The 144,179-nt window shown below is 49.9% G+C and overlaps 1 long non-coding RNA gene across 2 annotated transcripts; it reads left to right on the forward strand.

Annotated features, from left to right (window-relative positions):
* Positions 1-29,047: 29,047 nt before the first annotated feature.
* On the forward strand, positions 29,048-98,588 carry LOC142906134 (uncharacterized). 2 transcript variants are annotated; one of them, XR_012930068.1, is made up of 10 exons: positions 29,048-30,118; positions 30,601-30,687; positions 43,460-46,249; positions 46,732-46,818; positions 59,607-59,865; positions 61,576-62,397; positions 62,880-62,966; positions 75,676-76,743; positions 89,531-92,295; positions 92,778-98,588. It is a non-coding gene; the product is annotated as an uncharacterized LOC142906134 (long non-coding RNA). The 2 variants fall into 2 exon arrangements; XR_012930067.1 differs by lacking the exon at positions 29,048-30,118 and having other exon boundaries at positions 30,231-30,687.
* The last annotated feature ends 45,591 nt before the right edge of the window (positions 98,589-144,179 follow it).

The raw sequence follows: 144,179 nt of genomic DNA on the forward strand, positions 1-144,179 counted from the left end.
GCTCAGGGAATTGTAAGTAACTATTTCCTGTCGCATGTTCTATTGGTCATACCAATTTTGAAGATTATGTTAATACCCTTGATGCGGAAATACTCGCTGAGAAGTGAACGTGGTTAGAAGCAATGACTGAGTTGGGCAATTTCAAGAGCAAATTGGTCATGAAATTGATGACAATAACGGAATTGTCAGTGTTACTGCTGTGTGGGCAATACCTCCATATAACACGGGAGCTGGTCGTGTTTGTTGATGGCCGGAAAGAGGATGCGTCCGGTAGCCAACTCGGCCACTGTACAACCCAGTCCCCACATGTCAACCGGGAAAGATGACATGTGGCCCAGGTACGCCTCTGGGGCAAGGTACGCGTGGGAACAAAAAATCTGTGAACCTAGAATTACCAAAGACAAATATCACAAATATAGCCTTTAACAGCAACACACAGGCACAAAAAAACAAGTATAAAAACATGTAATCACCCATAGATCTAGACACATGCACACACACAGGCGCAGAGATGCAAACACGTGTACACGCACACACACAAAACGTCCCCATATAGCCTTTAACAAATTTCTCTGGAATTTGCTTTTAGCGAGCACCTAATGAAGGCCTGAACAACACACACGAGGATGGGTGGCCAGCACCACGCCCATCCACCTTTGTCTCCTAAAGTGGTGGTGCCTATGCACCGCACATGGTACTCATTAATGGCTGAGTCGACCTAGGGGAGGCCCAGGACTGGTTCAGATATTCACGAACGCGCATTTTACTCCAGTCACCAGGATTGTAGTGCTGTCGACTAACCCCAACACTACGGTTCCTCAATGCATAAACAAAGAAAAGTTCCCCCGTGTAGCCTTAGACATTGTTGGGGCAAGTGCAATTAGTGACCACCTATGAAGTCTGGAACGACACTTGAAGGGGGTGGGTGGTTCTTTCGGTGAAGTCACGTAGAATGAGAATAAAATAATAAATTGATCAAATAAAATAACTCAATAATATTCTCACGAAGTTTCGGCCCTTCACCTGATGAAGGCCGCTTGTGTTGTGGCCGAAACGTTGTGAGAATATTATTGTGTTATTTTATTTGATCAATTTATTATTTTATTCTCATTCTACGTGACTTTACCGAAAGAACCAAAGAATATAAACACTACACTACTGCTCCTCAAACTGCATAAACACACATTCTCACACTCAGCCACACACTCACGACTCACGTTGGCGTCCCACCAAAAAGCTGTTTTCAAAACTCATCATCCGGATGGTCCCTGCACCAGGCTCTTTAATCGACATGTTCCTCTAGACGATGGGCAGCAGAAGATATTCACATTCAGAGGTTATGATAATAATGTCAACTTGTAATACGCCAATGCCACGCAGTATTCACTCTATCTGGAAGAGCGAGAACCACTCTGAGGCAGGAGGAGGGGCCACAGATGATGTTTCATCATCTGTGGCCCCGTGGGGCCCATATACGGCACCAGGCCCCCGCGTATGGGGGGGTGTGGACCCTGGGGTTTCGGGGTCCTTGAACGGTGGGGTTCTCCCTCGCTGGGGTCGCCCTCCATGGTTTCAGTCGCCGGACATCGACTACCATCTCCCGGCCCCTCTCTCCCCCTTGAATCAGTACCGTCCAGGGGGAGATCTGTCGCCCCAATATCCAGGGTCCCCGGGCGCTCCGCTCCTGCCGCTGGTGTGCGGTCTCGCCTTGCGGGTAGGCCCGGACCCTAGCTTCTCGTAGGATCTCCATCAGGTGCTCCATGGGGTGGCTCCCTTCCTCCCGTTGCGGCGGAGGGACACCGAACAGCAGATCTGTAGACAGGCCAGACTCGCGACCAAACATCATTAGGAACAGGGTCTGTCCCGTGGATGTGTGTACCGTGGTGGCATAGGCGAACAGAGCATAGTTGAGGTGTTCGTCCCAGTCATGTTGATTCGCGGCCGCCATGCGTATAAGGTTCCCGGCTAGGGTCTGGTTCATCCTCTCTACCATCCCATTTGCCTGGGGGTGATACGCCGTAGTTTGGTCCTTCTGGATCCCGAACTCCCGGCACAGCGCCTGGAATAGCTCTGCCTCGAACTCACTACCTTGGTCAGTAATGACTCATTCGGGGATCCCGTGCTTAAGTACGTAGTGTTCTACGAACGCTCGGGCCACTACGAGGGCTGTCTTATCGGGGATGGCCACCGCTACGGGATAGCGTGTGAAGTACTCCACCGCTACGAGAATATACCGGTTGCCCCGGTGGGATCGCGGGAATGGTCCCTGCAGGTCGATCCCAACTGGCTGGTTCATCCAGCTGACGCGGAACGGTCTCAGGAGTACCTGACACGCCCTGCACCCAGGCGGCCACGTCTTGAGCCAACTTGGGCCAGAGATACTGGTGACGCAGGGTTTCCCTAGTGCACCGTTCCCCGTCATGGCCCCCGAGCGGGTGGTCGTGTACCAGCCTTAGCAGCTGGGGTCGCACCTGGGTGGGAACGCAGATGCATCCCGGCTGGCCGGCTTCGGTTAGTTCCCATACTACCCCGTTCTGCACACACAACCAGGCATACAAACCACTCCAGGGTCCTGGTAGGGCGTTCTTCTTCCCCCGTAAGGCCGTCTCCACCGCTGCCAGATCTGGATCCCGCAGCTGGGTCCGTCTCAGCTGCTCGTCGTCCAGGCCCGGGAAGGCGCAGCCGACGTCCTCCTGGATCCGATCGGGTGGGGTTTGGCGACCCGTCGGGCCCCGGGGTGTCGGCTCCGTGCCTGTCGAGTGGTCCCCCGGGTCCCTGGTTCCCCCTGCCGGGGTCTCTGTTGCGCATACAGCACTGTCTCTCACCGGGGGGGGGGGGGGGGAGGGGGGGGTTAGTCTCGGTGAGCTCTGGGGGGCCCACCACCTGCCGGCAATGGCCCCCCGTGAAGCACGGGCAGACTTCCTCCACCCTTTTCTCGGCGCACACCGCGGGCCGCCTTGACAAGGCGTTTGCGTGCGTACGCCCAGCTCGGTACTCTATTTGCAGGTTGTACTCCAGCAGCTGCGCCAGCCATCGGGCCATCTGCCTCCACGGTTCCTTGAATGTAAGGTGAAACTGCAGGGCATAATGGTCGGTGCACACCCGACATTTCCTGCCGTACAAATACGGTCGGAACTGTTTACACGCGAAGATCACGGCATACAGTTCTTGACAGGTCACGCAATAATTCAGCTTGGCTCCACTCAGGGTCCGACTGGCGTATGCAATGACCCGCTCCGTCCCACCCTGTACCTGTGACAGCACCGCGCCCAGCCCACTGCTGCAGGCGTCGGTGTCCAAGATAAAATCCGTGGTGAAATCGGGGAAAGCTAGGGTGGGGGTGTGGGTGAGGTGGTCTTTGAGGGTGGTGAAGGCCGTTTGGCAGGCCTCCGTCCATCGATAGGGGTTCTTAGGGGAGGTGAGTTGGGTGAGGGGGGGCGTGCAGTCTCGCTGAATCCCTTTACTAATCGACGATAATAGGTGGCGAGTCCCAAGAATGACCTGATCTCCGTCAGATTCCTGGGCCTTGGCCATTCCACTACGGCGCGCACCTTTTCCAGATCGGTGCACACCCCCGCCTCGCTAACTCGGTGTCCGAGGTACCCTACCTCCCACTGCGCAATGTAACACTTACGCGGCTTGAGCTTGAGATGGGCTGTTAGCAGTCGCTGTTACACCTCTCGCAACCTGGACCAGTGCTCGGACAGAGATCTGCTGAACACTATCACGTCGTCCAGGTAAATCAGGCACTGTTCCCACTGTAAACCCCGCATTACCAACTCCATCAACCGCTGGAACGACGCTGGCGCGTTAGTGAGTCCGATCGGAAGCAGTCGAAACTCGAACAGCCCCATCGGGGTGGTAAATGCGGTTTTCGGCCGATCCTCCTCTGCCATCTCCACCTGCCAGTACCCGGACGCCAGATCGAGGGTGCAAAAATACCGTGCTCCTGCGAGGCTGCCAAAGGTGTCGTCGATGCGCGGTATGGGGAAGGCGTCGCCGAGGGTGACTGCGTTCAACTTTCGTTAATCAACGCAGAACCGGGTCGACCCGTCCTTTTTCGTCACTAGCACCACCGGGGCAGACCACGGGCTCATCGAGGGCTGGATTATGTTATCATCTAGCATATCCGCGACTGCCTCCTTGATCTGGGTCCGTTCAGGCGCGCCCACCCAGTATGCGGGGATTTTGATAGGTCGGGCTGCACCCGTGTCAATTGTGTGCTTAACAAGGTCTGTCCGACCTACATCCGAATCGTGCTCACTGAACACGTCGGCGTACTCCTGCAACAACCCGCGCAGCTGATCGGCCTCCCCCTTGGGTAAGTCCGCCCAAGGCACATGTAACGCGTCATGCAAGGGGATGATCTCGGCTCGGGGAATCGGACCGACCCGCCAGGTCAGAACCTGGTTGTCCTCGGGGCGGCCAGGGTCTTCCGCCCAGAGTGCGAACACCGAGTCGTTAGAGTGGCGCATGTGCAGGGGGTGTATGGTGCCTACTGTGGTGCGCCGTCGTAGCATCGCCGGGGTACTGTGTGGGTTAAACACCCAGCGTGGCTGACCCGACGACTCCGTACCGCTCTGCCTACTCCGGGTGAGGAGTTAGCATTACTTTGCCCGATGGTCGGTTTGTGGGGTCGGTGGAGGGTGTTGCCACTGGCACCAGCATCTCGGCAAATGGCCCGATTGTGACGGCCGACACCAGCATAGCGGCCACGGGTGTGAAGCGAGGGCGATTTGGCTTGGGTCCCAGGAACGGGATCCTCTCCCCACTGCCCTCCATGGTGCATCGCTGGCGGGGCTGCACGTTGAGCCCCAGTTTCTCCAGGAGGTCCGTACCTGTAATACACTCGTGGCACAACACACTCGAGACGTAGAATTCCTGTGTGCACACCTGGTTTCCGAGACGGACCTCGAGGGAGATCCTTCCCAGCAACCCCATCCCGGCTCCGCTCGCTGTGTGCAGCACGCGATCTGGGGCCTGCAGGCGGCTCACGTCAACCCCGTGTACGCTGCAGTGCGCGGCGCTCACGAGTGAGGCTACGGCCCCCGTGTCCAGTAGGATCCGGGTGCGCTGCCCATTCACCTGTCCTTCCACCAACGACGTGGCCCCCGTGATTCCCGCCACCAGCTCCCGCAGCCAGTCGCCCGTGCTCACCATGTCCCTGGGTGTTGTGGTCGGAATCTGCATGGTGTCACTCGCTCACCATTATTATTATTGTCGTTCTGCAAAGGGACCGTGTTGACTGCACCCCTAGGTGGTCCACTCTCTAGGGGGCGTTGGCGTTTAACCGTGGCGCGTTTCTAGCGCGGGCGATCTGAGGACAGTCCCTTACGAGGTGCCCTTGACGGTCGCACAGGTAACATGCTCGGGGAAGGGCGGCGGCCCCGTAGGAGCCTCCCCGCCCGCTCCCTATTTCCCCACCCGTATGCCGCTGCCCAGACTCTGCCTCTAGTCGGGCTACCCTCCCGGCCAGCCCTCCCACCTCGGTCTGAACCGTCTCCACTGTAGTCTGCAGCACAGTCATGTGTGCCCGTCCTTGGGTTACCTTGTTGTCCACTTGGGTTATTCTCTCACCCACTTGGGTTACCTTGTTGTCCACTTGGATTATTCTTTCACCTACTTAGGTTACCTTGTTGAGATGCTTACAGTTCATGTCTGGCTGCCACCACGCCGTGCGAGTTAAGGATCGCTGGATTTTCTCTGCGGCCAGCTCCTCAATCACCTCAGTCGTGTACCCTGGGCGTGCGATCTTTGTTAGCTCGCGCACATCCTCGGCATAATCGCGCAGGTCCTCGCCGGGTTGGCGATGGCGTGCCTCTAAGGCCGCTTTTGCCTCCTCATTGCGCGTACCGAAACGCAGATCAAGTCGGCGAATCAGCTCCTCTAGCTGTGTCTGCGCGCTTGTGGGTAGGGCTTCCAAAAAATCGGCTGCCCGCCCATCCAGATTCATATTAAGTTGACGTAACGCCTGCGCGTCCGTCCACCGAGGATGTTGCGGGCAAACGCTTTCCACGAAGGGGTACCCCGGCCTGTGAATATATGCCTTATTTTCGCGTGGGGTAACGCGGGGGTTAGTACTGCTTCTGACACCAAACTTTGGGGGCAAATGTCCCAAGCCATCACTGAATTGTCGGGGCCGTTGGCTCCCGACTCCCCCGCCACATTGATCCCACTACCCCTCGGCTGCTCTGTGGGGTTTGGGCTAGCGACCTCCACTACCCCGCCCTCCTGTGCTGCTGACCACGTCTGCATGTTTTAACCGATGGGTAGGGCACGTCGCTTTACACTAGCGGTGCGCTGCGAGGCGGTGTACCGCGAGGAGCGCGTTCGCCCGTAAAAACTCACTCCCGCCCGTGAACAGACTTGCGCGGTGCGTGTCTCCCTCCCACCCCCGCTGCACGTGCACCGGTAATAACAAACGCGCCTCTACCCCCTGCCCATCCCAGTACACCAATCGCGCGCGAGGGGGTTGGGGTCGACGGATGGGCGGGCGGGACGTTTGCCGTGCGCGCGCCGCCGATTGAGGAGGGTCGGCTGGCTCTGAGTTAAAGAGCCTGTTCGAACAGTCGCGCGAATACGTGCGCGCTCGGCGCTTTAGCTCGCTGCTTCTCGATTAGCAATCGTGCAGGCACGCGACCACAACACTGTCGCACAGGCACACGAGCGCTAAACACCACCGTAAACAGCCGCATAGGCACGCGCACGCTAAGCGCTCCGCCCCAATGTAAACAACCTGTGGGTGCGCGCGACCACCAAGCACTCTTCACTCTCGTTTCCGCCGCAAACAGCCGCGTGTGCGCACGAGCGCAAAACAGTACTGTACACACTCGTACCGGTATGCGAACACCAAACACTCCGTCTCCCTCCTCGCACTCACAGCGACCACGACACATCTTTATCCTCTATTAGCGGTTTTATTCCTCGCGAGTATCCCGCTAACTACGAGTGTCTGTGCGAGTCAGCAGGCCCTCCTAACCTATAACTCGAGGAGCCCAGATTCAGCTTATTTTGCCTATAGCTCCGCTTTCTACCCTCTATTCAATAGCCCAAACTTACCTCTCCTCTATTTACGATTGCTTCCACTCTGTTGCGCTGAACGCTGTAGAAAGGCGATACTGTAAGTCGTCTCCGGAGAGGGTTGAGTCTAGCTGCGCTTGGCTCGTCGCACGGACGTGTCGAACGGCTGACCCTCCTGCCCCGTGGACCGTGATGATTTTGCAGAAGAAGGCTTTTTTTACTGTCCCCCTCACCTCCTTTTTATCCTACCTGTCACCAAACATATTGCACGGACCCTACACATCATCGCCCGTGCCTTTTCATATTCGAGTCTATTAGCTTACTGATAACAAAAGGCACTCCGATGCTTTCGAAACCTATGCTGCCCGGGCCAATCGGAGGTCACGTTATTTTTATCTCCTTGTCATCGAGTCCCTAATCCCATTCATAATAAAGGCGCATTGTGGTTCTCACACCCCAGGTGGCCCAGTCCATTCAGATGTTGGATATTCTTACCCCTTTATTATCTAGATCCCTGATCCTAACAAAGGCACAAAAGGCATTCAGATGCTTCCGCCCCTCGTCGCCCTTCTCATTCAAAGGCCTGAATGCTCCTATCCTGTTGTCATTTGGATCCGTGAGCTCACCTATAATCAGGGGCATTCAGTTCCTAATTCCATCTATAACAACAGGCATCTCGTGGTTCACACGTCCCGTGCCGCGTGTGTAATTTCGTCCGTGGTGGCTTTACGGCCTCCGCCGCGACTACGTGATTTTAATATCAGGTCACGGCGCTGCGGTTCGTGTCAGCTACGGGGGGAGATTGGCCAAATTTCCGGCCGTAGGACACCATGAAACTTAATCCCATTAGGGACTTCTGGAAAAAAACCTATCGGCCAGGTGATCTCCCCTTCCGGCGTTCGTGCGGGGGGGGGGGGGGGGGGGTGGAGGGGTGGGTGCGGCAAAGTGCGCTACGTCGGCGTTGTCACACCCCAGGGGTGGTGTCGCGGTGGTGGGCACGGTCCCCAACGGAGCTACTCCGCCGTGGTGGCACCACATAATTCCTGCAGTCACGAAAGCTTCGAATCTAATTTCACCCACATCATCACCAACATCATCACCCACATCATAATCTTCATCTACATCATCATCGACATCATCACCAACATCATTATTATCCACATCATAATCATAATCTACATCATCATCGACATCAGTATCATCCACATCATCATGACCACCCACATCATCTTCAGCCACATCAGCATCCTCCACATAACCCTCATCCACATAACCATCATCCACATCACCATGACCAACCACCATCGTCTTCGGCCACATCACGATGTGTTTCTCTATCTTTGTGTCTGTGTTTTTGTATTCCTCGTGACCGTGTCCCTGTCACTGTTTCTGTGTCTCAGTGTTTCTGTGTTTTTGTGTTTACGTATCTCTGTTTTTCTGTATGTCTCTTTGCCACTGTGACTGTGTTTCTGTGTCTCTGTGTGTTTTTGTGTCTTCATGATTCTGTGTCGCTGTGTTTATTTCTGTGTCTGTGTCTCTCTCTTGCACTGAGTGTTCTGCACTCTTTTCACGTCAGGGAAGCCGTCCCCTCCTTATCTAATGACGTCATCAACCAATGAACTGGTCACTTTTTTTGCAATGACCCTTCTCCATGTCATCAATAATAGCGTAGCATGTGAGGCTTTGACTGAATTAAAATATGCAATAGGCACAATAGGCGACGTTTTGGGAAATGGTCTTCCTTTCTTCTTCATACCACATTCACAGAGAAGCCAGGAGAGAGGCAGATTGGATGCTAAGAGTTGCAGGCATGCATTGGTTTACACCATGGGCCTGGGGCCCGATGAGAATCACATTTCACACGAGTTTCAACGTTCAGGTTCTCATCAGCGGCAGAGTCAGGCTCGATTGAGCCTGATGAAGGTGAATCTGCTGCTGATGAGACAATGAAAGTCAAAACCGGTCCAGAGTATTGCTGGAACTGAACAAATGGTTCAAGCAAGCCTGACTCTTGATGAGACACTGAATGTTAAAACCGGTCCAGAGTTTTACTTGTAAGAACAAATGGTTAAAGTGAGCCAGAGAGGCCCTCTGATGCTTTGTCTTCATCGGCCTTGATAGCAAGCCGAGTGTTACAGAGTATCAGAGGAGGTGGGAGTGTGCGTATTTGCTTTTTCGGAGTTGGTGGGATGCTAAGTTTACCAAACTAAAGTGAGCATCCAACGCCCTGCATGAACATAAAGGGCCGGTTGACTCTGCCCACGTATGTATGTTGAACTTCTTTCGCAGTATATGTAGCCAATCTTACTAATCGAAAGTCCACGCGTGTACATTAAAGTCATCACCATCTTAACCACACGTTCAGGGCGGTGCATGAGGTCTCGAGGCTTAATTTTTGCAGTGTGTAGATGATAGAGGTTTTTGGGAGGCACCTGGGGCCCAAAGGTGCGGTAGAGGTAATGGACACTTTGACCAGAGGAAAAAACTGCACCACGTAATGTGTGTAAACACATCATAGCGGTAGTCAAGTCGACAGGCTGAGTTTATTGATTGCAAGGGCCCTTAATCAGACCATGCCGAAAGTGACTCATCGGGGCCACTGTGCATCAGCGTCCACACCGAGTGGAACCGTTCTATGCATGATGAGGCACAAGTCCCACCGTGGGTTTCAAGGGGGAGTCGGTGAAGTCAAGACCCAGACCCCTCCCCGTCCCCTCCCCCGCTCATGTGAACTCCGAGTTGCATGACATACAGACGAGTTTGAGACGATGTTACGAATATTGTATTTTTATTACGTCTTTTAAACCAACAATGGTACTTATATAACTATGAATAAAATTAATCTTAACTGTTAACAGGTGGCCTTGGTACTTGCCCTTTTTGGCTTCATCTGTGATATCACCAGGCCACCTCAGCTCTCAAATGCTGGTTCAGCTATGCCCTTCCATGTCCTGGAAACCGTGGCGAGGTCATCCTCTGAGGACTGCCCGGATGAAAACCAGGATGGCAGGGCCCAGCTTAGGGCTAACTACACTAATGGGCTAGTCCCATGTGTGTGGTGTGTGTAGTGTGTACAGTCAGTTCTGCTATAAAGCATGTTTTCATCACGCAAATATTGTATTAAGGAACACATTCTTTTTATGACGCGGATGAGAATTGGATAAACGCGATTGAGTGAATAGAACTATGCCGTGCGAGTTGGAATAAGCGGTTGTATGGCTGCCTCGGCATAAGATCACGCAAGGCGAATCTAGCTGCTACCCATGCACCTCAGTCATTGTTCAGCCTGCATACGCATCTCGCGTGTCATCGCGGACTGTGTTTTACTCTACAATATTGCTGTATTCGTCTCGCTTTATCATGCAACTTTGTTGATTTTCTATTACAATGGAATATTAATGAATTAACCATGTTTCTTCTAATATTATGTGTTTATCATGTGGTTAGTAACTTTATTTGATAATATACATTTGTTAAACGTTATAAAGTATGTTTTATGGGTGGAAAAGGGGTAACTTTTGATGCTATGGAAACAAATTAAGCCTTTAACATGTTTTTCCTATACTTGCCTAATGACCAAATTATAGTCGACCCTTCTGCACCGCGACTTTCCCCATTGCGGTTTCAATATATTGCAGGGTCGTTATAAGAAATAAAATGGGAATTTTTGGGGAGTTTTTGGGAGTTTTGCGAAAGCCACAGATGACACGCGAAGGTCAGCAGACGACACAAAAAGTTTAGGGACTCATAAATCCATAAAATATATGTACAGTACTGTATAATATTAATCTATTGTATCTTTCAATACCATAAATATACACAATTTATTTTTTAAAGTTACATTTTGTAAAAAGTTAAGTTTGCTAAAAGAACTCAAAAGCCAGCAGACGACACGCAAAGGCTGAACATGTAGAGATAATTTGAAAAGTTTAGTAACTGGAGGTGCTTGCTTCGCTCACCAAAGGGACCAAAACATTTAACTTGGTTTTTCCAGATCGCGGGGCCTGCACCGCTAACCCCCGCGATGTGGAAGGGTCGACTGTACTTGTTTAATTACCAACTTACTTAATGACCGTATTCATGTAACCAATTACCGTCGTTAAGAGGGGTTTCATTCTACATGTGTGGGGGTAAAAAACTCAGGAGATGGGATCTGATATTGATGCTAGCACCGGAAGTTGCTCATGTATTCGCTTAGGCGAGCGTGTGTGTATACGGTGTGTGGAATGTGTACGCGCCCAGGATGAGCATTACGGTCGCATGCGGTGCATTTCTTAAAGCCACGGAAGAATGAGCATACGGCCCTGTATGCTCGAACCAGACGTGACTTCTTCTTCTCTTTCTGCAGGGGTTCACCCCACTGTCTAGTCTCCTCCTTGGCGGATGCCTCTGAGTGGATTGATGTGTCCACAACAGGGACACACTGACTCGGCACTTCCTCATCCCTCGGCACTTCCTCGTCCCTCGGAATTTCCTCATCCCTCGGAATTTCCTCATCCCTCAGCCAGCTGTGCGCCAGTGCCTCTGCTGGTGTCATCCGCAGAGCTGGATCCCATCTGTTGAGACACATAGAAATATATGGCACACGTGGCAAGGGTGATAATGATGTAAGTATTTACGTGCATTTTTTTCTCTTACTGTGTCCATTAACTTACGTGTGTATGTTCAACTTATTTCGCACCGTACATAGCCAACCGTGCCAATTGCAGGTACGGGTGAAGGACAACAAACTACATTCAATCATGAGTTTAAAAAAAGTAGTTTTCAATCTATATTTAAAAGTTAATTGCCCCAGTGGTGTTGTGGTTAATTTGTGGTTCATTTGTGGTAAGCACTTTGTGTGTATTGAGTGTGATGTATTCGTTTAGCAAGTGTAATCCAATGCAGCTCCGTGAACACTGGACGGACATGGTTGGATCTTGCAAATAATCTTGTACATGCTGCAGCTTCCTAATGCTTTTTGCAGACGTCCCGTAGACTAGTGAGTTGCAATAATCTAACCTATACGCCACGATGTTGGCTATGTCATGACTCAATAGTGGCTGATTGTGTCATAGAGCCCTGATTAAAAAAAAATTGCAGGACCTGACTATATGAAAAAGGGAGAAGCATAAATCCTCCACTATTGGTGATGACTGGCAGATGAACCTTCTGTTCTCCCCACTGTGCCACCTTGATGTATTTTTCCCCCTGGTGGTCCGTCATTGTGAACATCGCTCCACCACCCTCAATTGTTGTTGGAGGGTCAATGCTTACAACTGTCCAGTAGCCTCAAGGTACGTGTAGCCTGGCGTTGCCCAGTGGCATCCTTCACCGAGCCCCCTCCACATACATGATATACATATATCGATATATGTTCCTTTTAAGGGCTTTCATGTAAGAGTATGTGAGTCTATTGGTTTCTATAAGTGTATAGACCATGTGAGTGTATGAGTCTGGGTCTTTATATGTGTATGGACACATCAGTGCATGTGAATCTATTTGTCTATGTATTTGTAAATGTATGGCTGATGTAAGTGTATGCAAGTTTGTGGGTCTCTATGTAAGTGTGTGGACATTAAGGGCCTTCATGATGGTGCGCAATCTCAGGTGAAGCTATGTGGCCAGAAGTCAGAGCCATTCCCTGTTTACCTTGGGGTGCGAACGGGATGTCCTCTGCCTCCCACATTATTTAATGTGGCTGATTGATGCCTGGGTGGGGTCGAGTAATGGCTCCCTATTGGTCAACCAAGTTATGTATGCTCGTCTGGTGATTGCTGCTCACTCAGAGGCGAAGTTAGAAGCACAGATGTTGAACCTGGAGTGTACTACTGAGAGGTGTGGTCTTACCATCAGTTGCACCAAAACTAAGCACTTGCCTGGGTATTTTGTATCATCAAACATTCCACACCCTCAGCTCCCTGTTTGTCATGGAACAGTTGTGGAGAGAGTGGAGAGTTTCCCAAACCTGGCCAGTGTGCTTATGACCAGCTCTGGTTCGACAGCAGAGGTTTCACTCTGAATCAGCAGTATTTCGGCGTTTATTTATCGGCTGAGCAATGCTGTTTGGAAGCTACCTAGTTTGTCGCTCCATACGAAGCTTCAGATCTTCTCGGGCACAGTCATGCCCTCTCTTCTCGATGCTTGTGAAACGTGGACCCCTCTAAAGGAACATCTGTGCCTGTTAGGGACGTTTAGGCTGGCCTTCCTTCGATCCATCCTAGGTTTAACCAGGCTGGATTGTGTGAGGAACTCACACACTTCGGGGCTAATGGCGGATATTGGTATGGACCATGTGAGTGTATGACAGTATATGGGTCTCTCTTTACGTGTGTAGTGTAATAACGCGGGCTGCTGACGAGGAAGCGGCAGAGGCAGCAGGGGGCAGTACACACGTCAGCAGAGGGAGATCTAAAGGGAAGCCCAGGAATAAATCGATCTGGAAGCCTGAGAACCCGCTAGTAGGTTCGAGAAAGAGGGCAGTGCAAGGGCGGGGCGAGGCCACGCCAGGGGAATAAAAGGGGGCCCGGGACCGGAGCTCGGGGCTGTTGCTGGAAGTGGATCCCTTGGCCGTGTCGCCGTTCGTCACCTTCTTCGGTGCCGTCTCCGACCACCTTAGACGCCGCAAGCTAGACAGCCTGCAGACTGTTCCAGCTAGGTAGTACCTTCAAGAACATGGATGTGTGACTAGTGCTACGCACGCGGGGCACATGTGGTTTCCTGACGTGTGGAATAAGGAAGGTCCCTTAAGAACCCTGTCTCCGACTGAGTCACTACACGTGCATGGACCATGTAAGTATGTGAGTCTGTGGGTCTCTATGTCAGTGCTTTTTTTACATGCAAGACTATGGACAATGGTGTTTAATGGGAGACATGGCTTGGAAGATGAAGAATAATCAGAATAAAGGGTGGAGCTAGTGATCGTTCGCCAGTGATGTTAAACTATTAAACGCTTTTCTTTTTACCAGGTGACTGAATGGGAAAACCTCTCGGTGGTATGGTGGGGGCGGGGGTGTGTTCTTACTCCAGGCAGCGGCTAATGAAGTCGTGGAACTCCGAGTCCTGGCTCCCGAGTGCCAGGTAGAGGGGGTGACTGCCTGGGACCCTGCTTTGTCCGGACATCAAAGACATCCCCGAACCATCTGCAGGAATGATGCAGACCAGGTTAAACATCACAACAAAACCACAGCACCCTGGTACACCCACAGCGCAGAAACAAAATCTTTTAGTGCTCTGACATAGATCAGTGGGAGTGCTTTGACCGCTTGTTGCAGAAGTTCATGGTTCAAATTCTGCAAGCCGCCCTGGTTATTACTTTAGTATTAACCATATGATGCTTTGCGCTGTTTGATTTAAAATGGGACATTACAGACCTTGTGAAGTAATAAAATTACTGTGCTGGCGTTATGCCCGCTACTGTGAAATGACTGCAGTTGGTGTCTGTGAAACACAGCAGGCACCTTCCTTTGTGATAGCTTTGCATTCTAAGAATGATAGCGCAAATACCAAGTGCAATCAATAATTATTAACTATGATAAATCCTAGAGGTAAAGAAAGAAGAGCTATTTTAACTGCGATTTAATCTCTTTCAAACAAAACATTTTTTACCAGGTAAAGCCCACTGAACTATTGCCTCTTCTTCAGAGGCGACCAGGCAAAGGGGAGAGGATATGGTCCCGCAATGTACAGCAGCCAGGGTGGGGATCCACGCGACGACCTTCTACATTGCAGGTGAGGGAGGAAACGTCTCCTTGCATCTGCAGCTTCCCAAAAACGTCCGATCTGATTGCTAAACGTGGTTTTGAGCATTGCCCTTCACATTACAGATGATTCTACTAAAATAATGATTACTAGTCACAACTGGCGTCTCTTTAATCGCTTGCACTTCATGGAACTTTTATTTGCTTGCCTGTGTCAGGTGGTGGAGAGCCTTAATGACACAAATTTGGGCAGATCACCATGAGGCCTAACCCTTCCACAAAAAAGCATTACGAATTATATTGACTGCAAAAACACGTGTGGAAGTAGTTAACTATACAAAGTAATGCACCACTAAACTCTTAACAGACGCAGCTCTGCCTCAAACTTAACGCGCTTCCCCCGCTCGCCCCTTCACTCACCAAAGTACTTGTTTCTCCCAGGCGCGCCATCAATCAAATTCTGAGGAGGCATCCCGAGGGTCTACACACAATTTACAAAGAGACAATGATCACCCATACAGTATTGACACACTTGTGTGGCATGTTTTGTCTGTGAGCACCTACTGATGATGGCACAGCACCCAAGGCCACACCGCAGTAGCTATTTTACAAATCACTCTAGGTATTGATTGAATGCTGAGTCGATATTTGAGAGGCCAAGGACTGGTCCAACATTCAACACCACACGGTCAGGGCGCTAACCACTCAGCTACCACTCCCGATGGTTCTCGCATGCAGGCACACGGCAGTGTTATTGGCATGGCCCAGCAAAACCGCGTACGCAGCACATTGCAGAAGTTCACCGATCAATCCCAGTGACTGCCCTGGTCTTTCCTGCGGTATTAAACCACAAAATACTATGCACCATCTGCCCCATTCACAGTGGAGGTTATGGGTCCCGTGGCTTCATTTGAAATTGCTTATATGGTTGTGACAATTGTCTTCATTACAAGCAGTTGAGATGAAACAACAATAATTGGCGCGATAAATGCTTGTTCATCTGACAATTCAAATTGTTTGCAGGTGGTTTTAGGGTTACATGTGGCCAATCCGTGGCCTCGCGCAATAATCTATCACGAGTCATAACACCAGCTCTAAAAATCTATGCGTTCTGCTCACGGTTACCTTGACGGGTCTACGCCTGAGTAATTGGTTCTGTCACGCGGTTGAATGCAACTCAGTAGCTTGTGTGTGGACAACCCTGCAACCAGTCGCGAGCACTTGTATGCCTCTTTCTCACAGAAGAGACGACTTAAGTGGTCTGCTCAGGGAATTGTAAGTAGCTATTTCCTGTCGCATGTTCTATTGGTCATACCAATTTTGAAGATTATGTTAATACCCTTGATGCGGAAATACTCGCTGAGAAGTGAACGTGGTTAGAAGCAATGACTGAGTTGGGCAATTTCAAGAGCAAATTGGTCATGAAATTGATGACAATAACGGAATTGTCAGTGTTACTGCTGTGTGGGCAATACCTCCATATAACACGGGAGCTGGTCGTGTTTGTTGATGGCCGGAAAGAGGATGCGTCCGGTAGCCAACTCGGCCACTGTACAACCCAGTCCCCACATGTCAACCGGGAAAGATGACATGTGGCCCAGGTACGCCTCTGGGGCAAGGTACGCGTGGGAACAAAAAATCTGTGAACCTGTGAATTACCAAAGACAAATATCACAAATATAGCCTTTAACAGCAACACACAGGCACAAAAAAACAAGTATAAAAACATGTAATCACCCATAGATCTAGACACATGCACACACACAGGCGCAGAGATGCAAACACGTGTACACGCACACACACAAAACGTCCCCATATAGCCTTTAACAAATTTCTCTGGAATTTGCTTTTAGCGAGCACCTAATGAAGGCCTGAACAACACACACGAGGATGGGTGGCCAGCACCACGCCCATCCACCTTTGTCTCCTAAAGTGGTGGTGCCTATGCACCGCACATGGTACTCATTAATGGCTGAGTCGACCTAGGGGAGGCCCAGGACTGGTTCAGATATTCACGAACGCGCATTTTACTCCAGTCACCAGGATTGTAGTGCTGTCGACTAACCCCAACACTACGGTTCCTCAATGCATAAACAAAGAAAAGTTCCCCCGTGTAGCCTTAGACATTGTTGGGGCAAGTGCAATTAGTGACCACCTATGAAGTCTGGAACGACACTTGAAGGGGGTGGGTGGTTCTTTCGGTGAAGTCACGTAGAATGAGAATAAAATAATAAATTGATCAAATAAAATAACTCAATAATATTCTCACGAAGTTTCGGCCCTTCACCTGATGAAGGCCGCTTGTGTTGTGGCCGAAACGTTGTGAGAATATTATTGTGTTATTTTATTTGATCAATTTATTATTTTATTCTCATTCTACGTGACTTTACCGAAAGAACCAAAGAATATAAACACTACACTACTGCTCCTCAAACTGCATAAACACACATTCTCACACTCAGCCACACACTCACGACTCACGTTGGCGTCCCACCAAAAAGCTGTTTTCAAAACTCATCATCCGGATGGTCCCTGCACCAGGCTCTTTAATCGACATGTTCCTCTAGACGATGGGCAGCAGAAGATATTCACATTCAGAGGTTATGATAATAATGTCAACTTGTAATACGCCAATGCCACGCAGTATTCACTCTATCTGGAAGAGCGAGAACCACTCTGAGGCAGGAGGAGGGGCCACAGATGATGTTTCATCATCTGTGGCCCTGTGGGGCCCATATACGGCACCAGGCCCCCGCGTATGGGGGGGTGTGGACCCTGGGGTTTCGGGGTCCTTGAACGGTGGGGTTCTCCCTCGCTGGGGTCGCCCTCCATGGTTTCAGTCGCCGGACATCGACTACCATCTCCCGGCCCCTCTCTCCCCCTTGAATCAGTACCGTCCAGGGGGAGATCTGTCGCCCCAATATCCAGGGTCCCCGGGCGCTCCGCTCCTGCCGCTGGTGTGCGGTCTCGCCTTGCGGGTAGGCCCGGACCCTAGCTTCTCGTAGGATCTCCATCAGGTGCTCCATGGGGTGGCTCCCTTCCTCCCGTTGCGGCGGAGGGACACCGAACAGCAGATCTGTAGACAGGCCAGACTCGCGACCAAACATCATTAGGAACAGGGTCTGTCCCGTGGATGTGTGTACCGTGGTGGCATAGGCGAACAGAGCATAGTTGAGGTGTTCGTCCCAGTCCTGTTGATTCGCGGCCGCCATGCGTATAAGGTTCCCGGCTAGGGTCTGGTTCATCCTCTCTACCATCCCATTTGCCTGGGGGTGATACGCCGTAGTTTGGTCCTTCTGGATCCCGAACTCCCGGCACAGCGCCTGGAATAGCTCTGCCTCGAACTCACTACCTTGGTCAGTAATGACTCATGCGGGGATCCCGTGCTTAAGCACGTAGTGTTCTACGAACGCTCGGGCCACTACGAGGGCTGTCTTATCGGGGATGGCCACCGCTACGGGATAGCGTGTGAAGTACTCCACCGCTACGAGAATATACCGGTTGCCCCGGTGGGATCGCGGGAATGGTCCCTGCAGGTCGATCCCAACTGGCTGGTTCATCCAGCTGACGCGGAACGGTCTCAGGAGTACCTGACACGCCCTGCACCCAGGCGGCCACGTCTTGAGCCAACTTGGGCCAGAGATACTGGTGACGCAGGGTTTCCCTAGTGCACCGTTCCCCGTCATGGCCCCCGAGCGGGTGGTCGTGTACCAGCCTTAGCAGCTGGGGTCGCACCTGGGTGGGAACGCAGATGCATCCCGGCTGGCCGGCTTCGGTTAGTTCCCATACTACCCCGTTCTGCACACACAACCAGGCATACAAACCACTCCAGGGTCCTGGTAGGGCGTTCTTCTTCCCTCGTAAGGCCGTCTCCACCGCTGCCAGATCTGGATCCCGCAGCTGGGTCCGTCTCAGCTGCTCGTCGTCCAGGCCCGGGAAGGCGCAGCCGACGTCCTCCTGGATCCGATCGGGTGGGGTTTGGCGACCCGTCGGGCCCCGGGGTGTCGGCTCCGTGCCTGTCGAGTGGTCCCCCGGGTCCCTGGTTCCCCCTGCCGGGGTCTCTGTTGCGCATACAGCACTGTCTCTCACCGGGGGGGGGGGGGGGAGGGGGGGGGGTTAGTCTCGGTGAGCTCCGGGGGGCCCACCACCTGCCGGCAATGGCCCCCCGTGAAGCACGGGCAGACTTCCTCCACCCTTTTCTCGGCGCACACCGCGGGCCGCCTTGACAAGGCGTTTGCGTGCGTACGCCCAGCTCGGTACTCTATTTGCAGGTTGTACTCCAGCAGCTGCGCCAGCCATCGGGCCATCTGCCTCCACGGTTCCTTGAATGTAAGGTGAAACTGCAGGGCATAATGGTCGGTGCACACCCGACATTTCCTGCCGTACAAATACGGTCGGAACTGTTTACACGCGAAGATCACGGCATACAGTTCTTGACAGGTCACGCAATAATTCAGCTCGGCTCCACTCAGGGTCCGACTGGCGTATGCAATGACCCGCTCCGTCCCACCCTGTACCTGTGACAGCACCGCGCCCAGCCCACTGCTGCAGGCGTCGGTGTCCAAGATAAAATCCGTGGTGAAATCGGGGAAAGCTAGGGTGGGGGTGTGGGTGAGGTGGTCTTTGAGGGTGGTGAAGGCCGTTTGGCAGGCCTTCGTCCATCGATAGGGGTTCTTAGGGGAGGTGAGTTGGGTGAGGGGGCGTGCAGTCTCGCTGAATCCCTTTACTAATCGACGATAATAGGTGGCGAGTCCCAAGAATGACCTGATCTCCGTCAGATTCCTGGGCCTTGGCCATTCCACTACGGCGCGCACCTTTTCCAGATCGGTGCACACCCCCGCCTCGCTAACTCGGTGTCCGAGGTACCCTACCTCCCACTGCGCAATGTAACACTTACGCGGCTTGAGCTTGAGATGGGCTGTTAGCAGTCGCTGTTACACCTCTCGCAACCTGGACCAGTGCTCGGACAGAGATCTGCTGAACACTATCACGTCGTCCAGGTAAATCAGGCACTGTTCCCACTGTAAACCCCGCATTACCAACTCCATCAACCGCTGGAACGACGCTGGCGCGTTAGTGAGTCCGATCGGAAGCAGTCGAAACTCGAACAGCCCCATCGGGGTGGTAAATGCGGTTTTCGGCCGATCCTCCTCTGCCATCTCCACCTGCCAGTACCCGGACGCCAGATCGAGGGTGCAAAAATACCGTGCTCCTGCGAGGCTGCCAAAGGTGTCGTCGATGCGCGGTATGGGGAAGGCGTCGCCGAGGGTGACTGCGTTCAACTTTCGTTAATCAACGCAGAACCGGGTCGACCCGTCCTTTTTCGTCACTAGCACCACCGGGGCAGACCACGGGCTCATCGAGGGCTGGATTATGTTATCATCTAGCATATCCGCGACTGCCTCCTTGATCTGGGTCCGTTCAGGCGCGCCCACCCAGTATGCGGGGATTTTGATAGGTCGGGCTGCACCCGTGTCAATTGTGTGCTTAACAAGGTCTGTCCGACCTACATCCGAATCGTGCTCACTGAACACGTCGGCGTACTCCTGCAACAACCCGCGCAGCTGATCGGCCTCCCCCTTGGGTAAGTCCGCCCAAGGCACATGTAACGCGTCATGCAAGGGGATGATCTCGGCTCGGGGAATCGGACCGACCCGCCAGGTCAGAACCTGGTTGTCCTCGGGGCGGCCAGGGTCTTCCGCCCAGAGTGCGAACACCGAGTCGTTAGAGTGGCGCATGTGCAGGGGGTGTATGGTGCCTACTGTGGTGCGCCGTCGTAGCATCGCCGGGGTACTGTGTGGGTTAAACACCCAGCGTGGCTGACCCGACGACTCCGTACCGCTCTGCCTACTCCGGGTGAGGAGTTAGCATTACTTTGCCCGATGGTCGGTTTGTGGGGTCGGTGGAGGGTGTTGCCACTGGCACCAGCATCTCGGCAAATGGCCCGATTGTGACGGCCGACACCAGCATAGCGGCCACGGGTGTGAAGCGAGGGCGATTTGGCTTGGGTCCCAGGAACGGGATCCTCTCCCCACTGCCCTCCATGGTGCATCGCTGGCGGGGCTGCACGTTGAGCCCCAGTTTCTCCAGGAGGTCCGTACCTGTAATACACTCGTGGCACAACACACTCGAGACGTAGAATTCCTGTGTGCACACCTGGTTTCCGAGACGGACCTCGAGGGAGATCCTTCCCAGCAACCCCCTCCCGGCTCCGCTCGCTGTGTGCAGCACGCGATCTGGGGCCTGCAGGCGGCTCACGTCAACCCCGTGTACGCTGCAGTGCGCGGCGCTCACGAGTGAGGCTACGGCCCCCGTGTCCAGTAGGATCCGGGTGCGCTGCCCATTCACCTGTCCTTCCACCAACGACGTGGCCCCCGTGATTCCCGCCACCAGCTCCCGCAGCCAGTCGCCCGTGCTCACCATGTCCCTGGGTGTTGTGGTCGGAATCTGCATGGTGTCACTCGCTCACCATTATTATTATTGTCGTTCTGCAAAGGGACCGTGTTGACTGCACCCCTAGGTGGTCCACTCTCTAGGGGGCGTTGGCGTTTAACCGTGGCGCGTTTCTAGCGCGGGCGATCTGAGGACAGTCCCTTACGAGGTGCCCTTGACGGTCGCACAGGTAACATGCTCGGGGAAGGGCGGCGGCCCCGTAGGAGCCTCCCCGCCCGCTCCCTATTTCCCCACCCGTATGCCGCTGCCCAGACTCCGCCTCTAGTCGGGCTACCCTCCCGGCCAGCCCTCCCACCTCGGTCTGAACCGTCTCCACTGTAGTCTGCAGCACAGTCATGTGTGCCCGTACTTGGGTTACCTTGTTGTCCACTTGGGTTATTCTCTCACCCACTTGGGTTACCTTGTTGTCCACTTGGATTATTCTTTCACCTACTTAGGTTACCTTGTTGAGATGCTTACAGTTCATGTCTGGCTGCCACCACGCCGTGCGAGTTAAGGATCGCTGGATTTTCTCTGCGGCCAGCTCCTCAATCACCTCAGTCGTGTACCCTGGGCGTGCGATCTTTGTTAGCTCGCGCACATCCTCGGCATAATCGCGCAGGTCCTCGCCGGGTTGGCGATGGCGTGCCTCTAAGGCCGCTTTTGCCTCCTCATTGCGCGTACCGAAACGCAGATCAAGTCGGCGAATCAGCTCCTCTAGCTGTGTCTGCGCGCTTGTGGGTAGGGCTTCCAAAAAATCGGCTGCCCGCCCATCCAGATTCATATTAAGTTGACGTAACGCCTGCGCGTCCGTCCACCGAGGATGTTGCGGGCAAACGCTTTCCACGAAGGGGTACCCCGGCCTGTGAATATATGCCTTATTTTCGCGTGGGGTAACGCGGGGGTTAGTACTGCTTCTGACACCAGACTTTGGGGGCAAATGTCCCAAGCCATCACTGAATTGTCGGGGCCGTTGGCTCCCGACTCCCCCGCCACATTGATCCCACTACCCCTCGGCTGCTCTGTGGGGTTTGGGCTAGCGACCTCCACTACCCCGCCCTCCTGTGCTGCTGACCACGTCTGCATGTTTTAACCGATGGGTAGGGCACGTCGCTTTACACTAGCGGTGCGCTGCGAGGCGGTGTACCGCGAGGAGCGCGTTCGCCCGTAAAAACTCACTCCCGCCCGTGAACAGACTTGCGCGGTGCGTGTCTCCCTCCCACCCCCGCTGCACGTGCACCGGTAATAACAAACGCGCCTCTACCCCCTGCCCATCCCAGTACACCAATCGCGCGCGAGGGGGTTGGGGTCGACGGATGGGCGGGCGGGACGTTTGCCGTGCGCGCGCCGCCGATTGAGGAGGGTCGGCTGGCTCTGAGTTAAAGAGCCTGTTCGAACAGTCGCGCGAATACGTGCGCGCTCGGCGCTTTAGCTCGCTGCTTCTCGATTAGCAATCGTGCAGGCACGCGACCACAACACTGTCGCACAGGCACACGAGCGCTAAACACCACCGTAAACAGCCGCATAGGCACGCGCACGCTAAGCGCTCCGCCCCAATGTAAACAACCTGTGGGTGCGCGCGACCACCAAGCACTCTTCACTCTCGTTTCCGCCGCAAACAGCCGCGTGTGCGCACGAGCGCAAAACAGTACTGTACACACTCGTACCGGTATGCGAACACCAAACACTCCGTCTCCCTCCTCGCACTCACAGCGACCACGACACATCTTTATCCTCTATTAGCGGTTTTATTCCTCGCGAGTATCCCGCTAACTACGAGTGTCTGTGCGAGTCAGCAGGCCCTCCTAACCTATAACTCGAGGAGCCCAGATTCAGCTTATTTTGCCTATAGCTCCGCTTTCTACCCTCTATTCAATAGCCCAAACTTACCTCTCCTCTATTTACGATTGCTTCCACTCTGTTGCGCTGAACGCTGTAGAAAGGCGATACTGTAAGTCGTCTCCGGAGAGGGTTGAGTCTAGCTGCGCTTGGCTCGTCGCACGGACGTGTCGAACGGCTGACCCTCCTGCCCCGTGGACCGTGATGATTTTGCAGAAGAAGGCTTTTTTTACTGTCCCCCTCACCTCCTTTTTATCCTACCTGTCACCAAACATATTGCACGGACCCTACACATCATCGCCCGTGCCTTTTCTTATTCGAGTCTATTAGCTTACTGATAACAAAAGGCACTCCGATGCTTTCGAAACCTATGCTGCCCGGGCCAATCGGAGGTCACGTTATTTTTATCTCCTTGTCATCGAGTCCCTAATCCCATTCATAATAAAGGCGCACTGTGGTTCTCACACCCCAGGTGGCCCAGTCCATTCAGATGTTGGATATTCTTACCCCTTTATTATCTAGATCCCTGATCCTAACAAAGGCATTCCGTCCTGTGACCTTATCTAGCACAAAAGGCATTCAGATGCTTCTGCCCCTCGTCGCCCTTCTCATTCAAAGGCCTGAATGCTCCTATCCTGTTGTCATTTGGATCCGTGAGCTCACCTATAATCAGGGGCATTCAGTTCCTAATTCCATCTATAACAACAGGCATCTCGTGGTTCACACGTCCCGTGCCGCGTGTGTAATTTCGTCCGTGGTGGCTTTACGGCCTCCGCCGCGACTACGTGATTTTAATATCAGGTCACGGCGCTGCGGTTCGTGTCAGCTACGGGGGGAGATCGGCCAAATTTCCGGCCGTACGACACCATGAAACTTAATCCCATTAGGGACTTCTGGAAAAAAACCTATCGGCCAGGTGATCTCCCCTTCCGGCGTTCGTGCGGGGGGGGGGGGGGGGGGGGTGGAGGGGTGGGTGCGGCAAAGTGCGCTACGTCGGCGTTGTCACACCCCAGGGGTGGTGTCGCGGTGGTGGGCACGGTCCCCAACGGAGCTACTCCGCCGTGGTGGCACCACATAATTCCTGCAGTCACGAAAGCTTCGAATCTAATTTCACCCACATCATAACCAACATCATCACCCACATCATAATCTTCATCTACATCATCATCGACATCATCACCAACATCATTATTATCCACATCATAATCTACATCATCATCGACATCAGTATCATCCACATCATCATGACCACCCACATCATCTTCAGCCACATCAGCATCCTCCACATAACCCTCATCCACATAACCATCATCCACATCACCATGACCAACCACCATCGTCTTCGGCCACATCACGATGTGTTTCTCTATCTTTGTGTCTGTGTTTTTGTATTCCTCGTGACCGTGTCCCTGTCACTGTTTCTGTGTCTCAGTGTTTCTGTGTTTTTGTGTTTACGTATCTCTGTTTTTCTGTATGTCTCTTTGCCACTGTGACTGTGTTTCTGTGTCTCTGTGTGTTTTTGTGTCTTCATGATTCTGTGTCGCTGTGTTTATTTCTGTGTCTGTGTCTCTCTCTTGCACTGAGTGTTCTGCACTCTTTTCACGTCAGGGAAGCCGTCCCCTCCTTATCTAATGACGTCATCAACCAATGAACTGGTCACTTTTTTTGCAATGACCCTTCTCCATGTCATCAATAATAGCGTAGCATGTGAGGCTTTGACTGAATTAAAATATGCAATAGGCACAATAGGCGACGTTTTGGGAAATGGTCTTCCTTTCTTCTTCATACCACATTCACAGAGAAGCCAGGAGAGAGGCAGATTGGATGCTAAGAGCTGCAGGCATGCATTGGTTTACACCATGGGCCTGGGGCCCGATGAGAATCACATTTCACACGAGTTTCAACGTTCAGGTTCTCATCAGCGGCAGAGTCAGGCTCGATTGAGCCTGATGAAGGTGAATCTGCTGCTGATGAGACAATGAAAGTCAAAACCGGTCCAGAGTATTGCTGGAACTGAACAAATGGTTCAAGCAAGCCTGACTCTTGATGAGACACTGAATGTTAAAACCGGTCCAGAGTTTTACTTGTAAGAACAAATGGTTAAAGTGAGCCAGAGAGGCCCTCTGATGCTTTGTCTTCATCGGCCTTGATAGCAAGCCGAGTGTTACAGAGTATCAGAGGAGGTGGGAGTGTGCGTATTTGCTTTTTCGGAGTTGGTGGGATGCTAAGTTTACCAAACTAAAGTGAGCATCCAATGCCCTGCATGAACATAAAGGGCCGGTTGACTCTGCCCACGTATGTATGTTGAACTTCTTTCGCAGTATATGTAGCCAACCTTACTAATCGAAAGTCCACGCGTGTACATTAAAGTCATCACCATCTTAACCACACGTTCAGGGCGGTGCATGAGGTCTCGAGGCTTAATTTTTGCAGTGTGTAGATGATAGAGGTTTTTGGGAGGCACCTGGGGCCCAAAGGTGCGGTAGAGGTAATGGACACTTTGACCAGAGGAAAAAACTGCACCACGTAATGTGTGTAAACACATCATAGCGGTAGTCAAGTCGACAGGCTGAGTTTATTGATTGCAAGGGCCCTTAATCAGACCATGCCGAAAGTGACTCATCGGGGCCACTGTGCATCAGCGTCCACACCGAGTGGAACCGTTCTATGCATGATGAGGCACAAGTCCCACCGTGGGTTTCAAGGGGGAGTCGGTGAAGTCAAGACCCAGACCCCTCCCCGTCCCCTCCCCCGCTCATGTGAACTCCGAGTTGCATGACATACAGACGAGTTTGAGACGATGTTACGAATATTGTATTTTTATTACGTCTTTTAAACCAACAATGGTACTTATATAACTATGAATAAAATTAATCTTAACTGTTAACAGGTGGCCTTGGTACTTGCCCTTTTTGGCTTCATCTGTGATATCACCAGGCCACCTCAGCTCTCATGCTGGTTCAGCTATGCCCTTCCATGTCCTGGAAACCGTGGCGAGGTCATCCTCTGAGGACTGCCCGGATGAAAACCAGGATGGCAGGGCCCAGCTTAGGGCTAACTACACTAATGGGCTAGTCCCATGTGTGTGGTGTGTGTAGTGTGTACAGTCAGTTCTGCTATAAAGCATGTTTTCATCACGCAAATATTGTATTAAGGAACACATTCTTTTTATGACGCGGATGAGAATTGGATAAACGCGATTGAGTGAATAGAACTATGCCGTGCGAGTTGGAATAAGCGGTTGTATGGCTGCCTCGGCATAAGATCACGCAAGGCGAATCTAGCTGCTACCCATGCACCTCAGTCATTGTTCAGCCTGCATACGCATCTCGCGTGTCATCGCGGACTGTGTTTTACTCTACAATATTGCTGTATTCGTCTCGCTTTATCATGCAACTTTGTTGATTTTCTATTACAATGGAATATTAATGAATTAACCATGTTTCTTCTAATATTATGTGTTTATCATGTGGTTAGTAACTTTATTTGATAATATACATTTGTTAAACGTTATAAAGTATGTTTTATGGGTGGAAAAGGGGTAACTTTTGATGCTATGGAAACAAATTAAGCCTTTAACATGTTTTTCCTATACTTGCCTAATGACCAAATTATAGTCGACCCTTCTGCACCGCGACTTTCCCCATTGCGGTTTCAATATATTGCAGGGTCGTTATAAGAAATGAAATGGGAATTTTTGGGGAGTTTTTGGGAGTTTTGCGAAAGCCACAGATGACACGCGAAGGTCAGCAGACGACACAAAAAGTTTAGGGACTCATAAATCCATAAAATATATGTACAGTACTGTATAATATTAATCTATTGTATCTTTCAATACCATAAATATACACAATTTATTTTTTAAAGTTACATTTTGTAAAAAGTTAAGTTTGCTAAAAGAACTCAAAAGCCAGCAGACGACACGCAAAGGCTGAACATGTAGAGATAATTTGAAAAGTTTAGTAACTGGAGGTGCTTGCTTCGCTCACCAAAGGGACCAAAACATTTAACTTGGTTTTTCCAGATCGCGGGGCCTGCACCGCTAACCCCCGCGATGTGGAAGGGTCGATTGTACTTGTTTAATTACCAACTTACTTAATGACCGTATTCATGTAACCAATTACCGTCGTTAAGAGGGGTTTCATTTTACATGTGTGGGGGTAAAAAACTCAGGAGATGGGATCTGATATTGATGCTAGCACCGGAAGTTGCTCATGTATTCGCTTAGGCGAGCGTGTGTGTATACGGTGTGTGGAATGTGTACGCGCCCAGGATGAGCATTACGGTCGCATGCGGTGCATTTCTTAAAGCCACGGAAGAATGAGCATACGGCCCTGTATGCTCGAACCAGACGTGACTTCTTCTTCTCTTTCTGCAGGGGTTCACCCCACTGTCTAGTCTCCTCCTTGGCGGATGCCTCTGAGTGGATTGATGTGTCCACAACAGGGACACACTGACTCGGCACTTCCTCATCCCTCGGCACTTCCTCGTCCCTCGGAATTTCCTCATCCCTCGGAATTTCCTCATCCCTCAGCCAGCTGTGCGCCAGTGCCTCTGCTGGTGTCATCCGCAGAGCTGGATCCCATCTGTTGAGACACATAGAAATATATGGCACACGTGGCAAGGGTGATAATGATGTAAGTATTTACGTGCATTTTTTTCTCTTACTGTGTCCATTAACTTACGTGTGTATGTTCAACTTATTTCGCACCATACATAGCCAACCGTGCCAATTGCAGGTACGGGTGAAGGACAACAAACTACATTCAATCATGAGTTTAAAAAAGTAGTTTTCAATCTATATTTAAAAGTTAATTGCCCCAGTGGTGTTGTGGTTAATTTGTGGTTCATTTGTGGTAAGCACTTTGTGTGTATTGAGTGTGATGTATTCGTTTAGCAAGTGTAATCCAATGCAGCTCCGTGAACACTGGACGGACATGGTTGGATCTTGCAAATAATCTTGTACATGCTGCAGCTTCCTAATGCTTTTTGCAGACGTCCCGTAGACTAGTGAGTTGCAATAATCTAACCTATACGCCACGATGTTGGCTATGTCATGACTCAATAGTGGCTGATTGTGTCATAGAGCCCTGATTAAAAAAAAATTGCAGGACCTGACTATATGAAAAAGGGAGAAGCATAAATCCTCCACTATTGGTGATGACTGGCAGATGAACCTTCTGTTCTCCCCACTGTGCCACCTTGATGTATTTTTCCCCCTGGTGGTCCGTCATTGTGAACATCGCTCCACCACCCTCAATTGTTGTTGGAGGGTCAATGCTTACAACTGTCCAGTAGCCTCAAGGTACGTGTAGCCTGGCGTTGCCCAGTGGCATCCTTCACCGAGCCCCCTCCACATACATGATATACATATATCGATATATGTTCCTTTTAAGGGCTTTCATGTAAGAGTATGTGAGTCTATTGGTTTCTATAAGTGTATAGACCATGTGAGTGTATGAGTCTGGGTCTTTATATGTGTATGGACACGTCAGTGCATGTGAGTCTATTTGTCTATGTATTTGTAAATGTATGGCTGATGTAAGTGTATGCAAGTTTGTGGGTCTCTATGTAAGTGTGGTGGGCAATCTCAGGTGAAGCTATGTGGCCAGAAGTCAGAGCCATTCCCTGTTTACCTTGGGGTGCGAACGGGATGTCCTCTGCCTCCCACATTATTTAATGTGGCTGATCGATGCCTGGGTGGGGTCGAGTAATGGCTCCCTATTGGTCAACCAAGTTATGTATGCTCATCTGGTGATTGCTGCTCACTCAGAGGCGAAGTTAGAAGCACAGATGTTGAACCTGGAGTGTACTACTGAGAGGTGTGGTCTTACCATCAGTTGCACCAAAACTAAGCACTTGCCTGGGTATTTTGTATCATCAAACATTCCACACCCTCAGCTCCCTGTTTGTCATGGAACAGTTGTGGAGAGAGTGGAGAGTTTCCCAAACCTGGCCAGTGTGCTTATGACCAGCTCTGGTTCGACAGCAGAGGTTTCACTCTGAATCAGCAGTATTTCGGCGTTTATTTATCGGCTGAGCAATGCTGTTTGGAAGCTACCTAGTTGTCGCTCCATACGAAGCTTCAGATCTTCTCGGGCACAGTCATGCCCTCTCTTCTCGATGCTTGTGAAACGTGGACCCCTCTAAAGGAACATCTGTGCCTGTTAGGGACGTTTAGGCTGGCCTTCCTTCGATCCATCCTAGGTTTAACCAGGCTGGATTGTATGAGGAACTCACACACTTCGGGGCTAATGGCGGATATTGGTATGGACCATGTGAGTGTATGACAGTATATGGGTCTCTCTTTACGTGTGTAGTGTAATAACGCGGGCTGCTGACGAGGAAGCGGCAGAGGCAGCAGGGGGCAGTACACACGTCAGCAGAGGGAGATCTAAAGGGAAGCCCAGGAATAAATCGATCTGGAAGCCTGAGAACCCGCTAGTAGGTTCGAGAAAGAGGGCGGTGCAAGGGCGGGGCGAGGCCACGCCAGGAGAATAAAAGGGGGCCCGGGACCGGAGCTCGGGGCTGTTGCTGGAAGTGGATCCCTTGGCCGTGTCGCCGTTCGTCACCTTCTTCGGTGCCGTCTCCGACCACCTTAGACGCCGCAAGCTAGACAGCCTGCAGACTGTTCCAGCTAGGTAGTACCTTCAAGAACATGGATGTGTGACTAGTGCGTACGCACGCGGGGCACATGTGGTTTCCTGACGTGTGGAATAAGGAAGGTCCCTTAAGAACCCTGTCTCCGACTGAGTCACTACACGTGCATGGACCATGTAAGTATGTGAGTCTGTGGGTCTCTATGTCAGTGCTTTTTTTACATGCAAGACTATGGACAATGATGTTTAATGGGAGACATGGCTTGGAAGATGAAGAATAATCAGAATAAAGGGTGGAGCTAGTGATCGTTCGCCAGTGATGTTAAACTATTAAACGCTTTTCTTTTTACCAGGTGACTGAATGGGAAAACCTCTCGGTGGTATGGTGGGGGCGGGGGTGTGTTCTTACTCCAGGCAGCGGCTAATGAAGTCGTGGAACTCCGAGTCCTGGCTCCCGAGTGCCAGGTAGAGGGGGTGACTGCCTGGGACCCTGCTTTGTCCGGACATCAAAGACATCCCCGAACCATCTGCAGGAATGATGCAGACCAGGTTAAACATCACAACAAACCACAGCACCCTGGTACACCCACAGCGCAGAAACAAAATCTTTTAGTGCTCTGACATAGATCAGTGGGAGTGCTTTGACTGCTTGTTGCAGAAGTTCATGGTTCAAATTCTGCAAGCCGCCCTGGTTATTACTTTAGTATTAACCATATGATGCTTTGCGCTGTTTGATTTAAAATGGGACATTACAGACCTTGTGAAGTAATAAAATTACTGTGCTGGCGTTATGCCCGCTACTGTGAAATGACTGCAGTTGGTGTCTGTGAAACACAGCAGGCACCTTCCTTTGTGATAGCTTTGCATTCTAAGAATGATAGCGCAAATACCAAGTGCAATCAATAATTATTAACTATGATAAATCCTAGAGGTAAAGAAAGAAGAGCTATTTTAACTGTGATTTAATCTCTTTCAAACAAAACATTATTTTTTACCAGGTAAAGCCCACTGAACTATTGCCTCTTCTTCAGAGGCGACCAGGCAAAGGGGAGAGGATATGGTCCCGCAATGTACAGCAGCCAGGGTGGGGATCCACGCGACGACCTTCTACGTTGCAGGTGAGGGAGGAAACGTCTCCTTGCATCTGCAGCTTCCCAAAAACGTCCGATCTGATTGCTAAACGTGGTTTTGAGCATTGCCCTTCACATTACAGATGATTCTACTAAAATAATGATTACTAGTCACAACTGGCGTCTCTTTAATCGCTTGCACTTCATGGAACTTTTATTTGCTTGCCTGTGTCAGGTGGTGGAGAGCCTTAATGACACAAATTTGGGCAGATCACCATGAGGCCTAACCCTTCCCCAAAAAAGCATTACGAATTATATTGACTGCAAAAACACGTGTGGAAGTAGTTAACTATACAAAGTAATGCACCACTAAACTCTTAACAGACGCAGCTCTGCCTCAAACTTAACGCGCTTCCCCCGCTCGCCCCTTCACTCACCAAAGTACTTGTTTCTCCCAGGCGCGCCATCAATCAAATTCTGAGGAGGCATCCCGAGGGTCTACACACAATTTACAAAGAGACAATGATCACCTATACAGTATTGACACACTTGTGTGGCATGTTTTGTCTGTGAGCACCTACTGATGATGGCACAGCACCCAAGGCCACACCGCAGTAGCTATTTTACAAATCACTCTAGGTATTGATTTAATGCTGAGTCGATATTTGAGAGGCCAAGGACTGGTCCAACATTCAACACCACACGGTCAGGGCGCTAACCACTCAGCTACCACTCCCGATGGTTCTCGCATGCAGGCACACGGCAGTGTTATTGGCATGGCCCAGCAAAACCGCATACGCAGCACATTGCAGAAGTTCACCGATCAATCCCAGTGACTGCCCTGGTCTTTCCTGCGGTATTAAACCACAAAATACTATGCACCATCTGCCTCATTCACAGTGGAGGTTATGGGTCCCGTGGCTTCATTTGAAATTGCTTATATGGTTGTGACAATTGTCTTCATTACAAGCAGTTGAGATGAAACAACAATAATTGGCGCGATAAATGCTTGTTCATCTGACAATTCAAATTGTTTGCAGGTGGTTTTAGGGTTACATGTGGCCAATCCGTGGCCTCACGCAATAATCTATCACGAGTCATAACACCAGCTCTAAAAATCTATGCGTTCTGCTCACGGTTACCTTGACGGGTCTACGCCTGAGTAATTGTTTCTGTCACGCGGTTGAATGCAACTCAGTAGCTTGTGTGTGGACAACCCTGCAACCAGTCGCGAGCACTTGTATGCCTCTTTCTCACAGAAGAGACGACTTAAGTGGTCTGCTCAGGGAATTGTAAGTAACTATTTCCTGTCGCATGTTCTATTGCTCATACCAATTTTGAAGATTATGTTAATACCCTTGATGTGGAAATACTCGCTGAGAAGTGAACGTGGTTAGAAGCAATGACTGAGTTGGGCAATTTCAAGAGCAAATTGGTCATGAAATTGATGACAATAACGGAATTGTCAGTGTTACTGCTGTCTGGGCAATACCTCCATATAACACGGGAGCTGGTCGTGTTTGTTGATGGCCGGAAAGAGGATGCGTCCGGTAGCCAACTCGGCCACTGTACAACCCAGTCCCCACATGTCAACCGGGAAAGATGACATGTGGCCCAGGTACGCCTCTGGGGCAAGGTACGCGTGGGAACAAAAAATCTGTGAACCTGTGAATTACAAAAGACAAATATCACAAATATAGCCTTTAACAGCAACACACAGGCACAAAAAAACAAGTATAAAAACACATGTAATCACCCATAGATCTAGACACATGCACACACACAGGCACAGAGATGCAAACACGTGTACACGCACACACACAAAACGTCCCCATATAGCCTTTAACAAATTTCTCTGGAATTTGCTTTTAGCGAGCACCTAATGAAGGCCTGAACAACACACACGAGGATGGGTGGCCAGCACCACGCCCATCCACCTTTGTCTCCTAAAGTGGTGGTGCCTATGCACCGCACATGGTACTCATTAATGGCTGAGTCGACCTAGGGGAGGCCCAGGACTGGTTCAGATATTCACGAACGCGCATTTTACTCCAGTCACCAGGATTGTAGTGCTGTCGACTAACCCCAACACTACGGTTCCTCAATGCATAAACAAAGAAAAGTTCCCCCGTGTAGCCTTAGACATTGTTGGGGCAAGTGCAATTAGTGACCACCTATGAAGTCTGGAACGACACTTGAAGGGGGTGGGTGACCTGCACCGTGCCTGGCCGCCTTTATCTCCTGAGTGGCATTGTTTACACACCACACCAGGTACTCATTTGAGACTGAGTCTACCTAGGGGAGGCCCATGACCAGTTCAGAAAACCGCCACTCGAACCTGGGTCGCCAGTTTCGTAGTGCAGTGTGCTAACCACTACACTACTCGATTTAAAGCTTTCGTGACTGCAAGGATTCATATTCTTTGGTTCTTTCGGTGAAGTCACGTAGAATGAGAATAAAATAATAAATTGATCAAATAAAATAACTCAATAATATTCTTACGAAGTTTCGGCCCTTCACCTGATGAAGGCCGCTTGTGTTGTGGCCGAAACGTTGTGAGAATATTATTGTGTTATTTTATTTGATCAATTTATTATTTTATTCTCATTCTACGTGACTTTACCGAAAGAACCAAAGAATATAAACACTACACTACTGCTCCTCAAACTGCATAAACACACATTCTCACACTCAGCCACACACTCACGACTCACGTTGGCGTCCCACCAAAAAGCTGTTTTCAAAACTCATCATCTGGATGGTCCCTGCACCAGGCTCTTTAATCGACATGTTCCTCTAGACGATGGGCAGCAGAAGATATTCACATTCAGAGGTTATGATAATAATGTCAACTTGTAATACGCCAATGCCACGCAGTATTCACTCTATCTGGAAGAGCGAGAACCACTCTGAGGCAGGAGGAGGGGCCACAGATGATGTTTCATCATCTGTGGCCCCGTGGGGCCCATATACGGCACCAGGCCCCCGCGTATGGGGGGGTGTGGACCCTGGGGTTTCGGGGTCCTTGAACGGTGGGGTTCTCCCTCGCTGAGGTCGCCCTCCATGGTTTCAGTCGCCGGACATTGACTACCATCTCCCGGCCCCTCTCTCCCCCTTGAATCAGTACCGTCCAGGGGGAGATCTGTCGCCCCAATATCCAGGGTCCCCGGGCGCTCCGCTCCTGCCGCTGGTGTGCGGTCTCGCCTTGCGGGTAGGCCCGGACCCTAGCTTCTCGTAGGATCTCCATCAGGTGCTCCATGGGGTGGCTCCCTTCCTCCCGTTGCGGCGGAGGGACACCGAACAGCAGATCTGTAGACAGGCCAGACTCGCGACCAAACATCATTAGGAACAGGGTCTGTCCCGTGGATGTGTGTACCGTGGTGGCATAGGCGAACAGAGCATAGTTGAGGTGTTCATCCCAGTCCTGTTGATTCGCGGCCGCCATGCGTATAAGGTTCCCGGCTAGGGTCTGGTTCATCCTCTCTACCATCCCATTTGCCTGGGGGTGATACGCCGTAGTTTGGTCCTTCTGGATCCCGAACTCCCGGCACAGCGCCTGGAATAGCTCTGCCTCGAACTCACTACCTTGGTCAGTAATGACTCATTCGGGGATCCCGTGCTTAAGTACGTAGTGTTCTACGAACGCTCGGGCCACTACGAGGGCTGTCTTATCGGGGATGGCCACCGCTACGGGATAGCGTGTGAAGTACTCCACCGCTACGAGAATATACCGGTTGCCCCGGTGGGATCGCGGGAATGGTCCCTGCAGGTCGATCCCAACTGGCTGGTTCATCCAGCTGACGCGGAACGGTCTCAGGAGTACCTGACACGCCCTGCACCCAGGCGGCCACGTCTTGAGCCAACTTGGGCCAGAGATACTGGTGACGCAGGGTTTCCCTAGTGCACCGTTCCCCGTCATGGCCCCCGAGCGGGTGGTCGTGTACCAGCCTTAGCAGCTGGGGTCGCACCTGGGTGGGAACGCAGATGCATCCCGGCTGGCCGGCTTCGGTTAGTTCCCATACTACCCCGTTCTGCACACACAACCAGGCATACAAACCACTCCAGGGTCCTGGTAGGGCGTTCTTCTTCCCCTGTAAGGCCGTCTCCACCGCTGCCAGATCTGGATCTCGCAGCTGGGTCCGTCTCAGCTGCTCGTCGTCCAGGCCCGGGAAGGCGCAGCCGACGTCCTCCTGGATCCGATCGGGTGGGGTTTGGCGACCCGTCGGGCCCCGGGGTGTCGGCTCCGTGCCTGTCGAGTGGTCCCCCGGGTCCCTGGTTCCCCCTGCCGGGGTCTCTGTTGCGCATACAGCACTGTCTCTCACCGGGGGGGGGGGGGGGGGGTGGGTTAGTCTCGGTGAGCTCCGGGGGGCCCACCACCTGCCGGCACTGGCCCCCCGTGAAGCACGGGCAGACTTCCTCCACCCTTTTCTCGGCGCACACCGCGGGCCGCTTTGACAAGGCGTCCGCGTTTGCGTGCGTACGCCCAGCTCGGTACTCTATTTGCAGGTTGTACTCCAGCAGCTGCGCCAGCCATCGGGCCATCTGCCTCCACGGTTCCTTGAATGTAAGGAGAAACTGCAGGGCATAATGGTCGGTGCACACCCGACATTTCCTGCCGTACAAATACGGTCGGAACTGTTTACACGCGAAGATCACGGCATACAGTTCTTGACAGGTCACGCAATAATTCAGCTCGGCTCCACTCGGGGTCCGACTGGCGTATGCAATGACCCGCTCCGTCCCACCCTGTACCTGTGACAGCACCGCGCCCAGCCCACTGCTGCAGGCGTCGGTGTCCAAGATAAAATCCGTGGTGAAATCGGGGAAAGCTAGGGTGGGGGTGTGGGTGAGGTGGTCTTTGAGGGTGGTGAAGGCCGTTTGGCAGGCCTCCGTCCATCGATAGGGGTTCTTAGGGGAGGTGAGTTGGGTGAGGGGGCGTGCAGTCTCGCTGAATCCCTTTACTAATCGACGATAATAGGTGGCGAGTCCCAAGAATGACCTGATCTCCGTCAGATTCCTGGGCCTTGGCCATTCCACTACGGCGCGCACCTTTTCCAGATCGGTGCACACCCCCGCCTCGCTAACTCGGTGTCCGAGGTACCCTACCTCCCACTGCGCAATGTAACACTTACGCGGCTTGAGCTTGAGATGGGCTGTTAGCAGTCGCTGTTACACCTCTCGCAACCTGGACCAGTGCTCGGACAGAGATCTGCTGAACACTATCACGTCGTCCAGGTAAATCAGGCACTGTTCCCACTGTAAACCCCGCATTACCAACTCCATCAACCGCTGGAACGACGCGGGCGCGTTAGTGAGTCCGATCGGAAGCAGTCGAAACTCGAACAGCCCCATCGGGGTGGTAAATGCGGTTTTCGGCCGATCCTCCTCTGCCATCTCCACCTGCCAGTACCCGGACGCCAGATCGAGGGTGCAAAAATACCGTGCTCCTGCGAGGCTGTCAAAGGTGTCGTCGATGCGCGGTATGGGGAAAGCGTCGCCGAGGGTGACTGCGTTCAACTTTCGTTAATCAACGCAGAACCGGGTCGACCCGTCCTTTTTCGTCACTAGCACCACCGGGGCAGACCACGGGCTCATCGAGGGCTGGATTATGTTATCATCTAGCATATCCGCGACTGCCTCCTTGATCTGGGTCCGTTCAGGCGCGCCCACCCAGTATGCGGGGATTTTGATAGGTCGGGCTGCACCCGTGTCAATTGTGTGCTTAACAAGGTCTGTCCGACCTACATCCGAATCGTGCTCACTGAACACGTCGGCGTACTCCTGCAACAACCCGCGCAGCTGATCGGCCTCCCCCTTGGGTAAGTCCGCCCAAGGCACATGTAACGCGTCATGCAAGGGGTCTTCCGCCCAGAGTGCGAACACCGAGTCGTTAGAGTGGCGCATGTGCAGGGGGTGTATGGTGCCTACTGTGGTGCGCCGTCGTAGCATCGCCGGGGTACTGTGTGGGTTAAACACCCAGCGTGGCTGACCCGACGACTCCGTACCGCTCTGCCTACTCCGGGTGAGGAGTTAGCATTACTTTGCCTGATGGTCGGTTTGTGGGGCCGGTGGAGGGTGTTGCCACTGGCACCAGCATCTCGGCAAATGGCCCGATTGTGACGGCCGACACCAGCATAGCGGCCACGGGTGTGAAGCGAGGGCGATTTGGCTTGGGTCCCAGGAACGGGATCCTCTCCCCACTGCCCTCCATGGTGGTGCATCGCTGGCGGGGCTGCACGTTGAGCCCCAGTTTCTCCAGGAGGTCCGTACCTGTAATACACTCGTGGCACAACACACTCGAGACGTAGAATTCCTGTGTGCACACCTGGTTTCCGAGACGGACCTCGAGGGAGATCCTTCCCAGCAACCCCATCCCGGCTCCGCTCGCTGTGTGCAGCACGCGATCTGGGGCCTGCAGGCGGCTCACGTCAACCCCGTGCACGCTGCAGTGCGCGGCGCTCACGAGTGAGGCTACGGCCACCGTGTCCAGTAGGATCCGGGTGCGCTGCCCATTCACCTGTCCTTCCACCAACGACGTGGCCCCCGTGATTCCCGCCACCAGCTCCCGCAGCCAGTCGCCCGTGCTCACCATGTCCCTGGGTGTTGTGGTCGGAATCTGCATGGTGTCACTCGCTCACCATTATTATTATTGTCGTTCTGCAAAGGGACCGTGTTGACTGCACCCCTAGGTGGTCCACTCTCTAGGGGGCATTGGCGTTTAACCGTGGCGCGTTTCTAGCGCGGGCGATCTGAGGACAGTCCCTTACGAGGTGCCCTTGACGGTCGCACAGGTAACATGCTCGGGGAAGGGCGGCGGCCCCGTAGGAGCCTCCCCGCCCGCTCCCTATTTCCCCACCCGTATGCCGCTGCCCAGACTCCGCCTCTAGTCGGGCTACCCTCCCGGCCAGCCCTCCCACCTCGGTCTGAACCGTCTCCACTGTAGTCTGCAGCACAGTCATGTGTGCCCGTACTTGGGTTACCTTGTTGTCCACTTGGGTTATTCTCTCACCCACTTGGGTTACCTTGTTGTCCACTTGGATTATTCTTTCACCTACTTAGGTTACCTTGTTGAGATGCTTACAGTTCATGTCTGGCTGCCACCATGCCGTGCGAGTTAAGGATCGCTGGATTTTCTCTGCGGCCAGCTCCTCAATCACCTCAGTCGTGTACCCTGGGCGTGCGATCTTTGTTAGCTCGCGCACATCCTCGGCATAATCGCGCAGGTCCTCGCCAGGTTGGCGATGGCGTGCCTCTAAGGCCGCTTTTGCCTCCTCATTGCGCGTACCGAAACGCAGATCAAGTCGGCGAATCAGCTCCTCTAGCTGTGTCTGCGCGCTTGTGGGTAGGGCTTCCAAAAAATCGGCTGCCCGCCCATCCAGATTCATATTAAGTTGACGTAACGCCTGCGCGTCCGTCCACCGAGGATGTTGCGGGCAAACGCTTTCCACGAAGGGGTACCCCGGCCTGTGAATATATGCCTTATTTTCGTGTGGGGTAACGCGGGGGTTAGTACTGCTTCTGACACCAAACTTTGGGGGCAAATGTCCCAAGCCATCACCGAATTGTCGGGGCCGTTGGCTCCCGACTCCCCCGCCACATTGATCCCACTACCCCTCGGCTGCTCTGTGGGGTTTGGGCTAGCGACCTCCACTACCCCGCCCTCCTGTGCTGCTGACCACGTCTGCATGTTTTAACCGATGGGTAGGGCGCGTCGCTTTACACTAGCGGTGCGCTGCGAGGCGGTGTACCGCGAGGAGCGCGTTCGCCCGTAAAAACTCACTCCCGCCCGTGAACAGACTTGCGCGGTGCGTGTCTCCCTCCCACCCCCGCTGCACGTGCACCGGTAATAACAAACGCGCCTCTACCCCCTGCCCATCCCAGTACACCAATCGCGCGCGAGGGGGTTGGGGTCGACGGATGGGCGGGCGGGACGTTTGCCGTGCGCGCGCCGCCGATTGAGGAGGGTCGGCTGGCTCTGAGTTAAAGAGCCTGTTCGAACAGTCGCGCGAATACGTGCGCGCTCGGCGCTTTAGCTCGCTGCTTCTCGATTAGCAATCGCGCAGGCACGCGACCACAACACCGTCGCACAGGCACACGAGCGCTAAACACCATCGTAAACAGCCGCATAGGCACGCGCACGCTAAGCGCTCCGCCCCAATGTAAACAACCTGTGGGTGCGCGCGACCACCAAGCACTCTTCACTCTCGTTTCCGCCGCAAACAGCCGCGTATGCGCACGAGCGCAAAACAGTACTGTACACACTCGTACCGGTATGCGAACACCAAACACTCCGTCTCCCTCCTCGCACTCACAGCGATCACGACACATCTTTATCCTCTATTAGCGGTTTTATTCCTCGCGAGTATCCCGCTAACTACGAGTGTCTATGCGAGTCAGCAGGCCCTCCTAACCTATAACTCGAGGAGCCCAGATTCAGCTTATTTTGCCTATAGCTCCGCTTTCTACCCTCTATTCAATAGCCCAAACTTACCTCTCCTCTATTTACGATTGCTTCCACTCTGTTGCGCTGAACGCTGTAGAAAGGCGATACTGTAAGTCGTCTCCGGAGAGGGTTGAGTCTAGCTGCGCTTGGCTCGTCGCACGGACGTGTCGAACGGCTGACCCTCCTGCCCCGTGGACCGTGATGATTTTGCAGAAGAAGGCTTTTTTTACTGTCCCCCTCACCTCCTTTTTATCCTACCTGTCACCAAACATATTGCACGGACCCTACACATCATCGCCCGTGCCTTTTCATATTCGAGTCTATTAGCTTACTGATAACAAAAGGCACTCCGATGCTTTCGAAACCTATGCTGCCCGGGCCAATCGGAGGTCACGTTATTTTTATCTCCTTGTCATCGAGTCCCTAATCCCATTCATAATAAAGGCGCACTGTGGTTCTCACACCCCAGGTGGCCCAGTCCATTCAGATGTTGGATATTCTTACCCCTTTATTATCTAGATCCCTGATCCTAACAAAGGCATTCCATCCTGTGACCTTATCTAGCACAAAAGGCATTCAGATGCTTCCGCCCCTCGTCGCCCTTCTCATTCAAAGGCCTGAATGCTCCTATCCTGTTGTCATTTGGATCCGTGAGCTCACTTATAATCAGGGGCATTCAGTTCCTAATTCCATCTATAACAACAGGCATCTCGTGGTTCACACGTCCCGTGCCGCGTGTGTAATTTCGTCCGTGGTGGCTTTACGGCCTCCGCCGCGACTACGTGATTTTAATATCAGGTCACGGCGCTGCGGTTTGTGTCAGCTACGGGGGGAGATCGGCCAAATTTCCGGCCGTAGGAAACCATGAAACTTAATCCCATTAGGGACTTCTGGAAAAAAACCTATCGGCCAGGTGATCTCCCCTTCCGGCGTTCGTGCGGGGGGGTGGGGGAGGGGTGGGTGCAGCAAAGTGCGCTACGTCGGCGTTGTCACACCCCAGGGGTGGTGTCGCGGTGGTGGGCACGGTCCCCAACGGAGCTACTCCGCCGTGGTGGCACCACATAATTCCTGCAGTCACGAAAGCTTCGAATCTAATTTCACCCACATCATCACCAACATCATCATCACCCACATCATAATCTTCATTTACATCATCATCGACATCATCACCAACATCATTATTATCCACATCATAATCATAATCTACATCATCATCGACATCAGTATCATCCACATCATCATGACCACCCACATCATCTTCAGCCACATCAGCATCCTCCACATAACCCTCATCCACATAACCATCATCCACATCACCATGACCAACCACCATCGTCTTCGGCCACATCACGATGTGTTTCTCTATCTTTGTGTCTGTGTTTTTGTATTCCTCGTGACCGTGTCCCTGTCACTGTTTCTGTGTCTCAGTGTTTCTGTGTTTTTGTGTTTACGTATCTCTGTTTTTCTGTATGTCTCTTTGCCACTGTGACTGTGTTTCTGTGTCTCTGTGTGTTTTGTGTCTTCATGATTCTGTGTCGCTGTGTTTATTTCTGTGTCTGTGTCTCTCTCTTGCACTGAGTGTTCTGCACTCTTTTCACGTCAGGGAAGCCATCCCCTCCTTATCTAATGACGTCATCAACCAATGAACTGGTCACTTTTTTTGCAATGACCCTTCTCCATGTCATCAATAATAGCGTAGCATGTGAGGCTTTGACTGAATTAAAATATGCAATAGGCACAATAGGCGACGTTTTGGGAAATGGTCTTCCTTTCTTCTTCATACCACATTCACAGAGAAGCCAGGAGAGAGGCAGATTGGATGCTAAGAGCTGCAGGCATGCATTGGTTTACACCATGGGCCTGGGGCCCGATGAGAATCACATTTCACACGAGTTTCAACGTTCAGGTTCTCATCAGCGGCAGAGTCAGGCTCGATTGAGCCTGATGAAGGTGAATCTGCTGCTGATGAGACAATGAAAGTCAAAACCGGTCCAGAGTATTGCTGGAACTGAACAAATGGTTCAAGCAAGCCTGACTCTTGATGAGACACTGAATGTTAAAACCGGTCCAGAGTTTTACTTGTAAGAACAAATGGTTAAAGTGAGCCAGAGAGGCCCTCTGATGCTTTGTCTTCATCGGCCTTGATAGCAAGCCGAGTGTTACAGAGTATCAGAGGAGGTGGGAGTGTGCGTATTTGCTTTTTCGGAGTTGGTGGGATGCTAAGTTTACCAAACTAAAGTGAGCATCCAACGCCCTGCATGAACATAAAGGTCCGGTTGACTCTGCCCACGTATGTATGTTGAACTTCTTTCGCAGTATACGTAGCCAACCTTACTAATCGAAAGTCCACGCGTGTACATTAAAGTCATCACCATCTTAACCACACGTTCAGGGCGGTGCATGAGGTCTCGAGGCTTAATTTTTGCAGTGTGTAGATGATAGAGGTTTTTGGGAGGCACCTGGGGCCCAAATGTGCGGTAGAGGTAATGGACACTTTGACCAGAGGAAAAAACTGCACCACGTAATGTGTGTAAACACATCATAGCGGTAGTCAAGTCGACAGGCTGAGTTTATTGATTGCAAGGGCCCTTAATCAGACCATGCCGAAAGTGACTCATCGGGGCCACTGTGCATCAGCGTCCACACCGAGTGGAACCGTTCTATGCATGATGAGGCACAAGTCCCACCGTGGGTTTCAAGGGGGAGTCGGTGAAGTCAAGACCCAGACCCCTCCCCGTCCCCTCCCCCGCTCATGTGAACTCCGAGTTGCATGACATACAGACGAGTTTGAGACGATGTTACGAATATTGTATTTTTATTACGTCTTTTAAACCAACAATGGTACTTATATAACTATGAATAAAATTAATCTTAACTGTTAACAGGTGGCCTTGGTACTTGCCCTTTTTGGCTTCATCTGTGATATCACCAGGCCACCTCAGCTCTCAAATGCTGGTTCAACTATGCCCTTCCATGTCCTGGAAACCGTGGCGAGGTCATCCTCTGAGGACTGCCCGGATGAAAACCAGGATGGCAGGGCCCAGCTTAGGGCTAACTACACTAATGGGCTAGTCCCATGTGTGTGGTGTGTGTAGTGTGTACAGTCAGTTCTGCTATAAAGCATGTTTTCATCACGCAAATATTGTATTAAGGAACACATTCTTTTTATGACGCGGATGAGAATTGGATAAACGCGATTGAGTGAATAGAACTATTCCGTGCGAGTTGGAATAAGCGATTGTATGGCTGCCTCGGCATAAGATCACGCAAGGCGAATCTAGCTGCTACCCATGCACCTCAGTCATTGTTCAGCCTGCATACGCATCTCGCATGTCATCGCGGACTGTGTTTTACTCTATACAATATTGCTGTATTCGTCTCGCTTTATCATGCAACTTTGTTGATTTTCTATTACAATGGAATATTAATGAATTAACCATGTTTCTTCTAATATTATGTGTTTATCATGTGGTTAGTAACTTTATTTGATAATATACATTTGTTAAACGTTATAAAGTATGTTTTATGGGTGGGAAAGGGGTAACTTTTGATGCTATGGAAACAAATTAAGCCTTTAACATGTTTTTCCTATACTTGCCTAATGACCAAATTATAGTCGACCCTTCTGCACCGCGACTTTCCCCATTGCGGTTTCAATATATTGCAGGGTCGTTATAAGAAATAAAATGGGAATTTTTGGGGAGTTTTTGGGAGTTTTGCGAAAGCCACAGATGACACGCGAAGGTCAGCAGACGACACAAAAAGTTTAGGGACTCATAAATCCATAAAATATATGTACAGTACTGTATAATATTAATCTATTGTATCTTTCAATACCATAAATATACACAATTTATTTTTTAAAGTTACATTTTGTAAAAAGTTAAGTTTGCTAAAAGAACTCAAAAGCCAGCAGACGACACGCAAAGGCTGAACATGTAGAGATAATTTGAAAAGTTTAGTAACTGGAGGTGCTTGCTTCGCTCACCAAAGGGACCAAAACATTTAACTTGGTTTTTCCAGATCGCGGGGCCTGCACCGCTAACCCCCGCGATGTGGAAGGGTCGACTGTACTTGTTTAATTACCAACTTACTTAATGACCGTATTCATGTAACCAATTACCGTCGTTAAGAGGGGTTTCATTCTACATGTGTGGGGGTAAAAAACTCAGGAGATGGGATCTGATATTGATGCTAGCACCGGAAGTTGCTCATGTATTCGCTTAGGCGAGCGTGTGTGTATACGGTGTGTGGAATGTGTACGCGCCCAGGATGAGCATTACGGTCGCATGCGGTGCATTTCTTAAAGCCACGGAAGAATGAGCATACGGCCCTGTATGCTCGAACCAGACGTGACTTCTTCTTCTCTTTCTGCAGGGGTTCACCCCACTGTCTAGTCTCCTCCTTGGCGGATGCCTCTGAGTGGATTGATGTGTCCACAACAGGGACACACTGACTCGGCACTTCCTCATCCCTCGGCACTTCCTCGTCCCTCGGAATTTCCTCATCCCTCGGAATTTCCTCATCCCTCAGCCAGCTGTGCGCCAGTGCCTCTGCTGGTGTCATCCGCAGAGCTGGATCCCATCTGTTGAGACACATAGAAATATATGGCACACGTGGCAAGGGTGATAATGATGTAAGTATTTACGTGCATTTTTTTCTCTTACTGTGTCCATTAACTTACGTGTGTATGTTCAACTTATTTCGCACCATACATAGCCAACCGTGCCAATTGCAGGTACAGGTGAAGGACAACAAACTACATTCAATCATGAGTTTAAAAAAAGTAGTTTTCAATCTATATTTAAAAGCTAATTGCCCCAGTGGTGTTGTGGTTAATTTGTGGTTCATTTGTGGTAAGCACTTTGTGTGTATTGAGTGTGATGTATTCGTTTAGCAAGTGTAATCCAATGCAGCTCCGTGAACACTGGACGGACATGGTTGGATCTTGCAAATAATCTTGTACATGCTGCAGCTTCCTAATGCTTTTTGCAGACGTCCCGTAGACTAGTGAGTTGCAATAATCTAACCTATACGTCACGATGTTGGCTATGTCATGACTCAATAGTGGCTGATTGTGTCATAGAGCCCTGATTAAAAAAAAATTGCTGGACCTGACTATATAAAAAAGGGAGAAGCATAAATCCTCCACTATTGGTGATGACTGGCAGATGAACCTTCTGTTCTCCCCACTGTGCCACCTTGATGTATTTTTCCCCCTGGTGGTCCGTCATTGTGAACATCGCTCCACCACCCTCAATTGTTGTTGGAGGGTCAATGCTTACAACTGTCCAGTAGCCTCAAGGTACGTGTAGCCTGGCGTTGCCCAGTGGCATCCTTCACCGAGCCCCCTCCACATACATGATATACATATATCGATATATGTTCCTTTTAAGGGCTTTCATGTAAGAGTATGTGAGTCTATTGGTTTCTATAAGTGTATAGACCATGTGAGTGTATGAGTCTGGGTCTTTATATGTGTATGGACACGTCAGTGCATGTGAGTCTATTTGTCTATGTATTTGTAAATGTATGGCTGATGTAAGTGTATGCAAGTTTGTGGGTCTCTATGTAAGTGTGTGGACATTAAGGGCCTTCATGATGGTGGGCAATCTCAGGTGAAGCTATGTGGCCAGAAGTCAGAGCCATTCCCTGTTTACCTTGGGGTGCGAACGGGATGTCCTCTGCCTCCCACATTATTTAATGTGGCTGATCGATGCCTGGGTGGGGTCGAGTAATGGCTCCCTATTGGTCAACCAAGTTATGTATGCTCATCTGGTGATTGCTGCTCACTCAGAGGCGAAGTTAGAAGCACAGATGTTGAACCTGGAGTGTACTACTGAGAGGTGTGGTCTTACCATCAGTTGCACCAAAACTAAGCACTTGCCTGGGTATTTTGTATCATCAAACATTCCACACCCTCAGCTCCCTGTTTGTCATGGAACAGTTGTGGAGAGAGTGGAGAGTTTCCCAAACCTGGCCAGTGTGCTTATGACCAGCTCTGGTTCGACAGCAGAGGTTTCACTCTGAATCAGCAGTATTTCGGCGTTTATTTATCGGCTGAGCAATGCTGTTTGGAAGCTACCTAGTTTGTCGCTCCATACGAAGCTTCAGATCTTCTCGGGCACAGTCATGCCCTCTCTTCTCGATGCTTGTGAAACGTGGACCCCTCTAAAGGAACATCTGTGCCTGTTAGGGACGTTTAGGCTGGCCTTCCTTCGATCCATCCTAGGTTTAACCAGGCTGGATTGTGTGAGGAACTCACACACTTCGGGGCTAATGGCGGATATTGGTATGGACCATGTGAGTGTATGACAGTATATGGGTCTCTCTTTACGTGTGTAGTGTAATAACGCGGGCTGCTGACGAGGAAGCGGCAGAGGCAGCAGGGGGCAGTACACACGTCAGCAGAGGGAGATCTAAAGGGAAGCCCAGGAATAAATCGATCTGGAAGCCTGAGAACCCGCTAGTAGGTTCGAGAAAGAGGGCGGTGCAAAGGCGGGGCGAGGCCACGCCAGGGGAATAAAAGGGGGCCCGGAGCTCGGGGCTGTTGCTGGAAGTGGATCCCTTGGCCGTGTCGCCGTTCGTCACCTTCTTCGGTGCCGTCTCCGACCACCTTAGACGCCGCAAGCTAGACAGCCTGCAGACTGTTCCAGCTAGGTAGTACCTTCAAGAACATGGATGTGTAACTAGTGCGTACGCACGCGGGGCACATGTGGTTTCCTGACGTGTGGAATAAGGAAGGTCCCTTAAGAACCCTGTCTCCGACTGAGTCACTACACGTGCATGGACCATGTTAGTATGTGAGTCTGTGGGTCTCTATGTCAGTGCTTTTTTTACATGCAAGACTATGGACAATGGTGTTTAATGGGAGACATGGCTTGGAAGATGAAGAATAATCAGAATAAAGGGTGGAGCTAGTGATCGTTCGCCAGTGATGTTAAACTATTAAACGCTTTTCTTTTTACCAGGTGACTGAATGGGAAAACCTCTCGGTGGTATGGTGGGGTCGGGGGTGTGTTCTTACTCCAGGCAGCGGCTAATGAAGTCGTGGAACTCCGAGTCCTGGCTCCCGAGTGCCAGGTAGAGGGGGTGACTGCCTGGGACCCTGCTTTGTCCGGACATCAAAGACATCCCCGAACCATCTGCAGGAATGATGCAGACCAGGTTAAACATCACAACAAACCACAGCACCCTGGTACACCCACAGCGCAGAAACAAAATCTTTTAGTGCTCTGACATAGATCAGTGGGAGTGCTTTGACCGCTTGTTGCAGAAGTTCATGGTTCAAATTCTGCAAGCCGCCCTGGTTATTACTTCAGTATTAACCATATGATGCTTTGCGCTGTTTGATTTAAAATGGGACATTACAGACCTTGTGAAGTAATAAAATTACTGTGCTGGCGTTATGCCCGCTACTGTGAAATGACTGCAGTTGGTGTCTGTGAAACACAGCAGGCACCTTCCTTTGTGATAGCTTTGCATTCTAAGAATGATAGCGCAAATACCAAGTGCAATCAATAATTATTAACTATGATAACGCCTAGAGGTAAAGAAAGAAGAGCTATTTTAACTGTGATTTAATCTCTTTCAAACAAAACATTATTTTTTACCAGGTAAAGCCCACTGAACTATTGCCTCTTCTTCAGAGGCGACCAGGCAAAGGGGAGAGGATATGGTCCCGCAATGTACAGCAGCCAGGGTGGGGATCCACGCGACGACCTTCTACGTTGCAGGTGAGGGAGGAAATGTCTCCTTGCATCTGCAGCTTCCCAAAAACGTCCGATCTGATTGCTAAACGTGGTTTTGAGCATTGCCCTTCACATTACAGATGATTCTACTAAAATAATGATTACTAGTCACAACTGGTGTCTCTTTAATCGCTTGCACTTCATGGTACTTTAATTTGCTTGCCTGTGTCAGGTGGTGGAGAGCCTTAATGACACAAATTTGGGCAGATCACCATGAGGCCTAACCCTTCCCCAAAAAAGCATTACGAATTATATTGACTGCAAAAACACGTGTGGAAGTAGTTAACTATACAAAGTAATGCACCACTAAACTCTTAACAGACGCAGCTCTGCCTCAAACTTAACGCGCTTCCCCCGCTCGCCCCTTCACTCACCAAAGTACTTGTTTCTCCCAGGCGCGCCATCAATCAAATTCTGAGGAGGCATCCCGAGGGTCTACACACAATTTACAAAGAGACAATGATCACCCATACAGTATTGACACACTTGTGTTGCATGTTTTGTCTGTGAGCACCTACTGATGATGGCACAGCACCCAAGGCCACACCGCAGTAGCTATTTTACAAATCACTCTAGGTATTGATTGAATGCTGAGTCGATATTTGAGAGGCCAAGGACTGGTCCAACATTCAACACCACACGGTCAGGGCGCTAACCACTCAGCTACCACTCCCGATGGTTCTCGCATGCAGGCACACGGCAGTGTTATTGGCATGGCCCAGCAAAACCGCGTACGCAGCACATTGCAGAAGTTCACCGATCAATCCCAGTGACTGCCCTGGTCTTTCCTGCGGTATTAAACCACAAAATACTATGCACCATCTGCCTCATTCACAGCGGAGGTTATGGGTCCCGTGGCTTCATTTGAAATTGCTTATATGGTTGTGACAATTGTCTTCATTACAAGCAGTTGAGATGAAACAACAATAATTGGCGCGATAAATGCTTGTTCATCTGACAATTCAAATTGTTTGCAGGTGGTTTTAGGGTTACATGTGGCCAATCCGTGGCCTCACGCAATAATCTATCACGAGTCTTAACACCAGCTCTAAAAATCTATGCGTTCTGCTCACGGTTACCTTGACGGGTCTACGCCTGAGTAATTGGTTCTGTCACGCGGTTGAATGCAACTCAGTAGCTTGTGTGTGGACAACCCTGCAACCAGTCGCGAGCACTTGTATGCCTCTTTCTCACAGAAGAGACGACTTAAGTGGTCTGCTCAGGGAATTGTAAGTAACTATTTCCTGTCGCATGTTCTATTGGTCATACCAATTTTGAAGATTATGTTAATACCCTTGATGCGGAAATACTCGCTGAGAAGTGAACGTGGTTAGAAGCAATGACTGAGTTGGGCAATTTCAAGAGCAAATTGGTCATGAAATTGATGACAATAACGGAATTGTCAGTGTTACTGCTGTGTGGGCAATACCTCCATATAACACGGGAGCTGGTCGTGTTTGTTGATGGCCGGAAAGAGGATGCGTCCGGTAACCAACTCGGCCACTGTACAACCCAGTCCCCACATGTCAACCGGGAAAGATGACATGTGGCCCAGGTACGCGTCTGGGGCAAGGTACGCGTGGGAACAAAAAATCTGTGAACCTGTGAATTACAAAAGACAAATATCACAAATATAGTCTTTAACAGCAACACACAGGCACAAAAAAACAAGTATAAAAACACATGTAATCACCCATAGATCTAGACACATGCACACACACAGGCGCAGAGATGCAAACACGTGTACACGCACACACACAAAACGTCCCCATATAGCCTTTAACAAATTTCTCTGGAATTTGCTTTTAGCGAGCACCTAATGAAGGCCTGAACAACACACACGAGGATGGGTGGCCAGCACCACGCCCATCCACCTTTGTCTCCTAAAGTGGTGGTGCCTATGCACCGCACATGGTACTCATTAATGGCTGAGTCGACCTAGGGGAGGCCCAGGACTGGTTCAGATATTCCCGAACGCACATTTTACTCCAGTCACCAGGATTGTAGTGCTGTCGACTAACCCCAACACTACGGTTCCTCAATGCATAAACAAAGAAAAGTTCCCCCGTGTAGCCTTAGACATTGTTGGGGCAAGTGCAATTAGTGACCACCTATGAAGTCTGGAACGACACTTGAAGGGGGTGGGTGACCTGCACCGTGCCTGGCCGCCTTTATCTCCTGAGTGGCATTGTTTACACACCACACCAGGTACTCATTTGAGACTGAGTCTACCTAGGGGAGGCCCATGACCAGTTCAGAAAACCGCCACTCGAACCTGGGTCGCCAGTTTCGTAGTGCAGTGTGCTAACCACTACACTACTCGATTTAAAGCTTTCGTGACTGCAAGGATTCATATTCTTTGGTTCTTTCGGTGAAGTCACGTAGAATGAGAATAAAATAATAAATTGATCAAATAAAATAACTCAATAATATTCTCACGAAGTTTCGGCCCTTCACCTGATGAAGGCCGCTTGTGTTGTGGCCGAAACGTCGTGAGAATATTATTGTGTTATTTTATTTGATCAATTTATTATTTTATTCTCATTCTACGTGACTTTACCGAAAGAACCAAAGAATATAAACACTACACTACTGCTCCTCAAACTGCATAAACACACATTCTCACACTCAGCCACACACTCACGACTCACGTTGGCGTCCCACCAAAAAGCTGTTTTCAAAACTCATCATCCGGATGGTCCCTGCACCAGGCTCTTTAATCGACATGTTCCTCTAGACGATGGGCAGCAGAAGATATTCACTTTCAGAGGTTATGATAATAATGTCAACTTGTAATATGCCAATGCCACGCAGTATTCACTCTATCTGGAAGAGCGAGAACCACTCTGAGGCAGGAGGAGGGGCCACAGATGATGTTTCATCATCTGTGGCCCCGTGGGGCCCATATACGGCACCAGGCCCCCGCGTATGGGGGGGTGTGGACCCTGGGGTTTCGGGGTCCTTGAACGGTGGGGTTCTCCCTCGCTGGGGTCGCCCTCCATGGTTTTAGTCGCCGGACATTGACTACCATCTCCCGGCCCCTCTCTCCCCCTTGAATCAGTACCGTCCAGGGGGAGATCTGTCGCCCCAATATCCAGGGTACCCGGGCGCTCCGCTCCTGCCGCTGGTGTGCGGTCTCGCCTTGCGGGTAGGCCCGGACCCTAGCTTCTCGTAGGATCTCCATCAGGTGCTCCATGGGGTGGCTCCCTTCCTCCCGTTGCGGCGGAGGGACACCGAACAGCAGATCTGTAGACAGGCCAGACTCGCGACCAAACATCATTAGGAACAGGGTCTGTCCCGTGGATGTGTGTACCGTGGTGGCATAGGCGAACAGAGCATAGTTGAGGTGTTCGTCCCAGTCCTGTTGATTCGCGGCCGCCATGCGTATAAGGTTCCCAGCTAGGGTCTGGTTCATCCTCTCTACCATCCCATTTGCCTGGGGGTGATACGCCGTAGTTTGGTCCTTCTGGATCCCGAACTCCCGGCACAGCGCCTGGAATAGCTCTGCCTCGAACTCACTACCTTGGTCAGTAATGACTCATGCGGGGATCCCGTGCTTAAGCACGTAGTGTTCTACGAACGCTCGGGCCACTACGAGGGCTGTCTTATCGGGGATGGCCACCGCTACGGGATAGCGTGTGAAGTACTCCACCGCTACGAGAATATACCGGTTGCCCCGGTGGGATCGCGGGAATGGTCCCTGCAGGTCGATCCCAACTGGCTGGTTCATCCAGCTGACGCGGAACGGTCTCAGGAGTACCTGACACGCCCTGCACCCAGGCGGCCACGTCTTGAGCCAACTTGGGCCAGAGATACTGGTGACGCAGGGTTTCCCTAGTGCACCGTTCCCCGTCATGGCACCCGAGCGGGTGGTCGTGTACCAGCCTTAGCAGCTGGGGTCGCACCTGGGTGGGAACGCAGATGCATCCCGGCTGGCCGGCTTCGGTTAGTTCCCATACTACCCCGTTCTGCACACACAACCAGGCATACAAACCACTCCAGGGTCCTGGTAGGGCGTTCTTCTTCCCCCGTAAGGCCGTCTCCACCGCTGCCAGATCTGGATCCCGCAGCTGGGTCCGTCTCAGCTGCTCGTCGTCCAGGCCCGGGAAGGCGCAGCCGACGTCCTCCTGGATCCGATCGGGTGGGGTTGGGCGACCCGTCGGGCCCCGGGGTGTCGGCTCCGTGCCTGTCGAGTGGTCCCCCGGGTCCCTGGTTCCCCCTGCCGGGGTCTCTGTTGCGCATACAGCACTGTCTCTCACCGGGGGGGGGGGGGGGGTTAGTCTCGGTGAGCTCCGGGGGGCCCACCACCTGCCGGCAATGGCCCCCCGTGAAGCACGGGCAGACTTCCTCCATCCTTTTCTCGGCGCACACCGCGGGCCGCCTTGACAAGGCGTCCGCGTTTGCGTGCGTACGCCCAGCTCGGTACTCTATTTGCAGGTTGTACTCCAGCAGCTGCGCCAGCCATCGGGCCATCTGCCTCCACGGTTCCTTGAATGTAAGGAGAAACTGCAGGGCATAATGGTCGGTGCACACCCGACATTTCCTGCCGTACAAATACGGTCGGAACTGTTTACACGCGAAGATCACGGCATACAGTTCTTGACAGGTCACGCAATAATTCAGCTCGGCTCCACTCGGGGTCCGACTGGCGTATGCAATGACCCGCTCCGTCCCACCCTGTACCTGTGACAGCACCGCGCCCAGCCCACTGCTGCAGGCGTCGGTGTCCAAGATAAAATCCGTGGTGAAATCGGGGAAAGCTAGGGTGGGGGTGTGGGTGAGGTGGTCTTTGAGGGTGGTGAAGGCCGTTTGGCAGGCCTCCGTCCATCGATAGGGGTTCTTAGGGGAGGTGAGTTGGGTGAGGGGCTGTGCAGTCTCGCTGAATCCCTTTACTAATCGACGATAATAGGTGGCGAGTCCCAAGAATGACCTGATCTCCGTCAGATTCCTGGGCCTTGGCCATTCCACTACGGCGCGCACCTTTTCCAGATCGGTGCACACCCCCGCCTCGCTAACTCGGTGTCCGAGGTACCCTACCTCCCGCTGCGCAATGTAACACTTACGCGGCTTGAGCTTGAGATGGGCTGTTAGCAGTCGCTGTTACACCTCTCGCAACCTGGACCAGTGCTCGGACAGAGATCTGCTGAACACTATCACGTCGTCCAGGTAAATCAGGCACTGTTCCCACTGTAAACCCCGCATTACCAACTCCATCAACCGCTGGAACGACGCGGGCGCGTTAGTGAGTCCGATCGGAAGCAGTCGAAACTCGAACAGCCCCATCGGGGTGGTAAATGCGGTTTTCGGCCGATCCTCCTCTGCCATCTCCACCTGCCAGTACCCGGACGCCAGATCGAGGGTGCAAAAATACCGTGCTCCTGCGAGGCTGTCAAAGGTGTCGTCGATGCGCGGTATGGGGAAGGCGTCGCCGAGGGTGACTGCGTTCAACTTTCGTTAATCAACGCAGAACCGGGTCGACCCGTCCTTTTTCGTCACTAGCACCACCGGGGCAGACCACGGGCTCATCGAGGGCTGGATTATGTTATCATCTAGCATATCCGCGACTGCCTCCTTGATCTGGGTCCGTTCAGGCGCGCCCACCCAGTATGCGGGGATTTTGATAGGTCGGGCTGCACCCGTGTCAATTGTGTGCTTAACAAGGTCTGTCCGACCTACATCCGAATCGTGCTCACTGAACACGTCGGCGTACTCCTGCAACAACCCGCGCAGCTGATCGGCCTCCCCCTTGGGTAAGTCCGCCCAAGGCACATGTAACGCGTCATGCAAGGGGATGATCTCGGCTCGGGGAATCGGACCGACCCGCCAGGCCAGAACCTGGTTGTCCTCGGGGCGGCCAGGGTCTTCCGCCCAGAGTGCGAACACCGAGTTGTTAGAGTGGCGCATGTGCAGGGGGTGTATGGTGCCTACTGTGGTGCGCCGTCGTAGCATCGCCGGGGTACTGTGTGGGTTAAACACCCAGCGTGGCTGACCCGACGACTCCGTACCGCTCTGCCAACTCCGGGTGAGGAGTTAGCATTACTTTGCCCGATGGTCGGTTTGTGGGGTCGGTGGAGGGTGTTGCCACTGGCACCAGCATCTCGGCAAATGGCCCGATTGTGACGGCCGACACCAGCATAGCGGCCACGGGTGTGAAGCGAGGGCGATTTGGCTTGGGTCCCAGGAACGGGATCCGCTCCCCACTGCCCTCCATGGTGGTGCATCGCTGGCGGGGCTGCACGTTGAGCCCCAGTTTCTCCAGGAGGTCCGTACCTGTAATACACTCGTGGCACAACACACTCGAGACGTAGAATTCCTGTGTGCACACCTGGTTTCCGAGACGGACCTCGAGGGCGATCCTTCCCAGCAACCCCATCCCGGCTCCGCTCGCTGTGTGCAGCACGCGATCTGGGGCCTGCAGGCGGCTCACGTCAACCCCGTGCACGCTGCAGTGCGCGGCGCTCACGAGTGAGGCTACGGCCCCCGTGTCCAGTAGGATCCGGGTGCGCTGCCCATTCACCTGTCCTTCCACCAACGACGTGGCCCCCGTGATTCCCGCCACCAGCTCCCGCAGCCAGTCGCCCGTGCTCACCATGTCCCTGGGTGTTGTGGTCGGAATCTGCATGGTGTCACTCGCTCACCATTATTATTATTGTCGTTCTGCAAAGGGACCGTGTTGACTGCACCCCTAGGTGGTCCACTCTCTAGGGGGCGTTGGCGTTTAACCGTGGCGCGTTTCTAGCGCGGGCGATCTGAGGACAGTCCCTTACGAGGTGCCCTTGACGGTCGCACAGGTAACATGCTCGGGGAAGGGCGGCGGCCCCGTAGGAGCCTCCCCGCCCGCTCCCTATTTCCCCTCCCGTATGCCGCTGCCCAGACTCCGCCTCTAGTCGGGCTACCCTCCCGGCCAGCCCTCCCACCTCGGTCTGAACCGTCTCCACTGTAGTCTGCAGCACAGTCATGTGTGCCCGTACTTGGGTTACCTTGTTGTCCACTTGGGTTATTCTCTCACCCACTTGGGTTACCTTGTTGTCCACTTGGATTATTCTTTCACCTACTTAGGTTAGCTTGTTGAGATGCTTACAGTTCATGTCTGGCTGCCACCACGCCGTGCGAGTTAAGGATCGCTGGATTTTCTCTGCGGCCAGCTCCTCAATCACCTCAGTCGTGTACCCTGGGCGTGCGATCTTTGTTAGCTCGCGCACATCCTCGGCATAATCGCGCAGGTCCTCGCCGGGTTGGCGATGGCGTGCCTCTAAGGCCGCTTTTGCCTCCTCATTGCGCGTACCGAAACGCAGATCAAGTCGGCGAATCAGCTCCTCTAGCTGTGTCTGCGCGCTTGTGGGTAGGGCTTCCAAAAAATCGGCTGCCCGCCCATCCAGATTCATATTAAGTTGACGTAACGCCTGCGCGTCCGTCCACCGAGGATGTTGCGGGCAAACGCTTTCCACGAAGGGGTACCCCGGCCTGTGAATATATGCCTTATTTTCGCGTGGGGTAACGCTGGGGTTAGTACTGCTTCTGACGCCAAACTTTGGGGGCAAATGTCCCAAGCCATCACCGAATTGTCGGGGCCGTTGGCTCCCGACTCCCCCGCCACATTGATCCCACTACCCCTCGGCTGCTCTGTGGGGTTTGGGCTAGCGACCTCCACTACCCCGCCCTCCTGTGCTGCTGACCACGTCTGCATGTTTTAACCGATGGGTAGGGCGCGTCGCTTTACACTAGCGGTGCGCTGCGAGGCGGTGTACCGCGAGGAGCGCGTTCGCCCGTAAAAACTCACTCCCGCCCGTGAACAGACTTGCGCGGTGCGTGTCTCCCTCCCACCCCCGCTGCACGTGCACCGGTAATAACAAACGCGCCTCTACCCCCTGCCCATCCCAGTACACCAATCGCACGCGAGGGGGTTGGGGTTGACGGATGGGCGGGCGGGACGTTTGCCGTGCGCGCGCCGCCGATTGAGGAGGGTCGGCTGGCTCCGAGTTAAAGAGCCTGTTCGAACAGTCGCGCGAATACGTGCGCGCTCGGCGCTTTAGCTCGCTGCTTCTCGATTAGCAATCGCGCAGGCACACGACCACAACACCGTCGCACAGGCACACGAGCGCTAAACACCACCGTAAACAGCCGCATAGGCACGCGCACGCTAAGCGCTCCGCCCCAATGTAAACAACCTGTGGGTGCGCGCGACCACCAAGCACTCTTCACTCTCCTTTCCGCCGCAAACAGCCGCGTATGCGCACGAGCGCAAAACAGTACTGTACACACTCGTACCGGTATGCGAACACCAAACACTCCGTCTCCCTCCTCGCACTCACAGCGACCACGACACATCTTTATCCTCTATTAGCGGTTTTATTCCTCGCGAGTATCCCGCTAACTACGAGTGTCTGTGCGAGTCAGCAGGCCCTCCTAACCTATAACTCGAGGAGCCCAGATTCAGCTTATCTTGCCTATAGCTCCGCTTTCTACCCTCTATTCAATAGCCCAAACTTACCTCTCCTCTATTTACGATTGCTTCCACTCTGTTGCGCTGAACGCTGTAGAAAGGCGATACTGTAAGTCGTTTCCGGAGAGGGTTGAGTCTAGCTGCGCTTGGCTCGTCGCACGGACGTCTCGAACGGCTGACCCTCCTGCCCCGTGGACCGTGATGATTTTGCAGAAGAAGGCTTTTTTTACTGTCCCCCTCACCTCCTTTTTATCCTACCTGTCACCAAACATATTGCACGGACCCTACACATCATCGCCCGTGCCTTTTCATATTCGAGTCTATTAGCTTACTGATAACAAAAGGCACTCCGATGCTTTCGAAACCTATGCTGCCCGGGCCAATCGGAGGTCACGTTATTTTTATCTCTTTGTCATCGAGTCCCTAATCCCATTCATAATAAAGGCGCACTGTGGTTCTCACACCCCAGGTGGCCCAGTCCATTCAGATGTTGGATATTCTTACCCCTTTATTATCTAGATCCCTGATCCTAACAAAGGCACAAAAGGCATTCAGATGCTTCCGCCCCTCGTCGCCCTTCTCATTCAAAGGCCTGAATGCTCCTATCCTGTTGTCATTTGGATCCGTGAGCTCACCTATAATCAGGGGCATTCAGTTCCTAATTCCATCTATAACAACAGGCATCTCGTGGTTCACACGTCCCGTGCCGCGTGTGTAATTTCGTCCGTGGTGGCTTTACGGCCTCCGCCGCGACTACGTGATTTTAATATCAGGTCACGGCGCTGCGGTTCGTGTCAGCTACGGGGGGAGATCGGCCAAATTTCCGGCCGTAGGAAACCATGAAACTTAATCCCATTAGGGACTTCTGGAAAAAAACCTATCGGCCAGGTGATCTCCCCTTCCGGCGTTCGTGCGGGGGGGGGGGGGGGGTGCGGCAAAGTGCGCTACGTCGGCGTTGTCACACCCCAGGGGTGGTGTCGCGGTGGTGGGCACGGTCCCCAACGGAGCTACTCCGCCGTGGTGGCACCACATAATTCCTGCAGTCACGAAAGCTTCGAATCTAATTTCACCCACATCATCACCCACATCATAATTTTCATCCACATCATCATCGACATCATCACCAACATCATTATTATCCACATCATAATCATAATCTACATCATCATCGACATCAGTATCATCCACATCATCATGACCACCCACATCATCTTCAGCCACATCAGCATCCTCCACATAACCCTCATCCACATAACCATCATCCACATCACCATGACCAACCACCATCGTCTTCGGCCACATCACGATGTGTTTCTCTATCTTTGTGTCTGTGTTTTTGTATTCCTCGTGACCGTGTCCCTGTCACTGTTTCTGTGTCTCAGTGTTTCTGTGTTTTTGTGTTTACGTATCTCTGTTTTTCTGTATGTCTCTTTGCCACTGTGACTGTGTTTCTGTGTCTCTGTGTGTTTTTGTGTCTTCATGATTCTGTGTCGCTGTGTTTATTTCTGTGTCTGTGTCTCTCTCTTGCACTGAGTGTTCTGCACTCTTTTCACGTCAGGGAAGCCGTCCCCTCCTTATCTAATGACGTCATCAACCAATGAACTGGTCACTTTTTTTGCAATGACCCTTCTCCATGTCATCAATAATAGCGTAGCATGTGAGGCTTTGACTGAATTAAAATATGCAATAGGCACAATAGGCGACGTTTTGGGAAATGGTCTTCCTTTCTTCTTCATACCACATTCACAGAGAAGCCAGGAGAGAGGCAGATTGGATGCTAAGAGCTGCAGGCATGCATTGGTTTACACCATGGGCCTGGGGCCCGATGAGAATCACATTTCACACGAGTTTCAACGTTCAGGTTCTCATCAGCGGCAGAGTCAGGCTCGATTGAGCCTGATGAAGGTGAATCTGCTGCTGATGAGACAATGAAAGTCAAAACCGGTCCAGAGTATTGCTGGAACTGAACAAATGGTTCAAGCAAGCCTGACTCTTGATGAGACACTGAATGTTAAAACCGGTCCAGAGTTTTACTTGTAAGAACAAATGGTTAAAGTGAGCCAGAGAGGCCCTCTGATGCTTTGTCTTCATCGGCCTTGATAGCAAGCCGAGTGTTACAGAGTATCAGAGGAGGTGGGAGTGTGCGTATTTGCTTTTTCGGAGTTGGTGGGATGCTAAGTTTACCAAACTAAAGTGAGCATCCAACGCCCTGCATGAACATAAAGGTCCGGTTGACTCTGCCCACGTATGTATGTTGAACTTCTTTCGCAGTATACGTAGCCAACCTTACTAATCGAAAGTCCACGCGTGTACATTAAAGTCATCACCATCTTAACCACACGTTCAGGGCGGTGCATGAGGTCTCGAGGCTTAATTTTTGCAGTGTGTAGATGATAGAGGTTTTTGGGAGGCACCTGGGGCCCAAAGGTGCGGTAGAGGTAATGGACACTTTGACCAGAGGAAAAAACTGCACCACGTAATGTGTGTAAACACATCATAGCGGTAGTCAAGTCGACAGGCTGAGTTTATTGATTGCAAGGGCCCTTAATCAGACCATGCCGAAAGTGACTCATCGGGGCCACTGTGCATCAGCGTCCACACCGAGTGGAACCGTTCTATGCATGATGAGGCACAAGTCCCACCGTGGGTTTCAAGGGGGAGTCGGTGAAGTCAAGACCCAGACCCCTCCCCGTCCCCTCCCCCGCTCATGTGAACTCCGAGTTGCATGACATACAGACGAGTTTGAGACGATGTTACGAATATTGTATTTTTATTACGTCTTTTAAACCAACAATGGTACTTATATAACTATGAATAAAATTAATCTTAACTGTTAACAGGTGGCCTTGGTACTTGCCCTTTTTGGCTTCATCTGTGATATCACCAGGCCACCTCAGCTCTCAAATGCTGGTTCAACTATGCCCTTCCATGTCCTGGAAACCGTGGCGAGGTCATCCTCTGAGGACTGCCCGGATGAAAACCAGGATGGCAGGGCCCAGCTTAGGGCTAACTACACTAATGGGCTAGTCCCATGTGTGTGGTGTGTGTAGTGTGTACAGTCAGTTCTGCTATAAAGCATGTTTTCATCACGCAAATATTGTATTAAGGAACACATTCTTTTTATGACGCGGATGAGAATTGGATAAACGCGATTGAGTGAATAGAACTATTCCGTGCGAGTTGGAATAAGCGGTTGTATGGCTGCCTCGGCATAAGATCACGCAAGGCGAATCTAGCTGCTACCCATGCACCTCAGTCATTGTTCAGCCTGCATACGCATCTCGCATGTCATCGCGGACTGTGTTTTACTCTATACAATATTGCTGTATTCGTCTCGCTTTATCATGCAACTTTGTTGATTTTCTATTACAATGGAATATTAATGAATTAACCATGTTTCTTCTAATATTATGTGTTTATCATGTGGTTAGTAACTTTATTTGATAATATACATTTGTTAAACGTTATAAAGTATGTTTTATGGGTGGGAAAGGGGTAACTTTTGATGCTATGGAAACAAATTAAGCCTTTAACATGTTTTTCCTATACTTGCCTAATGACCAAATTATAGTCGACCCTTCTGCACCGCGACTTTCCCCATTGCGGTTTCAATATATTGCAGGGTCGTTATAAGAAATAAAATGGGAATTTTTGGGGAGTTTTTGGGAGTTTTGCGAAAGCCACAGATGACACGCGAAGGTCAGCAGACGACACAAAAAGTTTAGGGACTCATAAATCCATAAAATATATGTACAGTACTGTATAATATTAATCTATTGTATCTTTCAATACCATAAATATACACAATTTATTTTTTAAAGTTACATTTTGTAAAAAGTTAAGTTTGCTAAAAGAACTCAAGCCAGCAGACGACACGCAAAGGCTGAACATGTAGAGATAATTTGAAAAGTTTAGTAACTGGAGGTGCTTGCTTCGCTCACCAAAGGGACCAAAACATTTAACTTGGTTTTTCCAGATCGCGGGGCCTGCACCGCTAACCCCCGCGATGTGGAAGGGTCGACTGTACTTGTTTAATTACCAACTTACTTAATGACCGTATTCATGTAACCAATTACCGTCGTTAAGAGGGGTTTCATTCTACATGTGTGGGGGTAAAAAACTCAGGAGATGGGATCTGATATTGATGCTAGCACCGGAAGTTGCTCATGTATTCGCTTAGGCGAGCGTGTGTGTATACGGTGTGTGGAATGTGTACGCGCCCAGGATGAGCATTACGGTCGCATGCGGTGCATTTCTTAAAGCCACGGAAGAATGAGCATACGGCCCTGTATGCTCGAACCAGACGTGACTTCTTCTTCTCTTTCTGCAGGGGTTCACCCCACTGTCTAGTCTCCTCCTTGGCGGATGCCTCTGAGTGGATTGATGTGTCCACAACAGGGACACACTGACTCGGCACTTCCTCATCCCTCGGCACTTCCTCGTCCCTCGGAATTTCCTCATCCCTCGGAATTTCCTCATCCCTCAGCCAGCTGTGCGCCAGTGCCTCTGCTAGTGTCATCCGCAGAGCTGGATCCCATCTGTTGAGACACATAGAAATATATGGCACACGTGGCAAGGGTGATAATGATGTAAGTATTTACGTGCATTTTTTTCTCTTACTGTGTCCATTAACTTACGTGTGTATGTTCAACTTATTTCGCACCATACATAGCCAACCGTGCCAATTGCAGGTACGGGTGAAGGACAACAAACTACATTCAATCATGAGTTTAAAAAAAGTAGTTTTCAATCTATATTTAAAAGTTAATTGCCCCAGTGGTGTTGTGGTTAATTTGTGGTTCATTTGTGGTAAGCACTTTGTGTGTATTGAGTGTGATGTATTCGTTTAGCAAGTGTAATCCAATGCAGCTCCGTGAACACTGGACGGACATGGTTGGATCTTGCAAATAATCTTGTACATGCTGCAGCTTCCTAATGCTTTTTGCAGACGTCCCGTAGACTAGTGAGTTGCAATAATCTAACCTATACGCCACGATGTTGGCTATGTCATGACTCAATAGTGGCTGATTGTGTCATAGAGCCCTGATTAAAAAAAAAATTGCAGGACCTGACTATATGAAAAAGGGAGAAGCATAAATCCTCCACTATTGGTGATGACTGGCAGATGAACCTTCTGTTCTCCCCACTGTGCCACCTTGATGTATTTTTCCCCCTGGTGGTCCGTCATTGTGAACATCGCTCCACCACCCTCAATTGTTGTTGGAGGGTCAATGCTTACAACTGTCCAGTAGCCTCAAGGTACGTGTAGCCTGGCGTTGCCCAGTGGCATCCTTCACCGAGCCCCCTCCACATACATGATATACATATATCGATATATGTTCCTTTTAAGGGCTTTCATGTAAGAGTATGTGAGTCTATTGGTTTCTATAAGTGTATAGACCATGTGAGTGTATGAGTCTGGGTCTTTATATGTGTATGGACACGTCAGTGCATGTGAGTCTATTTGTCTATGTATTTGTAAATGTATGGCTGATGTAAGTGTATGCAAGTTTGTGGGTCTCTATGTAAGTGTGTGGACATTAAGGGCCTTCATGATGGTGGGCAATCTCAGGTGAAGCTATGTGGCCAGAAGTCAGAGCCATTCCCTGTTTACCTTGGGGTGCGAACGGGATGTCCTCTGCCTCCCACATTATTTAATGTGGCTGATCGATGCCTGGGTGGGGTCGAGTAATGGCTCCCTATTGGTCAACCAAGTTATGTATGCTCATCTGGTGATTGCTGCTCACTCAGAGGCGAAGTTAGAAGCACAGATGTTGAACCTGGAGTGTACTACTGAGAGGTGTGGTCTTACCATCAGTTGCACCAAAACTAAGCACTTGCCTGGGTATTTTGTATCATCAAACATTCCACACCCTCAGCTCCCTGTTTGTCATGGAACAGTTGTGGAGAGAGTGGAGAGTTTCCCAAACCTGGCCAGTGTGCTTATGACCAGCTCTGGTTCGACAGCAGAGGTTTCACTCTGAATCAGCAGTATTTCGGCGTTTATTTATCGGCTGAGCAATGCTGTTTGGAAGCTACCTAGTTTGTCGCTCCATACGAAGCTTCAGATCTTCTCGGGCACAGTCATGCCCTCTCTTCTCGATGCTTGTGAAACGTGGACCCCTCTAAAGGAACATCTGTGCCTGTTAGGGACGTTTAGGCTGGCCTTCCTTCGATCCATCCTAGGTTTAACCAGGCTGGATTGTGTGAGGAACTCACACACTTCGGGGCTAATGGCAGATATTGGTATGGACCATGTGAGTGTATGACAGTATATGGGTCTCTCTTTACGTGTGTAGTGTAATAACGCGGGCTGCTGACGAGGAAGCGGCAGAGGCAGCAGGGGGCAGTACACACGTCAGCAGAGGGAGATCTAAAGGGAAGCCCAGGAATAAATCGATCTGGAAGCCTGAGAACCCGCTAGTAGGTTCGAGAAAGAGGGCGGTGCAAAGGCGGGGCGAGGCCACGCCAGGGGAATAAAAGGGGGCCCGGAGCTCGGGGCTGTTGCTGGAAGTGGATCCCTTGGCCGTGTCGCCGTTCGTCACCTTCTTCGGTGCCGTCTCCGACCACCTTAGACGCCGCAAGCTAGACAGCCTGCAGACTGTTCCAGCTAGGTAGTACCTTCAAGAACATGGATGTGTGACTAGTGCGTACGCACGCGGGGCACATGTGGTTTCCTGACGTGTGGAATAAGGAAGGTCCCTTAAGAACCCTGTCTCCGACTGAGTCACTACACGTGCATGGACCATGTAAGTATGTGAGTCTGTGGGTCTCTATGTCAGTGCTTTTTTTACATGCAAGACTATGGACAATGGTGTTTAATGGGAGACATGGCTTGGAAGATGAAGAATAATCAGAATAAAGGGTGGAGCTAGTGATCGTTCGCCAGTGATGTTAAACTATTAAACGCTTTTCTTTTTACCAGGTGACTGAATGGGAAAACCTCTCGGTGGTATGGTGGGGTCGGGGATGTGTTCTTACTCCAGGCAGCGGCTAATGAAGTCGTGGAACTCCGAGTCCTGGCTCCCGAGTGCCAGGTAGAGGGGGTGACTGCCTGGGACCCTGCTTTGTCCGGACATCAAAGACATCCCCGAACCATCTGCAGGAATGATGCAGACCAGGTTAAACATCACAACAAACCACAGCACCCTGGTACACCCACAGCGCAGAAACAAAATCTTTTAGTGCTCTGACATAGATCAGTGGGAGTGCTTTGACCGCTTGTTGCAGAAGTTCATGGTTCAAATTCTGCAAGCCGCCCTGGTTATTACTTCAGTATTAACCATATGATGCTTTGCGCTGTTTGATTTAAAATGGGACATTACAGACCTTGTGAAGTAATAAAATTACTGTGCTGGCGTTATGCCCGCTACTGTGAAATGACTGCAGTTGGTGTCTGTGAAACACAGCAGGCACCTTCCTTTGTGATAGCTTTGCATTCTAAGAATGATAGCGCAAATACCAAGTGCAATCAATAATTATTAACTATGATAACGCCTAGAGGTAAAGAAAGAAGAGCTATTTTAACTGTGATTTAATCTCTTTCAAACAAAACATTATTTTTTACCAGGTAAAGCCCACTGAACTATTGCCTCTTCTTCAGAGGCGACCAGGCAAAGGGGAGAGGATATGGTCCCGCAATGTACAGCAGCCAGGGTGGGGATCCACGCGACGACCTTCTACGTTGCAGGTGAGGGAGGAAATGTCTCCTTGCATCTGCAGCTTCCCAAAAACGTCCGATCTGATTGCTAAACGTGGTTTTGAGCATTGCCCTTCACATTACAGATGATTCTACTAAAATAATGATTACTAGTCACAACTGGTGTCTCTTTAATCGCTTGCACTTCATGGTACTTTAATTTGCTTGCCTGTGTCAGGTGGTGGAGAGCCTTAATGACACAAATTTGGGCAGATCACCATGAGGCCTAACCCTTCCCCAAAAAAGCATTACGAATTATATTGACTGCAAAAACACGTGTGGAAGTAGTTAACTATACAAAGTAATGCACCACTAAACTCTTAACAGACGCAGCTCTGCCTCAAACTTAACGCGCTTCCCCCGCTCGCCCCTTCACTCACCAAAGTACTTGTTTCTCCCAGGCGCGCCATCAATCAAATTCTGAGGAGGCATCCCGAGGGTCTACACACAATTTACAAAGAGACAATGATCACCCATACAGTATTGACACACTTGTGTGGCATGTTTTGTCTGTGAGCACCTACTGATGATGGCACAGCACCCAAGGCCACACCGCAGTAGCTATTTTACAAATCACTCTAGGTATTGATTGAATGCTGAGTCGATATTTGAGAGGCCAAGGACTGGTCCAACATTCAACACCACACGGTCAGGGCGCTAACCACTCAGCTACCACTCCCGATGGTTCTCGCATGCAGGCACACGGCAGTGTTATTGGCATGGCCCAGCAAAACCGCGTACGCAGCACATTGCAGAAGTTCACCGATCAATCCCAGTGACTGCCCTGGTCTTTCCTGCGGTATTAAACCACAAAATACTATGCACCATCTGCCTCATTCACAGCGGAGGTTATGGGTCCCGTGGCTTCATTTGAAATTGCTTATATGGTTGTGACAATTGTCTTCATTACAAGCAGTTGAGATGAAACAACAATAATTGGCGCGATAAATGCTTGTTCATCTGACAATTCAAATTGTTTGCAGGTGGTTTTAGGGTTACATGTGGCCAATCCGTGGCCTCACGCAATAATCTATCACGAGTCTTAACACCAGCTCTAAAAATCTATGCGTTCTGCTCACGGTTACCTTGACGGGTCTACGCCTGAGTAATTGGTTCTGTCACGCGGTTGAATGCAACTCAGTAGCTTGTGTGTGGACAACCCTGCAACCAGTCGCGAGCACTTGTATGCCTCTTTCTCACAGAAGAGACGACTTAAGTGGTCTGCTCAGGGAATTGTAAGTAACTATTTCCTGTCGCATGTTCTATTGGTCATACCAATTTTGAAGATTATGTTAATACCCTTGATGCGGAAATACTCGCTGAGAAGTGAACGTGGTTAGAAGCAATGACTGAGTTGGGCAATTTCAAGAGCAAATTGGTCATGAAATTGATGACAATAACGGAATTGTCAGTGTTACTGCTGTGTGGGCAATACCTCCATATAACACGGGAGCTGGTCGTGTTTGTTGATGGCCGGAAAGAGGATGCGTCCGGTAACCAACTCGGCCACTGTACAACCCAGTCCCCACATGTCAACCGGGAAAGATGACATGTGGCCCAGGTACGCGTCTGGGGCAAGGTACGCGTGGGAACAAAAAATCTGTGAACCTGTGAATTACAAAAGACAAATATCACAAATATAGTCTTTAACAGCAACACACAGGCACAAAAAAACAAGTATAAAAACACATGTAATCACCCATAGATCTAGACACATGCACACACACAGGCGCAGAGATGCAAACACGTGTACACGCACACACACAAAACGTCCCCATATAGCCTTTAACAAATTTCTCTGGAATTTGCTTTTAGCGAGCACCTAATGAAGGCCTGAACAACACACACGAGGATGGGTGGCCAGCACCACGCCCATCCACCTTTGTCTCCTAAAGTGGTGGTGCCTATGCACCGCACATGGTACTCATTAATGGCTGAGTCGACCTAGGGGAGGCCCAGGACTGGTTCAGATATTCCCGAACGCACATTTTACTCCAGTCACCAGGATTGTAGTGCTGTCGACTAACCCCAACACTACGGTTCCTCAATGCATAAACAAAGAAAAGTTCCCCCGTGTAGCCTTAGACATTGTTGGGGCAAGTGCAATTAGTGACCACCTATGAAGTCTGGAACGACACTTGAAGGGGGTGGGTGACCTGCACCGTGCCTGGCCGCCTTTATCTCCTGAGTGGCATTGTTTACACACCACACCAGGTACTCATTTGAGACTGAGTCTACCTAGGGGAGGCCCATGACCAGTTCAGAAAACCACCACTCGAACCTGGGTCGCCAGTTTCGTAGTGCAGTGTGCTAACCACTACACTACTCGATTTAAAGCTTTCGTGACTGCAAGGATTCATATTCTTTGGTTCTTTCGGTGAAGTCACGTAGAATGAGAATAAAATAATAAATTGATCAAATAAAATAACTCAATAATATTCTCACGAAGTTTCGGCCCTTCACCTGATGAAGGCCGCTTGTGTTGTGGCCGAAACGTCGTGAGAATATTATTGTGTTATTTTATTTGATCAATTTATTATTTTCTCATTCTACGTGACTTTACCGAAAGAACCAAAGAATATAAACACTACACTACTGCTCCTCAAACTGCATAAACACACATTCTCACACTCAGCCACACACTCACGACTCACGTTGGCGTCCCACCAAAAAGCTGTTTTCAAAACTCATCATCCGGATGGTCCCTGCACCAGGCTCTTTAATCGACATGTTCCTCTAGACGATGGGCAGCAGAAGATATTCACTTTCAGAGGTTATGATAATAATGTCAACTTGTAATACGCCAATGCCACGCAGTATTCACTCTATCTGGAAGAGCGAGAACCACTCTGAGGCAGGAGGAGGGGCCACAGATGATGTTTCATCATCTGTGGCCCCGTGGGGCCCATATACGGCACCAGGCCCCCGCGTATGGGGGGGTGTGGACCCTGGGGTTTCGGGGTCCTTGAACGGTGGGGTTCTCCCTCGCTGGGGTCGCCCTCCATGGTTTTAGTCGCCGGACATTGACTACCATCTCCCGGCCCCTCTCTCCCCCTTGAATCAGTACCGTCCAGGGGGAGATCTGTCGCCCCAATATCCAGGGTACCCGGGCGCTCCGCTCCTGCCGCTGGTGTGCGGTCTCGCCTTGCGGGTAGGCCCGGACCCTAGCTTCTCGTAGGATCTCCATCAGGTGCTCCATGGGGTGGCTCCCTTCCTCCCGTTGCGGCGGAGGGACACCGAACAGCAGATCTGTAGACAGGCCAGACTCGCGACCAAACATCATTAGGAACAGGGTCTGTCCCGTGGATGTGTGTACCGTGGTGGCATAGGCGAACAGAGCATAGTTGAGGTGTTCGTCCCAGTCCTGTTGATTCGCGGCCGCCATGCGTATAAGGTTCCCGGCTAGGGTCTGGTTCATCCTCTCTACCATCCCATTTGCCTGGGGGTGATACGCCGTAGTTTGGTCCTTCTGGATCCCGAACTCCCGGCACAGCGCCTGGAATAGCTCTGCCTCGAACTCACTACCTTGGTCAGTAATGACTCATGCGGGGATCCCGTGCTTAAGCACGTAGTGTTCTACGAACGCTCGGGCCACTACGAGGGCTGTCTTATCGGGGATGGCCACCGCTACGGGATAGCGTGTGAAGTACTCCACCGCTACGAGAATATACCGGTTGCCCCGGTGGGATCGCGGGAATGGTCCCTGCAGGTCGATCCCAACTGGCTGGTTCATCCAGCTGACGCGGAACGGTCTCAGGAGTACCTGACACGCCCTGCACCCAGGCGGCCACGTCTTGAGCCAACTTGGGCCAGAGATACTGGTGACGCAGGGTTTCCCTAGTGCACCGTTCCCCGTCATGGCACCCGAGCGGGTGGTCGTGTACCAGCCTTAGCAGCTGGGGTCGCACCTGGGTGGGAACGCAGATGCATCCCGGCTGGCCGGCTTCGGTTAGTTCCCATACTACCCCGTTCTGCACACACAACCAGGCATACAAACCACTCCAGGGTCCTGGTAGGGCGTTCTTCTTCCCCCGTAAGGCCGTCTCCACCGCTGCCAGATCTGGATCCCGCAGCTGGGTCCGTCTCAGCTGCTCGTCGTCCAGGCCCGGGAAGGCACAGCCGACGTCCTCCTGGATCCGATCGGGTGGGGTTGGGCGACCCGTCGGGCCCCGGGGTGTCGGCTCCGTGCCTGTCGAGTGGTCCCCCGGGTCCCTGGTTCCCCCTGCCGGGGTCTCTGTTGCGCATACAGCACTGTCTCTCACCGGGGGGGGGGGGGGGTTAGTCTCGGTGAGCTCCGGGGGGCCCACCACCTGCCGGCAATGGCCCCCCGTGAAGCACGGGCAGACTTCCTCCATCCTTTTCTCGGCGCACACCGCGGGCCGCCTTGACAAGGCGTCCGCGTTTGCGTGCGTACGCCCAGCTCGGTACTCTATTTGCAGGTTGTACTCCAGCAGCTGCGCCAGCCATCGGGCCATCTGCCTCCACGGTTCCTTGAATGTAAGGAGAAACTGCAGGGCATAATGGTCGGTGCACACCCGACATTTCCTGCCGTACAAATACGGTCGGAACTGTTTACACGCGAAGATCACGGCATACAGTTCTTGACAGGTCACGCAATAATTCAGCTCGGCTCCACTCGGGGTCCGACTGGCGTATGCAATGACCCGCTCCGTCCCACCCTGTACCTGTGACAGCACCGCGCCCAGCCCACTGCTGCAGGCGTCGGTGTCCAAGATAAAATCCGTGGTGAAATCGGGGAAAGCTAGGGTGGGGGTGTGGGTGAGGTGGTCTTTGAGGGTGGTGAAGGCCGTTTGGCAGGCCTCCGTCCATCGATAGGGGTTCTTAGGGGAGGTGAGTTGGGTGAGGGGCTGTGCAGTCTCGCTGAATCCCTTTACTAATCGACGATAATAGGTGGCGAGTCCCAAGAATGACCTGATCTCCGTCAGATTCCTGGGCCTTGGCCATTCCACTACGGCGCGCACCTTTTCCAGATCGGTGCACACCCCCGCCTCGCTAACTCGGTGTCCGAGGTACCCTACCTCCCGCTGCGCAATGTAACACTTACGCGGCTTGAGCTTGAGATGGGCTGTTAGCAGTCGCTGTTACACCTCTCGCAACCTGGACCAGTGCTCGGACAGAGATCTGCTGAACACTATCACGTCGTCCAGGTAAATCAGGCACTGTTCCCACTGTAAACCCCGCATTACCAACTCCATCAACCGCTGGAACGACGCGGGCGCGTTAGTGAGTCCGATCGGAAGCAGTCGAAACTCGAACAGCCCCATCGGGGTGGTAAATGCGGTTTTCGGCCGATCCTCCTCTGCCATCTCCACCTGCCAGTACCCGGACGCCAGATCGAGGGTGCAAAAATACCGTGCTCCTGCGAGGCTGTCAAAGGTGTCGTCGATGCGCGGTATGGGGAAGGCGTCGCCGAGGGTGACTGCGTTCAACTTTCGTTAATCAACGCAGAACCGGGTAGACCCGTCCTTTTTCGTCACTAGCACCACCGGGGCAGACCACGGGCTCATCGAGGGCTGGATTATGTTATCATCTAGCATATCCGCGACTGCCTCCTTGATCTGGGTCCGTTCAGGCGCGCCCACCCAGTATGCGGGGATTTTGATAGGTCGGGCTGCACCCGTGTCAATTGTGTGCTTAACAAGGTCTGTCCGACCTACATCCGAATCGTGCTCACTGAACACGTCGGCGTACTCCTGCAACAACCCGCGCAGCTGATCGGCCTCCCCCTTGGGTAAGTCCGCCCAAGGCACATGTAACGCGTCATGCAAGGGGATGATCTCGGCTCGGGGAATCGGACCGACCCGCCAGGCCAGAACCTGGTTGTCCTCGGGGCGGCCAGGGTCTTCCGCCCAGAGTGCGAACACCGAGTTGTTAGAGTGGCGCATGTGCAGGGGGTGTATGGTGCCTACTGTGGTGCGCCGTCGTAGCATCGCCGGGGTACTGTGTGGGTTAAACACCCAGCGTGGCTGACCCGACGACTCCGTACCGCTCTGCCAACTCCGGGTGAGGAGTTAGCATTACTTTGCCCGATGGTCGGTTTGTGGGGTCGGTGGAGGGTGTTGCCACTGGCACCAGCATCTCGGCAAATGGCCCGATTGTGACGGCCGACACCAGCATAGCGGCCACGGGTGTGAAGCGAGGGCGATTTGGCTTGGGTCCCAGGAACGGGATCCGCTCCCCACTGCCCTCCATGGTGGTGCATCGCTGGCGGGGCTGCACGTTGAGCCCCAGTTTCTCCAGGAGGTCCGTACCTGTAATACACTCGTGGCACAACACACTCGAGACGTAGAATTCCTGTGTGCACACCTGGTTTCCGAGACGGACCTCGAGGGAGATCCTTCCCAGCAACCCCATCCCGGCTCCGCTCGCTGTGTGCAGCACGCGATCTGGGGCCTGCAGGCGGCTCACGTCAACCCCGTGCACGCTGCAGTGCGCGGCGCTCACGAGTGAGGCTACGGCCCCCGTGTCCAGTAGGATCCGGGTGCGCTGCCCATTCACCTGTCCTTCCACCAACGACGTGGCCCCCGTGATTCCCGCCACCAGCTCCCGCAGCCAGTCGCCCGTGCTCACCATGTCCCTGGGTGTTGTGGTCGGAATCTGCATGGTGTCACTCGCTCACCATTATTATTATTGTCGTTCTGCAAAGGGACCGTGTTGACTGCACCCCTAGGTGGTCCACTCTCTAGGGGGCGTTGGCGTTTAACCGTGGCGCGTTTCTAGCGCGGGCGATCTGAGGACAGTCCCTTACGAGGTGCCCTTGACGGTCGCACAGGTAACATGCTCGGGGAAGGGCGGCGGCCCCGTAGGAGCCTCCCCGCCCGCTCCCTATTTCCCCTCCCGTATGCCGCTGCCCAGACTCCGCCTCTAGTCGGGCTACCCTCCCGGCCAGCCCTCCCACCTCGGTCTGAACCGTCTCCACTGTAGTCTGCAGCACAGTCATGTGTGCCCGTACTTGGGTTACCTTGTTGTCCACTTGGGTTATTCTCTCACCCACTTGGGTTACCTTGTTGTCCACTTGGATTATTCTTTCACCTACTTAGGTTACCTTGTTGAGATGCTTACAGTTCATGTCTGGCTGCCACCACGCCGTGCGAGTTAAGGATCGCTGGATTTTCTCTGCGGCCAGCTCCTCAATCACCTCAGTCGTGTACCCTGGGCGTGCGATCTTTGTTAGCTCGCGCACATCCTCGGCATAATCGCGCAGGTCCTCGCCGGGTTGGCGATGGCGTGCCTCTAAGGCCGCTTTTGCCTCCTCATTGCGCGTACCGAAACGCAGATCAAGTCGGCGAATCAGCTCCTCTAGCTGTGTCTGCGCGCTTGTGGGTAGGGCTTCCAAAAAATCGGCTGCCCGCCCATCCAGATTCATATTAAGTTGACGTAACGCCTGCGCGTCCGTCCACCGAGGATGTTGCGGGCAAACGCTTTCCACGAAGGGGTACCCCGGCCTGTGAATATATGCCTTATTTTCGCGTGGGGTAACGCTGGGGTTAGTACTGCTTCTGACGCCAAACTTTGGGGGCAAATGTCCCAAGCCATCACCGAATTGCCGGGGCCGTTGGCTCCCGACTCCCCCGCCACATTGATCCCACTACCCCTCGGCTGCTCTGTGGGGTTTGGGCTAGCGACCTCCACTACCCCGCCCTCCTGTGCTGCTGACCACGTCTGCATGTTTTAACCGATGGGTAGGGCGCGTCGCTTTACACTAGCGGTGCGCTGCGAGGCGGTGTACCGCGAGGAGCGCGTTCGCCCGTAAAAACTCACTCCCGCCCGTGAACAGACTTGCGCGGTGCGTGTCTCCCTCCCACCCCCGCTGCACGTGCACCGGTAATAACAAACGCGCCTCTACCCCCTGCCCATCCCAGTACACCAATCGCACGCGAGGGGGTTGGGGTCGACGGATGGGCGGGCGGGACGTTTGCCGTGCGCGCGCCGCCGATTGAGGAGGGTCGGCTGGCTCCGAGTTAAAGAGCCTGTTCGAACAGTCGCGCGAATACGTGCGCGCTCGGCGCTTTAGCTCGCTGCTTCTCGATTAGCAATCGCGCAGGCACACGACCACAACACCGTCGCACAGGCACACGAGCGCTAAACACCACCGTAAACAGCCGCATAGGCACGCGCACGCTAAGCGCTCCGCCCCAATGTAAACAACCTGTGGGTGCGCGCGACCACCAAGCACTCTTCACTCTCCTTTCCGCCGCAAACAGCCGCGTATGCGCACGAGCGCAAAACAGTACTGTACACACTCGTACCGGTATGCGAACACCAAACACTCCGTCTCCCTCCTCGCACTCACAGCGACCACGACACATCTTTATCCTCTATTAGCGGTTTTATTCCTCGCGAGTATCCCGCTAACTACGAGTGTCTGTGCGAGTCAGCAGGCCCTCCTAACCTATAACTCGAGGAGCCCAGATTCAGCTTATCTTGCCTATAGCTCCGCTTTCTACCCTCTATTCAATAGCCCAAACTTACCTCTCCTCTATTTATGATTGCTTCCACTCTGTTGCGCTGAACGCTGTAGAAAGGCAATACTGTAAGTCGTTTCCGGAGAGGGTTGAGTCTAGCTGCGCTTGGCTCGTCGCACGGACGTCTCGAACGGCTGACCCTCCTGCCCCGTGGACCGTGATGATTTTGCAGAAGAAGGCTTTTTTTACTGTCCCCCTCACCTCCTTTTTATCCTACCTGTCACCAAACATATTGCACGGACCCTACACATCATCGCCCGTGCCTTTTCATATTCGAGTCTATTAGCTTACTGATAACAAAAGGCACTCCGATGCTTTCGAAACCTATGCTGCCCGGGCCAATCGGAGGTCACGTTATTTTTATCTCTTTGTCATCGAGTCCCTAATCCCATTCATAATAAAGGTGCACTGTGGTTCTCACACCCCAGGTGGCCCAGTCCATTCAGATGTTGGATATTCTTACCCCTTTATTATCTAGATCCCTGATCCTAACAAAGGCACAAAAGGCATTCAGATGCTTCCGCCCCTCGTCGCCCTTCTCATTCAAAGGCCTGAATGCTCCTATCCTGTTGTCATTTGGATCCGTGAGCTCACCTATAATCAGGGGCATTCAGTTCCTAATTCCATCTATAACAACAGGCATCTCGTGGTTCACACGTCCCGTGCCGCGTGTGTAATTTCGTCCGTGGTGGCTTTACGGCCTCCGCCGCGACTACGTGATTTTAATATCAGGTCACGGCGCTGCGGTTCGTGTCAGCTACGGGGGGAGATCGGCCAAATTTCCGGCCGTAGGAAACCATGAAACTTAATCCCATTAGGGACTTCTGGAAAAAAACCTATCGGCCAGGTGATCTCCCCTTCCGGCGTTCGTGCGGGGGGGGGGGGGGGGGGGGGTGCGGCAAAGTGCGCTACGTCGGCGTTGTCACACCCCAGGGGTGGTGTCGCGGTGGTGGGCACGGTCCCCAACGGAGCTACTCCGCCGTGGTGGCACCACATAATTCCTGCAGTCACGAAAGCTTCGAATCTAATTTCACCCACATCATCACCCACATCATAATCTTCATCCACATCATCATCGACATCATCACCAACATCATTATTATCCACATCATAATCATAATCTACATCATCATCCACATAACCATCATCCACATCACCATGACCAACCACCATCGTCTTCGGCCACATCACGATGTGTTTCTCTATCTTTGTGTCTGTGTTTTTGTATTCTTCGTGACCGTGTCCCTGTCACTGTTTCTGTGTCTCAGTGTTTCTGTGTTTTTGTGTTTACGTATCTCTGTTTTTCTGTATGTCTCTTTGCCACTGTGACTGTGTTTCTGTGTCTCTGTGTGTTTTTGTGTCTTCATGATTCTGTGTCGCTGTGTTTATTTCTGTGTCTGTGTCTCTCTCTTGCACTGAGTGTTCTGCACTCTTTTCACGTCAGGGAAGCCGTCCCCTCCTTATCTAATGACGTCATCAACCAATGAACTGGTCACTTTTTTTGCAATGACCCTTCTCCATGTCATCAATAATAGCGTAGCATGTGAGGCTTTGACTGAATTAAAATATGCAATAGGCACAATAGGCGACGTTTTGGGAAATGGTCTTCCTTTCTTCTTCATACCACATTCACAGAGAAGCCAGGAGAGAGGCAGATTGGATGCTAAGAGCTGCAGGCATGCATTGGTTTACACCATGGGCCTGGGGCCCGATGAGAATCACATTTCACACGAGTTTCAACGTTCAGGTTCTCATCAGCGGCAGAGTCAGGCTCGATTGAGCCTGATGAAGGTGAATCTGCTGCTGATGAGACAATGAAAGTCAAAACCGGTCCAGAGTATTGCTGGAACTGAACAAATGGTTCAAGCAAGCCTGACTCTTGATGAGACACTGAATGTTAAAACCGGTCCAGAGTTTTACTTGTAAGAACAAATGGTTAAAGTGAGCCAGAGAGGCCCTCTGATGCTTTGTCTTCATCGGCCTTGATAGCAAGCCGAGTGTTACAGAGTATCAGAGGAGGTGGGAGTGTGCGTATTTGCTTTTTCGGAGTTGGTGGGATGCTAAGTTTACCAAACTAAAGTGAGCATCCAACGCCCTGCATGAACATAAAGGTCCGGTTGACTCTGCCCACGTATGTATGTTGAACTTCTTTCGCAGTATACGTAGCCAACCTTACTAATCGAAAGTCCACGCGTGTACATTAAAGTCATCACCATCTTAACCACACGTTCAGGGCGGTGCATGAGGTCTCGAGGCTTAATTTTTGCAGTGTGTAGATGATAGAGGTTTTTGGGAGGCACCTGGGGCCCAAAGGTGCGGTAGAGGTAATGGACACTTTGACCAGAGGAAAAAACTGCACCACGTAATGTGTAAACACATCATAGCGGTAGTCAAGTCGACAGGCTGAGTTTATTGATTGCAAGGGCCCTTAATCAGACCATGCCGAAAGTGACTCATCGGGGCCACTGTGCATCAGCGTCCACACCGAGTGGAACCGTTCTATGCATGATGAGGCACAAGTCCCACCGTGGGTTTCAAGGGGGAGTCGGTGAAGTCAAGACCCAGACCCCTCCCCGTCCCCTCCCCCGCTCATGTGAACTCCGAGTTGCATGACATACAGACGAGTTTGAGACGATGTTACGAATATTGTATTTTTATTACGTCTTTTAAACCAACAATGGTACTTATATAACTATGAATAAAATTAATCTTAACTGTTAACAGGTGGCCTTGGTACTTGCCCTTTTTGGCTTCATCTGTGATATCACCAGGCCACCTCAGCTCTCAAATGCTGGTTCAACTATGCCCTTCCATGTCCTGGAAACCGTGGCGAGGTCATCCTCTGAGGACTGCCCGGATGAAAACCAGGATGGCAGGGCCCAGCTTAGGGCTAACTACACTAATGGGCTAGTCCCATGTGTGTGGTGTGTGTAGTGTGTACAGTCAGTTCTGCTATAAAGCATGTTTTCATCACGCAAATATTGTATTAAGGAACACATTCTTTTTATGACGCGGATGAGAATTGGATAAACGCGATTGAGTGAATAGAACTATTCCGTGCGAGTTGGAATAAGCGGTTGTATGGCTGCCTCGGCATAAGATCACGCAAGGCGAATCTAGCTGCTACCCATGCACCTCAGTCATTGTTCAGCCTGCATACGCATCTCGCATGTCATCGCGGACTGTGTTTTACTCTATACAATATTGCTGTATTCGTCTCGCTTTATCATGCAACTTTGTTGATTTTCTATTACAATGGAATATTAATGAATTAACCATGTTTCTTCTAATATTATGTGTTTATCATGTGGTTAGTAACTTTATTTGATAATATACATTTGTTAAACGTTATAAAGTATGTTTTATGGGTGGGAAAGGGGTAACTTTTGATGCTATGGAAACAAATTAAGCCTTTAACATGTTTTTCCTATACTTGCCTAATGACCAAATTATAGTCGACCCTTCTGCACCGCGACTTTCCCCATTGCGGTTTCAATATATTGCAGGGTCGTTATAAGAAATAAAATGGGAATTTTTGGGGAGTTTTTGGGAGTTTTGCGAAAGCCACAGATGACACGCGAAGGTCAGCAGACGACACAAAAAGTTTAGGGACTCATAAATCCATAAAATATATGTACAGTACTGTATAATATTAATCTATTGTATCTTTCAATACCATAAATATACACAATTTATTTTTTAAAGTTACATTTTGTAAAAAGTTAAGTTTGCTAAAAGAACTCAAGCCAGCAGACGACACGCAAAGGCTGAACATGTAGAGATAATTTGAAAAGTTTAGTAACTGGAGGTGCTTGCTTCGCTCACCAAAGGGACCAAAACATTTAACTTGGTTTTTCCAGATCGCGGGGCCTGCACCGCTAACCCCCGCGATGTGGAAGGGTCGACTGTACTTGTTTAATTACCAACTTACTTAATGACCGTATTCATGTAACCAATTACCGTCGTTAAGAGGGGTTTCATTCTACATGTGTGGGGGTAAAAAACTCAGGAGATGGGATCTGATATTGATGCTAGCACCGGAATTTGCTCATGTATTCGCTTAGGCGAGCGTGTGTGTATACGGTGTGTGGAATGTGTACGCGCCCAGGATGAGCATTACGGTCGCATGCGGTGCATTTCTTAAAGCCACGGAAGAATGAGCATACGGCCCTGTATGCTCGAACCAGACGTGACTTCTTCTTCTCTTTCTGCAGGGGTTCACCCCACTGTCTAGTCTCCTCCTTGGCGGATGCCTCTGAGTGGATTGATGTGTCCACAACAGGAACACACTGACTCGGCACTTCCTCATCCCTCGGCACTTCCTCGTCCCTCGGAATTTCCTCATCCCTCGGAATTTCCTCATCCCTCAGCCAGCTGTGCGCCAGTGCCTCTGCTGGTGTCATCCGCAGAGCTGGATCCCATCTGTTGAGACACATAGAAATATATGGCACACGTGGCAAGGGTGATAATGATGTAAGTATTTACGTGCATTTTTTTCTCTTACTGTGTCCATTAACTTACGTGTGTATGTTCAACTTATTTCGCACCATACATAGCCAACCGTGCCAATTGCAGGTACGGGTGAAGGACAACAAACTACATTCAATCATGAGTTTAAAAAAAGTAGTTTTCAATCTATATTTAAAAGTTAATTGCCCCAGTGGTGTTGTGGTTAATTTGTGGTTCATTTGTGGTAAGCACTTTGTGTGTATTGAGTGTGATGTATTCGTTTAGCAAGTGTAATCCAATGCAGCTCCGTGAACACTGGACGGACATGGTTGGATCTTGCAAATAATCTTGTACATGCTGCAGCTTGTTGCAGAAGTTCATGGTTCAAATTCTGCAAGCCGCCCTGGTTATTACTTCAGTATTAACCATATGATGCTTTGCGCTGTTTGATTTAAAATGGGACATTACAGACCTTGTGAAGTAATAAAATTACTGTGCTGGCGTTATGCCCGCTACTGTGAAATGACTGCAGTTGGTGTCTGTGAAACACAGCAGGCACCTTCCTTTGTGATAGCTTTGCATTCTAAGAATGATAGCGCAAATACCAAGTGCAATCAATAATTATTAACTATGATAACGCCTAGAGGTAAAGAAAGAAGAGCTATTTTAACTGTGATTTAATCTCTTTCAAACAAAACATTATTTTTTACCGGGTAAAGCCCACTGAACTATTGCCTCTTCTTCAGAGGCGACCAGGCAAAGGGGAGAGGATATGGTCCCGCAATGTACAGCAGCCAGGGTGGGGATCCACGCGACGACCTTCTACGTTGCAGGTGAGGGAGGAAATGTCTCCTTGCATCTGCAGCTTCCCAAAAACGTCCGATCTGATTGCTAAACGTGGTTTTGAGCATTGCCCTTCACATTACAGATGATTCTACTAAAATAATGATTACTAGTCACAACTGGTGTCTCTTTAATCGCTTGCACTTCATGGTACTTTAATTTGCTTGCCTGTGTCAGGTGGTGGAGAGCCTTAATGACACAAATTTGGGCAGATCACCATGAGGCCTAACCCTTCCCCAAAAAAGCATTACGAATTATATTGACTGCAAAAACACGTGTGGAAGTAGTTAACTATACAAAGTAATGCACCACTAAACTCTTAACAGACGCAGCTCTGCCTCAAACTTAACGCGCTTCCCCCGCTCGCCCCTTCACTCACCAAAGTACTTGTTTCTCCCAGGCGCGCCATCAATCAAATTCTGAGGAGGCATCCCGAGGGTCTACACACAATTTACAAAGAGACAATGATCACCCATACAGTATTGACACACTTGTGTGGCATGTTTTGTCTGTGAGCACCTACTGATGATGGCACAGCACCCAAGGCCACACCGCAGTAGCTATTTTACAAATCACTCTAGGTATTGATTGAATGCTGAGTCGATATTTGAGAGGCCAAGGACTGGTCCAACATTCAACACCACACGGTCAGGGCGCTAACCACTCAGCTACCACTCCCGATGGTTCTCGCATGCAGGCACACGGCAGTGTTATTGGCATGGCCCAGCAAAACCGCGTACGCAGCACATTGCAGAAGTTCACCGATCAATCCCAGTGACTGCCCTGGTCTTTCCTGCGGTATTAAACCACAAAATACTATGCACCATCTGCCTCATTCACAGCGGAGGTTATGGGTCCCGTGGCTTCATTTGAAATTGCTTATATGGTTGTGACAATTGTCTTCATTACAAGCAGTTGAGATGAAACAACAATAATTGGCGCGATAAATGCTTGTTCATCTGACAATTCAAATTGTTTGCAGGTGGTTTTAGGGTTACATGTGGCCAATCCGTGGCCTCACGCAATAATCTATCACGAGTCTTAACACCAGCTCTAAAAATCTATGCGTTCTGCTCACGGTTACCTTGACGGGTCTACGCCTGAGTAATTGGTTCTGTCACGCGGTTGAATGCAACTCAGTAGCTTGTGTGTGGACAACCCTGCAACCAGTCGCGAGCACTTGTATGCCTCTTTCTCACAGAAGAGACGACTTAAGTGGTCTGCTCAGGGAATTGTAAGTAACTATTTCCTGTCGCATGTTCTATTGGTCATACCAATTTTGAAGATTATGTTAATACCCTTGATGCGGAAATACTCGCTGAGAAGTGAACGTGGTTAGAAGCAATGACTGAGTTGGGCAATTTCAAGAGCAAATTGGTCATGAAATTGATGACAATAACGGAATTGTCAGTGTTACTGCTGTGTGGGCAATACCTCCATATAACACGGGAGCTGGTCGTGTTTGTTGATGGCCGGAAAGAGGATGCGTCCGGTAACCAACTCGGCCACTGTACAACCCAGTCCCCACATGTCAACCGGGAAAGATGACATGTGGCCCAGGTACGCGTCTGGGGCAAGGTACGCGTGGGAACAAAAAATCTGTGAACCTGTGAATTACAAAAGACAAATATCACAAATATAGTCTTTAACAGCAACACACAGGCACAAAAAAACAAGTATAAAAACACATGTAATCACCCATAGATCTAGACACATGCACACACACAGGCGCAGAGATGCAAACACGTGTACACGCACACACACAAAACGTCCCCATATAGCCTTTAACAAATTTCTCTGGAATTTGCTTTTAGCGAGCACCTAATGAAGGCCTGAACAACACACACGAGGATGGGTGGCCAGCACCACGCCCATCCACCTTTGTCTCCTAAAGTGGTGGTGCCTATGCACCGCACATGGTACTCATTAATGGCTGAGTCGACCTAGGGGAGGCCCAGGACTGGTTCAGATATTCCCGAACGCACATTTTACTCCAGTCACCAGGATTGTAGTGCTGTCGACTAACCCCAACACTACGGTTCCTCAATGCATAAACAAAGAAAAGTTCCCCCGTGTAGCCTTAGACATTGTTGGGGCAAGTGCAATTAGTGACCACCTATGAAGTCTGGAACGACACTTGAAGGGGGTGGGTGACCTGCACCGTGCCTGGCCGCCTTTATCTCCTGAGTGGCATTGTTTACACACCACACCAGGTACTCATTTGAGACTGAGTCTACCTAGGGGAGGCCCATGACCAGTTCAGAAAACCACCACTCGAACCTGGGTCGCCAGTTTCGTAGTGCAGTGTGCTAACCACTACACTACTCGATTTAAAGCTTTCGTGACTGCAAGGATTCATATTCTTTGGTTCTTTCGGTGAAGTCACGTAGAATGAGAATAAAATAATAAATTGATCAAATAAAATAACTCAATAATATTCTCACGAAGTTTCGGCCCTTCACCTGATGAAGGCCGCTTGTGTTGTGGCCGAAACGTCGTGAGAATATTATTGTGTTATTTTATTTGATCAATTTATTATTTTCTCATTCTACGTGACTTTACCGAAAGAACCAAAGAATATAAACACTACACTACTGCTCCTCAAACTGCATAAACACACATTCTCACACTCAGCCACACACTCACGACTCACGTTGGCGTCCCACCAAAAAGCTGTTTTCAAAACTCATCATCCGGATGGTCCCTGCACCAGGCTCTTTAATCGACATGTTCCTCTAGACGATGGGCAGCAGAAGATATTCACTTTCAGAGGTTATGATAATAATGTCAACTTGTAATACGCCAATGCCACGCAGTATTCACTCTATCTGGAAGAGCGAGAACCACTCTGAGGCAGGAGGAGGGGCCACAGATGATGTTTCATCATCTGTGGCCCCGTGGGGCCCATATACGGCACCAGGCCCCCGCGTATGGGGGGGTGTGGACCCTGGGGTTTCGGGGTCCTTGAACGGTGGGGTTCTCCCTCGCTGGGGTCGCCCTCCATGGTTTTAGTCGCCGGACATTGACTACCATCTCCCGGCCCCTCTCTCCCCCTTGAATCAGTACCGTCCAGGGGGAGATCTGTCGCCCCAATATCCAGGGTACCCGGGCGCTCCGCTCCTGCCGCTGGTGTGCGGTCTCGCCTTGCGGGTAGGCCCGGACCCTAGCTTCTCGTAGGATCTCCATCAGGTGCTCCATGGGGTGGCTCCCTTCCTCCCGTTGCGGCGGAGGGACACCGAACAGCAGATCTGTAGACAGGCCAGACTCGCGACCAAACATCATTAGGAACAGGGTCTGTCCCGTGGATGTGTGTACCGTGGTGGCATAGGCGAACAGAGCATAGTTGAGGTGTTCGTCCCAGTCCTGTTGATTCGCGGCCGCCATGCGTATAAGGTTCCCGGCTAGGGTCTGGTTCATCCTCTCTACCATCCCATTTGCCTGGGGGTGATACGCCGTAGTTTGGTCCTTCTGGATCCCGAACTCCCGGCACAGCGCCTGGAATAGCTCTGCCTCGAACTCACTACCTTGGTCAGTAATGACTCATGCGGGGATCCCGTGCTTAAGCACGTAGTGTTCTACGAACGCTCGGGCCACTACGAGGGCTGTCTTATCGGGGATGGCCACCGCTACGGGATAGCGTGTGAAGTACTCCACCGCTACGAGAATATACCGGTTGCCCCGGTGGGATCGCGGGAATGGTCCCTGCAGGTCGATCCCAACTGGCTGGTTCATCCAGCTGACGCGGAACGGTCTCAGGAGTACCTGACACGCCCTGCACCCAGGCGGCCACGTCTTGAGCCAACTTGGGCCAGAGATACTGGTGACGCAGGGTTTCCCTAGTGCACCGTTCCCCGTCATGGCACCCGAGCGGGTGGTCGTGTACCAGCCTTAGCAGCTGGGGTCGCACCTGGGTGGGAACGCAGATGCATCCCGGCTGGCCGGCTTCGGTTAGTTCCCATACTACCCCGTTCTGCACACACAACCAGGCATACAAACCACTCCAGGGTCCTGGTAGGGCGTTCTTCTTCCCCCGTAAGGCCGTCTCCACCGCTGCCAGATCTGGATCCCGCAGCTGGGTCCGTCTCAGCTGCTCGTCGTCCAGGCCCGGGAAGGCACAGCCGACGTCCTCCTGGATCCGATCGGGTGGGGTTGGGCGACCCGTCGGGCCCCGGGGTGTCGGCTCCGTGCCTGTCGAGTGGTCCCCCGGGTCCCTGGTTCCCCCTGCCGGGGTCTCTGTTGCGCATACAGCACTGTCTCTCACCGGGGGGGGGGGGGGTTAGTCTCGGTGAGCTCCGGGGGGCCCACCACCTGCCGGCAATGGCCCCCCGTGAAGCACGGGCAGACTTCCTCCATCCTTTTCTCGGCGCACACCGCGGGCCGCCTTGACAAGGCGTCCGCGTTTGCGTGCGTACGCCCAGCTCGGTACTCTATTTGCAGGTTGTACTCCAGCAGCTGCGCCAGCCATCGGGCCATCTGCCTCCACGGTTCCTTGAATGTAAGGAGAAACTGCAGGGCATAATGGTCGGTGCACACCCGACATTTCCTGCCGTACAAATACGGTCGGAACTGTTTACACGCGAAGATCACGGCATACAGTTCTTGACAGGTCACGCAATAATTCAGCTCGGCTCCACTCGGGGTCCGACTGGCGTATGCAATGACCCGCTCCGTCCCACCCTGTACCTGTGACAGCACCGCGCCCAGCCCACTGCTGCAGGCGTCGGTGTCCAAGATAAAATCCGTGGTGAAATCGGGGAAAGCTAGGGTGGGGGTGTGGGTGAGGTGGTCTTTGAGGGTGGTGAAGGCCGTTTGGCAGGCCTCCGTCCATCGATAGGGGTTCTTAGGGGAGGTGAGTTGGGTGAGGGGCTGTGCAGTCTCGCTGAATCCCTTTACTAATCGACGATAATAGGTGGCGAGTCCCAAGAATGACCTGATCTCCGTCAGATTCCTGGGCCTTGGCCATTCCACTACGGCGCGCACCTTTTCCAGATCGGTGCACACCCCCGCCTCGCTAACTCGGTGTCCGAGGTACCCTACCTCCCGCTGCGCAATGTAACACTTACGCGGCTTGAGCTTGAGATGGGCTGTTAGCAGTCGCTGTTACACCTCTCGCAACCTGGACCAGTGCTCGGACAGAGATCTGCTGAACACTATCACGTCGTCCAGGTAAATCAGGCACTGTTCCCACTGTAAACCCCGCATTACCAACTCCATCAACCGCTGGAACGACGCGGGCGCGTTAGTGAGTCCGATCGGAAGCAGTCGAAACTCGAACAGCCCCATCGGGGTGGTAAATGCGGTTTTCGGCCGATCCTCCTCTGCCATCTCCACCTGCCAGTACCCGGACGCCAGATCGAGGGTGCAAAAATACCGTGCTCCTGCGAGGCTGTCAAAGGTGTCGTCGATGCGCGGTATGGGGAAGGCGTCGCCGAGGGTGACTGCGTTCAACTTTCGTTAATCAACGCAGAACCGGGTAGACCCGTCCTTTTTCGTCACTAGCACCACCGGGGCAGACCACGGGCTCATCGAGGGCTGGATTATGTTATCATCTAGCATATCCGCGACTGCCTCCTTGATCTGGGTCCGTTCAGGCGCGCCCACCCAGTATGCGGGGATTTTGATAGGTCGGGCTGCACCCGTGTCAATTGTGTGCTTAACAAGGTCTGTCCGACCTACATCCGAATCGTGCTCACTGAACACGTCGGCGTACTCCTGCAACAACCCGCGCAGCTGATCGGCCTCCCCCTTGGGTAAGTCCGCCCAAGGCACATGTAACGCGTCATGCAAGGGGATGATCTCGGCTCGGGGAATCGGACCGACCCGCCAGGCCAGAACCTGGTTGTCCTCGGGGCGGCCAGGGTCTTCCGCCCAGAGTGCGAACACCGAGTTGTTAGAGTGGCGCATGTGCAGGGGGTGTATGGTGCCTACTGTGGTGCGCCGTCGTAGCATCGCCGGGGTACTGTGTGGGTTAAACACCCAGCGTGGCTGACCCGACGACTCCGTACCGCTCTGCCAACTCCGGGTGAGGAGTTAGCATTACTTTGCCCGATGGTCGGTTTGTGGGGTCGGTGGAGGGTGTTGCCACTGGCACCAGCATCTCGGCAAATGGCCCGATTGTGACGGCCGACACCAGCATAGCGGCCACGGGTGTGAAGCGAGGGCGATTTGGCTTGGGTCCCAGGAACGGGATCCGCTCCCCACTGCCCTCCATGGTGGTGCATCGCTGGCGGGGCTGCACGTTGAGCCCCAGTTTCTCCAGGAGGTCCGTACCTGTAATACACTCGTGGCACAACACACTCGAGACGTAGAATTCCTGTGTGCACACCTGGTTTCCGAGACGGACCTCGAGGGAGATCCTTCCCAGCAACCCCATCCCGGCTCCGCTCGCTGTGTGCAGCACGCGATCTGGGGCCTGCAGGCGGCTCACGTCAACCCCGTGCACGCTGCAGTGCGCGGCGCTCACGAGTGAGGCTACGGCCCCCGTGTCCAGTAGGATCCGGGTGCGCTGCCCATTCACCTGTCCTTCCACCAACGACGTGGCCCCCGTGATTCCCGCCACCAGCTCCCGCAGCCAGTCGCCCGTGCTCACCATGTCCCTGGGTGTTGTGGTCGGAATCTGCATGGTGTCACTCGCTCACCATTATTATTATTGTCGTTCTGCAAAGGGACCGTGTTGACTGCACCCCTAGGTGGTCCACTCTCTAGGGGGCGTTGGCGTTTAACCGTGGCGCGTTTCTAGCGCGGGCGATCTGAGGACAGTCCCTTACGAGGTGCCCTTGACGGTCGCACAGGTAACATGCTCGGGGAAGGGCGGCGGCCCCGTAGGAGCCTCCCCGCCCGCTCCCTATTTCCCCTCCCGTATGCCGCTGCCCAGACTCCGCCTCTAGTCGGGCTACCCTCCCGGCCAGCCCTCCCACCTCGGTCTGAACCGTCTCCACTGTAGTCTGCAGCACAGTCATGTGTGCCCGTACTTGGGTTACCTTGTTGTCCACTTGGGTTATTCTCTCACCCACTTGGGTTACCTTGTTGTCCACTTGGATTATTCTTTCACCTACTTAGGTTACCTTGTTGAGATGCTTACAGTTCATGTCTGGCTGCCACCACGCCGTGCGAGTTAAGGATCGCTGGATTTTCTCTGCGGCCAGCTCCTCAATCACCTCAGTCGTGTACCCTGGGCGTGCGATCTTTGTTAGCTCGCGCACATCCTCGGCATAATCGCGCAGGTCCTCGCCGGGTTGGCGATGGCGTGCCTCTAAGGCCGCTTTTGCCTCCTCATTGCGCGTACCGAAACGCAGATCAAGTCGGCGAATCAGCTCCTCTAGCTGTGTCTGCGCGCTTGTGGGTAGGGCTTCCAAAAAATCGGCTGCCCGCCCATCCAGATTCATATTAAGTTGACGTAACGCCTGCGCGTCCGTCCACCGAGGATGTTGCGGGCAAACGCTTTCCACGAAGGGGTACCCCGGCCTGTGAATATATGCCTTATTTTCGCGTGGGGTAACGCTGGGGTTAGTACTGCTTCTGACGCCAAACTTTGGGGGCAAATGTCCCAAGCCATCACCGAATTGCCGGGGCCGTTGGCTCCCGACTCCCCCGCCACATTGATCCCACTACCCCTCGGCTGCTCTGTGGGGTTTGGGCTAGCGACCTCCACTACCCCGCCCTCCTGTGCTGCTGACCACGTCTGCATGTTTTAACCGATGGGTAGGGCGCGTCGCTTTACACTAGCGGTGCGCTGCGAGGCGGTGTACCGCGAGGAGCGCGTTCGCCCGTAAAAACTCACTCCCGCCCGTGAACAGACTTGCGCGGTGCGTGTCTCCCTCCCACCCCCGCTGCACGTGCACCGGTAATAACAAACGCGCCTCTACCCCCTGCCCATCCCAGTACACCAATCGCACGCGAGGGGGTTGGGGTCGACGGATGGGCGGGCGGGACGTTTGCCGTGCGCGCGCCGCCGATTGAGGAGGGTCGGCTGGCTCCGAGTTAAAGAGCCTGTTCGAACAGTCGCGCGAATACGTGCGCGCTCGGCGCTTTAGCTCGCTGCTTCTCGATTAGCAATCGCGCAGGCACACGACCACAACACCGTCGCACAGGCACACGAGCGCTAAACACCACCGTAAACAGCCGCATAGGCACGCGCACGCTAAGCGCTCCGCCCCAATGTAAACAACCTGTGGGTGCGCGCGACCACCAAGCACTCTTCACTCTCCTTTCCGCCGCAAACAGCCGCGTATGCGCACGAGCGCAAAACAGTACTGTACACACTCGTACCGGTATGCGAACACCAAACACTCCGTCTCCCTCCTCGCACTCACAGCGACCACGACACATCTTTATCCTCTATTAGCGGTTTTATTCCTCGCGAGTATCCCGCTAACTACGAGTGTCTGTGCGAGTCAGCAGGCCCTCCTAACCTATAACTCGAGGAGCCCAGATTCAGCTTATCTTGCCTATAGCTCCGCTTTCTACCCTCTATTCAATAGCCCAAACTTACCTCTCCTCTATTTATGATTGCTTCCACTCTGTTGCGCTGAACGCTGTAGAAAGGCGATACTGTAAGTCGTTTCCGGAGAGGGTTGAGTCTAGCTGCGCTTGGCTCGTCGCACGGACGTCTCGAACGGCTGACCCTCCTGCCCCGTGGACCGTGATGATTTTGCAGAAGAAGGCTTTTTTTACTGTCCCCCTCACCTCCTTTTTATCCTACCTGTCACCAAACATATTGCACGGACCCTACACATCATCGCCCGTGCCTTTTCATATTCGAGTCTATTAGCTTACTGATAACAAAAGGCACTCCGATGCTTTCGAAACCTATGCTGCCCGGGCCAATCGGAGGTCACGTTATTTTTATCTCTTTGTCATCGAGTCCCTAATCCCATTCATAATAAAGGTGCACTGTGGTTCTCACACCCCAGGTGGCCCAGTCCATTCAGATGTTGGATATTCTTACCCCTTTATTATCTAGATCCCTGATCCTAACAAAGGCACAAAAGGCATTCAGATGCTTCCGCCCCTCGTCGCCCTTCTCATTCAAAGGCCTGAATGCTCCTATCCTGTTGTCATTTGGATCCGTGAGCTCACCTATAATCAGGGGCATTCAGTTCCTAATTCCATCTATAACAACAGGCATCTCGTGGTTCACACGTCCCGTGCCGCGTGTGTAATTTCGTCCGTGGTGGCTTTACGGCCTCCGCCGCGACTACGTGATTTTAATATCAGGTCACGGCGCTGCGGTTCGTGTCAGCTACGGGGGGAGATCGGCCAAATTTCCGGCCGTAGGAAACCATGAAACTTAATCCCATTAGGGACTTCTGGAAAAAAACCTATCGGCCAGGTGATCTCCCCTTCCGGCGTTCGTGCGGGGGGGGGGGGGGGGGGGGGTGCGGCAAAGTGCGCTACGTCGGCGTTGTCACACCCCAGGGGTGGTGTCGCGGTGGTGGGCACGGTCCCCAACGGAGCTACTCCGCCGTGGTGGCACCACATAATTCCTGCAGTCACGAAAGCTTCGAATCTAATTTCACCCACATCATCACCCACATCATAATCTTCATCCACATCATCATCGACATCATCACCAACATCATTATTATCCACATCATAATCATAATCTACATCATCATCGACATCAGTATCATCCACATCATCATGACCACCCACATCATCTTCAGCCACATCAGCATCCTCCACATAACCCTCATCCACATAACCATCATCCACATCACCATGACCAACCACCATCGTCTTCGGCCACATCACGATGTGTTTCTCTATCTTTGTGTCTGTGTTTTTGTATTCCTCGTGACCGTGTCCCTGTCACTGTTTCTGTGTCTCAGTGTTTCTGTGTTTTTGTGTTTACGTATCTCTGTTTTTCTGTATGTCTCTTTGCCACTGTGACTGTGTTTCTGTGTCTCTGTGTGTTTTTGTGTCTTCATGATTCTGTGTCGCTGTGTTTATTTCTGTGTCTGTGTCTCTCTCTTGCACTGAGTGTTCTGCACTCTTTTCACGTCAGGGAAGCCGTCCCCTCCTTATCTAATGACGTCATCAACCAATGAACTGGTCACTTTTTTTGCAATGACCCTTCTCCATGTCATCAATAATAGCGTAGCATGTGAGGCTTTGACTGAATTAAAATATGCAATAGGCACAATAGGCGACGTTTTGGGAAATGGTCTTCCTTTCTTCTTCATACCACATTCACAGAGAAGCCAGGAGAGAGGCAGATTGGATGCTAAGAGCTGCAGGCATGCATTGGTTTACACCATGGGCCTGGGGCCCGATGAGAATCACATTTCACACGAGTTTCAACGTTCAGGTTCTCATCAGCGGCAGAGTCAGGCTCGATTGAGCCTGATGAAGGTGAATCTGCTGCTGATGAGACAATGAAAGTCAAAACCGGTCCAGAGTATTGCTGGAACTGAACAAATGGTTCAAGCAAGCCTGACTCTTGATGAGACACTGAATGTTAAAACCGGTCCAGAGTTTTACTTGTAAGAACAAATGGTTAAAGTGAGCCAGAGAGGCCCTCTGATGCTTTGTCTTCATCGGCCTTGATAGCAAGCCGAGTGTTACAGAGTATCAGAGGAGGTGGGAGTGTGCGTATTTGCTTTTTCGGAGTTGGTGGGATGCTAAGTTTACCAAACTAAAGTGAGCATCCAACGCCCTGCATGAACATAAAGGTCCGGTTGACTCTGCCCACGTATGTATGTTGAACTTCTTTCGCAGTATACGTAGCCAACCTTACTAATCGAAAGTCCACGCGTGTACATTAAAGTCATCACCATCTTAACCACACGTTCAGGGCGGTGCATGAGGTCTCGAGGCTTAATTTTTGCAGTGTGTAGATGATAGAGGTTTTTGGGAGGCACCTGGGGCCCAAAGGTGCGGTAGAGGTAATGGACACTTTGACCAGAGGAAAAAACTGCACCACGTAATGTGTAAACACATCATAGCGGTAGTCAAGTCGACAGGCTGAGTTTATTGATTGCAAGGGCCCTTAATCAGACCATGCTGAAAGTGACTCATCGGGGCCACTGTGCATCAGCGTCCACACCGAGTGGAACCGTTCTATGCATGATGAGGCACAAGTCCCACCGTGGGTTTCAAGGGGGAGTCGGTGAAGTCAAGACCCAGACCCCTCCCCGTCCCCTCCCCCGCTCATGTGAACTCCGAGTTGCATGACATACAGACGAGTTTGAGACGATGTTACGAATATTGTATTTTTATTACGTCTTTTAAACCAACAATGGTACTTATATAACTATGAATAAAATTAATCTTAACTGTTAACAGGTGGCCTTGGTACTTGCCCTTTTTGGCTTCATCTGTGATATCACCAGGCCACCTCAGCTCTCAAATGCTGGTTCAGCTATGCCCTTCCATGTCCTGGAAACCGTGGCGAGGTCATCCTCTGAGGACTGCCCGGATGAAAACCAGGATGGCAGGGCCCAGCTTAGGGCTAACTACACTAATGGGCTAGTCCCATGTGTGTGGTGTGTGTAGTGTGTACAGTCAGTTCTGCTATAAAGCATGTTTTCATCACGCAAATATTGTATTAAGGAACACATTCTTTTTATGACGCGGATGAGAATTGGATAAACGCGATTGAGTGAATAGAACTATGCCGTGCGAGTTGGAATAAGCGGTTGTATGGCTGCCTCGGCATAAGATCACGCAAGGCGAATCTAGCTGCTACCCATGCACCTCAGTCATTGTTCAGCCTGCATACGCATCTCGCGTGTCATCGCGGACTGTGTTTTACTCTATACAATATTGCTGTATTCGTCTCGCTTTATCATGCAACTTTGTTGATTTTCTATTACAATGGAATATTAATGAATTAACCATGTTTCTTCTAATATTATGTGTTTATCATGTGGTTAGTAACTTTATTTGATAATATACATTTGTTAAACGTTATAAAGTATGTTTTATGGGTGGAAAAGGGGTAACTTTTGATGCTATGGAAACAAATTAAGCCTTTAACATGTTTTTCCTATACTTGCCTAATGACCAAATTATAGTCGACCCTTCTGCACCGCGACTTTCCCCATTGCGGTTTCAATATATTGCAGGGTCATTATAAGAAATAAAATGGGAATTTTTGGGGAGTTTTTGGGAGTTTTGCGAAAGCCACAGATGACACGCGAAGGTCAGCAGACGACACAAAAAGTTTAGGGACTCATAAATCCATAAATATATGTACAGTACTGTATAATATTAATCTATTGTATCTTTCAATACCATAAATATACACAATTTATTTTTTAAAGTTACATTTTGTAAAAAGTTAAGTTTGCTAAAAGAACTCAAAAGCCAGCAGACGACACGCAAAGGCTGAACATGTAGAGATAATTTGAAAAGTTTAGTAACTGGAGGTGCTTGCTTCGCTCACCAAAGGGACCAAAATATTTAACTTGGTTTTTCCAGATCGCGGGACCTGCACCGCTAACCCCCGCGATGTGGAAGGGTCGACTGTACTTGTTTAATTACCAACTTACTTAATGACCGTATTCATGTAACCAATTACCGTCGTTAAGAGGGGTTTCATTCTACATGTGTGGGGGTAAAAAACTCAGGAGATGGGATCTGATATTGATGCTAGCACCGGAAGTTGCTCATGTATTCGCTTAGGCGAGCGTGTGTGTATACGGTGTGTGGAATGTGTACGCGCCCAGGATGAGCATTACGGTCGCATGCGGTGCATTTCTTAAAGCCACGGAAGAATGAGCATACGGCCCTGTATGCTCGAACCAGACGTGACTTCTTCTTCTCTTTCTGCAGGGGTTCACCCCACTGTCTAGTCTCCTCCTTGGCGGATGCCTCTGAGTGGATTGATGTGTCCACAACAGGAACACACTGACTCGGCACTTCCTCATCCCTCGGCACTTCCTCGTCCCTCGGAATTTCCTCATCCCTCGGAATTTCCTCATCCCTCAGCCAGCTGTGCGCCAGTGCCTCTGCTGGTGTCATCCGCAGAGCTGGATCCCATCTGTTGAGACACATAGAAATATATGGCACACGTGGCAAGGGTGATAATGATGTAAGTATTTACGTGCATTTTTTTCTCTTACTGTGTCCATTAACTTACGTGTGTATGTTCAACTTATTTCGCACCATACATAGCCAACCGTGCCAATTGCAGGTACGGGTGAAGGACAACAAACTACATTCAATCATGAGTTTAAAAAAAGTAGTTTTCAATCTATATTTAAAAGTTAATTGCCCCAGTGGTGTTGTGGTTAATTTGTGGTTCATTTGTGGTAAGCACTTTGTGTGTATTGAGTGTGATGTATTCGTTTAGCAAGTGTAATCCAATGCAGCTCCGTGAACACTGGACGGACATGGTTGGATCTTGCAAATAATCTTGTACATGCTGCAGCTTCCTAATGCTTTTTGCAGACGTCCCGTAGACTAGTGAGTTGCAATAATCTAACCTATACGCCACGATGTTGGCTGTCATGACTCAATAGTGGCTGATTGTGTCATAGAGCCCTGATTAAAAAAAAAATTGCAGGACCTGACTATATGAAAAAGGGAGAAGCATAAATCCTCCACTATTGGTGATGACTGGCAGATGAACCTTCTGTTCTCCCCACTGTGCCACCTTGATGTATTTTTCCCCCTGGTGGTCCGTCATTGTGAACATCGCTCCACCACCCTCAATTGTTGTTGGAGGGTCAATGCTTACAACTGTCCAGTAGCCTCAAGGTACGTGTAGCCTGGCGTTGCCCAGTGGCATCCTTCACCGAGCCCCCTCCACATACATGATATACATATATCGATATATGTTCCTTTTAAGGGCTTTCATGTAAGAGTATGTGAGTCTATTGGTTTCTATAAGTGTATAGACCATGTGAGTGTATGAGTCTGGGTCTTTATATGTGTATGGACACGTCAGTGCATGTGAGTCTATTTGTCTATGTATTTGTAAATGTATGGCTGATGTAAGTGTATGCAAGTTTGTGGGTCTCTATGTAAATGTGGTGGGCAATCTCAGGTGAAGCTATGTGGCCAGAAGTCAGAGCCATTCCCTGTTTACCTTGGGGTGCGAACGGGATGTCCTCTGCCTCCCACATTATTTAATGTGGCTGATCGATGCCTGGGTGGGGTCGAGTAATGGCTCCCTATTGGTCAACCAAGTTATGTATGCTCATCTGGTGATTGCTGCTCACTCAGAGGCGAAGTTAGAAGCACAGATGTTGAACCTGGAGTGTACTACTGAGAGGTGTGGTCTTACCATCAGTTGCACCAAAACTAAGCACTTGCCTGGGTATTTTGTATCATCAAACATTCCACACCCTCAGCTCCCTGTTTGTCATGGAACAGTTGTGGAGAGAGTGGAGAGTTTCCCAAACCTGGCCAGTGTGCTTATGACCAGCTCTGGTTCGACAGCAGAGGTTTCACTCTGAATCAGCAGTATTTCGGCCTTTATTTATCGGCTGAGCAATGCTGTTTGGAAGCTACCTAGTTTGTCGCTCCATACGAAGCTTCAGATCTTCTCGGGCACAGTCATGCCCTCTCTTCTCGATGCTTGTGAAACGTGGACCCCTCTAAAGGAACATCTGTGCCTGTTAGGGACGTTTAGGCTGGCCTTCCTTCGATCCATCCTAGGTTTAACCAGGCTGGATTGTGTGAGGAACTCACACACTTCGGGGCTAATGGCGGATATTGGTATGGACCATGTGAGTGTATGACAGTATATGGGTCTCTCTTTACGTGTGTAGTGTAATAACGCGGGCTGCTGACGAGGAAGCGGCAGAGGCAGCAGGGGGCAGTACACACGTCAGCAGAGGGAGATCTAAAGGGAAGCCCAGGAATAAATCGATCTGGAAGCCTGAGAACCCGCTAGTAGGTTCGAGAAAGAGGGCGGTGCAAAGGCGGGGCGAGGCCACGCCAGGGGAATAAAAGGGGGCCCGGAGCTCGGGGCTGTTGCTGGAAGTGGATCCCTTGGCCGTGTCGCCGTTCGTCACCTTCTTCGGTGCCGTCTCCGACCACCTTAGACGCCGCAAGCTAGACAGCCTGCAGACTGTTCCAGCTAGGTAGTACCTTCAAGAACATGGATGTGTGACTAGTGCGTACGCACGCGGGGCACATGTGGTTTCCTGACGTGTGGAATAAGGAAGGTCCCTTAAGAACCCTGTCTCCGACTGAGTCACTACACGTGCATGGACCATGTAAGTATGTGAGTCTGTGGGTCTCTATGTCAGTGCTTTTTTTACATGCAAGACTATGGACAATGGTGTTTAATGGGAGACATGGCTTGGAAGATGAAGAATAATCAGAATAAAGGGTGGAGCTAGTGATCGTTCGCCAGTGATGTTAAACTATTAAACGCTTTTCTTTTTACCAGGTGACTGAATGGGAAAACCTCTCGGTGGTATGGTGGGGTCGGGGGTGTGTTCTTACTCCAGGCAGCGGCTAATGAAGTCGTGGAACTCCGAGTCCTGGCTCCCGAGTGCCAGGTAGAGGGGGTGACTGCCTGGGACCCTGCTTTGTCCGGACATCAAAGACATCCCCGAACCATCTGCAGGAATGATGCAGACCAGGTTAAACATCACAACAAACCACAGCACCCTGGTACACCCACAGCGCAGAAACAAAATCTTTTAGTGCTCTGACATAGATCAGTGGGAGTGCTTTGACCGCTTGTTGCAGAAGTTCATGGTTCAAATTCTGCAAGCCGCCCTGGTTATTACTTTAGTATTAACCATATGATGCTTTGCGCTGTTTGATTTAAAATGGGACATTACAGACCTTGTGAAGTAATAAAATTACTGTGCTGGCGTTATGCCCGCTACTGTGAAATGACTGCAGTTGGTGTCTGTGAAACACAGCAGGCACCTTCCTTTGTGATAACTTTGCATTCTAAGAATGATAGCGCAAATACCAAGTGCAATCAATAATTATTAACTATGATAACTCCTAGAGGTAAAGAAAGAAGAGCTATTTTAACTGTGATTTAATCTCTTTCAAACAAAACATTATTTTTTACCAGGTAAAGCCCACTGAACTATTGCCTCTTCTTCAGAGGCGACCAGGCAAAGGGGAGAGGATATGGTCCCGCAATGTACAGCAGCCAGGGTGGGGATCCACGCGACGACCTTCTACATTGCAGGTGAGGGAGGAAATGTCTCCTTGCATCTGCAGCTTCCCAAAAACGTCCGATCTGATTGCTAAACGTGGTTTTGAGCATTGCCCTTCACATTACAGATGATTCTACTAAAATAATGATTACTAGTCACAACTGGCGTCTCTTTAATCACTTGCACTTCATGGTACTTTAATTTGCTTGCCTGTGTCAGGTGGTGGAGAGCCTTAATGACACAAATTTGGGCAGATCACCATGAGGCCTAACCCTTCCCCAAAAAAGCATTACGAATTATATTGACTGCAAAAACACGTGTGGAAGTAGTTAACTATACAAAGTAATGCACCACTAAACTCTTAACAGACGCAGCTCTGCCTCAAACTTAACGCGCTTCCCCCGCTCGCCCCTTCACTCACCAAAGTACTTGTTTCTCCCAGGCGCGCCATCAATCAAATTCTGAGGAGGCATCCCGAGGGTCTACACACAATTTACAAAGAGACAATGATCACCCATACAGTATTGACACACTTGTGTGGCATGTTTTGTCTGTGAGCACCTACTGATGATGGCACAGCACCCAAGGCCACACCGCAGTAGCTATTTTAGAAATCACTCTAGGTATTGATTTAATGCTGAGTCGATATTTGAGAGGCCAAGGACTGGTCCAACATTCAACACCACACTGTCAGGGCGCTAACCACTCAGCTACCACTCCCGATGGTTCTCGCATGCAGGCACACGGCAGTGTTATTGGCATGGCCCAGCAAAACCGCGTACGCAGCACATTGCAGAAGTTCACCGATCAATCCCAGTGACTGCCCTGGTCTTTCCTGCGGTATTAAACCACAAAATACTATGCACCATCTGCCTCATTCACAGCGGAGGTTATGGGTCCCGTGGCTTCATTTGAAATTGCTTATATGGTTGTGACAATTGTCTTCATTACAAGCAGTTGAGATGAAACAACAATAATTGGCGCGATAAATGCTTGTTCATCTGACAATTCAAATTGTTTGCAGGTGGTTTTGGGGTTACATGTGGCCAATCCGTGGCCTCACGCAATAATCTATCACGAGTCATAACAACAGCTCTAAAAATCTATGCGTTCTGCTCACGGTTACCTTGACGGGTCTACGCCTGAGTAATTGGTTCTGTCACGCGGTTGAATGCAACTCAGTAGCTTGTGTGTGGACAACCCTGCAACCAGTCGCGAGCACTTGTATGCCTCTTTCTCACAGAAGAGACGACTTAAGTGGTCTGCTCAGGGAATTGTAAGTAACTATTTCCTGTCGCATGTTCTATTGGTCATACCAATTTTGAAGATTATGTTAATACCCTTGATGCGGAAATACTCGCTGAGAAGTGAACGTGGTTAGAAGCAATGACTGATCTTCTTTGGTTCTTTCGGTAAAGTCACGTAGAATGATAATAAAATAATAAATTGATAAAATAAAATAACTAAATAATATTTTTATATAATATTTTATTTTATCAATTTATTATTTTATTATCATTCCACGTGACTTTACCGAAAGAACCAAAGAAGATGAATCATTGCAGTCATGAAAGCTTTAAAGCAATGACTGAGTTGGGCAATTTCAAGAGCAAATTGGTCGTGAAATTGATGACAATAACGGAATTGTCAGTGTTACTGCTGTGTGGGGAATACCTCCATATAACACGGGAGCTGGTCGTGTTTGTTGATGGCCGGAAAGAGGATGCGTCCGGTAGCCAACTCGGCCACTGTACAACCCAGTCCCCACATGTCAATCGGGAAAGATGACGTGTGGCCCAGGTACGCCTCTGGGGCAAGGTACGCGTGGGAACAAAAAATCTGTGAATCTGTGAATTACAAAAGACAAATATCACAAATATAGCCTTTAACAGCAACACACAGGCACAAAAAAACAAGTATAAAAACACATGTAATCACCCATAGGTCTAGACACATGCACACACACAGGCGCAGAGATGCAAACACGTGTACACGCACACACACAAAACGTCCCCATATAGCCTTTAACAAATTTCTCTGGAATTTGCTTTTAGCGAGCACCTAATGAAGGCCTGAACAACACACACGAGGATGGGTGGCCAGCACCACGCCCATCCACCTTTGTCTCCTAAAGTGGTGGTGCCTAGGCACCGCACATGGTACTCATTTATGGCTGAGTCGACCTAGGGGATGCTCAGGACTTGTTCAGATATTCACGCACGCGCATTTTACTCCAGTCACCAGGATTGTAGTGCTGTCGACTAACCCCAACACTACGGTTCCTCACTGCATAAACAAAGAAAAGTTCCCCCGTGTAGCCTTAGACATTGTTGGGGCAAGTGCAATCAGTGACCACCTATGAAGTCTGGAACGACACTTGAAGGGGGTGGGTGACCTGCACCGTGCCTGGCCGCCTTTGTCTCCTGAGTGGCATTGTTTACACACCACACCAGGTACTCATTTGAGACTGAGTCTACCTAGGGGAGGCCCATGACCGGTTCAGAAAACCGCCACTCGAACCTGGGTCGCCAGTTTCGTAATGCAGTGTGCTAACCACTACACTACTCGATTTAAAGCTTTCGTGACTGCAAGGATTCATATTCTTTGGTTCTTTCGGTGAAGTCACGTAGAATGAGAATAAAATAATAAATTGATAAAATAACTCAATAATATTCTCACGACGTTTCGGCCCTTCACCTGATGAAGGCCGCTTGTGTTGTGGCCAAAACGTCGTGAGAATATTATTGTGTTATTTTATTTGATCAATTTATTATTTTATTCTCATTCTACGTGACTTTACCGAAAGAACCAAAGAATATAAACACTACACTACTTCTCCTCAAACTGCATAAACACACATTCTCACACTCAGCCACACACTCACGACTCACGTTGGCGTCCCACCAAAAAGCTGTTTTCAAAACTCATCATCCGGATGGTCCCTGTCCCAGGCTCTTTAATCGACATGTTCCTCTAGACGATGGGCAGCAGAAGATATTCACATTCAGAGGTTATGATAATAATGTCAACTTGTAATACGCCAATGCCACGCAGTATTCACTATCTGGAAGAGCGAGAACCACTCTGAGGCAGGAGGAGGGGCCACAGATGATGTTTCACACCATTGGTGTGATACACCATTGGTGTGATCCACCAACCTGCGGCTCTACAGTGCTGAATTACAGGCATGCACAACTATTCAGCCTGCAGAAGATTGATCATGTAGCAAAATTACCATAATAAATATTAAAAGGGGAATTGGAGATGACATGCTTTTTCCAAGGTTATTCATAGCGACTCAAGAAAATGTTTTCACGGCTGCCGATGGGGTGCCAATTCAAATGTATTTAGATAAGATGATGCCAATCGATAATCTCATGTAGAGCACTCTTGGGTACCCGGCGTTAAAGAGGGCGCTCTTATCATACCTGAATAACGATTGTTACAAGAGGGCCGAACGGAGCTTGTAGCTGTGAGTGTGAGTTAGGCAGAAGCATGCACATGCATGAAGTTGGTAACGCATTCTCATGCGCATGAGCAGCATGAAGACAGGTGGGCAGTTGTCAGGTTAAAGCACAGCTGCTTATTTGCAAAGCCTCCTTTTACTTGCACTGGTTTGTGTCTACATGATTTGGGCATTGCTTTGTTTTGACGTGTCTGGTTTTCTCTTTTGCGAGTCCCTAATAGCAAACAACCTTTAAACTTAAGTTTCACCCATACATAACCCTCTGTACGACAGTTATCATGACCCGCAGCTATTGCCAGTTGGACAGAGTGGATGCATTAACGCTTTGATCAATGGGTCTAGGTTTTACGAGGACGAGCCCCGAACGGGAACTCAAATTAATGCTGCAGTTGCGCTGAACGTGGTCTCCGCTCACCGGCTTGATGTCCCCATGCACGATTCCCTTTGCATGGAGTTGAATGAGGAATTTGAGAATGGACTTGGTGAAGAGTTTCACCATTGTCATCTCCATGTGCTGGGGTGCCGTGCAATCAACGGCACTTAACAGACGTCTTCTGTTAAAGAGACAACAACACAAAGTCAGTGCCATCCTGTAAAGGGCTGAGTCAACAATAACAATTATTATACTCGTTTATCATATGGAAGCCTCACTAAATGTAAACACTTTCTCCAGAGGGTCCCGCCAAGTTCTCCTGTCGGGGTGACATTGTTCCTATGTGTAATCCCAACTGAGTAATTTTAAGGTATTTCCTCAGAATTGGCAAATTTGTCGGATGCCAGTTAAATTGTGTGCGAGTGTTTTGCTATTGGAGGAATCCGGAGAATGCAGAGGAATTCTATGCAGAACAAGGGGAGAACAAACTCCACACAGACACTTATATCCGAGTCAGCAATCGAAACCAACCTCTTGGTATGATGCACGAGTGTTACCACTGCCGCCACACTGCCGGTTGTTGGCGTGGCTGTAGAAAAATGAGCAAGTCTGGAGGTGAAAATGGAGTGGAGCTGCCAGCTTTGCATGTCTCTGTTGAGCTGCTCAGACAGCGGGGTACGTACTTCGGTATGAGCTGCATGACGAGGCAGTTGTGACCCCTGAAGGTGAAAAAGTCGAGGATTCTGACAACGTTGACATCATCATTAGCCCAGCCCTGAAGTTGGAGCAAGATGTGGTACTCCATCCACTGGCTGTGGTCTTCCTCAGCACTGCACAGCGGAAATCCACAGCTTCATATTAATTACAAGAAGTGACCCTTGTAACACGCAGTATGTCGCTCGCTCTAAAAGACAGTTGTCCTTCATCACACCTGCGATTAATACAGTGGGCTACGTACGGCGCGAAAGAAGTTAAACATAAATCCAGAGAAAACCCACACATATGAGCACCATAACACTACCCACGTAAAGATCGAATTGATTTACTGTCCTGCCTTCTCCATGCAAGCCATTGTGAAGTCTTACCTGAATGACTGTCTCCACATCTTCACAGCCACTCGGGTGTTGGTCTTGTGGTCACGGCATTTGAAGATCTGGCTGTAAGGTCCGACCACCTTCTTCAGCACCTCATACCGGAAATTGAGGTGCTCATGCTCGACCTGCGGAGCAATCACATCAACTAAGTATACTGATCCAGTCACTGCTCATTCAGTCACTGAGTATGGATGCAATATTTTGTATGGCATGTGTAAGAGTGATTGTGTGAATGTGTCGGGTATGTTGTCCGCCTGTTCTGCAGATGATCATGGTGTTTGTCAGTGTGCAGACTTTGTATGTTCTCCACTTGTTACGTGCCCTGAGGAGAGCCGTACCGAGACATAATGGTTGTAGACATCATCGTAGCCATGGTTCTGGGTGCCAAAGCCTTTGTTATGGACGCCGAAATACCAGATGTTATTCACGGTGAGGACCTCGCTTCTCTCGGTGGGGGTCAGGAAATCCCCAAAGAGCTTCAAGATTTCTGCAAACATAAGAACAATGATGATGATTAATACTGTACTATTGTTTTAATATTGTTTTGTTAAATAAAACGTTTTCGTTTCTTTAATTTGTTCATTAAGCAATGTAGTGTTTTTTTTTTCCATTTGATTTTTAACCAATTCCGTATTCCTGTAACATGTGAAGAACAGACTAATGACAAATTTGGTATCACCACCTATGTAACCGCGCTTTTGACATGAAGACTTGTTTAACATCCAAACGATCGCAGGACACCCATGAAACATAACGTGGCTGCTTATTGGGCCCTTCCTGCTGAAATGATAATAAAATATACGATGCTTGTTTACCCAAGAAAGCTCCACTGAGTGCCTGGACTGCATATAATCACCAACACTATTTTTTTAGCATTGGGATGTGTTAATAATTTTCTTTCGCTGTGTGGAGGAAACTGGAGAGCCTGGAGGAATCCTATGCAGAGCAGGGGGAGATCATCCCGACTCCAAAGAGAAATGCACGAGGAGTGTTCCTGCTGTGCCACTCTGCCTCACAACATTTTTATTCCATAACCATTCACATGCTTGTTTTTGTTTTCAACTATGGCCACCATGACGTCCCCCACCATGACTTCTCTAATCATATCTATCACCTCGTGGGGTTTTACTACTGGCGATGGCAACGCCGTCCGATGTGGGCAGCGCACTCCATTGCACGCCGCTCCTGGAGCCCACCTTCTCTTCAGCCTTGGCCATCTACACACACAGACAAAGATGCAGGTCACCCGGTATAACCTTTAGCAATCTTATATTCTTAGTTCTTTCGGTAAAGTCACGTTGAAGGGAAACAATAAAATAATAAAATATATATAAAACAATAAAAACGTGAGAATTTGTATTGTTTTATATATTTTATTATTTTATTGTTTCCCTTCAACGTGACTTTACCAAAAGAACTAAGAATATGAATTACTGCAGTCACGGAAGCTTTAAATCAAAACTTTAGCAATCTGTTGGAGAAAGTGCAGTAAGTGAGCAATGAGCCAACATCGCTGAGGGCCTGGGTTCCACAGTGAGGAAGGCCAGGCTTTGGAAATATGGGGCGAAGTTGCTATGTGGTCCAGCCATTGGGAACTCCCAGTGGCAGTTGTCCATGTGCATGAGTCTACCAGTGGACTAGTAGTCTACCAGTGTTCCATGAGTCGACCAGTAGACTATTAGTCTGGATGCAGGAAGTTGTGGGTACGATGCCGACCCTGTGTGACTGATAGTGAGCATGAAAGTATAAAGTGATTATGAGAGTGAGTGAGTGTGAGAGTTTGTAAGGATTAGATTGAGTGTGAGAGTGCGTGAGTTTTAGAGTTAGTGAGATAGTGAGAGCAAGTGTGAAAGTGCATGAGTTTGAGAGTGAGATAGTGTGAAGGTGAGTATCAGAGTTAGTGAGTGAGCATGAGTTATTGATAATAAATGTGAGTGAGTTTGAGAGTTAGTGTGTGAGATTCAGTGTGTGAGGGGGTGTGAGTGAGTGTGAAAGTTAGTTTGAGATTGATGTTGTGGTTGTGAGAGTGCATGGTAAAGTGAGAGTGTCAGTGAATGTGTGTGAACGTGAGTGAGAGTTACAGTGAGTGTGATAGTGAGTGTGTGCGAGTGAGACAGATTGAGTGAGTGAGAATGAGTGTGAGTGAGTGTGAATGAATGTGAAAATGAGTGGGGGAGTTAATGAGAGTGAGTGGGAGCATGATAAAGTGAGTGATTGAGTGAGTGTGAAAGTTAATGCTTGTAAGAGTTATTGAGCGGGAGAGTAAGAGTGTGAGAGTGAGTTGGAGAGTGCGAGAGTGTCTGTGAGTGAGATTCAGTGAGAGACAGTGTAAGTGAGATAGTGTGAATGAGTTTGAGAGTTAGTGTGAAAGTGAATGTGAGAGAGTGTGAGCAGGAGAGTAAAAGTGTGTGTGAGAGTGCATGTGAGTGAGCGAGTGAGACAATGAGTATGAGCAAGATAGTGAATGTGAGCATGAGAGTGAATGCTTGTGAGTTATTGAGTGGGAGCGTAAGAGAGTGAGTGTGATAGTGAGTTAGTGTGAGAGTGAATGTGAGAGTGATACAGTGAGTGTGAGACAGAGGTTGAGAGTGAAACAGCGAGTCGGACAGTGTGTGAGTGAGCGTGAGTCTCACCGTGCCCCCTCCTCTTCGTCTCCACTCCCCGTAAAGAATCGCAACAAGAGCTCGGCAACTTGTGCTGCTACTGCTGCTACCTTCTCTGCACGTCTCACTACACGGAAGTCACGTGTGCAGTGACGTCACTCACCTCCACGGCTATGGCCACGTCCCTATCTCTCCTCCCCACTCAACGAGTGGCCACGTGACCGCCAAACGGTTCGTGCCGTGAGTGTAAGACTTGAGTGAGAAAGTTTGTGAATGTGATTGTTAGAGTCAGTGTGAGAGTGAGTTTGAGTGAGAGTGATTGAGTGTGAGAGTTAGTGAGTGTTTTAGTGAAAGAGTGAGTGTTAGAGAGACAGTGAATGTTAGAGTGCCTTTAAGAGTGTGTGAGTGAGTTAGTGAGTGGGTGAGTGTGAGATGGAGTCTCACCGTGCCTCCTCCTCGTTTCCAATCCCCGTAAAGAATAGTAACAGGAGCTCAGCTCTTTGTGCTGCTACTGCTGCTACCTTCTCTGCACGTCTCACTACACGGAAGTCACGTGTGCAGTGACGTCACTCTCCTCCACGGCTATGGCCACGCCCCTCTGTTTCCGTTGCGTCAGACGCTCAGACCCCTCCCACTCAACGAGTGGCCACGTGACCCCCCAACGATTCGTTGCGTGACTGGTGAGTTAGACTTGAGTGAAAAAGTTTGTGAATGTGTCAGAGTGAGTGGGAGAGTATGAGTGAGTGTAAAAGTTAGTGAGTGTTATAGTGAAAGAGTGTACATGAGAGAGTGAGAGATTGAGAGTGAGTGTGATGCTGAGTGTGAAAGTGAGTGAGAGTTTGAGTGAGACAGTGAGTGTGAATAGATAGGGAGTGTGAGAACGAGAGTGGGTATGCGAGTGAGTGGGAGAGATAATGTGAGTGAGAAAGTGTGAGAATGCATGAGATTGAGATAGTGTGAAGGTGAGTATCAGAGTTAGTGAGTGAGCATGAGTGATTGAGACTAAATGGGAGTCAGTTTGAGAGTTAGTGTGAGATTCAGTGTGTGAGGGGATGTGAGTGTGAGAGTGAGTGTGAAAGTGTGAGATTGATGTTGTGAGAGTGCATGGGAGAGTGAGAGAGTTGGTGTCAGAGTGAATGTGTGTGAACGTGAGTGAGAGAGTTACAGTGAATGTGATAGTGAGTGAGTGCGAATGAGACAGATTGATTGAGTGAGAATGAAAGAGTGAGTGAGTGTGAATGAATGTGAGAATAAGTGAGTGGGGGATTTAATGAGAGTGAGTGGAAGAGTAATAAAGCAAGTGAGAGAGTGAGTGCGAGTTAGTGAGTGTGAAAGTGAATGCATGTAAGAGTTATTGAGCGGGAGAGTAAGAGTGTGAGAGTGAGTTAGAGCGAGAGAATGAGTTGGAGAGTGCGAGAGTGGCTGTGAGTGAGATTCAGTGAGAGACAGTGTAAGTGAGATAGTGTGAATGAGTTTGAGAGTTAGTGTCGAAGTGAATGTGAGAGAGAGTGAGCAGGAGAGCAAAAGTGCGTGTGAGAGTGCATGTGAGTGAGCGAGTGAGACAATTAGTATGAGTAAGATAGTGAATGTGAGCGTGAGATTGAATGCTTGTGAATTATTGAGCGGGAACGTAAGAGATTGAGTGTGATAGTGAGTTAGTGTGAGAGTGAGAGTGCATGTGAGAATGAGTAAATTAGTGAATGTGACAGTATGTGAGAGTGATACAGTGTGAGACAGAGTTTGAGAGTGAAACAGCGAATCTGAAAGTGTGTGAGTGAGCGTGAGTCTCACTGTGCACCCTCCTCCTCGTCTCCACTCCCCGTAAAGAATAGCAACAAGAGCTCGGCTCTTTGTACTGCTAGTGCTGCTACCTTCTCTGCACGTCTCGCTACACTGGAGTCACGTGTGCAGTGACGTCACTAACCTCCACGGTTATGGCCACGCCCCTCTGTCTCTGTTGCGTCAGACCCTCAGACCCCTCCCACTCAACGAGTAGCCACGTGTCCCCCCAACCATTCGTGGTGTAACTGGTGAGATTTGAGTGATAAAGTTTGTGAATGTGATTGTCAGAGTGAGTGGGAGAGTGAGTATCAGTGAGAGTGAGTGTGTGTAAGAGTTAGTGAGTGTTATATTGAACAGTTTGCGTGAGAGATCGAGAGTGAGTGTGATGTTGAGTGTGAAAGTGAATCAGAGATTGAGTGAGACAGTGAGTGTGAGTAGATAGTGAGTGTGAGAATGAGAGTGAGACAGTGAGTATGCAAGTGAGTGGGAGAGATAATGTGAGTGAGTGTGAGAGTGAGTGAAAAGAGTGATTTAGAGAGAGATTGAGTATGAGAGTGAATGTGATGGTGAGGGTGATAGTGGGAGAGATAATGTGAGGGACAGAGTGAGACAGTGAACGTGAGAATGAAATGTAGAGTGTGAAAGTGCGTGTGACAGAGTAGGAAATTGCATAAAGTTGAAAAGAGGGGGGGGGGTTGAGATGAGGGACAACCAGGAGAGTTCCGTTCACGAGTTCTGTGTGGATGGTTTGGGAATCTGTAGTGCAGTGACGTGAGGTGAGGTCAATGGCTGGTGAGGCACTGGCTAGTGTCAGGGCCTGATTCAGACACTGAGGGGGGCATGGCCTTACGGAGGGGGCGTGGCCTCACTGAGCGGGCGTGTCCTAACTGAGGGGGGCGTGTTAGATACGTCCCCGTCACTGAGGCAGATGTCATAGCTGCCTCCCCTGGTGCTTTTTCATTGCAGTTTCATGACGAGACCAGCGAGCCTAGATATCTTCATACATATATGTGAAAAAAGTTACATGAAGGCGAGAACATGAAATGAAGGGGTCTACAACCATTACATTGGTGACATACTGAGATTGTAACAGGCACTCTCTTATTGTCCGAGCTCAATCCAGTTACTGAGGTGTTGCACAATCAGAGGGGAGGCTGAGCTCGTCGCTGCCTCACCTCTCTTCTCTTCTTGTATTTGCAGTGGAGCTTCGCAAATTTGGAGATTTTTTAATTTACTAGATTATTCTTTTTTTTTACTTTTCGAAACCGCTATTTACATTGGATTATGACAGATGAGGCTCTGCCTCCCTGCCTTCCCTGACCACACGTCCCTGCTGTAGAGAGGGTTTGGGGCATCTGTCTTGGGGGTTCCGTGTGGGGGGTTTGGGGGTTCTGTATTGGGGGTTTGGGGGTTTTGTGTGTGGGGTTTGGGGGTTTTGTGTGCGAGTTTGAGGTTCCACTCACAAGGGAACAGGGTGTGATCATACAAACTCTCACATATAGACCAATAGACTCATAAAGAGACTCACAGACTCGCATAGTTCCCATAGAGGTTCACGACTGTGTGGTGGACACTCTGGTCAGTGGTTCTGCTATGGCACGCCGCCATGTCGACCAATCTCCACTGTGAAGGTGGCAGTGGGTGGCTCTGCCACGAGGTGTGCCGCCGATTAGAGCTACTGCCAACCCTCGCATTCACAGCATAAATTCAATCCTGGAGAGGTGCTTAAGTGGGCTTGGCGATTGTCACGTTTCTTGTTCGAATATCTCGGTGTTGCACTGAAGACGAACTTCAACACAGACACAGCTCCTCTCTAGGAGCTAGCTGTACCCATAACATGTAGCTCTGTCAACTGCAAAACCAGGGAGAACAGTCATACACACGCATGTATCCTGCAACACTTTCCAACATGTGAGTCACTAAATCCAACCTTTCACACCGAGTAATTCATGTCCCTCCCGCTCACACCATGCCAGTCCCCCCTTCCAACCACAAAGGCCCCCCTGTAGACAGGGAAAATTCTGTTCGTGATCACCTAAAAAGGCCGATAGGGGACAGGGTGGGTGACCAGCACCACGCTCAGCCGCCTTTTTCTCGACAGGGCTGATGCTTTACACACCACACCAGGTACTAATTTAAGAATGAGTCAACCTAGGGAAGGCACAGGTCCGGCTCAGATATCGGAATATCAGGTTGCCGGGTTTGTAGCGCAGCACGTGAACCACTGCACCACCACTCTTCCCCCCCCCACTGCTTCCAACAGGCACCGACATGCTGATGATGGGGGTGAACGGACCCCGCACGCCATGAAGCACACGGGCAACGTCATCTACAACGTCACCTACACGGTGACGAAGATGGGAAACTCCATCCTCATCGTCAAGTGGGGCGATGATTGCATCCCCAGCAGCCTCTTCTGCATCACCATGTCGGGCAGCTACGGCTAAGATTCACCACGACAACAATGATACGGCGATAATGATAGTGCGACTATGGTACGGAAATGATGGTACCGTAACAAAGATACGGCAATGATGAAACCATGGCAATGATACGGCGATAGTGATAGCATGACGATAATACAGCGATGAGAATACTGTGATGACGATTCGGCAATGATAACACCAGGACCACAAATATGACGATGATGATACCGTGATAATGATACGACGACAAAGATACGGCGATGATGATACCGTGATGATACAGCAATGATGATACTGTGATGACGATATGCATATGATCGTAGCACAATGATGATACAGCGATGATGATACTGTGACGGCGATACGGCAATGATGATTCCCGGACGATGATACAGCGATGATGATGATGATATTGTGATGATGATACGGCGATAGAGATACCGTGACGACAATATGGCGATGCTTATACCGTGATGACGATTCGGCAATGATGATACAAGGACTACAATTTGGCAATGATAATACCATGACTATGCTGCGATGATACTGTGACGACAATATGGCAATGATGATTATAAGGTAATAACGTTGATGATACCGTGACGACGATATAGCAATAATGATACTGTGAAAACAATACAGAGCTGATCATAGCGCCATGACAATATGGTGATGATGATACCGTGACGACGATCCAGCTATGATGTACCGTGATGACGAGATGGCGATGACACCAGGACAATGATATGGCAATGATACCATGACGATATAATGGTAATGATGATGAATCCGTGACGACGATACAGTGATGATGAAAGCCGTGACAACAATACAGCAATGATGATATCGTGATGACAATACGGTGATTATGATACCATGACAAGGATACGGAAACTATGATACCATGATAACGATGCAGCAGTGAAACCGTGACAAAAATACGGCGATGATGATACCATGACAACGATACGGCGATGATGATACTGTGACAACAATACGGCAATAATGATATCATAACGATACAGCAGTGGTACCGTGACAACAATACGGTGATGATGATACCGTGACAACGATACGACGATGATGATACCATGATAACGATACAGCAGTGATACCGTGACAACGATACGGCGATGATGAGAGTGATGTTGTATATATGCCTTTTCCAAGAATTTATATTAAGAGTGATATTGCCTTTTTTAATGTAATAGATTTCCATATATATGTAGAGGTGTTAACTACAAACTGTTCGGTAACCTGCATTGCCACCAGGTATCAAGGGGGCAGTGCAGCGTTACCTCGGTGTACATAACGGTTGGGGTCAGACGAGGTGAAGTGGATCGTAGGCAGTTTGGGGAGAACCAATCAGACAGTTCCACGTGGGAATGTGGGATTGGTTATACCTGGCCACAAACGAGTATAAGGGTGACCGCGCAGAGCTCAGGGAATTATCTCCCTACACGAAGACCAATGCCCAGGCTGAAGACTATCTAGGACCCTGGACCAGCTTTCCAGCCCTTCTGAGGGCTAATGCTCGGCGTATCCAGTGGTCAGGACACACCGTCTACCGCTACCCTATCCCAGAGGACTATTCTACCCTATCCCAGAGGACTCTGGGATAGGGTAGAATAACAACAACAAAAAATGTTATAAATTGATTTGCATTTTAATGAGGAAAATAAGTATTTGACCCCCTCTCAATCGGAAAGATTTCTGGCTCCCAGGTGTCTTTTATATAGGTAGCGAGCTGAGATTAGGAGCACACTCTTAAAGGGAGTTCTCCTAATCTCAGCTTGTTACCTGTATAAAAGGCACCTGTCCACAGAAGCAATCAATCAATCAGATTCCATACTCTCCACCATGGCCAAGACCAAAGAGCTCTCCAAGTATATCAGGGACAAGATTGTAGACCTACACAAGGGTGGAATGGGCTACAAGACCATTGCTAAGCAGCTTGGTGTTGGATATCGAGCCTTTACCAAAATTAAGATTAACAATAATATTTGCCGTTATATATATCATTCTTTTTTTTAAGTGACAAAAACAAATAATTAATAAAACACGTAAGCCAGTCACACACGAAAACCAGATGCCCATCGTTACAGGGCCATTAAACCAGAAAATCCATGAGATGAGCAATAAACAGTAATAAACCAGTCAAGGGAAGGGTCGCCCCCTCCTCCCCTTCAGAATTGTAAAACACAGACACACAAACACACACACACACAGACCACGCCCCCCCCCCCCCCCCCTTTTCACTGCACAGAGCGTAGAGTATGTTTTAATATAACGGCTAAGTCAAGTCAGTCAAGGCAGTCGAGACGGATCAACGGCAAGAAGTCAGTCCAGCAGTCAAGCAGTCGCATGGAACGGCTGGCTCCGAGCCTCGCTGAGTAGGGAGGATCGCTGAGTCGTGATGTATCAATGAAAGTGAGTCTAGGCAGGGAACAAAGTATCACTCCAAACTTTATTCCTACATCAAGTGCCAGCCATACAGCAGCGGAAAGAGCCTGTATCTGCCAGCACGAGCAGCCATGCCGACGCCTCAAACGAGAACATACAGCAGTGGAGAGAGCCTGCTTACAGCACCGACAAGCAAGCGCGTGCGACTTGAGTCATACAGCAGTGGAGGAAACCTGCTGTCAGCGAACCAGCACGGTCACGTTCGCGCACTTGAACAGAGAGAGCACGTGCGACTCAACTCACTCAACAGAAGAAAAAGCTTGGCCAGCCGCCAACGAAGTGTCAGCAGCTCCACAGAGAGAGCGCGTGCGACGTGGCTCATTCAGCAGCGGAAAGAGAGCCTGCTTACAGCACCGCCAAGCAAGCCCGTGCGACTTGAGTCATACAGCAGTGGAGGAAACCTGCTGTCAGCGAACCAGCACGGGCGCGTTCGCGCAGCTCAACAGAGAGAGCGCGTGCGACTCGACTCACACAGCAGTGGAAAAGCTTGGCCAGACGCCAACAAAGTGTCAGCATCTCCACAGAGAGAGCGCGTGCGACGTGGCTCGATTCAGCAGCGGAAAGAGCGCGCGCCGGCGCAGCTCATCCAGCAGTGGATAGAACTGCTGTCAGCGAACCAGCACGGCGTGTTCGCGCATCTTCAAGGAGAGGGAGCGCGCGCCATCAGCACCAGCGCTGAGAGGGCAGCAGGCCCGCACTCGACACCCATCATCGTGCGACGACGGCGAGCATCGCGCTGACTCATCCAGCCAGCGGTGCACAGAAACTGTGGCAGCCTGTTCGTATGCCCCACCCCTCCCCCACACTCCCCCCCTGACTCCCCCACCGCTACACAACGCACAAACATTGTTTTTTTGTTACAAGGAATGTCAACCTAGGCGTTTGCTTAACGCAAGAAATCAACAACACTCATATTAAAACATACAAGAAGACTCATGATAAATGTGTCAACTATTAGCTGATAAGGATCTCAAAGGAAAACATCGCCACCCATTGAATTACGTTGATAATGTCAAATTAGAAGTATTTGAGTTATTTTTTTTTCCCTCTGCATAATCTTGATGGTATCCATGAATGAAATGACGGATCTATGAACGCATATTTGTGCCTTTAGAAATAATAATGGCTTGAGTGTCTTTTCAGATGTCATTGAGTTGCATAATAATCAATCGTCCTACTGGTTAACAACGTGACAAGAATTGCATTAAGGGTCGCATATGATCAATGATCGAATGCCGTGTCGCGTAACAATTCAAGTATACGAATTTGCATATAATAGAGTTAAGGTTTGATAGAATATTTATGCATGTTTAATCTCTCTCTCAACAACCGATCAATTGCGTTACGCGTCGGGAATTAACCACAGGTGCCGTTATCGAAGTGAAACAACGCAATCTTGATGTGTACCATGTTAATGCTGTGTTGAAATCCCGATATTTGAGAGTTCTCATATTAATCAAAAATTAAAGTTTAGCTAGAAAATAAAATTGATTAAAGCATAAAGGTTGTGTGTGATTCTTTCCGTGATTCTGCATAGAATTGTTCTGCGAATGAGATCTGAATCCTGCGGACCTATCATAAGCACATTAATCCAAAACCATCACATAATCAATAAACGTTAAATCGAAGATAATCATATCCTTATTGATAATACGGAATTAAATAACAAGTCGAGTTGACTCTCTCTCTCATTCACGCTCACAATACCTAATCAACTGCATACGGCTAATTGCGTTGTTCCAATTAATAACCAACCCTCGTCACCGAGGCTGAACCTAATTATCATAAGGACTCGCATTATCATAACCACGCCCACTCGCATAAAGTAATATGCTTATCTCTCGAATTAGCATAATTTATGTGCATAAATCAATTGTGCAAATTTCAAATTTTATTTAATTTTCATCATTTTCATCTAATTTTCACACACCCACATATACAACATTGGTGAGAAGGTGACAACAGTTGGTGCTATTATTCGCAAATGGAAGAAACACAAAATAATTGTCAATATCCCTCGGCCTGGGGCTCCATGCAAGATCTCACCTCGTGGAGTTGCAATGATCATGAGAACGGTGAGGAATCAGCCCAGAACTACACGGGAGGATCTTGTCAATGATCTCAAGGCAGCTGGGACCATAGTCACCAAGAAAACAATTGTTAACATACTACGCCGTGAAGGACTGAAATCCTGCAGCGCCCGCAAGGTCCCCCTGCTCAAGAAAGCACATATACATGACCGTCTGAAGTTTGCCAATGAACATCTGAATGATTCAAAGGACAACTTGGTGAAAATGTTGTGGTCGGATGAGACCAAAATGGAGCTGTTTGGCATCAACTCAACTTGCCGTGTTTGGAGGAGGAGGAATGCTGCCTATGACCCCAAGAACACCATCTCCACCGTCAAACATGGAGGTGGAAACATGCTTTGGGGGTGTTTTTCTGCTAAGGGGATAGGACAACTTCACCGCATCAAAGGGACGATGGACAGGGCCATGTACCGTCAAATCTTGGGTAAGAACCTCCTTCCCTCAGCCAGGGCATTTAAAATGGGTCGTGGATGGGTATTCCAGCATGACAATGACCCAAAACACACGGCCAAGGCAACAAAAGAGTGGCTCAAGAAGAAGCACATTGAGGTCCTGGAGTGGCCTAGCCAGTCTCCAGACCTTGATCCCATAGAAAATCTGTGAAGTGAGCTGAAGGTTCGAGTTGCCAAACGTCCGCCTCGAAACCTTAATGACTTGGAGAAGATCTGCAAAGAGGAGTGGGACAAAAACCCTCCTGAGATGTGTGCAAATCTGGTGGCCAACTACAAGAAACGTCTGACCTCTGTGATTGCCAACAAGGGTTTTGCCATCAAGGACTAAGTCATGTTTTGCAGAGGGGTAAAAAACGTATTTCCCTCATTAAAATGCTAATCAATTTATAAAATTTTTGACATGCGTTTTTCCGGATTTTTTTGTTGTTATTCTGTCTCTCACTGTTCAAATAAACCTATCATTAAAATTTATAGACTGATAATTTATTTGTCAGTGGGCAAACATACAAAATCAGCAGGGGATCAAATACTTTTTTCCCTCACTGTAATAGTATGCAACACAGTGGTATTGGGGTCGCAAAATGCCGATATATTATTAATAAACCCCAATGATGCGATCGAAATTAGGGATTTCGATTGATTCATTGGGGTGCACGGGCCACCCCACCCGCCTCCCCCCCCCCGCCCCACTGGCTCCGCCAGTGCATAGTGCCCACTATAATCATTAGACCTCATGGCGACTGCCCTCCAACACACATACAATGCGTATTTCGGTACGAAAAAGATTGTTCCAAGAGCTTTTTTTGCTTCGAAAAGGGTTACCATTCCAAGGCGGTGAGTTAATTAGCTGGTCATGAAAAGCATTGTTCTGTCCCTTGAGTTGCATGAATACGGTCGTTTAGAAGTATTTGTCATTCGTTTTATTTACATCACGTAATTTTACGAATTAATTTATTGATGTCACACTAAACATTTATACGCATCTACGTCATGAATCTACACACTCGCATGAATATTATTTTTTGAGATATTTCTTTTAATTTCAAAATCATAGCAATGAATTCATTGATGGCCACTAGCCATTTGATAAGCATCTATTAGCCAAACCTACACACTCGCATGTACACTATTCTTTCGGGATATTTATTTTAATTGCATAATCCTACCAATTGGGCACATGTTTCTTGAGCATGGTTCCGTATGCATATTGTAATTTTTAAGGACTTTTCTATCGTCGTGTATTGTCGCGCTACTACGAGGAGTTAGCCTGTTGTTCTATTGCTCAGTTTAACAACCTAACCATTGGGGTTTCATTTACGGATATATGAGTAGGATATAAGCTAGAGTACCGTTGTGGTAATTCCGATCATAAGTATGTTCACATATTAGAGTTTTTTAAATATATATTCAAGTTGCTTAACACAGAAGAGTCTGAGTGGTTCCTTCCTAAGTTCATGCATCATTATCTTACTTAGGAGAACTATATCCTGTGGCGAGATCTGAATCCTGAGACCGGACATAATTACACTAAACCAGTCAATGTTTAAGCGAAAATCATAATCAGGAAATGTTTAGACGAGAATCATTGCATTATCACGATTGGCAATACACCCCTCGACAACAAAGCTCAGCATCACACACACCGTCACACATACACGATACGCCACTAGACGACGAAGCCGAGCATCACTTCACACACACATCAATCATTAATAACCATACACACAGAATACACCCCTAGACCACGAAGCCGAGCCAATAATAATAATACACGTAACCATACGCACACATATTGATCCTTATACAAACTAACACACACATTAATAATACTCCGATACAAGCACACACACACACATAGATGATGTACATACATTTTCACGTAATATTTTACACACATTTAACCACACATAAGATTGATCACATTACACTTACACTCAAAGAATTTGAACACACACGTTTGATTATTTTATTAATTTTGAATAATTTTCATAATTACATACATTGGGATAATTGTATACATCGGCATAATTAAATACTTAACATTTTTCATTTAATTCTTTATTCATAATTGAGGTTTTTTGGGTTAGATCGCGTAAATATATGTGTTGCTAAAACCCGCCACCACCCGACACAGCCAACTCGTAAGGGTTGTCACGTAAACAGAACATGCCAATTCGTCACTAGAACAGCCACAGGTGTGTTGGAGAGCCAAGCCACAGCATTTACAATCTGAGTACGACGTTTCGCCAGTAATTACAACTAGCTTCATCAGGCGACAGCCAGATTTGTGAAGTCTTACTGTTTCGTTCCTTATATAGAGGCGTAGTTGTGTTGACCACCCTTCTGTGCTCTTGCACAATGTGGGGAGGGGGGTGGGGATTACTGAGGCAACGTACATTATGCATGTGCATTATGCGAGCCCTTTGAACTTGTCCTTCCTGTCTAGTGTTTATTAAAATAGTCCTACCAACGATAATCCCTATTGAAGTATGCTGCCCTTTGTAGGCATACATTTAAATAATGTATTACTTGTTGGTTCGCTTCTACGCAGCACTAAGACGGTAGCTATCCGAACGGTTAAAGTTAGTTTGATTTCTTTAAGTTTCGATAGATAATCTAATTCGTCTTGGCCAGTAGTAGCTAGTTTTGCACAAAACTTCAACCTCAAAATGAATTGAGTGTCCTTGTTAGCACGCGTGTTCTGCTACTGCTGACAGTTGCATTTGGGAGAATTTAATATTTTTTCTGATGTTCTTTTAGTCTTGTGCTGATCATTCGTCCTGTTTGCCAAACAACATTTACAACACGTGCAGTTAATCATGTGCACAGCTTCAGCAATACATCTTTTGTAACAGATATAAAATTCTGTATTTTATGTACCGTGCCAAATCTGACTCGGATGTTTTGTTTTTACAAACATCTGGCGAGTTTATCAGTTATCTGAGAAGTGAAATTAAACATGTTAAAGAAGCGCTGCAAATGAACGGTTACAATGGCTATTTGCGAAAAAGTAATAATACTGTACAGCCCATGGCCAATCCACTGCTGCATGAAGGCCTCCCCAGCATGGGGGTTGTTTAACCACATGCCACCACGGGTGCTCGGTGCGGGTCGGTAAAGGCAGCGGGCAACAAGCCCTGACATCGCTCGCCATTGTATATTGTTGTGGCCATGGCCAGGATTGAACTCATGTGTGCCCGGGTCGTAGAGCAGTGTGGTGCCTAGCCATCTTTGCCACTGCTTCTACACTCTTTGGCTGTTTACTTAATTACCCACATTCGTGAATAATGACTGATTCCATTCATAAAGTGCGCTCTTGCTACCGTGTGCACTTAGTCGTACAGTATAGTCGGTATTAAACACGTGTCTGTGTGTATGGTGAGCTTCTTTCACACCGTACGTAGCCAACTGCTAATCAGAGGCGCGGGGCAAGGACAACTAGCTAAACAGAAACATCTGGTCTAAAGAAATTCGTTTTCAATTTATCTTTAAAAGTGTATAGCTGCAGTGGCTTCCTAACATAGGAATGAAGAGCGTTCCCAGACATCCGCAGAAGCTCGTCTAAAAGTGCCGCATGATACAGTGACCGTCTTTGTTCAATGGTTAGCCAAAACTGCTGCAAGGAGGACCGCATTTTTCGTCATCGTTTATGCTCCTTGACGAGATCAGCTAGGTTTTGTGGTACATTTGTGGCAAGCACCTTGTGTGTAATGAGGGCGACATTCTAGTGTATTCGTTGGGCAACCGGAAGCCAATTCTGCTCAATCGAGCACTGGACGGACATGGCACAATCTTGCAAAGAATGTTGTTAATGCTGCAAATTGGTAATGCATTTACCAGATGTCTCGTCGGTGATGGAATAGTGATCTATTCTCAACCCTGCAAGGTGACCCCTGTAATAGTGAAGGCATTACACTTGATCTGCAGTTGCATTGTGCCAGTAGATGTATCATTAACTATGCAATGGTGTTTCAATCCGTTTCTATAAAAATGCAGGATTTGCCATGAAACAACTTTTATTGGATTTAAGGTACTAAGGTGTTGCTCTTGTGCAGTCTTCTGCAATAGTCATTGCGTCGAGATTAAGGCATGGCTCTCTCAATAGCTGTAGCGATGGAGTAGTGATCTTCCACATTTTAGGTTTGTTAAATCTAATGACTGATAAACAAGTGCATAATTAAATGACCCCTGAGTGTTGAACAATCAGTGAAAGTTGAACTGCAAAACTCTGGAGTGTTAATATAATTAATGCAGTCCCACCATCATCCTGCACAGAAATCCTCTCATCAAGATACTCAGACATCGGGCTAAGAAAGTGTCAAATGGTGACAGTCGAGGAAGTGAAATTAACCATGTTAAAGAAGCTCTGCAATTGAACGGTTACAATGATACACAAATCAACAGGGCACTGAATGGCAAATCAAATCAAATAACATGCCCGTCGAATCTGACCAAGTAATTAAAACTATTAAAATACCGTACATTGCAGGAGTAATTGGTAAACTAGCCAGATGGTTGTAGAAAAAAAAGCATCTGAATCATATTTGGCATGGTACATATAATACATAAATTAATATCTTGTACGAAAGATGTATTACCGATGCTGTCAACAGAAGGTGTGTACCGGATTAATTGCACGTGTGGCAAATGCTATGTTGGACAAAAAGGATAAATGATCAGCACGAGAGTACAAGAACACCAAAAATTTATTAAATTCTAGCGGGAAGTACCCGGCATTGCCCGGGCGAAAAAGGCAGTCACACACATGGACTTACACACAGACATCGACCCACACATATAGAGACACATCGACTTAGACGCACACACACACATATGGTTAAACCCAGGGTGGATCGTTAGAAGGCCAGCCTAAATGTTTCCAATCGGCGAAGATGTTCCATTAGGTGGGTGCACGTTTCGCAAGCGTACAGAAGGTAGAGGATTACCATGGCCGAGAAGACCTGGAGCTTCATGCGGAGCGAGAGACCAGGTAGCTTCCACACAGTGTAGCGCAGCCGATGAAAAGATAATGGCGCTCAACTGATTTGGAGTGAGAGCTCTGGTGTTAAACCGGAGCTGGTCATGAGCACACTGGCCAGGTATGGGAATATCTCCAATCTCTCCACAACTAGTGCATCAGAAATTGTGAGTTGTGGGGGTGTATTGTCCGATGGTACAAAATACCCAGCCAGGTGCTTAGATTTGATTTGGCTGATGGTAAGGCCCCACCTCTTAGTGCCAAGCTCCAGGTTCGGCAGCAGTGCCTCCAAGTCCTCCTCTGAGTGAGCAGGATTCACCAGAGCATCGGCATACATTACATGGTTGATCAATAGGGAGCCATCCCTTGACCGTACCCGGGTATCGATCAGCCTCCCATTGTATATGTACCATATGGTAATTCTTCCGGTACAGCCATTGAAGTCTTCACGAACTACGTGGTCAAAATATATGTTAAATAATGTGGGAGCCAGAGGACATCCCTGTCGCACCCCAAGGTGTAGAGGGAATGGCTCTGACTGACGGCCACGTAGTTTGACGCGAAACCATCATGAAGGTCCTTAAAGATCTTGAGCAAAGGCTGAGGGACTCCGAAAGTATGAAGAACAACCCAGAGGCAAGGCCTACTGATGGTATCATAGGCCTTGACCAGGTCAATAAAGCACACACATTCACTCACACGCACACATGGACCTACAGACACGCGAAGAAATGGACTTACACGGACTCACATGGAGCCACGGACACAAACGACTAACACACATGTCCATGGACTGACACACACAGACATATCGACTTGCACACACAAACACATGGACTTGCACACACACACATATGGACTCACACACGCATAGACATCCACTTTAGATACACACACGTGGAGTTACACACATCTATGGACGTAGACACATACAGCGACACAAACACACACATCGACTCACACACAGATATACGTGGACTCAAGAACAGATTGACGTAAACATACATATGTACTTACACACCCACATATCAACTAAGACACACACACATGGACTTACACGCACACACATAGACTGACACACACATTGCCCTACACACACATATATATGAACTGTGTCGCACAGACATCTACTTTAGATACACACACATGGATTAACACACACACAGCGACTGATACACACACAAATGGACTGACACGCACACTTGGACTGACACACAAACACTTGGACATACACACACACATCAGCGTTGTCCAATCGTAAAAGACAGACACATACATGGACTTAAACACACGCATGGACCTAAACGCGCACACATATGGACTCAAACCCACACACATCGACTCGCACACACACACATCGACGCGCACAGCAATCCCCGATGATGGCACAGCTCTGAGTATCGCAGTACTCCGTATGAGTAAATAGCGTGACATGAGCAATGGAAACAATGGAAATGCATTGAAGAAATAAGCAGAAAGCAGTGTAAATTAAAGAGCAGCATTACGCACAGGTAAGTTGAGAAGCAGGCTACAGTTTAGATTATAGACTGCCAGTACGCCGACTCAATGACATAAGCATTGCTACAGTTGACATAAAAAGCTGCCAATTCAGGCAGCAGCTGAAAAAGCAGAATATAGTGGACATGAAAGGCTGAGAGTACACTGAGTGAGGTAAAGAAGCAGGCAACAGATTATAGACTGGCATACACTCATAATTGTCAAAAGGAATATTAGCAGTGTAGATAATAGAGTGGCAGTGCACTGACGTTAATTATTCAGCAGGCAGCAGAGCACATGATAGACTGGCAATACACCGTCGCAGCGTGATAAAAGCACAGCTAAAAAAGGGAATATTTATCAAGCTAATAATGAAAATTTTGTTTTGTGCACACAAACATCATTGTAATATCTGGCAACGTATTTGTTTCATAATAGTAAACAATTAACCCGAGTTGTTATCTGCACACAAACATAATTTTTGTAATTTGTGGCAACTTATAAGTTTCATAATAGTCAGCAATGAGCCAGAGTTCCTATGTGCACACAAAAATTATTATTGTAATATCTGGCAACGTATTTGTTTAATAATAGTAAACAATGAACCTGAGTTCTTAGCGTAAGAAGCAAGGAAATTTGTACTTACCATAGGCTTGGTCAGGCCTAGGCCGGTGCGGAGCACCCGTCCTGGCCTACATTGCCGAGGCAGGGGAGGTAACACGTTGGCAGGCTGGGCCACTACTCCCACACCCATCCCCCCGGGCGTGCAATAATAATGGTATTTAAGCACTATAATATTATCTATGGACTCCGTTGTAGAAACTGGGGTTCTCCCTCGCTGGGGTCGCCCTCCATGGTTTCAGTCGCCGGACATTGACTACCATCTCCCGGACCCTCTCTCCCCCTTGAATCAGTACCGTCCAGGGGGAGATCTGTCGCCCCACCATCCAGGGTCCTCGCCAGTAAGTGGTTAACGTCCCCACCTGTCCGGCCCCGACGCGAGGGGTGTGCAAGCCACACCTTAGAGCCCGCCGAGTAGAAGGGGGGTTCCATTCGGGGTCGGGCGCTCCACTCCTGCCGCTGGTGTGCGGTCTCGCCTTGCGGGCAGGCCCGGACCCTAGCTTCTCGTAGGGTCTCCATCAGGTGGTCCATGGGGCAGCTCCCTTCCTCCCGTTGCGGCGGAGGGACACCGAACAGCAGATCTGTAGGCAGGTGAGACTTTCGACCAAACATCATTAGGAACGGGGTCTGTCCCGTAGATGTGTGTACCGTTGTCGCGTAGGCGAACAGAGCATAGCGAAGATGTTCGTCCCAGTCCTGTTGATTCGCGGCCGCCATGCATTTAAGCTTCCCGGCTAGGGTCTGGTTCATCCTCTCTACCATCCCATTTGCCTGGGGGTGATACGCCGTAGTTCGGTCCTTCTGGATTCCAAACTCCCGGCACAGCGCATGGAATAGCTCTGCCTCGATCTCACTACCTTGATCAGTAATGAGTCGCTCGGGGATCCCATGCTAAAGTGCGTAGTGTTCAACGAACGCTCGGGCCACTACGAGGGCTGTCTTTTCGGGGATGGCCACCGCTACAGGATAATGTGTGAAGTACTCCACCGCTATGAGAACATACCGGTTGCCCCGGTGGAATCGCGGAATGGTCCCTGCAGGTCGATCCCAACTAGCTGGTTCGTCCGGCTGACGTGGAACGGTCTCAGGGGTACCTGATAGCGCACCGGTTTCGGCCCGCATTGCTGACACGCGCGGCAGCCCTGCACCCAGGTGGCCACGTCTTGTGACAACTTGGGCCAGAGATACTGGTGACGCAGGGTTTCCCGAGTGCGATGCTCCCCGTCATGGCCCCCGAGCGGGTGGTCGTGTACCAGACTTAGCAGCTGTGGCCGCACCTGGGCGGGAACGCAGTTGCATCCCGGCTGGCCGGCTTCGGTTATTTCCCATACTACCCCGTTCTGCACGCACAACCAGGCATACAAACCACTCCAGGGTCCCGGTAGGGCATCCTTCTTCTACCGTAGGGCCGTCTCCACCGCTGCCAGATCTGGATCCCGCAGCTGGGTCCGTCTCAGCTGCTTGTCGTCCAGGCCCGGGAAGGCGCAGCCGACGTCCTCCTGGATCCGATCGGGTGGGGTTGGGCGACACGTCGGGCCCCAGGGTGTGGGCTCCATGCCCGTCGAGTTGTCCCCCGGGTCCCTGGTTCCCCCTGCCGGGGTCTCTGTTGCGCATACTGCACTGTCTCTCACCGGGGGGGGGGGGGGGGGGTTAGACTCGGTCCGCTCCTGGTGGCCCACCACCTACCGGCAATGGCCCCCCGTGAAGCACGGGCAGACTTCCTCCACCCTTGTCTCGGCGCACACCGCAGGGCACCTTGACAAGGCGTCCGCGATTGCGTGCGTACACCAGGCTCGGTACTCTATTTGCAGGTTGTACTCCTGCAGCTGCGCCAGCCATCGGGCCATCTGCCCCCGCGGTTCCTTGAATGTAAGGAGAAACTGCAGGGCATAATGGTCGGTGCGCACCTGACATTTCATGCCATACAAATACGATCGGCACTGTTTACACGTGAAGATCACGGCATACAGTTCTTGACGGGTCACGCAATAATTCAGCTCAGCCCCACTCAGGGTCCGCCTGGCGTATGCGATGATCCACTCCGTCCCACCCTGTACCTGTGACAGCACCACGCCCAGCCCACTGCTGCAGGAGTCAGTGCCCAAGATAAAATCCGTGGTGAAATCGGGGAAAGCTAGGGTGGGGGTGTGGGTGAGGTGGTCTTTGAGGGTGGTGAAGGCCGTTTTGCAGGCCTCCGTCCATCGATAGGGGTTCTTAGGGGAGGTGAGTTGGGTGAGGGGGCGTGCAGTCTCGCTGAATTCCTTTACAAATCGACGATAATAGGTGGCGAGTCCCAAGAATGACCTGATCTCCGTCAGATTCATGGGCCATGGACATTCCACTACAGCGCACACCTTTTCCGGATCAGTGCGCACCCCCGCCTTGCTGACTCGGTGTCCAAGGTACGCTACCTCGCGCTGCGCAATGTAACACTTATGCGGCTTGAGCTTGAGATGGGCTGCTCGCAGTCGCTGGAACACCTTTCGCAACCTGGACCAGTGCTCGGACAGAGATCTGCTGAACACTATCACGTCGTCCAGGTAAATCATGCACTGTTCCCACTGTAAGCCCCGCATTACCAACTCGATCAACCGCTGGAACGTCGCGCGCGCGTTAGTGAGTCCGAACGTAAGCACTCGAAACTCGAACAGCCCCATCGGGGTAGTAAATGCGGTTTTCGGCCGATCCTCCTCCGCCATCTCCACCTGCAGTACTCGGACGCCAGATCGAGGGTGGAAAAATACCGAGCTCCTGCGAGACTGTCAAAGGTGTCGTCGATGCGCGGTATGGGGAATGCGTCGCCGAGGGTGACTGCGTTCAACTTTCGGTAATCAACGCAGAACCGAGTCGACCCGTCCTTTTTCATCACTAGCACCACCGGGGCAGACTAAGGGCTCGTCAAGGTCTGGATTACGTTATCATGTAGCATATCCGCGACTGCCTCCTTGATCTGGGTCCGTTCAGGTGCGCTCACCCGGTATACGGGGAGTTTGATAGGTCGGGCTGCACCCGTGTAAATTGTGTGCTTAACAAAGTCTGTCCGACCTACATCCGAATCGTGATCACTGAACACGTCGGTGTACTCCTGCAACAACCCACGCAGCTGATCGGCCTCCCCTTTAGGTAGGTCCACCCAAGGCACATGTAACACGTCATGCAAAGGGATGATCTCGGCTCGGGGAGTCGGGCCGACCCGCCAGGCCAGATCCTGGTTGTCCTCGGGCCGGCCAGGGTCTTCCGCCCAGAGTGCGAACACCGAGTTGTTAGAGTGGCGCGCGTGCTGGGGGTGTATGGTGGCTACTGTGGTGCGCCGTCATAGCATCTCCGGGGTACTGTGTGGGTTAAACACCCGCATGAACAGTCGGCCCCATCTGCGTTTACCAGCGTGGCTGACCCGACGACTCCGTACCGCGCTGCCAACTCCGGGTGAGGAGTTAGCATTACTTCGCCCGATGGTCGGTGTGTGGGGTCGGTGGAGGGTGTTGCAACTGGCACCAGCATCTCGGCGAGCGGCCCGATGGTGACGGCCGATACCAGCGTAGCGGCCACGGGTGTGAAGCGAGGGTGATTCGGCTCGGGTCCCAGGAATGGGATCCGCTCCCCGTTGCCCTCCACGGTGGCGCATCCCTGGCGGTGATGCACTTTGAGGCCCAGTTTCTCCAGGAGGTCCGTACCTGCAATACACTCTTGGCACAATACACTCGAGATGTAGAATTCCTCTGTGCACACCTGGTTTCCGAGACGGACCTCGAGGGAAATCCTTCCCAGCAACTCCATCCCGGCTGCGCTCGCTGTGTGCAGCGCGTGATACGGGGCCTGCAGGCGGCTCACGTCAACCCCGAGCACGCTGCAGTGCACGGCGCTCACGAGTGAGGCTACGGATCTCGTGTCCAGTAGGATCCAGGTGCGCTGCCCGTTCACCTGTCCTTCCACCAGTGACGTGGCTCCCGTGATTCCCGCCACCAGCTCCCGCAGCCAGTCGCCCGTGCTCACCATGTCCCTGGTGTTGTGGTCGGAATCTGCGTGGGGGTCACTCGCTCACCATTATTATTATCGTCGTTCTGCAAAGGGACCGTGTTGACTGCACCCCTAGGTGGTCCACTCTCTAGGGGGCGTTGGCGTTTAACCGTGGCGCGTTTCTGACGCGGGCGATCTGAGGACAGTCCCTTACGAGGTGCCCTTGACGGTCGCACAGGTAACATGCTCGGGGAAGGGCGGCGGCCCCGTAGGAGCCTCCCCACCCGCTCCCAATTTCCCCTCCCGAACGCCGCTGCCCAGACTCCGCCTCTTGTCGGGCTACCCTCCCGGCCAGCCCTCCCACCTCGGTCTGAACCGTCTCCACCGTAGTCTGCAGAGCAGTTATATGTGCCCGTACTTGGGGTACCTTGTTGTAAACTTGGGTTATTCTCTCACCCACTTGGGTTACCTTGTTGTCCACTTGGGTTATTCTTTCACCTACTTGGGTTACCTTGTTGTCGATCCCCCCGATGCCCATCTGTATCCCAGCTACCCATCCCGGGGTTTTCTCGCGGGATACCGAGGGCTCCCTTTCCCGAACCCTTACCGTCCTGGCGAGCTCCTGTTCCTCCTCTTCTTCCTCTTCCTCCTCGGTGGACAGGCTTGCGACGGTGCGCTCCCGTCCCAGTCCTCGGAGCTGCGCGCATTTGCTAGAAATTCTTTCACATTTGCGCGCGCGCTCGACAAGGGTGTTAAAGGGGAGACGCAAACAGTTCATGTCTGGCTGCCACCACGCCGTGCGAGTTAAGTATCGCTGGATTCTCTCTGTGGCCAGCTCCTCAATCACCTCCGTCGTGTACCCCGGGCGTGCGATCTTTGTTAGCTCGCGCACATCCTCGGCATAATCGCGCAGATCCTCGCCGGGTTGGCGACGGCGTGCCTCAAAGGCTGCTTTTGCCTCCTCCTCATCGCGCGTACCGAAACGCAAATCAAGTCGGCGCATCAGCTCCTCTAGCTGTGTCTGCGCGCTTGTGGGTAGGGCTTCCACAAAATCGGCTGCCCGCCCATCCAGATTCATATTAAGTTGACGTAACGCCTGCGCGTCCGTCCACCCATTAATTTCCTTAGCCCCTAGGACGTTGCGGGCAAACGCTTTCCATGAAGGGGTACCCCGGCCGGTGAATATATGCCTTATTTTCGCGTGGGGTAATGCGGGGGTTCGTACCGCTTCTGACGCCAAACTGTGGGGGCGAATGTCCCCCGCCATCACCGAATTGTCGGGGCCGTTGGCTCCTGACTCCCCCGCCACATTTATCTCACCACCCCCCGGCTGCTTCTTGGGTGATCGGGCTAGCGACCTCCACTACCCCGCCCTCCTGTGCTGCTGACCACGTCTGCATGTGTTAACCAATGGGTAGGGCACGTCGCTTTACGCTCGCGGTGCGCTGCGAGGCGGTGTACTGCGAGGAACGCGTTCGCCCATAAAAACTCTTTCCCGCCCGTGAACCTGACTAGCCTGGCACGTGTCTCCCTCCCACCCCCGCTCCACGTGCCCCGGTAATAACAAACACGCCTCTGCCCCATGCCCAGCCCTGTACACCAATCGTACGCGAGGGGGTTGGGGTCGAGGGATGGGCGGGCGGGACGTTTGCCGTGCGCGCGCCGCCGATTGAGGAGGGTCGTCCGGCTCTGAGTTAAAGAGCCCGTTCGAACAGCGCACGAATACGCCCGCGCTCGGTGCTTTAGCTCGCTACTTCGCAATTAGCAATCGCGCAGGTACGCGACCACAACACCGTCGCACAGGCACACGAGCGCTAAACACCGCCAAAAACAGTCGCTTAGGCACGTGCCCGCCGAACAGCACATCCGTAAACAGCCGCTTAGGCACGCGTACGCTAAGCGCTCCGCCCCGATGTAAACAACCATGCGTGCGCGCGACCACCAAGCACTCTTTACTCTCGTATCTGCCGCAAACAGCCGCGTATGCGCACGAGCGCAAAACAGTACTGTATACACTCGTACTGGTATGCGAACACCAAACACTCCGTCTCCCTCCTCGCACTCACAGCGACGACGATGCAGCTTTATCCTCTATTAGCGGTTTTATTTCCCGCAAGTATCCCGCTAACTACGAGTGTTTGCGCAAGTCAGCAGACCCTCCTAACCTATTCCTCGAGGAGCCCAGATTCAGCTTATCCTGCCTATAGCTCCGCTTTCTACCCTCTATTCAATAGCCCAAACTTACCTCTCCTCTACTAACGATTGCTTCCACTCTGCTGCGCTGAACGCTGTAGAAAGGCGATACTGTGAGTCGTCTCCGGAGAGGGTTGAGTCTAGCTGCGCTGGGCTCCTCGCACGGACGTCTCGAACGGCTGATCCTCCTACCCCGTGGACCACGATGATTTTGCAGAAGAAGACTTTTTTTACTGTCCCCCTCAACTCCTTTTTATCCTACCTATCACCAAACATATTGCACGGACCCTACACATCATCGCCCGTGCCTTTTCATTTTCGAGTCTATTAGCTGACCTATAACAAAAGGCACTCTGATGCTTTCGCACCTATGCTGCCCAGCCCAATCGGAAGTCGCGTTATTTTTATCTCATTGTCATCGAGTCCCTAATCCCATTCATAATAAAGGCGCACTGTGGTTCTCACACCCCAGGTGGCCCTGTCCATTCAGATGTTGGATGTTCTTACCCCTTTGTTATCTAGATCCCTGATCCTAACAAAGGCATTCCGTCCTGTGACCTTATCTAGCGCAAAAAGGCATTCAGATGCTTCCACCCCGTGTCGCCCTGCTCATTCAAAGGCCTGAATGCTCCTATCCTGTTGTCATTTGGATCCGTGAGCTCACCTATAATCAAGGACATTCAGTTCCTAATTCCATCTATAACAACAGGCATCTCGTGGTTCACACGCCCCGTGCCGCGTGTGTAATTTCGTCCGTGATGGCTTTACAGCCTCTGCCGCAACTACGTGATTTTAATATCAGGTCACGTCGCTGCGGTTCGTGCCAGCTACGGGGGGAGATCGCCCAAATTCCTGGCCGTAGGAAACCATGAAACTTAATCCCATTATGGGCTTCTGGAAAAAAAACCTATCAGCCTGGTGATCTCCCCTTCCAGCGTTCGTGCGGGGGGGGGGGGGGGGGGGGGGGTGCGGCGAAGTTCGCCGCGTCGGCGTTGTCACACCAAGGGGGTGGTGTCGCGGTGGGCACGGTCCCCAACGGAGCTACTCCGCCGTGGTGGCACCACATAATTCCTGCAGTCACGAAAGCTTCGAATCTAATTTCATTCACATCATCTACATCATCATCCACATCATCACCAACATCATCACCCACATCATAATCATCATCTACATCATCATCGACAACATCACCAACATCATTATTATCCACATCATAATCATCATCTACATCATCATCAACATCAGTATCATCCACATCATCATGACCACCCACATCATCTTCAGCCACATCAGCATCCTCCACATAACCCTCATCCACATCACCATCATCCACATCACCATGACCAACCACCATCGTCTTCGGCCACATTACCATCGTCCGCATCATCAGCATCGTCCAAATCATGATCCACATCATCTACATCATGATCCACATCATCTACATGATGCACATGATAATGATCATCATCATCTGCTACATCATCATCATCAGGGGGCTTTGAAGTGGACGCGTCCCGGCCAGAAGGGGCGATGACTGATGGCCACGAACGGCGAGGGGAGTGGCGACCAAGCGAACGGAGCGCGTCTGGGATTGACCACATCCGGGGAGATAAAGTGGTGCGTACAGCAGCAGCAGCAGCCCGAGCTGCTGCTGCTGCGTGGATTGTTACATCGCGGGCTTGTGGAAAGGGCGATGGCTTCAGGGAAGCCCTCATCCAGCAGTGGATTCAACACGCGTGACCGCCCGGCAAGGGATGGTCAAACAGCCACCAAAACATTGTGGTGAGGCATTCATCTAGCAGTAGATTGAACAAGCCGTGTGGATGTTCATGCATTGGGTTCATAATCTAAGTGTCCGTGTCACATCAACAATTGCAACAATATTCTTACAAACATCTGACCATCTTGTTAACCAGGTTTTGCATTATCACCATAGTACTGTGTTGCATATATGACACATTGAATCAAATTACAAAGTATTTGAATGCTATAAATTTCCAAAGGAAAAGCCACTTCGTTGAGCTATCATTTGTGGCCAGGTAGCTTTGAAAAATAACTCTTTAGCTCGGTGTGCCTTACCTGGTACGAATCTTGACTTAAAGCTTTCATGACTGCAGGAATTCATATTCTTTGGGTCTTTCAGTAAAGCCACGTAGATAGAAAAAATAAAAAAAAAACTAATAACAATATCATGACGTTTCGATCGCAACAAGAAAAATGCTAAACCCTCACAATACAATGGCCACCCCACACAGCTCCGTAGTACCTCTCCCACATTGGCATTAACTACCCCGCCCATCTCTAAACCATTTGTAAACAGCCCGTTGATTGGTGTAGACCTACTGCAGGTGTCAAAGACCTTCCCCACATTAACATTAGCTACCCCGCCCATCTCTAAACCATTTGTAAACATCTCCATTTGTAAACAACTGTGTACAATGTTTATGAGGGTTTATTAGGCTAACTCTGCTAACCTCGGAACCATGATCCAGTGGGACATGGAGCGGGGAATCCCAGGAATATAGATACAAAGCGGCTTATCACGATGCTGCATTGTCAGCATAACGGTAGACACTTGGCTGAAGATATCAGGTTGACAGGCATTCGTAACCACTGCGTGCTCCCAGTTGTATGCGCTGAGACATCGTGACTACTCTCGGAAGATTCCATACACCCCCTGCTCACACAATCCATGACCTTCCACCCTGGGCCTGTTCTACTCACGCTGTGCCCTGGCTACTCGTGTTCTTCAGAGCGAGAAACCACAGCCTGCACCTCTGTGGGATGGCATGGCAGGTGCGTACAAGCGTGCCGGCGTATTGTGGTAAATAGTTATGTTTTTTCCCCTTGTTACCCCGATGCGCATGGCTATTCAGGATTAGGGATGCCCCAACTGACAGACTGAGTGGTGGTGGTGGTGTTGGAGTTAATAAAAAGGGGTTATTGCATCCAGGGTGAGTGCCGGATGGACCATGTTAGTGGAATAGAAGGGGGAAACCTACGCCTCAACTACATCTGTGTATCTGTGTCTCTATGCGTCTGTCTGTGTTTCTGTGTCTTTGTGATTCTATCCGTCTGTTTTTATGTCTCTGTTTAAGTGTTTGTATATTTGTTTCTTTGTATGTGTTTTTGAGTGTTTTTTTTGCTGTGTTTCTGTCTGTATGTGTTTCTGTATCTTTGTGTGTCTGTGTTTTTGTATTCCTGTGACCGTGTCCCTGTCACTGTTTCTGTGTCTCAGTGTTTCTGTGTTTTTGTGTTTATGTATCTCTGTTTTTCTGTATGCCTCTTTGCCACTGTGACTGTGTTTCTGTGTCTCTGTGTGTTTTTATGTCTTCATGATTCTGTGTCGCTGTGTTTATTTCTGTGTCTGTGTCTCTCTCTTGCCCTGAGTGTTCTGCACTCTTTTCACGTCAGGGAAGCCGCCCCCTCCCCATCTAATGACGTCATCAACCAATGAACTGGTGACTTTTTTTGCAATAACCCTTCTCCATGTCATCAATAATAGCGTAGCATATGAGGCTTTGACTGCATTAAAATATACAATAGGCACAATAGGCGACGTTTTGGGAAATGGACTCCCTTTCTTCTTCATAGCACATGCAAAGAGAAGCCAGGAGAGAGGCAGATTGGATGCTAAGAGCTGCAGGCTCCATTGGTTTACACCATGGGCCTGGGGGCCGATGAGAATCACATTTCACACGAGTTTCAACGTTCAGGTTCTCATCAGCGGCAGAGATTGAGCCTGATGAAGGTGAATCTGCTGCTGATGAGACAATGAAAGTCAAAACCGGTCCAGAGTATTGCTGGAACTGAAAAAATGGTTCAAGCAAGCCTGACTCTTGATGAGACACTGAATGTTAAAACCGGTCCAGAGTTTTACTTGTAAGAACAAATGGTTAAAGTGAGCCAGAGAGGCCCTCTGATGCTTTGTCTTCATCGGCCTTGATAGCAAGCCGAGTGTTACAGAGTATCAGAGAAGGTGGGAGTGTGCGTATTTGCCTTTTCGGAGTTGGTGGGATGCTAAGTTTACCAAACTAAAGTGAGTATCCAACGCCCTGCATGAACATAAAGGGCCGGTTGACTCTGCCCACGTATGTATGTTGAACTTCTTTCGCAGCATACGTAGCCAACCTTACTACTCGGAGGTCCACGTGTGTACATTAAAGCCATCACCATCTTAACCACACGTTCAGGGTGGTGCATGAGGTCTCGAGGCTTCATTTTCGCATTGTGTAGATGATAGAGGTTATTGGGAGACACCTGGGGCCTAAAGGTGCGGTAGAGGGAATGGACACTGTTTGACCAGAGGAAAAAATGCACAAAGTAGTGTGTGTAAACACATCATATCGGTAGACAAGTCGAGAGGCTGAGTTGATTGATTGCAAGGGCCCTTAATCAGACCATACCGAAAGTGACTCATCGGGGCCACTGCGCATCAGCGTCCACACCGAGTGGAACCGTTCTATGCATGACAAGGAGGCACAAGTCCCACCGTGGGTTTCAAGGGGGAGTCGGTGAAGCCAAGACCCAGACCCCTCCCCGTCCCCTCCCCCACTGTGAACTTCGAGTTGCATGACATACAGACGAGTTTGAGACGATGTTACGATTATTGTATTTTTATTACGTCTATTAAACCAACAATGATACTTATATAACTATGAATAAAATTAATCTTAACTGTTAACAGGTGGCCTTGGTACTTGCCCTTTTTGGCTTCATCTGTGATATCACCAGGCCACCTCAGCTCTCAAATGCTGGTTCAGCTATGCCCTTCCATGTCCTGGAAACCGTGGCGAGGTCATCCTCTGAGGACTGCCCGGATGAAAACCAGGATGGCAGGGCCCAGCGTAGGGCTAACTACACTAATGGGCTAGTCCCATGTGTGTGGTGTGTGTAGTGTGTATGTGTGTACAGTCAGTTCTGCTATAAAGCATGTTTTCATCACGCAAATATTGTATTAAGGAACACATAATTTTTATAACGCGGATGAGAATTGGATGAACGCGATTGAGTGAATAGAACTATGCCGTGCGAGTTGGAATAAGCGGTTGTATGGCTGCCTCGGCATAAGATCACGCAAGGCGAATCTAGATGCTACCCATGCACCTTGGTCATTGTTCAGCCTGCATACGCATCTCGCGTGTCATCGTGGACTGTGTTTTACTCTATACAGTATTGCTGTATTCGTCTCACTTTATCATGCAACTTTGTAGTGCAATATTAATGAATTAACAATGTTTCTTCTAATATTATGTGTTTATCATGTTGTTAGTAACTTTATTTGTTAATATACATTTTTTAAACATTATAAAGTACGTTTTATGGGTGGAAAAGGGGTAACTTTTGATGCTATGGAAACAAATTAAGCCTTTAACATGTCTTTCCTATACTTGCCTAATGACCAAATTATAGTCGACCCTTCTGCATCGCGACTTTCCCCATTGCGGTTTCAATATATTGCGGGGTCGTTATAAGAAATAAAATGGGAATTTTTGGGGAGTTTTTGGGAGTTTTGCGAAAGCCACCGATGACACGCAAAGGTCAGCAGACAACACAAAAAGTTTAGGGACTCATAAATCCATAAAATATATGTACAGTACTGTATAATATTATTCTATTGTATCTTTCAACACCATAAATATACACTTTATTTTTTAAAGTTACATTTTGTAAAAAGTTAAGTTTGCTAAAAGAACGCAAAAGCCAGCAGACGACACGCAAAGGCTGAACATGTAGAGATAATTTAAAAAGTTTAGTAACTGGAGGTGCTTGCTTCGCTCACCAAGGGGACCAAAACATTTAACTTGTTTTTTTCAGATCGCGGGGCCTGCACCTCTAACCCCCGCGATGTGGAAGGGTCGACTCTACTTGTTAAATTACCAGCTTACTTAATGACCGTATTCATGGAACCAATTACCGTCGTTAAGAGGGGTTTATTCTATATGTGTAGGGGTAAAAAAACTCAGGAGATGGGATCTGATATTGATGCTAGCACCGGAAGTTGCTCATGTATTCGCTTAGGCGAGCGTGTGTGTATACGGTGTGTGGAATGTGTACGCGCCCAGGATGAGCATTACGGTCGCATGCGGTGCATTTCTTAAAGCCACGGAAGAATGAGCATACGGCCCTGTATGCTCGAACCAGACGTGACTTCTTCTTCTCTTTCTGCAGGGGTTCACCCCACTGTCTAGTCTCCTCCTTGGCGGATGCCTCTGAGTGGATTGATGTGTCCACAACAGGGACACACTGACTCGGCACTTCCTCATCCCTCGGCACTTCCTCATCCCTCGGAATTTCCTCATCCCTCGGAATTTCCTCATCCCTCAGCCAGCTGTGCGCCAGTGCCTCTGCTGGTGTCATCCGCAGAGCTGGATCCCATCTGTTGAGGCACACAGAAATATGTGGCACACGTGGCAAGGGTTATAATGATGTAAGTATTTACGTGAATTTTTTTCTCTTACTGTGTCCATTAACTTACGTGTGTATGTTCAACTTATTTCGCACCATACATAGCCAACCGTGCCAATTGCAGGTATGGGTGAAGGACAACAAACTACATTCAATCATGAGTTTAAAAAAAAGTAGTTTTCAATCTATATTTAAAAGTTAATTGCCCCAGTGGTGTTGTGGTTAATTTGTGGTTCATTTGTGGTAAGCACTTTGTGTGTATTGAGTGTGATGTATTCGTTTAGCAAGTGTAATCCAATGCAGCTCCGTGAACACTGGACGGACATGGTTGGATCTTGCAAAGAATATTGTACATGCTGCAGCTTCCTAATGCTTTTTGCAGACGTCCCTTAGACTAGTGAGTTGCAATAATCTAACGTATACGCCACGATGTTGGCTATGTCATGACTCAATAGTGGCTGATTGTGTCATAGAGCCCTGATTAAAAAAAAAATTGCAGGACCTGACTATATAAAAAAGGGAGAAGCATAAATCCTCCACTATTGGTGATGACTGGCAGATGAACCTTCTGTTCTCCCCACTGTGCCACCTTGATGTATTTTTCCCCCTGGTGGTCCGCTCATTGTGAACATCGCTCCACTACCCTCAATTGTTGTTGGAGGGTCAATGCTTACAACTGTCCAGTAGCCTCAAGGTACGTGTAGCCTGGCGTTGCCCAGTGGCATCCTTCACCGAGCCCCCTCCACATACATGATATACATATATCGATATATGTTCCTTTTATGGGCTTTCATGTAAGAGTATGTGAGTCTATTGGTTTCTATAAGTGTAAAGACCATGTGAGTGTATGAGTCTGGGTCTTTATATGTGTATGGACCACGTCAGTGCATGTGAGTCTATTTGTCTATGTATTTGTAAATGTATGGCTGATGTAAGTGTATGCAAGTTTGTGGGTCTCTATGTAAGTGTGTGGACATTAAGGGCCTCCATGATGGTGGGCAATCTCAGGTAAAGCTATGTGGCCTGAAGTCAGAGCCATTCCCTGTTTACCTTGGGGTGCGAACGGGATGTCCTCTGCCTCCCACATTATTTAACATCTTTTTCGACCACGTAGTCTGTGGATATTGGTATGGACCATGTGAGTGTATGACAGTATATGGGTCTCTCTTTACGTGTGTAGTGTTATAACGCGGGCTGCTGACGGGGAAGCGGCAGAGGCAGCAGGGGGCAGTACACACATCAGCAGAGGGAGATCTAAAGGGAAGCCCAGGAAGAAATCGATCTGGAAGCCTGAGAACCCGCTAGTAGGTTCGAGAAAGAGGGCGTGGCAAGGGCGGGGCGAGGCCACGCCAGGGGAATAAAAGGGGGCCCGGGACGGGAGCTCGCGGCTGTTGCTGGAAGTGGATCCCCTCGCCGTGTCACCGTTCGTCACCTTCGTCGGTTCCGTCTCCGACCACCTTAGACGCCGCAAGCTAGACAGCCTGCAGACTGTTCCAGCTAGGTAGTACCTTCAAGAACATGGATGTGTGACTAGTGCGTAGGCACGCGGGGCACATATGGTTTCCTGACGTGTGGAATAAGGAAGGTCCCTTAAGAACCCTGTCTCCGACTGAGTCACTACACATGCATCGGCCATGTAAGTACGTGAGTCTGTGGGTCTCTATGCAAGTGCATGTTTTTACATGCAAGACTATGGACAATGGTGTTTAATGGGAGATATGGCTTGGAAGATGAAGAATAATCAGAATAGAGGGTGGAGCTAGTGATCAAAGAGGAGCTTTCGCCAGTGATGTTAAACTATTAAACTCTTTTCTTTTTACCAGGTGACTGAATGGGAAAACCTCTCAGTGGTATGGTGGGAGCGGGGGGGTGTTCTTACTCCAGGCAGCGGCTAATGAAGTCATGGAACTCCGAGTCCTGGCTCCCGAGTGCCAAGTAGAGGGGGTGACTGCCTGGGACCCTGCTTTGTCCGGACATCAAAGGCATCCCCGAACCATCTGCAGGAACGATGCAGACCAGTTAAAACATCACAACAAACCACAGCACCCTTGTACACCCACAGCGTAGAAACAAAATCTTTTAGTGCTCTGACATAGATCAGTGGGAGTGCTTTGACCGCATGTTGCAGAAGTTCATGGTTCTAATTCTGCAAGCCGCCCTGGTTATTACTTCAGTATTAACCATATGATGCTTTGCGCTGTTAGATTTAAAATGGGACATTACAGACCTTGTGAAGTAATAAAATTACCGTGCTGGCGTTATGCCCGCTACTGTGAAATGACTGCAGTTGGTGTCTGTGAAACACAGCAGGCACCTTCCTTTGTGATAGCTTTGCATTCTAAGAATGATAGCGCAAATACCAATTGCAATCAATATTTATTAACTATGATAAATCCTTGAGGTAAACAAAGAAGAGCTATTTTAACTGTGATTGAATCTCTTTCAAGCAAAACATTATTTTTTACCAGGTAAAGCCCACTGAACTATTGCCTCTTCTTCAGAGGCGACCAGGCAAAGGGGAGAAGATATGTTCCCGCAATGTACAGCAGCCAGGGTGGGGATCCACGCGACGACCTTCTACATTGCAGGTGAGGGAGGAAACGTCTCCTCGCCTCTGCAGCTTCCCAAAAACGTCCGATCTGATTGCTAAACGTGGTTTTGAGCATTGCCCTTCACATTACAGATGATTCTACTAAAATAATGATTACTAGTCACAACTGGCGTCTCTTTAATCGCTTGCACTTCATGGTACTTTAATTTGCTTGCCTGTGTCAGGTAGTGGAGAGCCTTAATGACACAAATTTGGGCAGATCACCATGAGGTCTAACCCTTCCCCAAAAAAGCATTATGAATTATATTGACTGCAAAAAAACGTGTGGAAGTAGTTAACTATACAAAGTAATGCCCCACTAAGCTCTTAACAGACCCAGCTCCGCCTCAAACTTAATGCGGTTCCCCCGCTCGCCCCTTCACTCACCAAAGTACTTGTTTCTCCCAGGCGCGCCATCAATCAAATTCTGAGGAGGCATCCCGAGGGTCTACACACAATTTACAAAGAGACAATGATCACCCATACAGTATTGACACACTTGGGTGGCATGTTTTGTCTATGAGCACCTACTGATGATGGCACAGTACCCAAGGCCACACCACAGTAGCTATTTTACAAATCACTCTAGGTATTGATTTAATGCTTAGTCGATATTTGAGAGGCCAAGGACTGGTCCAACATTCAACACCACACGGTCAGGGCGCTAACCACTCAGCTACCACTCCCGATGGTTCTCGCATGCAGGCACACGGCAGTGTTATTGGCATGGCCCAGCAAAACCGCGTACGCAGCACATTACAGAAGTTCACCGATCAATCCCAGTGACTGCCCTGGTCTTTCCTGCTGTATTAAACCACAAAATACTATGCACCATCTGCCTCATTCACAGCGGAGGTTATGGGTCCCGTGGCTTCATTTGAAATTGCTTATATGGTTGTGACATTTGTCTTCATTACAAGCAGTTGAGATGAAACAACAATAATTTGCGCGATAAATGCTTGTTCATCTGACAATTCAAATTGTTTACAGGTGGTTTTAGGGTTACATTTGGCCAATCCGTGGCCTCACGCAATAATCTATCACGAGTCATAACACCAGCTCTAAAAATCTATGCGTTCTGCTCACGGTTACCTTGACGGGTCTACGCCTGAGTAATTGCTTCTGTCACGCGGTTGTATGCAACTCAGTAGCTTGTGTGTGGACAACCCTGCAACCAGTCGCGAGCACTTGTATGCCTCTTTCTCACAGAAGAGACGACTTAAGTGGTCTGCTCAGGGAATTGTAAGGAACTATTTCCTGTCGCATGTTCTATTGGTCATACCAATTTTGAATATTATGTTAATACCCTTGATGTGGAAATACTCGCTGAGAAGTGAACGTGGTTAGAAGCAATGACTGAGTTGGGCGATTTCAAGAGCAAATTGGTCATGAAATTAATGCCAATAACGGAATTGTCAGTGTTACTGCTGTGTGGGCAATACCTCCATATAACACGGGAGCTGGTCGAGTTTGTTGATGGCCGGAAAGAGGATGCGTCCGGTAGCCAACTCGGCCACTGTACAACCCAGTCCCCACATGTCAACCGGGAAAGATGACATGTGGCCCAGGTACGCCTCTGGGGCAAGGTACGCGTGGGAACAAAAATTCTGTGAACCTGTGAATTACAAAAGACAAACATCACCAATATAGCCTTTAACAGCAACACACAGGCACAAAAAACAAGTATAAAAACACATGTACTCACCCATAGGTCTAGACACATGCACACACACAGGCGCAGAGATGCAAACACGTGTATATACACACACACACACAAAACGTCCCCATATAGCCTTTAACAAATTTCTATGGAATTTTCTTTTAGCGAGCACCTAATGAAGGCCTGAACAACACACACGAGGATGGGTGGCCAGCACCACGCTCATCCACCTTTGTCTCCTAAAGTGGTGGTGCCTAGGCACCGCACATGGTACTCATTTATGGCTGAGTCGACCTAGGGGAGGCCCAGGACTGGTTCAGATATTCATGAACGCGTATTTTACTCCAGTCACCAGGATTGTAGTGCTGTCGACTAACCCCAACACTACGGCTCCTCACTGCATAAACAAAGAAAAGTTCCCCCATGTAGCCTTAGACATTGTTGGGGTAAGTGCAATTAGTGACAACCTATGAAGTCTGGAACGACACTTGAAGGGGGTGAGTGGCCTGCACCGTGCCTGGCCGCCTTTGTCTCCTGAGTGGCATTGTATACACACCACACCAGGTACTCATTTGAGACTGAGTCTGCCTAGGGGAGGCCCATGACCGGTTCAGAAAACCGCCACTCGAACCTGGGTCGCCAGTTTCGTAGTGCAGTGTGCTAACCACTACACTACTGCTCCTCAAACTGCATAAACACACATTCTCACACTCAGCCACACACTCACGACTCACGTTGGCGTCCCACCAAAAAGCTGTTTTCAAAACTCATCATCCGGATGGTCCCTGCCCCAGGCTCTTTAATCGACATGTTCCTCTAGACGATGGGCAGCAGAAGATATTCACATTCAGAGGTTATGATAATGTCAACTTGTAATACGCCAATGCCATGCAGTATTCACTCTATCTGGAAGAGCGAGAACCACTCTGAGGCACGAGGAGAGGCCACAGATGATGTTTCACACCATTGGTGTGATCCACCAACCTGCGGCTCTACAGTGCTGAATTACAGGCATGCACAACTATTCAGCCTGCAAAACATTGATCATGTAGCAAAATTACCATAATATTAAAAGGGGAATTGGAGATGACATGCTTTTGCCAAGGTTATTCAAAGCGACTCAAGAGAATGTTTTCTGACGGCTGCCAATGGGGTGCCAATTCAAATGTATTTAGATGAAATGATGCCAATCGATAATCTCATGTAGAGCACTCTTGGATACCCGGCGTAAAAGAGGGCGCTCTTATCATACCTGAATAACGATTGTTACAAGAGGGCCGAACGGAGCTTGTAGCTGTGAGTTTGAGTTAGGCAGAAGCATGCACATGCATGAAGTTGGTAACGTATTCTCATGCGCATGAGCAGCATGAAAACAGGTGGGCAGCTGTCAGGTTAAAGCACAGCTGCTTATTTGCAAAGCCTCCTTTTACTTGCACTGGTTTGTGTCTCCATGATTTGGGCATTGCTTTGTTTCGACGTGTCTGGTTTTCTCTTGTGCGAGTCCCTAATAGCAAAAAACCTTTAAACTTAACTTTCACCCATACATAACCCTCTGTACGACTGTTATGACCCGCAGCTATTGACAGTTGGACAGAGTGGATGCATTAACGCTTTGATCAATGGGTCTAGGTTTTACGAAGATGAGCCCCAAACGGGAACTCAAATTAATGCTGCACTTGCACTGAACGTGGTCTCCACTCACCGGCTTGATGTCCCCATGCACGATTCCCTTTGCATGGAGTTGAATGAGGAATTTGAGAATGGACTTGGTGAACAGTTTCACCATTGTCATCTCCATATGCTGGGGTGCCGTGCAATCAACGGCACTTAACAGACGTCTTCTGTTAAAGAGACAACAACACAAAGTCAGTGCCATCCTGTAAAGGGCTGAGTCAACAATAACAATTATCAACAATTATTATACTCGTTTATCATATGGAAGCCTCACTAAATGTAAACATGTTCTCCCGAGGGTCCCGCCAAGTTCTCCTGTCGGGGTGACATTGTTCCTATGTGTAATCCCAACTGAGTCATTTTAAGGTATTTTCTCAGAATTGGAAAATTTGTCGGATGCCAGTTAAATTGTGTGCGAGTGTTTTGCTATTGGAGGAATCCGGAGAATGCAGAGGAATTCCATGCAGAACAAGGGGAGAACAAACTCCACACAGACACTTATATCCGAGTCAGCAATCGAAATCAACCTCTTGGTATGATGCACGAGTGTTACCACTGCCGCCACACTGCCGGTTGTTGGCGTGGCTGTAGAAAAATGAGCAAGTCTGGAGGAGAAAATGGAATGGAGCAGCCAGATTTGCATGTCTCTGTTGAGCTGCTCAGACAGCGGGGTACGTACTTCGGTATGAGCTGCATGACGAGGCAGTTGTGACCCCTGAAGGTGAAAAAGTCGAGGATTCTGACAACGTTGACATCATCATTAGCCCAGCCTTGAAGTTGGCGCAAGATGTGGTACTCCATCCACTGGCTGTGGTCTTCCTCGGCACTGCACAGCGGAAATCCACAGCTTCATATTAATTACAAGAAGTGACCCTGGCAACACGCAGTATGTCGCTCGCTCTAAAAGACAGTTGTCCTTCATCACACCTGCGATTAATACAGTGGGCTACGTACGGCGCGAAAGACGTTAAACATAAATCCAGAGAAAACCCGCACATATGAGCACCATAACACTACCCACATAAAGATGGAATTGATTTACTGTCCTGCCTTCTCCATGCAAGCCATTGTGAAGTCTTACCTGAATGACTGTCTCCACATCTTCACAGCCACTCGGGTGTTGGTCTTGTGGTCACGGCATTTGAAGATCTGGCTGTAAGGTCCGACCACCTTCTTCAGCACCTCATACCGGAAATTGAGGTGCTCATGCTCGACCTGCGGAGCAATCACATCAACTAAGTATACTGATCCAGTCACTGCTCATTCAGTCACTGAGTATGGATGCAATATTTTGTGTGGCATGTGTAAGAGTGATTGTGTGAATGTGTCAGGTATGTTGGCCGGATGTTCTGCAGATGATCATGGTGTTTGCCAGTGTGCAGACTTTGTATGTTCTCCACGTGTTACGTGCCCTGAGGAGAGTCGTACCGAGACATAATGGTTGTAGACATCATCGTAGCCATGGTTCTGGGTGCCAAAGCCTTTGTTATGGACGCCGAAATACCAGACGTTATTCACGGTGAGGACCTCGCTTCTCTCGGTGGGGGTCAGGAAATCCCCAAAGAGCTTCAAGATTTCTGCAAACATGAGAACAATGATGATGATTAACACTGTACTATTGTTATATTGTTTTGTTAAATACGTTTTCGTTTCTTTAATTTGTTCATTAAGCAATGTAGTGGGTTTTTTTCCATTGGATTGTTAACCAATTCCGTATTCCTATAACATGTGAAGAACAGACTAATGACAAATTTGGTATCACCACCTATGTAACCGCGCTTTTGACATGAAGACTTGTTTAACATCCAAACGATCGCAGGACACCCATGAAACATAACGTGGCTGCTTATTGGGCCCTTCCTGCTGAAATGATAATAAAATGTATGATGCTTGTTTACCCAAGAAAGCTCCACTGAGTGCCTGAACTGCATATAATCACCAACACTATATTTTTTTGCATTGGGATGTTTTAATAATTTTCCTTCGCTGTGGGAGGAAACTGAAGAGCCTGGAGGAATCCCATGTAGAGCAGGGGGAGATTATCCCGACTCCAAAGAGAAATGCACGAGGAGTGTTCCTGCTGTGCCACCCTGCCTCGCAACATTTTTATTCCAAAACCATTCACATGCTTGATTTTGTTTTCAACTATGGCCACCATGACGTCCCCCACCATGACTTCTCTAATCATATCTATCACCTCGTGGGGTTTTACTACTGGCGATGGCAACGCCGTCCGATGTGGGCAGCGCACTCCATTGCACGCCGCTCCTGGAGCCCACCTTCTCTTCAGCCTTGGCCATCTACACACACAGACAAAGATGCAGGTCTCCCGGTATAACCTTTAGCAATCTGTTGAGGAAAGTGCAGTAAGTGAGCAATGAGCCAAAATCGCTGAGGGCCTGGGTTCCACAGTGAGGAAGGCCAGGCTTTGGAAATATGGGGCGAAGTTGCTATGTGGTCCAGCCATTGGGAACTCCCAGTGGCAGTTGTCCCTGTGCATTAGTCTACCAGTGGACTAGTAGTCTACCAGTGGACTATTAGTCTACCAGTGGACCATGAGTCGACCAGTAGACTATTAGTCTGGATGCAGGAAGTTGTGGGTACGATGCCGACCCTGTGTGACTGTTAGTGAGCGTGAAAGTATGAAGTGATTATGAGAGAGTGAGAGTTTGTAAGTATTAGAGTGAGTGGGAGAGTGCGTGAGTTTTAGAGTTAGTGAGATAGTGAGATAAAGTGTGAAAGTGCATGAGTTTGAGAGTGAGATAGTGTGAAGGTGAGTATCAGAGTTAGTGAGTGAGCATGAGTTATTGATAATAAATGTGAGTGAGTTTGAGAGTTAGTGAGTGTGAGATTCAGTGTGTGAGGGGGTGTGAGAGTGAGTATGAAAGTTAGTTTGAGATTGATGTTGTGAGAGTGCATGGTAAAGTGAGAGAGTTAGTGTCAGAGTGAATGTGTGTGAACGTGAGTGAGAGAGTTACAGTGAGTGTGATAGTAAGTGAGTGTGTGCGAGTGAGACAGATTGAGTGAGTGAGAATGAGAGAATGAGTGTGAATGAATGTGAAAATGAGTGGGGGAGTTAATGAGAGTGAGTGGGAGCATGATAAAGTGAGCAATAGAGTGAGTGTGAGTTAGTGAGTGTGAAAGTTAATGCTTGTAAGAGTTATTGAGCGGGAGAGTAAGAGTGTGAGAGTGAGTTAGAGTGAGAGAATGAGTTGGAGAGTGCGAGAGTGTCTCTGAGTGAGATTCAGTGAGAGACAGTGTAAGTGAGATAGTGTGAATGAGTTGGAGAGTTAGTGTGAAAGTGAATGTGAGAGAGTGTGAGCAGGAGAGTAAAAGTGTGTGTGAAAGTGCATGTGAGTGAGCGAGTGAGACAATGAGTATGAGCAAGATAGTGAATGTGAGCATGAGAGTGAATGCTTGTGAGTTATTGAGTGGGAGCGTAAGAGAGTGAGTGTGATAGTGAGTTACTGTGAGAGTGAGTGGGAGAGTGAGAGAGTGCATGTGAGAGAGAATGAGTACGTTAGTGAATGTGAGAGTATGTGAGAGTGATACAGTGAGTGTGAGACAGAGGTTGAGAGTGAAACAGCGAGTCGGACAGTGTGTGAGTGAGCGCGAGTCTCACCGTGCCCCCTCCTCCTCGTCTCCACTCCCCGTAAAGAATCGCAACAAGAGCTCGGCAACTTGTGCTGCTACTGCTGCTACCTTCTCTGCACGTCTCACTACACGGAAGTCACGTGTGCAGTGACGTCACTCACCTCCACGGCTATGGCCACGCCCCTATCTCTCCTCCCCACTCAACGAGTGGCCACGTGACCACCCAACGGTTCGTGCCGTGAGTGTAAGACTTGAGTGAGAAAGTTTGTGAATGTGAGTGTTAGAGTTAGTGTGAGAGTGAGTTTGAGTGAGAGAGTGTGAGAGTTAGTGAGTGTTTTAGTGAAAGAGTGTTAGTGAGAGAGACAGTGAATGTTAGAGTGCCTTTAAGAGTGTGTGAGTGAGTTAGTGAGTGGGTGAGTGTGAGATGGAGTCTCACCGTGCCTCTTCCTCGTTTCCAATCCCCGTAAAGAATAGTAACAGGAGCTCAGCTCTTTGTGCTGCTACTGCTGCTACCTTCTCTGCACGTCTCACTACACGGAAGTCACGTGTGCAGTGACGTCACTCTCCTCCACGGCTATGGCCACGCCCCTCTGTTTCCGTTGCGTCAGACGCTCAGACCCCTCCCACTCAACGAGTGGCCACGTGACCCCCCAACGATTCGTTGCGTGACTGGTGAGTTAGACTTGAGTGAAAAAGTTTGTGAATGTGTCAGAGTGAGTGGGAGAGTATGAGTGAGTGAGTGTAAAAGTTAGTGAGTGTTATAGTGAAAGAGTGTACATGAGAGAGTGAGAGATTGAGAGTGAGTGTGATGCTGAGTGTGAAAGTGAGTGAGAGTTTGAGTGAGACAGTGAGTGTGAGTAGATAGGGAGTGTGAGAACGAGAGTGAGTATGCAAGTGAGTGGGAGAGATAATGTGAGAGAGAAAGTGTGAGAATGCATGAGATTGAGATAGTGTGAAGGTGAGTATCAGAGTTAGTGAGTGAGCATGAGTGATTGAGACTAAATGGGAGTCAGTTTGAGAGTTAGTGTGAGATTCAGTGTGTGAGGGGATGTGAGTGTGAGTGTGAAAGTGTGAGATTGATGTTGTGAGAGTGCATGGGAGAGTGAGAGAGTTGGTGTCAGAGTGAATGTGTGTGAACGTGAGTGAGAGAGTTACAGTGAGTGTGATAGTGAGTGAGTGCGAATGAGACAGATTGATTGAGTGAGAATGAAAGAGTGAGTGTGAATGAATGTGAGAATAAGTGAGTGGGGGATTTAATGAGAGTGAGTGGGAGAGTAATAAAGCGAGTGAGAGAGTGAGTGCGAGTTAGTGAGTGTGAGAGTGAGTGCGAGTTAGTGAGTGTGAAAGTGAATGCATGTAAGAGTTATTGAGCGGGAGAGTAAGAGTGTGAGAGTGAGTTAGAGCGAGAGAATGAGTTGGAGAGTGCGAAAGTGGCTGTGAGTGAGATTCAGTGAGAGACAGTGTAAGTGAGATAGTGTGAATGAGTTTAAGAGTTAGTGTGGAAGTGAATGTGAGAGAGAGTGAGCAGGAGAGCAAAAGTGTGTGTGAGAGTGCATGTGAGTGAGCGAGTGAGACAATGAGTATGAGTAAGATAGTGAATGTGAGCGTGAGATTGAATGCTTGTGAGTTATTGAGCGGGAACGTAAGAGAGTGAGTGTGATAGTGAGTTAGTGTGAGAGTGAGAGTGCATGTGAGAATGAGTAAATTAGTGAATGTGACAGTATGTGAGAGTGATACAGTGTGAGACAGAGTTTGAGAGTGAAACAGCGAGTCTGAAAGTGTGTGAGTGAGCGTGAGTCTCACTGTGCACCCTCCTCCTCGTCTCCACTCCCCGTAAAGAATAGCAACAAGAGCTCAGCTCTTTGTGCTGCTAGGGCTGCTACCTTCTCTGCACGTCTCACTACACTGGATTCACGTGTGCAGTGACGTCACTGACCTCCACGGCTATGGCCACGCCCCTCTGTCTCTGTTGCGTCAGACCCTCAGACCCCTCCCACTCAACGAGTGGCCACGTGTCCCCCCAACCATTCGTGGTGTAACTGGTGAGTGAGACTTGAGTTAAAAAGTTTGTGAATGTGATTGTCAGAGTGAGTGGGAGAGTGAGTATCAGTGAGAGTGAGTGTGTGTAAGAGTTAGTGAGTGTTATATTGAACAGTGTGCGTGAGAGATCGAGAGTGAGTGTGATGTTGAGTGTGAAAGTGAATCAGAGATTGAGTGAGACAGTGAGGTGAGTAGATAGTGAGTGTGAGAATGAGAGTGAGACTGTGAGTATGCGAGTGAGTGGGAGAGATAATGTGAGTGAGTGTGAGAGTGAGTGAAAGAGTGATTTAGAGAGAGATTGAGTATGAGAATGAATGTGATGGTGAGGGTGAAAGTGGGAGAGATAATGTGAGGGACAGAGTGAGACAGTGAACGTGAGAATGAAATGTAGAGTGTGAAAGTGCGTGTGACAGAGTAGGAAATTGCATAAAGTTGAAAAGAGGGGGGGGGGGGGGGGTTGAGATGAGGGACAACCAGGAGAGTTCCGCTCACGAGTTCTGTGTGGAGGGTTTGGGAATCTGTAGTGCAGTGACGTGAGGTGAGGTCAATGGCTGGTGAGGCACTGGCTAGTGTCAGGGCCTGATTCAGACACTGAGGGGGGCATGGCCTTACGGAGGGGGCGTGGCCTCACTGAGCGGGCGTGTCCTAACTGAGGGGGGCCTGTTAGATACGTCCCCGTCACTGAGGCAGATGTGATAGCTGCCTCCCCTGGTGCTTTTTCATTGCAGTTTCATGACGAGACCAGCGAGCCTAGATATCTTCATACATATACGTGAAATAAGTTACATGAAGGCGAGAACATGAAATTAAGGGGTCTACAACCATTACATTGGTGACATACTGAGATTGTAACAGGCACGCGCTTATTGTCCGAGCTCAATCCAGTTACTGAGGGGTTGCGCAATCAGAGGTGAGGCTGAGCTCGTCGCTGCCTCACCTCTCGTCTCTTCTGGTATTTGCAGTGGAGCTTCGCAAATTTGGAGATTTTTTTATTTACAAGATTATTCTATTTTTTTTACTTTTCGAAACCGCCATTTACATTGGAGTATGACAGGTGAGGCTCTGCCTCCCTGCCTTCCCTGACCGCACGTCCCTGCTGTAGAGAGGGTTTGGGGCATCTGTCTTGGGGGTTCCGTGTGTGGGGTTTGGGGGTTCTGTATTGGGGGTTTTGTGTGTGCGGTTTGGGGGTTTTGTGTGCGAGTTTGAGGTTCCACTCACAAGGGAACAGGGTGTGATCATACAAACTCTCACATAGAGACTAATAGACTCATAAAGAGACTCACAAACTCGCACGAATCCCATAGAGGTTCACGACTGTGTGGTGGACACTCTGGTCAGTGGTTCTGCAATGGCACGCTTAGATGTCGACCAATCTCCACTGTGAAGGTGGCAGTGGGTGGCTCTGCCACGAGGTGTGCCGCCGATTAGAGCTACTGCCAACCCTCGCATTCACAGCATAAATTCCATCCTGGAGAGGTGCTTAAGTGGGCTTGGCGATTGTCTCTAGGGTACAGCTAGCTCTAGGAGCTAGCTGTACCCATAACATGTAGCTATGTCAACTGCAAAACCAGGGAGAACAGTCATACACACACATGTATCCTGCAACACTTTCCAACATGTGAGTCACCAAATCCAACCTTTCACACCGAGTAATTCATGTCCCTCCGGATCACACCATGCCAGCCCCACCTTCCAACCACAAAGGCCCTCCTGTAGACAGGGAAAATTCTTCTCTTTGTTTTTTTCGGTAAAGTCACGTATAAATAAGAAATAATAAAATAACAGAATAGCATACGACGTTTCGGTTGCAACACAAGCAGCCATCATCAGGGACAGAAGAGCTAAATTTACGAGAGAGGGGAAACACATAACCTCAGATGTATATACAGACACCCAAGTAGGGGGAACTAACACAGATACAACAGGGGCACAGAGAGAGAAGCATACCAGACAAACAGGGTTTAGCAAAATTTTGGAAACCATATAAAGCAACACAGACGGTCGGTCAAAACACAATTAACGCATAGTCCGGTTGATCACGCTATTTTAAAGATTGCTAAATTGCAAGTTAAGTATGAAACTAAAAATACAGACCGCACACACACACACACAGACATCCAAGTAGAGCGGACCAGCACAGAGACAAGCACACAGTGAAGTCACCTTAAATAGGCAGAGAAGGTAAGGCTGAGAGACAATGGGACAAAATTAGGATGAGGTGTGCATGGAGCAAAGTGGGGCGCGGCAGCACCCACTCGGAAGCAACAAGGCCCACACACAGGTAGAGATAGCACAGAGCCACAAATCCAAGCCAAGACACAAAGGCAGTTACAAAAGCAGAGACAACACAAAGACACAGACCTCATACCTCCCCGAATAGGTGGTTCAGACTGGATTTGAAGCTTTCGTGACTGCAGGAACTACTCTTTGTTTTTTTTCGGTAAAGTAACGTATAAATAAGAAATAATAAAATAACATAATAGCGTACGACGTTTCGGTTGCAACACAAGCAGCCATCATCAGGTACAGAAGAGCTAAATTTACGAGAGAGGGGAAACACATAACCTCAGATGTATATACAGACACCCAAGCAGAGGGAACTAACACAGATACAACAGGGGACACAGAGAGAGAAGCATACCAGACAAACAGGGTTTAGCAAAAATTTTTAAACCATATAAAGCAACACAGTCGGTCGGTCAAAACACAATTGACGCATAGTCCGGTTAATCACGCTATTTCAAAGATTGCTAAATTGCAAGTTAAATATGAAACTCAAAATACATACCGCACACACACAGACATCCAAGTAGAGCGAACCAGCACAGAGACAAGCACACAGTGAAGTCGCCTTAAATAGGCAGATTAGGTAAGGCTGAGAGACAATGGGACAAAATTAGCATGAGGTGTGCATGGAGCAAAGTGGGGCGCGGCAGCACCCACTCAGAAGCAACAAGGCCCACACACAGGTAGAGATAGCACAGAGCCACAAATCCAAGCCAAGACACAACGGCAGATACAAAAGCAGAGACAACACAAAGACACAGACCTCATACCTCCCCGAATAGGTGGTTCAGACTTGATTTGAAGCTTTCGTGACTGCAGGAACTACTCTTTGTTTTTTTCGGTAAAGTAACGTATAAATAAGAAATAATAAAATAACATAATAGCGTACGACGTTTCGGTTGCAACACAAGCAGCCATCATCAGGTACAGAAGAGCTAAATTTACGAGAGAGGGGAAACACATAACCTCAGATGTATATACAGACACCCAAGCAGAGGGAACTAACACAGATACAACAGGGGACACAGAGAGAGAAGCATACCAGACAAACAGGGTTTAGCAAAAAATTTTAAACCATATAAAGCAACACAGTCGGTCGG

The sequence above is a fragment of the Petromyzon marinus genome, chromosome 3, assembly GCF_048934315.1.
Source record: "Petromyzon marinus isolate PM22_M1 ecotype Great Lakes invasive population chromosome 3, UKy_Petmar_22M1.pri1.0, whole genome shotgun sequence".
Taxonomy (NCBI): Eukaryota; Metazoa; Chordata; class Hyperoartia; order Petromyzontiformes; family Petromyzontidae; genus Petromyzon; species Petromyzon marinus.